This window comes from Gymnodraco acuticeps, unplaced genomic scaffold (assembly GCF_902827175.1).
Source record: "Gymnodraco acuticeps unplaced genomic scaffold, fGymAcu1.1, whole genome shotgun sequence".
In the NCBI taxonomy this organism is placed as follows: domain Eukaryota; kingdom Metazoa; phylum Chordata; class Actinopteri; order Perciformes; family Bathydraconidae; genus Gymnodraco; species Gymnodraco acuticeps.
Genome location: NW_022992250.1, coordinates 5,137,877 through 5,278,896, shown reverse-complemented (window position 1 = coordinate 5,278,896; position 141,020 = coordinate 5,137,877). Strand labels below are relative to the sequence as shown.

Here is a 141,020-nt window from a genome sequence, read left to right as displayed (position 1 = left end):
TATTTTTTAAAGTTAATATTTCTTTTTTCTCACAGCAGATATTATAAAAACCAGAAAACCACGGTGTAATTAACTGTGTGGTTAACGAATGCTCACTAACATTGCAGTTAAAGTGCCACCCTGGTTTAAACTGATTAAACACACTGTGGTCTTCCTAATGTCATTGGGATCATAACGTTGTACGCTGTCCTGTGCAACTTATCTAATATCAGAGTTAGGGAGATGCCAATCAAGCTCACCATGTACACCCCAACAGGAGGGATAAACAAGCCTGCATTCACTTTATGAATCTGCCTAAACTATGCAGTGAAGGAATCACACCAGTCAGGTTGAATCAAATCAAATGATCCTGTGCTTATATTTGGGAAAATAATCATATGCATTATAATACAAGCTTTCACAATGATTCAAAAATATCCAAAAAGTGCAAAATGAGCAAAAGCAGCAAACAGCAGTTCATGTACTGTGCAAAGACATTTTACAGCCTGACCATTAAGCATGTTGTCTGATGTTACAGTATAGCATCTGTTAGGTGGATTTCAATTCATTTAAACACGGTGAAATGTTACCCATATAGCCTATGAGTTTCATCAGTCTCACCTTAAAAGACAGTTGGGCACTTACTATCAAGTGACTTATGGGTGTTAACTACTGTGAAAAATAATCTTATTTGAGGGATTTTCTAAGTCCAGAGATGCAGGAAATACTGCATTAATCTGATGTAGCTTTTGTCACTTGATAGATGAGAACTGTCTAATAAAAGTTTCACCATTAAGACACCTTATGTCCAACACTGTGTTTAACATGTAAAATTTAGATTTGTACTATTTACATATTCACAACTAGGAGAAACGCTTACGTAACTAAATACTTTTATCCATCATTTAACCTCAGCACATATGGCGGTAAAGTGGCAGTGTTTTCATTACCACTTTGCATTGCAGAGGAAATCTGGCTGGACAGTTTTAAAGGTCTTATTAAATCAGCTTCCCAGATGAAACATCAGTCATATATCACAACACAATGTCCGTAAAACATCAGCTGGCAATTATATCTACTCTAGTTGCAACCGAACCCAGAGCACAGTTCCCTTGTTGTTATGAAATAGCAGCGTAGGCAGAAATAAAGCAGTAGGCATTTGCAGTGATTTGTTCATGCAGAGCAGCAAACAAACAGGAACATAAACTGTGTCTTCCCAGTGGAGCACGACAGCTGCACAGAAGAGAAGGACGATGCGCATTTCACCAAAGAGATGCAGAAATATCATCAGAAATCAATCCTACATAAGTACTGCAGTGCTTTCCTCAGACTCAGATTATTCCTCTTGAGGGCTGACAGAGTGCTGCAGAAGATACTTTGTTATGGCTTCAGTAGACCTTTTTTCAGGAGACATCTTCACTTGTATTGTCTTAGCAGGAGAAACACAAGTGGAATTAAAAACATGAATGAGGCCCCATGCACCAGACCAAGGCATACAATGCCAATGTTATTAATTAAATCTGCACTTTTACTGCTATGACATGTTGATGAATATCTATAAAGAGTATTCAATGACTTTTTCACATTTACATCCTTAACCAACACCACTTAGTGGCAAAACAAACCATGACGGCTGCTATGAATGATGAGACTTTGACTGAGTACTGTTGAATATTGTTTTCTTGCTTTGTTTTTTGTTTTCTGAGGCCTGATACTCGAGTCAAATGTAATTAAAGTCAGATCCACTCGTGTCTTATACGGGGCAGTGATATCATTAACCTGTTAATGTACGCATTCAAACACTTTTTCTTTTACCAGCTGTATTCACCTTGCAGGTGCAGCTCTGTGGCTTTTATCCTGGATAAAGTGTTTAAGTCATGGATGTTTAAAGTTCAACGTCTTCATATTTGTCTAATATTATAGCTGACTTTTCATTCAGGAAGTATGACACGCTGCGCTGTCAGTACGTCCATGTTTGTGATTGGTCGAATGCTCCAAATACCACCCCTTTCATGCGCACCTAACTAGATAGGACACGGCTGGCTTGAGTTAACGAGTTGATAACCGGCGTTGTAGGACCACTTAGCGAGAGCGCGTTTGTTTTGGATTAGGTCAACCGGGTAACTCAAACATATCCAGGTTAGGTTGAACCGGCTTCGTCGTACAGACCTCAGATGTGTGAACGCAACAACAAACAACCAGATGCTAAATGGCTGCGCTAAGAGGTTGAGTAACCATGATCTGCATACACTAATAGTGATGTAGCCGGCTACTGTTTGAAAGAAAGACAGAGTTAGATTTCTTTGAAAACTGACACCACAAGGTAAAGCTACTTTCCATAACTGACAGTGTTGTACAAAAAGAAGCCACAATCACTAGCTGGGCTATTTGGCACGTGAACATTACAATTTCTGTCATATTTTATAAGAAAATAGAAATGATAAAACCTGAAGTCTCCAACATAAGTCCATTCTGTATAGGGATGCACGATAATTATCGGCCCGATAATTATCGGTCCAATATTAGGAATTATGACGTCATCCCGATAAACCCGATACCAGTATTAATAGCCCCGATAATATACAATATATTTTTTGGGTTAAAAAAAAGAAAAAAATACTGCGGTGTGGGTGGATTGGGATGAGGGGCGCTTGTTTTTCACTCGGCTCCTCCTGTTTTGCCAGTACTGTGGTATTAGTGGTTTAGGAAGAGGGGAGTTGTTCACAAATCCAGCGCTCCCTAACTCATGCCTGGCTGTGACGTAAATGGTGTGCGGCCGTGAAGCAAGGACAGTAAACAAACATGTCGTCGGTGGTATGGGCGTTGGAGCTATGTGCAACTCAAGGTATATGCTCGAACCGGAGCTGCCTGGACGCTGCAATCATGTTGCGCACTATCCGTGCTGAGTGTGCTGACTTTTCGTACAATGTCCCACTGTCTGGCTTCCTGCATAAAGTCAAGTGCTCGGCGCAGTTGTGGCGAAATGTCGCTCCTCTGTTTTCATTTAAACAGCTCCGTATATCCGTTAGCGCAGCTAGCTAGCACCAGATGCTAACAACAACAATGCACGTAAGGTCTCTCTCTCGCTCGCTCGGGCCACACATACACACACCCTCCCGGTCCTCCAGATGGCCAGTCGGTGCCTGCCGGTGAGCGTGGAAGTGTGGTCTACCACAAGCGGGCGACAGGAGCGGGGCTGTCAGCATCAGCTTGTAGATAGTATTTTAAACTCGATGCGCTCTGAAACTACGGGGCGGCCGAGGAAAAAAAATACACATGCGTTAATCACGTTAAAATAATTAGTGGCGTAAGAATTTTTTTGGTATCGGTCTTGAGAAGCAGGAAGTTATCGGTATCGGTTTCAAAAAACCAATATCGTGCATCCCTAATTCTGTACATATGAATATTTCTAAGTTTTAATCCAAATGATCTACAGCTTGAACAGAAAAATAAATACATATATGTCCCACGTATGTGCTTTGCATTGTTTTGCACAATCTTTTGAGGTCACTTCTGTAGTTTACACCCTTCTGTAGTGAGAGTGTCACAGTAGTTTGAAGAGTGAAATGCAGATGATGTGCGTCGATCTGATGATCTCCGCAGAGTCGGACGCCCCCTTCTGGTCAGGAAGTTGTTATTCTGTGTTTGTGTCCTAAATCCTCTATTCTGATTGGCACTCAGCAGGTTTCTCCCAGAATCCTGTGCAGGTCCTCAGGTAAAACACGCCCTTCTTCCTTACGACTTATATTCCTCACCATCCTATGATTACACACACATTAACACAGACGCATGAAATGTTAACATAAGTTCAGTACTTTCAACTCCAGGCTGAATCAACATTATTGAAACAAACAGCTTATTTACCACATTCCCGACATTTCCTCATGCAGCAGCTGGATTACGTCACCGCAGTTGAAGATGATGTCATCAGTGCTGGCCATGCTGCTCTCTACCAGGACCCGGTACCTGCCCACCACCTGGGGCAAGAAAAGGAAAAGTAAAAGGCAATTTCAATACATTTCTACTTGCACAACAGCCCTAAATCTTCTTTAATAGATTGATGGAAAGACAGATATATTGACTGTGGATACACAGACAGAAGGCAGATGGCCAATCAACAGGCACTTTTTGTCCAATTGAGTATTAGATTGATGCTCGGTTCCAGACAAAGTTGTAATTTCAGGTTGTAAGTTCCAACTGACAGACCTCCAAGCATTTCAGGTGCAATCTTAACTGGTAAACATAAAACTGTGCAGCCTTCTTACATTTATATAAGAAACGGACAGGGAACAATTACGGCACTTTAACATGTAAACTTTTCCAAATATTCCATTCACCAGCCTAACAAAAAAACACATCGTACCCTCCCCTTGAATAGTAGAATTTATATAATTTACAATGTGTGCTTCCATAGGTGCTGCAGTTGTTGTGTGAAATCATAAAAAACGTGCTTCATGTAGGCGAAGATGGATTCATTTGCAAGTAGGAACTCTGGCTTTGTGTTGCTTTCCATTGTACTTGTTTGGAATTTTTTGAGGTACGAGCTTTAATGCCATCATCCCAGAATTATTTCTGTTGAGTTTTGGTCTATGTGATTGCCCACCAAGCTTATCATCTGTATAAGGTTGCCTATGCTAGAGGACTCCCATCATCCAGTTAAGAGAGCACTCACATGGAATACTTCCGTTTGCCTCCAATGACACCTATTGTCGTCTCTTTAATGGCACCTATTGTCGTCTCGGTGCTGATACAGCTTCAAGGCTTCATAAAGGCCCCTAAACATAACCTCTACAGTGCCATGAGAAGTAAACTCTCACCAGAGGGGAAGGCTGATCCTCCTCATCTGAGTCCGACAGGTTGGAGAGGTCTGTAGCGGCCCCCCAGTCCTCCAGGCCCTCACAGATCGCCACGGTGTGAGCAGGAACAGGCCAGGCTGCAGGCGGAGAGAAAAATGAGACTACTACAAAAGGTAATATTACACTTTTTAATCACTAATACGCCATGATCCACTGTGGAAATGATACTGAAACACAGGGGATTATGAAAACTACTCAAATATTTATAAACCATTAGGCTTGTTTGAAGTCATGTGTGCAGCCATTGAATCGAAGTGAGATCATTTTCATAGTGGTGTCATTGGACAGTTGCAGTGCTAAATATAGATACTCGATTGCCTGTAAAAATCCAATATAGTCTTTTCATTTTATTAATTGCCATCAAAGGATTAATTTGACATGATTCTGTGTTTAAGTTTTTTAATTATTTTATGTATCATATATTTAACTCCTAAGTGTGTTTTCTGTCAGAACAATGGAACAACTTCCAGAACAAAGTCAAGTTAAAAGTTAAGATACATTAGCTAAGATCTGGCTAAAGAATAACCGACATCAAATGGAGTCTTTACCACAAATGTTTTCTTGCATTTTTCAAAAGAAATTGTGTGAATTAATGACTGTAAAGACAAATATGATAAGAAGTGATTAGTTTGTGTTCTGCTTTGTCTCAGCGACTCACTGCGTCGAGGTGAATTGACCACTGGCTCAGAGTGGGCGGGGCTTGTGTAAATAGACTCCTCCCCTCGAGTCATGTGGGAGTGGCTTGTTGTTGAGGAGCTGTTAGGAACAGGGAGACACGCTGAGCAGCCTCCAACCGATGCTCCGCCCCACGACACACACATCACTGATGCACTAAACCCCATCACCATGGGAACAAGACACGACCACAACAAACAAAAACAAACAACAACAACAACATTCACGGTGTCACAAAACGAGCTCATCCACATTCTGTAAATTAAAACAGCATTCCTGTAAATCCACAGTCACATATATTTCAGCATCTGATTTCAAAAGATGTTTGAGTTTATAATCCAAATATCAATTATATCAGAGATCACTGCAATATATGGAAATATTAAAGTACACAATAATCTGAACACACACAAGGCCTTGATTTACCAGCATCTGTAAATAACCCACAATGTGGCTTTAAGTCTTGGATGGGTGGAGTTTTTTCCAATATATTCCAACATATGAAAGAAATATTAAGATATTTAAAAGTTACCTTGTATAAGTACGTTAAAGCTTCCCATCTGGTAAATAAAGTAGAAACACTTAAATTACTTGCAGATGCTACATGACCTACACCTTCACAAATCATTCAACCATTCTCATTATATGATCCTCCATCTCATAGTAAGAATCACAAACACCACAAAACATCTCAGAATATGATTATCCCATGCTCACATACTTTGACATTTAAACTGTGCATCCTTGTGAATACATCTACTTCAAGGATAATGCTAGCTAATATTTTATATAGTCAACAAGCCCCATTTAAAGACCCAAACCAACAATGGGTTAGTGTCCGAATGAAGAAAATTAGTAAGAGACTTACATCAAATTTCCTCTAAAAACTAACGCTGTAGTTGTGGTTGAAGGTTACCTTAACATCAGAAACAGTTCATTTGTTTGGGACTATTTTCAGCTGCAGAATAATACATATATGCTCTGCTAGTATTTACAGCAGCAGGACAGTGAATGTGAAATGTACTAAATAATAAATATAGTATTATTCATAGTGATGAAGTCAACCAGTGATGTGTTTTTAATTGTATTTGGACAATATTGGAGATCTTTGGCTCAAAGAAAATGGATACATACAGTAGGCATTTGAATATCTAAACAATACTTGATTGTTGGTTTTGGTTGTTTCATGGAATTTGTTGAATAGACTTTGGTCAAAGAGAATAATTACAGAATATTACCAACTTTATCCTTTGAGTTTAAAATTATACCATGGTCTTAAAAGATTTGACCCACAATAAACTTTGTGCAAAAGTTAATAATCCTCCTTAATGAGCAAACTAGTTGTTCATTGTGAAGCTCGGGACTCAACCATTCATTGAAAGTATAACATGCTCTCATGCTATCAGTCAACCCAATATTGGTACCTCCCCTCACCCCCTGTTAAGTTAAAGTGCTGACAGTATCCTAGAGAACCAGTGCTTTTAATGGCTAACAAACATTTGAATAACAACTGCAGAATCTACGAGAACCTCTAATGGTGTTCCAAACATTTTCATTGACCTAAACTTTGGCCACTGTCTCTATAGATACCCTTAACATCTAAAAGGTAACCCTATGATATTTCAGTACCTGCTGGAACATTTAAGGACTGTTTAAGATGCCCAATGAGGTATTTACTGCCCTCATGCAGGGTTGAGGTAAGCTCTTGGTTCTGCGTATGGCGCTCTCCATGGAGCTGGAATTCATCAGCATGGAGAGCGCCACAGACAGGGTTAGAGCCATCTGCAGGACTTGGCATCATAGTCATGATTACCAGTTCTCCAGGGTAATGACAAAAATGCTAACCCAACCACAAATACACACACTGCTCACATACAAACGTGTTCATTAACTCAACAACCTGCATATATAACCATGATGTTTTGTTGTAAAAACAAAGTTAGAGTGGCTTGCGGGTGAAATTAAAGTGGTTATTGAATCATAAACACTAGCTGAGAGAAACTTTTTCTTAGTGTATTACCTTTAAATTGGTATCTGAATGTAATTGGACCGCATCACAAGGTCATAAACAGACACAGAGGAAGATAGGGAGGTTATGCAAGAGAATCACCTGTCAGAGAGAGGGTTGTCTGAAAGTGTAAGAGCCTCATCTGAGAAAAGGGACAAGGGACACATTGAATAATCCAAAAAACAAGCATGATTATATTGCAAGACCTTAATAAGAACATAAATATCTGATATTTCTATGGGAAACTTGTGAGATGTTGAAAATAGATGTACTGTTCTATTTTACTTGTTAACATAAACGAATATGAGATTAATCCAAGTTAAATAATAATAAAATCAGGCTTTTTGATGAAAGACGTAGAGGCAGCAAATAAAATATAACAGTAATAGAAACCATGGCGATTTTTCTGCTGGTTGGTGAGAATTTTTCGAATCTCCGTCAGCCAGGCAACTTTGATCTCCAGTGTGGGAGCCTACACACACACACACACACACACACACACACACACACACACACACACACACACACACACACACACACACACACACACACACACACACACACACACACACACACACACACACACACACACACACACACAACACACACACACACACACACACACACACACACACACACACACACACACACACACACACACACACACACACAGCAAGGACCACAACATGAGAAGTTTGCTTGAACGGGCTAAAGGTACAGACACTAAAACACTGCAAATAAGTTAGAGATCAGATAGTAAGAGATTGAAATACCTGAACAATGTACACCACTTCTCTGCCGCTGTACCAGATTTCAAATTTCTTCACATCTCCTTTCACATTTTCTGTGATTCCCACTGCACTCATCTGAAGAAAGAGAGACAAGTATTTACATTTCAACCACGCCCAACAGCAATACAAAATACAATACAGCAGAAAAAATGTATATCGTACATTTTTTATTTATTCCAGGAAGGCTGAATTGGAATGCATTAGATGTCGCCACATGTATCTAAAAAAGTCACATATGAATATGATATGTTCTCACTCTGAGGCAGGACTTGAAGCTGTAGTAGGGCATCCTTTCGTGATTGTCCTCGTCTCGGCGCTTGCAGAAGAGCAGGGCGAGCTCGTACAGGAAGAGGTGTCTCTGCATGGGTTTGAACCGGGCCAGCTCCTTCATGCGCACCGCCGCCCTCTTATGGCTGATCCACACGCTGAAGCCCCCCTGCAGCACCACCCGGCCCAGCTGGCTGAGATCGGCCTGAGACACACAGACAGGGGACAGACAGACAGGCAGAGGACAACTGCAGTAAAATTAAAGGTCCCCTATTATACTGTTTTACATTATTTTATTATAGGTCTCAGATATATACAAAACATGTCTCGAAATACCAAACAGATTGTGCATTGTAGCATCCCATGATCCCCTCTGTTTCAGTCCTGTTTCAAAAGTGCTGATTCTCTGTCTGTTACTTTAGATGAAAATAAGGAGCCACTCCCCACGCCCCTCAGAGATATTTGGTTAAAAAGAACACAATGGTGCTCTAGGAGGAGATTTAGGTGATAAGGTGTGTGGGGGGGGGGTTACCTTGGTTGGTTATTGGCTAATGGTTACACAAGCCAAAAAATCGTAATCATAAAGTGGCCAAAATCTGACCAGCTCAATTTCAGACAGGTTTATATAAAAGGATCAGGAGAAAAAGTGAGCAAATATTTTCCCCTGAAACTTTCAGAATCTCTTTACACAGAGGGGACACATATTTATGTATAAAAGACATGAAAAAGTGGATTTTGCATAATAGTTCACCTTTAATGGATATGGACTCAGTGTTTCCCACAGAATTTGATTCTATTTTTTTTTCCCCCAGCAGGAAAAACCAAAGGCCCCTTAAACTATGCCCACGCATCCACCACCCCCTCAAATAACAAAATACATGCGAGTTCATGGCAGACAACGTTCTTGTTGCTCTGTGTTGCGTTGTGAGACCAGGGCTGCCCCTGGCCAACTTGTGGCCCCCTCACAAAGCGGCATAATAAGCGCATATATCCGCATAAGCGCATAAAGGTGCGCCGCATTTGCGCTTCAGATGAGGCCCCCTCCGCGAGGTGAGGCCCCCTATGCGAGGTGAGGCCCCCTATGCGAGGTGAGGCAGTCTGCGTGATCTGCGAGTAGGGAGGGGCGGCCCTGAATGAGACACACTGGAGTTGAGGATCTGTGGGGTTTATTCTGCCAAAAATATAATTTACAATTTAGGCATTTAGCAGACGCCTTATTCCAAAGCGACTTACAATTACAGGGACATTCTCCCTGGAGTAACTGAGGGCTAAGTGCCTTACTCAAGGGCACACTAGTGGTGGTGTTCCAGGCGGGATTTGAACTCGCAACCTTCCGATCATCAGCCCACCTCACTATCCATTAGAGTTTAGACCACCAAAAAAATGTAAAACGTTTTTTTTTTTTTTTAGATCTATTTGTGGCGGACGATTATTTAATTGTGGCGGCCCACCACAAATGAATCAATGTATGGGAAACACTGGGACTATAGGCTATTAATCAACATGATTCAATGCAATTCATGCCATACCTTTTTAGGTGCAGGTATGCAAAACTCTTGTACAAACTCATATCAATCATATAAAGCAACAATTGAGCTTAGATAATACCAATTAAAGCCATTTAATTAGATTTTTTCAAGAACGTTTTGAGAGTAATTTATGCCTGAGGTAGTAGAAAACAGAAGTCAATGAGAAATGTGGTTATAGATATAAAATGAGGATTGAACCGTTTTATATTGAAGCATAATGGTGTGTCATAAATCTTGCATCCGCTGACATAAACATCCACTCCATCTGATCTATTGAATTGAGTGGTTGGTACCTGATATCCAGTGATGGCGATCTGATGCATGGAGTCGTTGACAGACTTCAGCAGCTCCAACATGGAGTCCAGAGCCTCCTGCAGCTCACAGCGGTACAGATCCTCCGTGCAGTGCTTCAGCAGCTCCTGAAACACCACAGAGACACAGGATGACAAGTCAGTGTATATACTTGATCTAATCTGTCTATGTTGACATTTCCTCTGTGCCTGTTTAAGACCTCTACTTGTATCCTCACAAGTGTTTGTATCTGTCTTTAGGAGTTGTTGTTGTTATAACTGTCTTGACTGATTGCCTCTTGTGCCATCTTCCATTTGTCCTTAATCAATCTAAATGCAGTTTTGCGTTTTGTCTTGTGAAAACCTATAACAGTGCAGACAGACCTGACCACATGATTACATGAATTTATGGATGGTCAATCCACCTATTTGATCCAGAGTGAAAAATCTCCATGACCATTGGATGGACTGCCATGACATTCAGTTCACTCATTCATGTCCTCCTTAACATTCAATGTGATAACTTTGATTGATTCCTTTACTTTTCCTCTAGTGCCATTATCAGGTCAAATGTCAAACAAAGGTTGTAAACATGTTAGCTTTTAGCAAGCATGATAGTCAACGTATAGTAGATAGTCCTCATGTAGTGTCTCTACTGTAGGCTATTTTTATTATATGTACAGCACTTTGGCTCGACCAAAAATCGTTCATAAATGTGCTATATAAATAAAACTTGATTTGATTTGATTTGATGAAATAATTTGGACCACATGCCAAATGAAACATCTTTGTAAATCCCTGAATAAAGAAATAAACCATATTTATAACGAGCAAATAATTAACCCGAGCAGCAAAGATGTAGGGCAGTGCAAAACATCTTAGCTGCGTTTTAAGAGATACTATTTTTCAACAAGGCAGAAAAACCTTCATTGTTTGGGAAAACCAAATCTCTGAAACATGCATGGTGTGTCTTTCCATCACTGACTGACTCAGATGAACAGAACCTTGAGGAGCAGCTGGTACTTGGCGAGGCGCTGGACTGGTTTCAGGAGGTAAGAGTCCAGACCCAGCTTGTGGTCTAGCTTCTTCTGGCACTCCTGCAGAGAAAGAGGGAGAGAAGAAGAGGGATGGGGGAGGGAGATAGAGATTTGTACACGGCGTAATTGGAAAACATCATTGAATTCTAAAAATCGTAACAGGTTGACTTGCATCCAGTCAATATGAGAGAATGACCGGATAATTGATTATAAATAATATATATGGTGTGTAAGTACCTTGAAGAAGGTTGAATCAGAGCACTGTCTCCATAGCAACTCGGAGCGTGGCTTGTTTTGGCAGTAACGCTGGTATACCTGGAACTTCTTTTTCTGCTCACACACACATCATTTACGATTAAAAGTGGTATGGCGTATCACTTCACATGAAGTTCCTCTGTTGATCCTAATTTGTCCTCACCCGTTGTAGGAAGCAAGCCCCCACCCTCTCTGGTGTCTCCAGGCAACTCTGCAGATCTTGGAGGAAGATCCTAAACGGAGAGGAAAAGGGAAGGAAATTGGATTCTCATGAAAACACTGAAAGGACAAGTCTGTGACAGCTTGTGTGTGAGTTTGTGTACATGTGTGTGTTTGTGAGTTTGTGTGTGTCTGTGTCATGCCTGCTGTGGAACTGGTAAATCTCTGGCATGTTGCCGAACAGAACGTCCTTCTGGCTGCGCAGAGCTGAAGGAAGAAGATTAGACATGGATGGGTCCTCCATTTCTGCTCTGTAGCCCTGAGGAGAGGAGAGGAGAGGAGAGGAGAGGAGAGGAGAGGAGAGGAGAGGAGAGGAGAGGGGAGGAGAGGAGAGGAGAGGAGAGGAGAGGAGAGGAGAGGGAAAACTTGACAGGAAAAGGGGAAATTCAAAATGCCATAAGAGTAATCTGAAATAAACTCACCAGAAGGACAGAGAGCAGCTCGTCCACATAGATCCTCTCTGTAGCGATCAGCTCCTTCATTACATGGCTAGAAAGAGTTAAAAAGAGAGGAATTAGAAAAAAACATAAATGCAAAGCTAAAGAAAATACTAAATGCTGTGAAGTTGGCACGAAAAGGCTTTTACTTGCTTCTGTCTGCAGATGAATACAGTATAGACCACAGTTGGGACACTGCCCGCATAACTTTTGGAGTCTGGCGCTGCAGACAGATCTTTTTGACTGGTTCTCCTACGCCTCAGACAGGCTTTATTTTTTACAGTTTTTCTAACACAATACTAAACAACTGTTTTTACAGCTGTGGTTTTGCATCAATATGTATTTAGCGCTCTGATTTTGCTATGGGAGTGCACTGATTTAAAAAAATGTATTCTCTAATTTTGAAACAGTATCCCATGATGCGTGCCTTGAAATGATGCCCCCTTCAGCAAAAGCATTGTGCAGCCTATAGTATACAGACAGTGCCACATTAGAGTCTCGATTTTAAGAACAATAATGTGTCAGATTGCGTACCGTGTGACCTGCTCTGGATTGTCTTCTGCCTCTGAATCTGTTTCTGTTGTGGAGCCATACAAACAGCTGCGGTTGCCTTGAAAATCATGCATTACCTCGATCTGAAAACACAGACAAGACACTTAGTTGGAGTCTTCGACACATTTGTAAGAGCCCTGTCACTAAACCCAGGAGGAAGATTCATTAGGTATTTCATCATTAACCAGAGTACCATGTCATTGGACAAATTGAAATATTGACCCTATGATGGCACTACATAGAAAAGGGAAATTATAACAATTAATCTCAAGGAGGAATGTCTGCACAAATTTCACGCCAATCTTACATTAAGTTTAAAAACACACACCTTGCGTTGGTTGTTGTTCTTTCTCGCCGCTCGTTTGCCAGGTAGCAGATCAAAGGAGAACTTGGAGTTCAGGACGTTAAAGTCTACACCTGTGGAAACAGACAAATACAACTTGTAGTGAGAGTCAGCATCATGTACTGTTGCACTGTATCGTGGTTACAACATCTGTCCACAGGCAGACGGATAGACAGAAATATGACACCTTGCAAATGACATAATACATCCTCTGTGGTAGTTTCCCATAGTGTAGCAGTTCTGAGAGTAAATGTGGGTCATGATGACAAACACACGGACTCAAAGGTTTAAACAATAGCAGTGTTGCTGTATTGACACAGTGGACAGAATTTGAACCTTGAAAACAAATCCACACCACAGAAACAACAGCTATGGGAAGACATAAAGGACCTTTGGAGGGGATTATACCATGTTTTGGGGAGAAGAGGGGTGACTTGCAGCGCTGCGAGGTATGTTCGGGCCTCGGGGCCACCAGCTGAATGGGTCTGATTTGTACATCGGCCAGCTTCTTCAGACACTGCTCTCTGTTTCTGATCATGGACTGCATCGAGTTCAGTTTCTCTGCCACCATGGAAATTTGGGACTAGAAAGAAAGAGGTACAGTTTGAGGGGAGTTGTGGATAATGTTGTGTGTTTGTGATCAGTATGGTGAGGGTTACCTGCAGCTGTGGGGTGAGTATGGCTTCCAGCTCCAGGCTGACGATGTCCTGATTGTTCTTCAGTGCAGACGGCGCCCTCTCTTGGTGATAGGTGAGGTACTGCAGCGCCTCCTGAGCCCCCTCCCGGGTTTGGAACCTGTCCACCATCTGACTCGCCAGAAGATAGGCACCCTCGTCACACCACCGAAGGGCCTGGACACAAACACACAAACATAGGACACAACACAAGATACACATTTTGCAAACACATTATACATGTTATTTATGTAATAGCAACAAATAATAAAAAGGAGACTCACATGTGGAAATTGTCCTTTTTTAATGTTTGCCCTTCAACTTTTGTCAAGGTTATATATCAAAACAAACATATAGCTTACACAAATAGTGGTTAATGATTAAACTACAGATCATTACTAACTAGGACACAACACAAGATACACATTTTGCAAACACATTAAATGTTATTTATGTGATAGCAACAAATAACAAAAAGGAGACTCACATGTGGAAATTGTCCTTTTTAAATGTTTGCCCTTTTATTTATTTTTAATGTTATATATCAAAACAAACATATAGCTTACACAAATAGTGGTTAATGATGATTAAACTTGCATGGAAAAAAGAGGGAGTAGAGAACGCAAAGACCAGAAAAAGTTAATCAAACATATATAATTAGTACATACTGCTATGTTTATATGTGTAAGTCTTTGAGTGTGTGTGTGTCATGTCAGCCTTTTTACCCCTTCAAGGCGGAGCAGCAGGTCTTGTGCTCTGGTGAGCGAGGCCCTCTTGATGCGTACGGCAGCAGTGATGAGGTCACAGCGATGCCGCAGCTCGTTGCAGCGCTGGACAATGAGCGCCAGGGCGTAATGGTGGTTGGCCGCCAACTGGTGGCCATGCAGGATCAACACCTGGGCACGAGCCATCTCCTCCTGAGCCACAGACAAACACATCAAGGTTTAAACTCAATTCATTTCCACACTTTCCACACATCAAAAATATTTTGTTTCCTTATGTGAGAACACAAAGGTGGATAGCAAATATATCAAATATCAAATCGAGCCTCAACTACTGTGTGCCATTTGACCCAAGGGGCAAAAGTGAAGCCAATATTTAAAGGTCCCATGTCATGCTTTTCCGGTTATTACCCGTCCCCTTGTGTGTTATGTAGCTTGTTCTGCATGTAAACGGTCTGCAGAGTCACAAACCCTCAAAGTACACCCTGTAGCGAGTAAAACTCTAACACAGAAAATACCTGTCTATGCTGCCCCAGAACGCCTCGTTGGAGATTTTTCTTTTTCCATTTTTTTCTTCCTGAGTATAGTGATGTAACGATACCCAGGTCCAAATGGACCAATCCGCACTCACAGCCTGGCTGTGAGTGTGTGTGTTCTCAGGCTGAGTTCCGCGGTGTCTCGCAGACCCCACGCAGCAACCAGGAAACGACACCAGTAATCCAGCTCACACTGTCCGCTCCTCGAGCCTCAAAGGGCGGAGCAGCGAGCCCAGCAATGTCCCGCCAACACGGCACCCAGACCCCACGCAGCATTTTCACCTGTTTGTCATTAATGGTGTCATTTTCTGGTTGCTAACAAACGCCATTGTAACACATTGTTGTGAGTTTTCATAGCATGTTTAATACTTAAAAACGAAAGTTAGTTATAATCAAATATAATCAAATATATTCTTGTATAACCCACAATGAACATGCTTCATATTTTAGGTTTTTCTATAGTACAATATAAACAAAACAAAGTGGTTTGTGTAGGTTGAGTGTGTAGGGGAAAATGATATATGGGTGTCTGTGAAAAGAGTAGGCCGTTTTTCTCTCTCTCTCCTCTGGCAGCAGTACACAGGGGGGGGGGGTCTTAGGCCATAAAGCTATGGAACATGTCGAGTCATGTTTTTAGCCCTGTACAGTAGAAGCCATGCCCAGTTTTTCCTGATGTGGGTGTGGAAGAGGCGTTTTGGAAAATGCTATCGGGGTTTTTGTGCATAAAAGACAGGGGTGAGAGTAAAAAGCTCCAGAGCTGGGTTAATAGCTCTCGGTAAGGTCCTTCTAGACGGGGTAAATATCTCTCGAATTTATTGGTTGTTGGCTGAGTGGAATGATTTGATGAGAGATGTGTGTATGAACCTTTATAAATACCGCGACCTGTGGGGAAATCTTGTCCCCCGAATTTTGCGGACAGGTATGGGTTTTTGAGTGTTAATCCGCCGTCTGTGTCGGAAAAAACGGTATGAAACTGATGTGAATAAATTGGTGAATGGAAAGTTGAATGCGCTTTTTATTGTCACCGGTCTTTTTACGAGGAAACACCTCTAAATTCTATCGGGAGAATTTTAAAATGTCACAACTGAAATGGGCAGTTGAAATTAAAACATTTTGGTAATAAATGTAAGACTGTGAATTAAAGTTTCATTTGAACATGATCACAGCACGGTTTTTTTGTTAGTATGATTATAATGTTGTGAGAGAGAAGGTAAAAACCCTGTATTAGTTTAGACCTATTTTTCTTCAAATAAACTGAATCCCACCTGTTGGATTGGGATCCTTTAAAAGACACCTGTGCTCTCCTCTCCTGCGTCAAAGGTAAGATTGCACCCTGCCACACACACTTAGGTAGGAGCACACTCCATTTACTGATATCAAAATCCTTCGGGATCGCTTAAACAGATTAAAAAAGAGTTGTCTGAATTGAAACAGCAGTTAATTGAACCTGGTTCTTCGGGGGGGTTAGGAAGAGGTGAGATCTTGCTGACGTTGGTGGATCTGAGCCAAGCAGCAAACTTACATAGACTCAATAACTTCGGAAAGGTCAATTAGGAGGTCAGAGTAATTTACCGGAATAAATTATCAGGACCTCTCATACTCTAAACACACATAATCACTGATGTTCCGCTGTAACGGTGGTGGACTCATCAGAACAGAGTGGGCGAGTTGACCAATCAGAGCACAGTGGGCTCATAGGCAGGAGCTCCAACAAGCCGTTTAGGACAGAGTGAATACACATACCATACAGAGATGCTGTATGAGAAACCAATGTGATTTTGGAACATTGAACAATGAAAATCTATTCTAGTAGACCTCAACAATGGAACTATGATCAGTAGAAATGGCCATGTCATGGGACCTTTAAGTTCTTTAAACCTGCACTGTTTATATTGGCCAGCAGGGGGGTGACACCACTGCTTGCAAAATAAATCAGACAGTATAGAAGTCAATGAGAACATGACCTTACTTCTAATAGATTTTATAACCTTATCAAACATTTTGCCTTATGGATTATTGATTCCATCGCTAGTTTAATCTTCTTCAATACAGCATGATGTTCCTTTTTTACATTATAGTCTCATTTAGACAAAAAAATGCAATTAAAACAGTGCATGCTTTAGAGAAGGGATACCTAGAAATTGATATGTCACCACCTGGTATTGTCCAGTTTTTGGAGCTTTCTGTGTTTTTTTTACAGTGTATTTACAGTGCATAAAGGTTAGTTATATTATATTAGTAGATGTAGTTTCTTCAGGTGTCACTTGTCAAAAACAACAGCATGGCCAAAATGTAAGGCTGAGGCTTTAAAAAGTAAAATATCTGTAATAAGACAAACTCTGTAGGGAGAGCTTTTCTGCAGACAGACCAGCTTCATTTTCTTCTGCTTGTCACCAAAAACTCTAACTGTGAGCATGTTGTGTGACTTTGTTTGTGACCTGAGCGTTTGCGTCCAGTATCTCCAGGTCCATCAGCAGCTGCTCTGTCTGAACCACAGTTGTTCCCACAGAGTCAATGTCCGCCTCTTTGGCAGTGATCTTCTCCAGCACCTCCTCCATCTACACACAAACACACACACACAATTAATCATCACATCATGTAACATAGACTCAGAGCTAATGTGACCAATCACCACACCTTGTGGAACCTCATTTCATAGTGCAGCAGCTGGAGGTACTGCTGTAGCTTCAGGTGGTGTTTCTCAAAGAAGCCATCAAACGCCTCCTCCATGTCTCTGAGCTGAGCCAGGAGCCTTAAACACACACAACACACACATTCACACAAGCTGCCTCAAAGGTTTAATAAGATGTTGATGTCAAGCTGAGAATATGCCTCATAAAACCCTTTCATCTTTTCATCCTTCTCCCAGTACGTCTTGTATTTACCAACTTGTTTTTATGTCCAAGTAAGTTCTCTACAGCAGATGTCTGCATGCTGCACCTTTGAACAGTGTCCATGTCTGATTTTAAGTCCCTCTCCGCGTCTACATCTCTCTTTGAGGCTTTGACCGTCTCCAGGTTTGACAGCAGCAGCCGTCCTTCTTTCAGCACGCTCCGGATATCGTCCTGAATATGACAAACCAAAAGATAATAAATAAAAAAAACAGATGGAGAAATCAAATACAAAAACTGCTAGACACAAAGAGAGGAGCAAACCTTCATCTGCCGGTATCGGTGTGTGTGTGAGTGTAGCAGGAACTCGATGGCATTAGCTTCATCTGGAAGGTCAGTTTCAGAAAGCTCTGCGCCAAAACCCTGAAGATGCTGGGCGATCTTCTTCACTGTCACTGCAAAGGTCTCAATGGCCTGAAGACACACACATTTTCACACATAAAACATAACAAAAATATTATAAGAATGCTGATTTGTTGTGTTTTTCAAAGGGGCTCTATTATGCTAATTTCCAGGTTCATATTTGTATTTTGTGCCTCAACTATGACATGTTTACATGCCTTTCACCCTCTGTCTTTAACAAGTACCTAGTCTAATCTGATTGGTTAGCTGGTCGGCTCTGTTGGTCCTATTGGTTGTCCCGATCCTATCACGCACCATATGTTGGAGCGCTAGCCAATAGAAGCATGAGTGTTACATAGTGATGTCATGATGTTACTGGAGTAAACAAAGGAGTCCAATTGCAAACTATTTATATGCAACAAAAAAACTATTTAACACATTACTGGAAAGGGAATGCCCCCAAAAGCCTAATAGGGGCCCTTTAATTATTAAAAGTGTGCAAACATAGCTATGAAATCGCTTGATATTCTTAATATTCAAAAGCAGCATGCCAAGCTCTGGTGGATAGACGAGCATCAGAAGTGTGTACCTGACGGAGGAGGACCCAGTCACTTTGGCAGTACTCCACTTTTGCAGTGAAGTCTGATGTCAGGTGGTGTTCATCGATGTAGCGCAGCAGGTCACCAACAGAACGTAACATCACCACCTAAATACACAAAGCATCCAATTAAATAACAGCGTTTTGCATGTAGTAAGCAAATAGAAGAGAAAAGATATCCAAATGGACAGAAAGAGTGTGTGTAGTGTGGAGCAGATACCATCGTGCTGCACCAGATATGGAAAGTACATGTAAAAACGTAAAATAAAAATGTGTCCCCACCACTATTTTTCTCAGTTTCTAACTCCCCTCTCACCGGCATCTTTAACAGGAAGTCATCCTGGCTGAAGCGGAAGCCGAGGTCAGTGCTTGAAGACGGACTGGGGGCGGAGCTTAACAAACCGCTAGGGCCGAGCACCAAGACCAGATGCAGATTTCCTGGAAATGAGGTCTAAAAGAGGAAGATACGGTGATATTATTCTATTCTTATACACACTTACTAGACAAGGGAACAACATATAAGGAAAGGGAAATTATTTCTGTCATGCTAACAATGTGGTAAACTGGCTTTGGTGGATTTCAACTCCAGCCTATCCCTGGATTAGTGCACAGGAGTACAGGAAGAGAGGAGTCAGTCAGAAGCTTTGACAGCTGGATGGTGTTAGTCGTGCAGTCTAGCAAAGCTCAACACAGCATCAGCATCTCTCTGTGTCAGTCTGGGGAGTCTGTCGGCCTCTACAGCACTTCAGCATGTCTGACAGTCAGCTCTTCAGATTGATGGCTGTTTCCTCACTCTTTCTCATTATAAACTGCTTTGCATGCTCTCACCTTCCCTTCTCTGTACAAACATGGAGCTTTAATGTTAAAACTCAATTACCTAAACTTTCTTTCAGGATGTCATATGGTCTTTTCCTGCTTGAATGGGTCAAAATACATTTAGTTTAGTATTTTTTTATATCTGTTTTTGTTCACTTTTCTCTCTCTTCATGACTCTGTGCTTATTTTCTTGTAGCAGGTAACTTCCTAATTGGAAATGTAGCAAAAGTAGCTGAAATACACTTTTGCATTTGCTTTTCTCATCTGTATTAAGCACAGTAGCCGAGGGATTAAAAGTAATTCGAGATTTGTTTGGCTTCCAGTTGAATAACACAAGACTGCTAACCATTGAGCAGAGAACTAATCCTGCAATCTTCCCCTTGTGATAACTTTTTTCTCACATGCTTGCCATCTTTTACACATATCATCCTCTCCTCTTCTCCAAAAAAACCTGCTCACCTTACATTTGTCTCCACAGTTTTTGCACATATCTTATAGTCTGAGAAAGTATTAACCATGAGGAAGACTTATGCATTTCAAATACAAACAATGCTAGATCTTATTTTAAACACAGATGGCAGTAGCACAGGAAACAGCTTTCTGTATGCAGGTGTGTTGTAATCATCGTAAGGAGACCTTTAAACCAGAAACTGCTGACCTCAGACTAAATACAAACTGCTTTCCCTCCCACTCACATCCAGTAGTCCTTTCTACACACACTGCACTAGCAAGTGAACAGTCATCCAGGTGTCTGTATAAACCTGGATATGCACTCAAATAGCAGCCATGATGAATGTTATTGGATGATCGCAGACTTGTTAGGACATCTGCATTCCACAACTACATTTAGGAGTGTGGGCATCAAGCATTTCACACATAGGCCGGTCCCAAATCTGTTATAATATAAAGCTGCATATGTTGAAAGCACTACACAGTTAGACTGCAGTAAAGGTACTAAAGACTCTTGCTGTTCTACACAGTTTACACACACACACACACACACACACACACACACACACACACACACACACACACACACGATACACGTTTGTCATTGGCCTGTCCTGCTGCCCTGCACAGACTCTTAACATTGACCAGCCATCTGAATAAGAGCAGTCTCTTCACTTTAATGCATTTTTAAATATCTAATGCAGTTTGCACGAGCACATCCCAACCTCTGTGTCGCAGTACTAAACTGTCCTAAGAACAGCCCCCCCTCTCTCCCTGCTGCAGTATCCTCTCCGCCCCGGTTGAAGCCTCCCTCCTCCCGGCACAGCTTACCGCGGCCCGGCGCAGACGGGGGAAGCCCCACATCGGGTTGGACTCTGCCATGGCTCTCCGCTCTTCCCGGTTCTCTCCCGGTTCTCTCCCGGCCCGGGAAGTCTGCAGCGGGACGTGGTAGGTGTCGGGAGCGAGCAACTGCAGCGATGGCACGGTAACACACACTGCGGTGTCTGCAGCAGATGCACTTCAGCTCCGGATGATGGGTGTGTTTCACCTACCTGACGTCAAAGCCAAAATAAGTTTCCCGCTCCTCACACGTCCCTCTTATTTGTAGTGAAAGCTGAATACTGAAGGATGATTTAATTCGACTATTATACGCGTATTATTTAGTGGTATATTAGGTAACAAGCAGCTGCAAAAGGTGATTATTTATTGAACTTCATGTTTCTTAACCTGAAGATGTGGCTACTTGTGTGTCTTTTTCTATTTTATTTTTACTAAACAGAGAAACAGTCATGATGTACCCAGCATTGGAAGGAAATAATAAATAGTAGGATATCGGACATTTCCAAACGAACCGCTAGATGGCGGTCGAAACTCAGGAGAGAATTAACCACCTCTGGATTACATTTTTAACAAAAGCAGCACACATGGTTTTATTAAAGGGTCCATGTCATGCTTTTCCGGTTATTACCCGTCCCCTTGTGTATTATGAAGGTTTTTATGCATGTAAACGGTCTGCAGAGTCAAAAACCCTCAAAATACACCCTGTAGCAGATAAAACTCTAACACAGTCTATGCTGCCCCAAAACGCCTCGTTGGAGATTTCTCATTTTCCATTGTTTACTTCCTGGGTACTGTGACGTGTGAACACCCAGAGGCCACACCCTCTGCCAGCATTTCACGAAACAAAGCTTCACAAACCTTTCAGCGATTCATGCCGGATATGTACTGTACAGCGTAGGGCACTGAAGAACGATGCTGTTCCTACTTTGTTTGGACCATGGTTTGGACCAGCGGGAGATTCGGGTACACACATGGGCGTAATTTCCACTGGGGACAGGGGGGAAATGTCCCCCCCACTTTTCAAAATCCCATTTGTGTCCCCCCCACTTTTTAAATGTGTTTATTATAATGTGTCTACGCAAGCGGTCATCGTCACGGAGGAGCGTCTGTGTGTGAGCGCATCTTGTGAGAGAGAGAGAGAGAGAGAGAGAGAGAGAGAGAGAGAGAGAGAGAGAGAGAGAGAGAGAGAGAGAGAGAGAGAGGAGAGGAGAGAGAGAGAGAGAGAGGAGAGAGAGAGAGATATACAGGGGTTGTCGTTAGCATCTGGTGCTAGCTCGGAGCTAGCGGAGATTAGTAGCTGTTTCAACAATAAGGAGAGGGAGAGCTCTTTCCTGTCGGACTGAGAGAGATAACGTCAGCTCAGGGAGGTAAAGGACTCTAAGTAATTAGATTGTAAACTTTAGTCTAAGTTATCTCAGTGGGCTCAAACGGTTTGGTCATCTAGGTAAACAAATATTTCCATCTATGTAATATTAGTCGTGTATAAAATAAGTTAAGAAATCATTCCATAGGTCAGTACAAAATAAAAAACACAGTTTGAAAGGGGTGTGATTAGTCAAATATGCATAAATAAAAAGAAATAATGCAAACTATAGGTAAAATAAAGATAGGAGAGAGGAGTTTATCAATGATTTGTTATTGGTTGTGAGAATATTCTAATGGTTTTTTGATTATTGAAATATATACAGTTCTGTTTCATATGAGTGTTGAGAGTGTTACGAACTCAGAAACTCAAGGTATAGGACCCAATTGCACGACCCAGGAGACAGAGGTAAAGTATTTGTAAGATACTTTAATAGATGAACAAAAATAAACACTTTCTAATCTCTTGATGAGATGAAGATCGCTCACGTAGTGAGGAACAAAAACATCATGGTATCAAGGAGAGCATAGATCTGATCTAGGCATGGACAAGACGAACTGACGAAGAACACATGGGAGACTGGGAATTTAAACCCAAGATAACAAGACACAGGTGGGAACAATCAGGGGCGGGGCTGGTGCTGATGAGCACGGGAGAGAGGTAGATAATCAGGAAACCTGGAATGACAGGTAAATGGTGAGTGACAAAAACAACATATAAATTAAACTCTTAACATTTCTGTCGGTGCACAACAGAGAGCTGCATCCATAAATCTCTTAATGTTGCCTTCAAAGTGCACCAGATTGATGCATTTAACTTCAATTTAAAGAAAAAATCTTCCCGGGGGTGCATGCCCCCGGACCCCCCTAGAGGATGTGAGGTCATCACAAATAAAACAGGTTCACATGGATAGGATATTAGATAAGTGTGTGCACACTCATTATATACACTACACATTTTTCTTGGATTTGTTAACACTACAGTCCCTAATATATTTGTAGAAAGGGAGGACATGGAATTAAATTGAGAAAATATTTCATTGCGGAGGACCCCCTGTCTTGTGTCCCCCCCACTTCTCAAACCAAAGTTACACCCTTGGGTACACAACCTGTAAGTATTCATTTTTGTTTGTGTATTTATGATGTTTAAAACAAAGGTATCTACCACAACTATTTAAATGGGTAAATGTTATTCGGGCTGCTAAGCCTAACTAAGTGCTAACTGGGCTAACTAAGTTGCTAGCGTTTCCATATATCAACTCCAATGTCAGCAGATGGCCTTACATGTATCTCATAGCAGGAGAATGTCTGCATTCACACACGAAATACTCAGACAGTATACTCCGGGTGATTTACCGTATGGTCAGTCGCGAAACTTAATTACATTATAGTTGGCATTCCTAGCGTGTATGCTACAGAGTTAAAAAGAAGGCTAAGAGCTAGACATGAGTTTGCTAGGGAAAACATTGTTTTTATGCCAGCTACAATGAATGACCGAACGTAGCAGACTACCTGTATAAGATTGCAATTGTAAACATGTTCTTGCTAGTGTTACGGTTGAGTGAAGGAAGCAGGACCCAAATGCAGATAACTCTGATTAACCTTTATTTCAAGGATAATGAAAATAAGGAGCACAGCGGAGGGCCCGGGGGCAAGGCAGAAGCCGAGAAGGAGGACTCGGGCGGACGGCCCGGGGGCAAGGCAGAAGCCGAGGTGGGGGTCTCGGGCAGACGGCCCGGGGGCAAGGCAGAGTCCATGGTGGGGGTCTCGGGCGGACTGCCCGGAGGAAAGGCAGAGACCATGGAGGGGGTCTCGGGTGGAGGGCCCGGGGGCAAGGCAGAGTCCATGGAGGGGCGAAGACCACAGCGGGCGAACTCAGCGGGGCCGAGCATGAGGGTGAAGGCAGCGGCAGGAAGAGTCAGGGGGCCGGGCCCAAGGGCGAGGACCGCGGCCGGGAAAGTCAGGGGGGCCGGGCTCGAGGGCGAAAGACCGCGGCTCTCAGGGGGCCGGGCTCGAGGGCTGAAGAACCGCGGCTCTCAGGGGGGCCGGGCTCGAGGGCGAAGACCGCGGCTCTCAGGGGGCCGGGCTCGAGGGTGAAGACCGCGGCACTCACGGGGCCGGGCTCGAGGGCGAAGCAGGCGGCGACGGAACAACTCCGGAGGACGGGCAGGAAGCCGCTGACGGGACAGCTCCGGAGGCCAGGCAGGAACCGGAGCCGGTGGGACAGGCTTCGGCAGGATCCCCCACGGAAGAGGACCAGGAGTTGGCAGGACCCACGGCGAGGCAAGGTGGCGGCGGAAACCTCCAACGGAACAAGACATGGGATTGGCAGGACTCTCAGCGGGACCTCCAACGGAACAGGACATAGGGTTGGCAGGACCCCCGGCAGAAGAGTAGTCGGCGGGACTCCCAACGGGACAGGACATGGAGCTGGCAGGACCCCCAGCGGAACCTCCAACGGCACAGGACACAGGGTTGGCAGGACCCCCGGCAGAATAATTGTCGGCGGGGCCTCCAACGGCACGGGACATAGGGTTGGCAGGACCCCCGGCAGAAGAGTAGTCGGCGGGGCATCCAACGGCACAGGACACAGGGTTGGCAGGACCCCCGGCAGAAGAATCGTCGGCGGGGCCTCCAACGGCACGGGACATAGGGTTGGCAGGACCCCCGGCAGAAGAGTAGTCGGCAGGGCCTCCAACGGCACAGGACACAGGGTTGGCAGGACCCCCGGCAGAAGAATCGTCGGCGGGGCCTCCAACGGCACGGGACATAGGGTTGGCAGGACCCCCGGCAGAAGAGTAGTCGGCGAGACCCCCAACGGGACAGGACATGGAGTTGGCAGGACCCCCAGCGGAACCTCCAACAGCACTTCAGTAGGGACTTGAGTAGGGACTGGAGAGAGAACTCGAGAGGGGACTCAAGAGGGGACTCGAGAGGGGACTCGAGAGGAGACTCGAGAGGAGACTTGAGAGGAAACTGGAGAGGGGACTCGAGAGGGAACTTGAGAGGGGACTTGAGAGGGGACTTGAGAGGAAACTGGAGAGGAAACTCGGGAAGGGACTTGAGATGGGACTAGAGTAGGGACTTGAGAAGGCACTAGAGGAGGGACTAAAGAAGGGACTAGAGGAGGGACTATGGCTGCTGGGGCCGGAACCAGGGCCGGAACCATGGCTGCTGGGGCCAGAACCATGGCTGCTGGGACCGGATCCGTGGCTGCTGGGGCCGGAACCATGGCTGCTGGGGCCAGAACCATGACTTTTGGGGCTCGGGCTGTCTGGACTTGCTACTCCTTCTCTTAGGAGCCTTTTGGAGGCTCCGTGGACCTCCAAAAGCCAGACAAGTTCCAGATAACTGCTCCTGGACAGGAGCAGGAACTGGGGAAGAAGCAGAGGTTGACTCCAGATGGAACACGCCGAGACGTATGGTGTCCGTTTGAGAATTGGGAGGCAGGGGGCTAGCATGCCTGGGGCTAGCAGGCCGGGAAACACATGTCGGGAGGATATCCATCATCCAGCCAGGTAAGAACTTCACAAGACATGGTTTCTCTTTTGCTATCTGGTGCGCCTCTGCCTGAGCAGCCTCTTTCTGCTCAACACTGGACGCTCCCCTCCACCTACCATAGCAGAAAGCCAAAGAATAGGTACATTTATAGTTCCACCTTAAATGGATCATCTGTTGGGTCCATCTTGGTTGGTTCGTACTGTTACGGTTGAGTGAAGGAAGCAGGACCCAAATGCAGATAACTCTGATTAACCTTTATTTCAAGGATAATGAAAATAACTCGGACAAAACAGAACACTCACGGTGAACTCAGTCACCAACAAAAGACGAACCAACACTGAACACAGGAAGAGACTAAATACAGGGAGGAGTAATCACGAGACGAGAAACAGCCGGGCAGGGGAGGAGAAACACAAGGGCAACAGGTGAACACAATCAGACAATTAGACTAAACTAACGACAGGGAGGAAAAACACAGAGAGAGGGACCAGACAGGTGACAGGGAGAACCGGACAGCTAAATAAACCCAAACCTAGACATACAAAACTAAAAACGTGACATAACATGAGAATCGTGACAGCTAGCCTAATATGAACCACTAGCTGTTGTTCGTAGTAGGTTGGCATATTACACTGAACAACTAGCAAACGTAGGTTAGCATATTAATCTATCTGACAAGCTAACGAACCTAAAACAACTAAGTTTCTCTAATATTTTATGATTTGCATTTGATTTAGATCAGGAAACTCCTGGCGTATGCGGTGGACAACACATGACGGGATGACCACTCTGATGCCTCGTCCTAAAAAGCCCCAGCACCAGTTTACAAAGCTGCGATAGGCAAGATGCCGAAAATGCTTCTACGCCTCAAAGATCCATAATCTAATCTGTACATGTTATGGAGGTTCTGCAGGGTGTATGGGTTGAGACAGTTTGGCTCTAGTCCTGGGTGGTGTACCATGCACATAATAGGTGCTGGGACTTGGTTCATTCGTGTTACAACCTATAGGAAGGTAAGATATTTGTAACATAACACGTTTAGCAATTAAACCAACTATGGCAAGGTTTACAAAATAAACATTCATTCAATTACTAAGGAAGAAATAAAAGGGCATATAATAGTCTATTGACTTGACAAATATGTATGGTGTATGTAGCGGCCAAAATCATATAGAACTAAAACAGATAATTAACATAATATAAACATAATAATACAGCCGCTGAGGCAGGGACGTGCACAGATATTTGGAGGGGCTATTGCTCTAAACTAGAGAAAGGGCCTCCCCCCCCCCCCCCCCGAAAACGTAAGAAGTTTTTATAAAAAAAGAAAACCAGGGAAATTGTTTGTTTTGCGGTCCATATCTCATTAACATATCTAATGTTAGGAACTATTAAAGACAAAATGCGGACAATTCTGTTTTAATGTAGTTTGACCATTGTAACGGCTGTCTCTTAAATAAACTCACTAATTGATTAAACCAGTTCAATACGCATTATTCTTATTCTTATCATTCTTTATGAGCGCAGTAACGGTAAGGTATCAAATTACTTATTTATTTAGTATTCCATAACTTAATAACAGAGATGGTCAAACTAAAGTAGAGACATGGCAGAAATCCTACAATGAAGCGGGACAGTGAAGAGTTCTCCTGTGAGAGGGCGATCAAGAAAAGAGAGCGAGTGGTGAGGGAGTTTACGGAGCAGATGAAAAGATACAGAAAGACGGAAGCACAATAACAAGTATAGGTGTAAATAACCGACGGTGTCAAGAGGAAGTAAAGTCCCCTGGATTGTCCCCTATACTCTAACTGCCATGAGAAAACTCAAAATCAATTCAAGCATATTTCAAAACGGGGACATTTCCGGGGACAGATTGACCCGAGGATTGGCCACCAAAGCCAGGCAGGCACATGATCACCATAGCCACATGAGGCCGGACCGGACTCGGAGGGCTTTCCTTTGCTTTTCAGCTGTCAGATTGTAAACAAAGTCACGTGACTGGGGGCAGATGACAGCGCTGACAAGGTGTGTTTTATTGCAGCAAGACTCTACAATACTAATTGTGGGCTTATCATGTTTATTCGGCCACAACAGAAAAAAAAGACTTTCGCTCTCTCCAGAGGGGCAGGTCAGCCAAAAAGTTCAAAAGGGCCATTGCCCGGGCAACATTAGCCCGTACCTGTGCACGTCCCTGCGCTGAGGCACTAGTTAGCGGATCTTACGCAGGGCAATGATCATCCAAATCCAGACAAGAACCTCCATTTGTGCATTTATTCCAATAACAAAATACAATGAACAGGTTTCCTGGAAGTTTCTTTGGGGACTTTGCTGGATTCCCAGCCAGAGTCTCTGAAGGCACTTGTGGGCTCTTTCAAGTCTTTTGGAGGCTTGTCTTTGTGGTCCTTGGAGAGTTTGTGGAGTTTGGAGAAGCTGATGTTGTTGGTGCTGGTGGTTGTTGCCATGGTGAGAAGGGAGGTGCTGCTTCCTTTGGAGCCATCCTTTGACCCGTGAAAGCTTTTGCTCTTTTTTTGGTCCAAGAAGGTGGATGTCAGCGAGCTGGGGAGAGAACGCAGCTTCATGTGCTGTCCGAACAGAGAGGTGGAGCCCTCCTGCATCACCATCACATTTGAGTCTTCTGAACTTCGTTTGTTAGGATCCCGCTGCCCTCCAGCTTTCAGCAGCTTCATGCGAAACTCCTCTGTAGGGCTGTTGAAGGTGAGCTTCTCACAGCGGAGATGATTGACAGGTGGGTGGCCTTCCAGATGGAGGAAAAGGTCGTAATCAAAGCGAACTTTCTTCGGTTCTTCCTTATTTCTGAAGTAAACTTCAATAGGTAAGATGAAGCCTGCGTATCCAGACTCCTCCACTTTGAACGGGGGATCCTTGATAACTCTTTTTGGTTTGGGGAAGCTTTCGTGCAGGTAAAAAACCACTTTCTCCACAAAGTGCTGGATGTTGCTCTGCTCCGGGCCGAGGACAAACACCATCCAGTCGTGGGTGAAGCCTTGAACCTGAACAGCACCCTCGTCAGAAGATCCACTTCTGTCCTGTGATGTGGATCTTCTGACGAGGGTGCTGTTCAGGTGAAACTAGAACTCGGTCACCGTGCCCAGGTCAGGAGCTCCAACAAGCCGTTTAGGACAGAGAGTGAATACACATGCTATACAGAGCACCAGTAATCCAGCTCACACTGTCCACTCCTCGAGCCTCAAAGGGCGGAGCAGCGAGCCCCGCAACGTCCCGCAAACACGGCACCCAGACCCCACGCAGCATTTTCATCTGTTTGTCATTACTGGTGTCATTTTCTGGTTGCTAACAAACGCCATTGTAACACATAATCACTGATGTTCCGCTATAACGGTGGTGGACTCATCAGAACAGAGGGAGGGGGGGGGGGGCAGGAGCTCCAACAAGCCGTTTAGGACAGAGAGTGAATACACATGCTGTACAGAGATGCTGTATGAGAAACCAATGTGAGTTTGGAAAATTGCACAATATAAATCTATTTTAGTATACCTCAACAATTTATGATCAGTAGAAATGGCCATGACATGGGCCCTTTAACTTGTAAATTTGCCTAACAAAAAAATCCATATAATAGCACTGTACAGCTCCAAACCAATGCATATTTCAAATCCTACACTAGAGAGAGGACACACTTCTTTGTATAGGATTTAAGTGTTTTTTGCCTTTTTTTAAATATATATTTTTAAATAATTCTTTATCGAAAAGTATTTTTAATTTCAAAAGCGTCCATGTTACAGTATGTGGCCCAAAAAATGCAAATCAATGCAGCCTTGTATTACGTAACTGGAAAGAGGACACTTGCTTTTTGGGGATTTTAGTCCACCTTCTATATAAAATGAATATTTTTAATAAGAAAATCTGCACTTTTTTTATTGAATATTCTTGTAAATTACATGTCATGTGACCTGATGACTCCAAATCAATTAATAATTGTAGTACTAAACGTGCAGTAAGTCACACCTATTTTCTCTAAGATGATGTACACAGAGCTTCATCGGGTTAGCATTGTCATTGAGCATATACATATTTAGTTCAAGCACCACTGTGTCTACATATAATATTCCCAGAGAAGTTATCTTGTCTGTAGACCAGTTAATATTGCTTCTGCCCATCATGTTTGGGCTGATTAATTACTTGTACCATATCTTATAATATACTCAGCTAGCTTCATGTTATGTACCTCATCATCTAAATGGTGTGCACCATTTCATCTCCTTACCTATAAATAATAGAGTATGCTGATTGCGACCTTTGGCTCTCTGTCTCACTAGACACTCTTTATTGTTATGTGCTTGTGTGTCTGGTCTACAAAAGGCTCAGCCACTTCAATCAGCTGGCCCTAAACAAAACCTCTTAATCTACGCCTACGGGAACAGTGCCATATTGGGCTTTCCTGACTGGATGCTAACATGATATTTGTTTCACACAAAATATATTTCTGTCTTTTATCTATTCTCATCAAAAAGGGTTCATGATTAAAAAAGGAGAGAGCATTAGTTAAGTGTTATTCAGATGAAGAAACAAATATGAGACACATAAGATGGACATTAAATAAATATTACTCAACCTGGTTACCCTTGTTTTTTATTTAACCACAGTACTTATGTGTTGGTTATTTCAGTAGCCTAAGATATTAAAGGTCCCCTATTATACTGTTTTTCATCAATATAGTATAGGTCTCAGATATATACAAAACATGTCTCTGAAGTGTTTGGCGGAAATACCAAACAGATCACCCATTGTAGCATCCCATGATCCCTAGCTGTTTCAAAAGTGCTGATTCTCTTTCTTTTACTTTAGATGAAAATAAGGAGCCACTCCCCACGCCCCTCTGCAAGATATTTGGTTAAAAAGAACACAATAGTGCTCTAGGAGGAGATTCAGGTGATAAGGTGGGGGGGTGTTACCTTGGTTGGTTATTAGCTAATGGTTACACAAGCCAAAATAACATTATGACATCATAAAGTGGCCAAAATCTGAATCGCTAATTTTCAGACAGGTTTTAAATGGATCAGGACAAAAAGTGAGCAAATCTTTTTTCCTGAAACTTTCAGAATCTCTTAACACAGAGTTGTTGGTGGATTTTGCATATTAGGTGACCTTTAAGGAAAAAGTGCATTACATACAAGTAAGTAGACTGAGACTTTCTTTTTTTCAACCTGCAATTAGGGTATTTGGATAAATAAAAAATGTTCTCTCTGTTAGTATCTGTCTTGGACCCACCTCCGTATTCCTGTCACCTTATCTCCCCTAATATCAGCGGCAGTCAAATCAAACTAATACAGTGTTTTTTTCCACTATTTTTTCCACTCCCTCTCTCTGTTGTCTGTGATCGTGCATCATGACGTGGTGTTTCCACCAGGGAAATCCTCCTCAGAGGGAATCACACTGTCACCTTCTGTTAAATTGACGATCAGTGAACTCAGAGCCAAGCAAGCCAGTTTATTTCCAGGAACAAATTGCACTGCAGACTAAACAAAGATTAGTGAGGATCAGGGTTGGGAAGGTTACAAATGTATGCCGTTATAATTACTAGTTACCCGTACAAAACAAAATGTAATCAGTAACCTACTGACTGTAGGTCTGAGTATCAAAATATAAAAAAGTAAAGTGGATTACCCCAACATCAAAAGCAATGCAAATCATTAAAAGAGAACATAAATATCAATAAGATGTTTATTATTCATACAGTATGTATTATGTGAGACTTTTTTTTTTAAAAGTATATTTTGCTCAGATATTTTATTTATAGGAAAACCTGCCTTCCATTTAACATGTTCAGGCACTAGTCTGTTCACCAACAATTAAGAGAACAACACATGATGAGCACATACAACAGTTAAAAAAGCAGAAATAAAACCTGAGCTGACAGAAAATGCTCCGTCTTAGTTTAATACACAGAGTTGAGCTCACACACACTATTGTATGAAATAATAGGTTTACCCACTGAATGAAAAAAAGAATGAAAACCATAAAGCAAATTCAGGCAGTAGGCGTATAGATTCACACATAAAGTATTAGCCTATACAGTTTACAAAGAACAATTTTTATAAGCTTTCACAACAAACACAACATGCTGTTTTTTGTGTTTTTTGTAACATTGTAATCCTTTTAATAATCCCCAACTTTTAGAAATGTAACAGTAATGTAGTACTTTTTTTTCTGTAACTGTAAGGGAATACAGCTACCTTTTTTTCTGTATCCTGATTACATAATCCCATTTCATGAAATCCATTACTGGTAAGGATACCCAAACCAGAATAGGTGTGGTTACAAATTACTTTTCTTAGTAAACGTGGGAAAATGCCTCTTTAAATAACCTCTCCAGCTTGAAGCTTTATTCTCCCATCTGTTTAAGTAAGTAATTAATAAGATGATCAAGCTTTCACATAACACTTCACCTTCAATGCCTCTGTGTTGATGTGAACTTACTTCCCAGTGTAGCCAAGGCTATATTACAAAACGGTGACCCTTGCTTTGTGGGACGTCCACTTGACCTGGAGCTCACCATGCTGGCTGGATTCCATCTATGACCTTTTTTCTCATTGTCTTCCATTAACCATTTATTATCATTATATCAAATTATCTTCAACAAAATTGTGTCTAGTGGTCCAGATAGTTATGTTTTACCACACAGTCATCCATGTGGTATATTAAATGTAAAGAAAGAACGTTTTTTTGGTGCAGTGTTAAAAAGCAATTATTTTAAACTTCAACTCAAAGTATTCAATCAGGGAAGCTGAATCACCCCAAAATACCAGTGTCTCAGCATCAGTCACTGATATAAAAATAAACAACTATGTGAACCATTACAATCTTACAAATCCCCTTAAATATTCTAAATAAGCTTATTTCAGCACTTTACAAGACACAATTTAAACGACTGTGCAAATGTACCAATTCGAAAACAGCAAACTTTGATACAGTATTTTGACTGGGATTTCAAATTAACATTTGAACTTTCAGCATTATCTTGTTATAATGGACCTGTCCATGAAATGCCAATTGGTCAACAAGGTTATCTCGAGATACTTTGGCACGTTCCTTGGACACGTTGAATAAGACTGCTTTCTCTGACTTTGAAGTCCACGCTGCCATCATCCGCGGGACGTGTAACATTTAATCTGCTGAGATCAGACAGATTTCAGTGCTGAAGATCTCCCAAATACTCCGAACATAACTAAAAATATTTCACAACTTTTATTTGTAAAAATGTCCCCATTTGTTTCTCTAATTCAAAACAGTTCACTAATGGTGAATAGCAGGTCTTTGGTATTATCCAGAACAAGTGACCCTTTCTAGCAGAAACCCCTAATGTCATGACACATCCAGGCCTTTTGACAAAAACATCCCTTTCAGAGAAGTTAACCCTAATTAAAAAGGACTGCTTTGATTGCTTCATTTGTGTGTGTGCAGATGGGATTATCCGCCTACTACTACCACAGCCATGTGTGAATTAGCCACTGGGTGTTAATTACCCCTTTGTGATCCAAAAAAAGCCATCCGCTGATTGCCTAACTGGATTAAGAAACGGCCGCAATAATAGGAGAGTTAATCCCAAATGATGCTCAGAGGGAGGATGCACCTATAAAAAGCTGGATCAACTGTTGCTGATCGCACTCTCTACTGACCTCGACACCACGCTCCCAGACACCTGAGAAGAGGTAAGACTTGATTTTCATGTATGGCTCGATACAGTATTGCCTTTAGCCTATTTAGAGCATTATTTTACTTTTTTTAATTAAATACACTGATGAGGAAATACTGCATTGGAGCATACTTTAAATGTTATATTGTGCCAGAAACGTTTCCTACTTTAAGATGAAAGTCAATGAGGTATGTTACATCGAAGAGATAATCATCCGAAGAGCCATCATACATTTGTAATTATGTGCAGGTTGCATATACAGCATACAATTTCTCAAAATGGAAAATGTGGCTTAATGCATCTGTCAAGGCTGCCAGTGGTCAAGCATGACTGCTGTAGTATTAAAGCAACCTAAATGATAGGCAGCAGGTTTGCATTGCAGAAGCTTATCCTACAAAGGTCTTTTTGTAAGACAGTACAGGTGCGGGAGCAGGCAGATGTAAGTGATAAACAATGTTAATCATAAACATCACTTAACTGTGGGAAGTAAAGATACTCAGGCTCAGTTTAGCGGGAGTGTCAAATCAAGGAAAATGTATGCAAAGATTAAAATGTTAGATTAACTGCACCACTTGAAATGTTTGGAAAAAAGGAGGTGCAAAAACAGAAAAAGTAAGGAATAAGTGATGTTTAGTTCATTAGTATTTAGATAAGCTGCAGGTTGGGCAACATCACAGCCCACAATTACCTTATGTGCTTAGGAGGACTACCTCTCCATGTTCCTGATTTTCTCATGAAAACCTTTTTACTGAATCCACATTTTGGGTTTGGATTGGAAATCAGACACAAGTCAGCATTCTTCTAAGTCTCAATGAAATGAATACAGCAATGTCTGTGTTTGTCCTATACAATCAAAGGTTGAATATGTTTAGAGATAGGCTGTAATGTATTTTTTTTTATTCATTTAACTTTTACTTAAATTGTGATGAATCCTTAGGGAATGCCCTCAATTTCAATATTGAGGAGAGAACAATGTAAATAGAATACAAACCCATATAAAGAGTCATTTGTTATTGTGATTTTGAATTGAACTGTGGTAAGTTTGAATGTGTGTTGTAGAAGGTTTCTTGTGTGTGCAGCAACAAAAACTAAAACAGGACTTCGAGCATTAGACAATGTGTTCAAAAGAGTCAAATAATGACTAAAAGACCAATTTAATAACATCCTTGATTCAAGATAATTATTGTCACTACAAGTACAATCGTGTGAAATGCTTTTATTAGGAGGACCCAAAAAAACAAATAATACATTATAAATATAAAAATACTTGTAAAATGAAAAAAATAATATTCTTACAATTATTGACAAAAACATTTAAAAAAAGCTCTGTATCAGTCTGCTAGTGTGAGACATTGGCAAGATGCCATTAAGGGACTCATAACAAATATTCAAACCCATATGCATGTAGGTCTCCTGGAAAAGGGTCAGTTAAGTGTTTACTCAATGCACAGAGTTAAAAGGTTTATAAATAATAAAAGTCAAGATAAAACATAACTGAATTAAACCTTTTAATTCCTAAAATTCTCAGGAAAGTTACGATGTGTAAAGGGAAATTGGGAACCCCACTATATCGTTGATGAACCATTAATCAAATCCTTACGGCTCTCTTGACCTCTCTTTAGCAATCCGTATTACAGGGCACGGGCTAAAGTTAGGACTATTGAGTCCAGGAATACTTCAGAAAGATACTAAATAGGTTTCATCCATTTAACTGTCCTTGAATAGTCCAAACAAGCAACAGGTTTGGCACTGACGTTCAAACGCGACGTGACATAATAGTTTGTACCGTATGGTTTCGGGGTGAATCCGTGTCTGTTGGACAGAGGCTAGTCGGGATAACGGATAAGCTTGGTGCCCTCACACTGATGGTGTAATCTTATTGCATAGGATTACCCTTCGGTACCCTCAAAACAAAACATCACTCCGGCTGCCACAAAGCTGACAGCAAAGGACCACTCTCCTGATCCCAACCTCTGACTGATGCTGTGAACTCCTGAAAACTCTGCTAAACCTGCCTTTTTCTTTTCTTCCGATAGAACTCTTCGGAGGACATTACATAAGATGGCAAAGTAAGTATTATTTGTATTTTGATATATTGTTTTTGTCCCCTAAATGCAGTTGTTTTAATGTTAATCTTCTGCTTCAAACTAAAAACATCAAAGCTTCATATAAAGAGGTAGTTGTATTGCATTGTATTGTATAATTTTATTTTAGCCAAAACACAATACTTAGAAGTTACTAAAGTTTGAATTGGTCCCCTTTGCTTAAAGAAGAAAAGCAGCTGAAAAGGAGTTGAAACTCTGACCCTAAACCCTGTAATCACTTAAAACACGTTACCAATTTAGATTTGCAAAAGTTGACCTGCGCAAGCCAAGTCCTAAAATGGAAGAGTCATTTAAACATACTTATTTTAGGTTTGTACGGATTAGTTGGTTGATGGGTTGGTTCAAATGTGGACTCAGTACAACAGGTGACCAGCTATTTAGGAAACCTGGCTCACCATAAGTATCTCCCTCACCTCTGCCAGCCTTTCAATCCGGGAACGATAAGATAAAGCTGCTCCACACTAAGCTTTTCCTAAATGGATAAAAGGGAATAAGGGATTACTGGCCCTTCTGCTGCTTGCAAAGGAACCCACATTACCTTGAGAGTCGAAAACAAATCATAATTTATCTTGACACTCTACACTCTAAAAACAAATGCCTTGGCTCAACAAAGAAAATCAACGCAACAGTTTGCATCGATGTTTATTGAGTTAAGACAACTTCTAATGAAATTGTCTTAAAGCAACAAAGTTATTTGAGTTAGGGGAGAAGGCTTTTCCTCTACAATCAGAGGTGTTTTTAATTACCACTTACTTAATAATTGGTAGCATAAACACAAGTTTTGAAGTTGATTACTCGAAAAATTAAGTTGTTCCAACTTGTTTTACCGTATGATTTAAAAATAATTTTAAGTTGTATGTACTTAATTACCATCATTGTGAACACACATTTTTAAGTTGACAACCATTTATAAATTAAGTTGCACCAAATATATTGTATTCAATTGTTTATTTTTCTTAGCTTTTTCACGTTTTTGCCTTTAAAGAAAGAAATTAATTTATTCCACAACAAAAATATTAGGCAATTCACTTTTCAATTCAGCCTTCATTTAGTTTGAACATTTATTGACACATGCCATGATAAGGTGCATGAACACCTGAAATCACAGCTGACTGCAGGAGAGAGGAGAACCATTTTAAAGTTTGACTGCAGCACGTTGATTGGCTGCTGGAGAATGAGGTGAAATGTAATAGGTTAAAGAGAACGCCTGTGATGAGCTGATTATATGCAGCTGTGGAGTGAATGTATATACACCCAGTCTTCCTGAAAGAACTTGCGCTGAGCTTCATTTAAATCTTGAGAAAAAAAAGATAAATAACACACATTTAAATTGCCCCAAAAATAATAAATAAACACATTAGCCATATTACCATGGGACATGGGGACACAGCAAATACATGCTGCCATCACATCGAAGTTAGAGGCCTTTGCATATTTAAAACCAGTGCCAAATCTGTAAAATCTGTAAAGTTGTTGTAAAACTACAGAAACAAACTCTCAATGGCCACCAATCTGCAGATCACACACATCCATTTTACAAAAGATGTAACAAAGATGTTTACACTGCCGACAGTCATTATTTCAAACAGTATGAACACATTTAACGCAGAATGCTCATTCATTTGTTTCCCTCGACCACGATGGCTGCCATCGTATGGTCAGATCCTGGGGTGGACCGGTCATTGATGAAGGCGATATTCATGTCCTTTTGAAGCACATTAAATAATAGGTTAGCGCATAAGAGATAATGAATTAGGTAACTGCATACTTTTCAAACTGTCACTCTTAGCTAATTCAGAGCCATTATTACCAGCTGCTAAAGCAACACTGGTATTGTTTCCACCTATTGAGTCTGCATGTGTGTGTCGTCATGGCAATGTGGTCCTGAAGACACACAGAGGTGCTTTTGAGTACTTTGCCTAGTGTTTGAATGCATGTGGACAGATTTTGTCAATCACAACCGTGCAAGTTTTAGTGTACCTTCTCATCTTTTTAGCTGGTTCCATACAATATGTGAACTGGAGCAGAAGAGCAGAAGCCACTTTTCAAATGTTACACAATCCTTTTCCCATGCCATTGCTGTCAACACCTATCCATGCTGAACGTTGCTAAGATATTATTGATTGGGGTGTGGCTACAAGTGCAATATGCTTCAAAAGGTAACTGACAGAGAGCAGTGCTTTTGTCCTGTGTTTTTACACTCTGCCCATGGATTTGATGTTATTTCAAGATTTTAAATTACGTCGCTAAACTCCTTGAAAAGGTCCTCTTCCTTTTCTCCAAGGTACACGACAAGGCAGCGGATGGCTATAGTTCTCTGCGTACTTCAATTGTATTGTGCTATTTTTGAAAAAGGAAAAAAAGAGAAATGACCTAAATGAATATATTCTGAATGGATGACTGCCAACAACTTGCATTTCAATGACAACTCTAAATAACGATCCTACCTCAAGAAGCATGTCCTTGATCTGCTTCACCGAGATTCATTTTGAATAAAAAGCGATATCACAATAGTAACCAAAGTATTTTTACTCTCACAGTAGCCTCTACTACTTTGTATCCTCTCACAGAACTATTCACAGTTCAAAGGCTGCTAATTTTGGTCAAATAGCAATTTGCCTATACAGTGCAACTACAATGCTATCTACTGTATTTGAATGACAAAAGATGACACTCACCTTAAAGTGTCCTTTGTATAGTATTTATATTTGTCTTAACTGTCAGAACTTGTCCAGGCACGCTAAGTGGGAGTGGACTTGAAATCCTTAACTCAAGGTGTAGAACAATTAAGTTATCAAGCCAATTGCATTACTTACTACAACTTGAATTTTGTTTTAAGTCAATTAACGCAGAAATCAGAGTTCAAATTACACACAATATTAAGTTGATGTAATTACCAACATTATTACGTCAACACAACTTATAAATTAATGTTTGCAACTTAAAATGTTTATCTAAATCAATTAACTCACATTTCTATCTTGCAACCATGCATTTAATTAAGTGGAGGTGAAAGGTCGCCTGAATTCGTTTTTAGAGTGTATCAATGGATGTACTCATGGACAATCACAAACTTACTTTATTTACTATTACAAATCCATTGTCCTGCAACTACATGCAACTGTTGTTGGATGTACTGTAGGTCAGAGTCAAAGTCAAGGTTTCTTAATTAATACCAAAAAGAACAATTAAACAACAATCAAACAAGATATCACAGTGATACACATTCAAGAAAATCAAATCAAATACTTTACACAGACACACACATGCAGTGCATGGATGACGTGCATCAACTCATACTCTAGCTTCGTTAAGGAGGTCAATAGCTCCAGGTACAAAATAATGTCTGTTGTTGCGGCCAAAGTAAGAGCGGTTTTTTTTTGGGGAACAAAGCTGTACAAATATATTCTTCAAATGGGTGTTTCTCATCTGCTTTTTTCACAGGGTTTTCAAGAAGACCAGTGGAAACGGAGGGGTACGTTATATGTGTTGATTTTTATTTTTCCTCTGCCCTTGTTTGATTTGTTTAGTGTTTTTTTTTCAACAATGAAAAATACCTGGAAACAGACTTTTAACTCCAGTTTTCCATTCTCTTTATCTGACAGGTCACGCTCTACCTGGGGAAGAGAGACTATGTGGACCACGTGGACAAAGTGGACCAAGTCGGTACGTTCCTTCTTCATTGAGTGTGTGTGTGTGTCTACATCTGTGTGTCGAGGATGATTGATATAATGTCTTCTGCACTGTTACCTTTACAGATGGTGTTGTGAAGCTGGACACAAAGGATTTTGGAGACAGGAAAGGTAACATGATAAAAAGTTACAATTTCAAAGTCCAAAAAAACAAACCCCAAGTTGAGTCATGTGGAGAAGTAAAATACTCTAGTAAAATATGTTTCTACCATTGTGTGTTGACAGTGTTTGTGCAGCTGGCATGTGCTTTCCGGTACGGTAGTGAGGACCTGGATGTGATGGGCCTGTGCTTCAGGAAGGACATCTGGATCCAACACTTCCAGATCTACCCTGAGAGCCACAAGCCCACTCTGTCCGACATGCACAACACCCTGCTGAAGAAGGCGGGAGATGACGCAAAACCCTTCTCTTTTGAAGTATGCAAGATGTTAAGACACAAGTGTAAAGAGTTTCAGATCTCATCCACACATTATAGCTTTTGTTTTAGGTTTAATTGAATCTACGCACATTTCTTTGGGGTGATGTTATACCTTTTTAATACTGACTAAAAGCAAACAGCACTTTTTTTAAAGCTCAAAATTGTTGAGTTGCTTTGTGTGTGGCAAGGGTCATGGTAGAATAAACTACTTGTTTGATATACATAGGGAGTTTAATTGGTTTGAGATAAATTGATGTTTTATATATAATCCGTTAAGAGCATACTAAATAAAATAAAAAAGTATGCCATACTCAAAATCACATGACAACTCGTGAATGTTTTGACCACAGAACCAGAGTCTTTTGCCAACAATTGATTGAAACCAATATCCGAAAATATATATTTATTAAACAGATCTCAAAGTAAATAAAGTCGTCTGTTATTTATAAATGTTCATTTGTGTCTCCCTAGATTCCCAAAAACCTGCCATGCTCAGTGTGTCTGCAGCCTGGACCAGATGATCAGGGGAAGGTAAAGCTTGTGCTAATCTGACCACACCATTCGCCTTACCTGTAGTGAGGAAGCAGGTTTGTTTATTACAATGGCTGCTTACATCTTATGTTGTGTTTCGCAGGCTTGTGGTGTCGACTTTGAGATCAAAACTTACATTGCTAATAAGCAGTCCGATCCGGATGAGAAGATTGAAAAGAAGTGAGCACACTTTCACGTTGTCTTTTTCACTACCATACTTCAACTTTCTACCGTCTGTCTCACTATGTTGCCTGACTAACATTTTCTCTACTTTGGCTATCCCCTTTTCCCCCAGGGACACAGCTCGCCTTGTCATTCGTAAAATCCAGTTTGCCCCCTCCCATATTGGCGCCGGGCCCAAGGCTGATATCTGCAAAAGCTTCATGATGTCCGACAAGCCTGTTCACCTAGAAGCTTCACTGGAAAAAGATGTACAGTAGCAAAACCTTACCGTTTAAAGTGTATTTTTTTCCGTTAAAACAACATTAATGTTACCAGAGTGAGTGTAAAAGCAGACTAAGACCACAAATACCGCAATATCTCAGCATCAACTTGTTGTTTTATGTTGTTTCTTTTGAGAACAGCTCTACTTCCATGGCGAACCAATCCCCATCAAAATCAAAATCAACAACGAGAGCAACAAAACAGTCAAGAAATTCAAAATCAGTGGTGGGTACCTCTTTTCACAGAAACACTTTAACATCACTGTTACTGGGAGCAAAGCATAATCATCTGTTTCCTTCTTCTCACAGTGGAACAACTCACAGACATCGTCCTTTACTCAGCAGACAAATACACCAAGGCTGTTCTCTGCCAAGAGTTTGGGTAGGTGGACAGACAACTGAATAACCACAGTAAAAAGAAAATCAACGAAAACACAAGCTCCAGTTTGTTGTGTTAATGTATGTGTTTGTTTGTGTGTACAGAGAGACAGTGGAGTCCAACGCCACCTACGAAAATACTCTGACTATCACCCCCCTGCTGGCTGAAAACAAGGAGAAGAGGGGGCTGTCACTGGACGGGCGACTGAAGGATGAGGACACTAACCTGGCCTCCACCACTATGTAAGTGCACTGTCTAAAGTAGGATTCTCACACTGTGTCTTAACTGCTGTATATTAACTGCTGTATATTAACTTTAAAAGATACGTAACTATATTAAACCTTCTAATCCCTCAAATCCTTGTTATTCTTTTTTCTCCCCAGGCTGCAACAGAGTCTAGAAAAAGAGGTTTTGGGAATCCTGGTTTCCTACAAGATTAAAATTAACCTCATGGTGGCCGGAGGAGGGTAGGTGTCCTTTCCTAGTTAAGTACTTTTGGTGCATGGAAACGTAATTAAGAAGTTATGAATAAACTAAAACAACCTCTGTCTTGTCTTCATGCAGCCTGCTTGGTGGCCTCACTTCCAGGTGAGTAAAGTTTATCCGAAAATGCTATTTTCCAAATAACGTTTGTCAAGTTTATTTAAAATCATATCCTGACTCATGCAGCCAATTAGCAGTGATCACAAAATACCTGTTTTATTCTGATTGGCTGGTTTGTTTTCTCTGCAGTGATGTCACACTGGAGCTGCCATTGATGCTCATGCACCCCAAACCTCAAGGTATTTTTTCAATGACTCACACAAACAAATGCAAGATTTACGGTTACCAATGCACCCGATGGCTACTAATTATCTTCTCTTTTTCTATTTTCTTCCTGCAGAGTAAAGACTGCACATCAGTGTAAGTATGAATTCACTTTGCTGCAATTTATTGTACACACATAGCCAAGTAAAGAGAACAATTTAGGTGACATTTGTTCAAAGCATTTTATAAATGAAATTATCATTTTCTTGTTCTTCTCTTACAGTGTCTTGAAAGAGACCACTCCATAGTAAAGGTGAGGTTCATTCGCACAATTTATCCATATGGATAATTATCAGATGTGGGAATAAAATATGATTTGATATACGGTCACTTTTGTGGCAGGCCACAAAGAACACAGTTCAGTGATCATCAATACTCATTTTATGTGAATATTGAATGTTAGGGGATGTGTCATGCAGCAAATGTTGAAACAATTTAATATAGTATGTATTGTAATCTTCTCTTTGTGTGTTTGCTTCTTCCTAGAAAGGATGTTAACCATGAGGAGGAGATGAAACTCACAGAAAGACTGGAAGATAACGAGGGAATGTGGCACAAAACCAAGAAAAAATATGTGACGATGTCATGAACCCATTTAACATTAAAGAGGAACTGAACATAGTTACCTTGTCAACCCACTAAGGACACTCACATGTGTTTTTGTTTTAATCAATGTCCTTTAGCTGTAGAGGGAGTACTCTCCCTGCTTAATTGTATGTAACATTTAGAGATCAAAGACTGTAGAAACACACATATATGCACACAATCATTTCCCCCTCCATGCAGAGCGTGATTGGAAGATGGGAATTCAGATTGAAGCCTATAAAAGCCTATATTGTTTGATGTACACCGTTACACTTATTTTTGAAACGTTTCTCTTTCCTTTAAATTAGATTGAGTTTTTGATGTGAAGTCGAAAAATGTATAATTAATAAAAAATATTCTAAAAACAGAATAACTTTGGTGTGGGATGGTTTCTGTGTTTGCTGATTATTTTTCTGTGTCTCACTCTGTGGAAATTAAATTGCTTGCTTGTCATAACTATTTGAAACAATCGACATATTTCAACTTGCCCCGGACAACAATGAAATGGCTAGATTGTTTTTCCTCAGTTCAACAGTAGATCAGATAATAAAAGTGAGAACTGATACAAAACAACAAAATACAAAATGAACATTTTCAGAAGTCAGCAAAAATACAAATGTATTAACTCTAAACAGCTCATTAGGTTTATTATAATCTGAAAACAGTTTTCTCCTCCAAAATCAAGTAGGCTATCAGGTCAATGAATTTGTGCACCTATACCTTGATTGTTTTTGTATTGTTGGATATATTGTGATTGATTGATATCACCTAGGCATATAAGTGATATAACAATTGGAACCAGTATAAACCAAAAATAGTGTGTGTGTGTGGACACAGTGTGGAGGACAGAAAATGGCTACTTTATATTTTCACTATTTGTATTTGTTATGTTGTTCTTGCACTATTTTTGATTGTTTATGTCCTATATATATATTTGTGTAGCATTGTTGAAGCAGCCTAGGACTTAAGATTGTAGTTGCCATAACTACACTGTAGCTTCTGCGCATATGACAATAACATATTTAAATCTTTGGAGAGCTAACGTTAGGGACTTACCATTGGCTCAATACAGAATTAAAACATGTTTACATTGTTTATCCAGAGGGAGGCAGCAGAAGAAACTGATGCCTAAAACCTCAAAGAAGAAGAAGACGACACTTGAGGATTCTGACGTCATCACGCACAACGTGCAGCACTGAAGCAACATGGCTCTGAATGGAGGTTTGTTAACTTATGAGCTTTATAAGTAAGCTAACTTGACATTTCTCACAGTCACCTGGTTTGTTGTGGTGTATAGGTGTTTTGTCACACATGTATGTAGCATTCTAGTGTGTACTTTTATTTGTACCAACATTGTTTTCGTCACCACCGTTAGCTGACGTTAGCCCGGCTGGTTTGCTAGCTAGCTTGTTATTTCCTAGCAGAGCACTGCGGCAATGCTAATCACGTTTTGCAACAACGCACCAAGCACATAGTTGTGTATAAATGTTCTAATCAGTGTAAAAGTCCTGTAAAATCCAATGTATATAGTAGACTAAAGGCTAACGCAACGTATACACACACGTTGCAGCAGTGCCAATAACTGTGTATATGCAGTGGTGTAATGTAACTGAGTACATTTACTCAAGTACTGGAATTTAGTACAATTGTCAGGGACTTGACGACGCTGAAGTTGGCTTCCGATTCAGAGCATCCGATTCGGCAGTTAAGGGGAAAGTTAAGGGACATTTAATGTACAGCGCTGAGCGAACAATCCTCCGTGTTTGAACCTCTTAAATCGCTGCATAGCCGATTTATTTGGACTGGATTATCCCAGAGAGTCTAAAGATTATTTATAACCCAGTTTGAGATTTGTGAAACCTTTATTCTATTTGTGAAAATACAAAAAGGGAGATTTTGCTGCTTTTTTTTTTACATGTAGACCACATTAGACCAGGTCCTGATCTAAAACCACTAGACCTACACTCATCAAATCTGGACTGGATTATCCCACAGAGGCTAAAGATTCTTTATAACACAGTTTGAGATTTGTGAAACCTTTATTCTATTTGTGAAAATACAAACAGAGGTGGAAGGCTGAGGTTGCTGCAGCATGCCAGGATCAGAATCAGAGTGAACCTCCCAGCTGGGCCAGCCTTTATGCCTTCTTGTATTTTCACAAATAGAATTAAGGTTTCACAAATCTCATGCAAATTAACTCCACCTTTACCAGCTTTTATAACACTCTAATGCATCAATAATTATAATCAAAACATGTAAGTTATATTATTCTGAAATGGGCAAATCTGCACAATTAGTACTTGAAGTATATTTGATCCTAACACTTTTGTACTTTTACTCTTGTAACATGTTTGAATGCAGGACTTTTACTTGTCACAGAGTATTACTACACTCTGGTACTTCTACTTTTAGTCAAGTACAAGATCTAAGAACTTCTCCCAGCTCTGTTTATATGTGATATTATCACCACAAAGCACTGTGTTTTGCACTGATAATAGTGCTGTACAGTGTTTGTCCCTGGGGATTGCCCACAGTATTGAGTATGTAAGTCGCTTTGGCTAAAAGCGTCTAACAAGTAACATGTAATGTAATGAAACCATTTTATTAAATCAGCACTTTGTTTCTGACCCCAGATGACAAGGACTTTTTTGATTGGGAGCCACCAACAGAAGCAGAGATGAAGGTGATCCAGGCTCGCAAGGAGCGACAAGACAAAATCAGCAAGCTGATGGGAGGCTACCTGCTCAAAGGATACAGGATGCTGGGGGACTGCTGTGATGTGTGTGGGGTGAGTAAGGAGAGGCTTTTGATTGTTGGATTTTTATGCTACGATTTTGGTAGTTCCTTCATAATGTAGACAACCTGGAGTTGAGTAACATGAGTCATGAAATAAGTATGTTTTTTTTGGTTTTCAGACAATTCTTCTCCAGGACAAACAGCAGAAACTCTACTGTGTCTCGTGTCAGGAGCTGGACTCTGACGTGGATAAGGATAACCCTGGTATACACACACTAATATTTGATGCATTTAACCCTCCGGTATCATTCGATTGGACTACGCAAATTACGGTAGTCATTCGAGACAAAAATGTCCACTGCAAAAGACTTTGATAAAAACATTATATTAAAAGGTTTTTTTCACAACTTTTTTGGGTTCAATCTTTAAAGCAACTTCCGCCCTAATAGAAAATACCAAAAATGTAATCATTTTCAGGATTTTAACCCTTTAAATGCCATTTTGAATACATGAAACCGCTGTTTTTTTTCATGATGAAAACAGAGAAAATGAGTTATTTTCCAAAAAATACATATCTGGGGACTGGCTCTTTTTTTATAACAGTCTTGGATATGTCAAAGATTAGCAACAAAATGGATTTTTTTACATTATTAGTTTTTGCACAAAATCAGATTGAACAAAAAAAGTTACAAATTAGTCATTCGGGACAAAAATGTCCACTTCCAAAATCTGCTCTAAAATGACAACAGATTCATATTTTTTTCAAACTTTTTGGTGTTAAATCTTTCAATCAACTTCAGTCCTGATCAAAAATACCAAATGTTAAATTATGTTCAGGATTTTAACCCTTTAACTGCCAGTTTGAAAACACGAATTTGCGTTTTCTATGAAAAACATGCACAAAAAGGCAGTTATTTTCCATATAATAAATGTTGGGGGGGGTCGGCTTTTTTTTCATCACAGTCTTGGATATGTCAAAGATTAGCAACAACAGTGATTTTGGTGGATAATTAGTTTTTGCACAAAATCAGATTAAACCAAAAAGTCACACATTAGCCACTCGCGGACAAAAATGTCCACTTCCACTCCCATTATAACCACATCTTTTGATCTCTCCGCCATACCGGTATAAAATCATGCATTTTGTAATGTCAGGGTTTTATATTGGAGGAAAATAGTTCAATTTGTCCTTTTTACTGTAAAAACCAGATGTGACATTTTACCATTGAATTACATGCTTGTCATTTCTTGGTTTCTTTGCCTGTTGTGTGTGTGTGTGTGTGTGTGTGTGTGTGTGTGTGTGTGTGTGTGTGTGTGTGTGTGTGTGTGTGTGTGTGTGTGTGTGTGTGTGTGTGTGTGTGTGTGTGTGTGTGTGTGTGTGTGTGTGTGTGTGTGTGTGTGTGTGTGTGTGTGTGTGTGTGTGTGTGTGTGCGCGAGAATGAGACGGGAGTAAGTGTGCTCTCATGGCGTTTTGTTTTTCATTTGTGCCGTTTCATGTGTCTTTGAGGTAAACAGATGTATGATCTTGACCCTGCTTGACCTCGATGTTTTGAATTGTTTGAACTTCAAAGTCCTTTGATAATGTCTCTTTAGCAAACAGACATACACAGCGATACATACACTCCTTTAAGTAAATAAAAACACCTGGCTGCAAAGCCAAAGCTTCAAATATGTGTAGTTTGGCTGGATGGTCATTTCATTCCTGTGATACGCAACAAGCAGTAAGATGAAGAGGAGCTTCTCTGTGGGACAAGAGGTCTCATGCAGCCCCTAACTTCAGCTGCAGGACTCATCCTCTGAAACAGAAACACCCTGAGAAGGACAATCTGGTGTGGATCTGAACTGTGCTTGAAAGGAGTCGGCACAGAGATAAAACACTTTTTTGCCAAACAGTTAATTTATCAGATGGGGGCAGAGAAGAAGGAACAATTCTGCCCCGAATCCCACGTTGATACAGAGGAATCGATGAGGTCCTTTGCTCAGGAGGTTGAGGAGCTGCTGAGGAGCTGCTGAGGAACAACAAGATGGTGATGAGGTTGAGATGTATGAAGGACTACAAAACCATTTAGATGGAAAAAGCCTGATGTTCACAAAAGTGCTTCGTGATCTCCTCCTCAAAGGGGATGATGGCACCAGAGATTGCCCCAGGAGTAACAAGAATATTTGTTGCGCCGCCACGTGAAGCCATGCTTAGAGAAATGATCAGATGTTTGTGGTGGAGTCTGATCGTTCTTTGTCTGACCCTTCCCCTGAAAGTGGAGAGGACACAGAGGATCCCATCCCGTAGCTGCGCTACATTCCTCTGCACTATCCTATCCAATGTTTGCTCAAACATCTGTGGCATCAACAGCCCTCCACTTTGCCACCGAACGTCCCCCATGCAGGTGTGTCATGTCGACAATACTGCTGATGATCTCAGGGGTAAAGAATAAATCAAAGAAGGATTCCACGTCATGAATTCTTATTTATGCCACTCGTAATGGCATAACGCGTGGGCCCTGAAACCAAACCTCTGGCAGCAGGAATGTAGCGTGGCGTTTCCTCGTGAGAGGGAAACCAGATTTGAAAATGTTTTGATGTCCACCCACTGCCACGATGGACACGATCCTCCGGATAGGATAGTGCAGAGGAATGTAGCGCAGCTACGGGATGGGATCCTCTGTGTCCTCTCCACTTTCAGGGGAAGGGTCAGACGAAGAAGGATCAGACTCCACTACAGACTCCACATCAGATTCTCATTCTCATGTTTGGCAAAAAAGTGTTTTATCTTTGTGCTGACTCCTTTCAAGCACAGTTCAGATCCACACCAGATTGTCCTTCTCAGGGTGTTTCTGTTTCAGAGGAGGAGTCCTGCAGCTGAAGTTAGGGGCTGCATGAGACCTCTTGTCCCACAGAGAAGCTCCTCTTCATCTTACTGCTTGTTGCGTATCACAGGAATGAAATGACCATCCAGCCAAACTACACATATTTGAAGCTTTGGCTTTGCAGCCAGGTGTTTTTATTTACTTAAAGGAGTGTATGTATCGCTGTGTATGTCTGTTTGCTAAAGAGACATTATCAAAGGACTTTGAAGTTCAAACAATTCAAAACATCGAGGTCAAGCAGGGTCAAGATCATACATCTGTTTACCTCAAAGACACATGAAACAGCACAAATGAAAAACAAAACGCCATGAGAGCACACTTACTCCTGTCTCCTTCTCACACACAATCACTCGCACTGTCTCTGTGCACACACACTGTACACACTGTACACACACACTGTACACACACACACACACACACACACTTTATACAACAGGCAAAGAAACCAAGAAATGACAAGCATGTAATTCAATGGTAAAATGTCACATCTGGTTTTTACAGTAAAAAGGACAAATTGAACTATTTTCCTCCAATATAAAACCCTGACATTACAAAATGCATGATTGTATACCGGTATGGCGGAGAGATCAAAATATGTGGTTATAATGGGAGTGGAAGTGGACATTTTTGTCCGCGAGTGGCTAATGTGTGACTTTTTGGTTTAATCTGATTCTGTGAAAAAACTAATAATCAACCAAAATCAATGTTGTTGCTAATCTTTGACATATCCAAGACTGTGTTAAAAAATAAATAGCCGACCCCCCCCAACATTTATTATATGGAAAATAACTTTATTTTTGTGCATGTTTTTCATAGAAAACGCAAATTCATGTTTTCAAACTGGCAGTTAAAGGGTTAAAATCCTGAACATAATTTAACATTTGGTATTTTTGATCAGGACTGAAGTTGATTGAAAGATTTAACCCAAAAAAGTTTTTAAAAATATGAATCTGTTGTCATTTTAGAGCAGTTTTTGGAAGTGGCCATTTTTGTCCCGAATGACTAATTTGTAACTTTTTTTGTTCAATCTGATTTTGTGCAAAACCTAATAATGCAATAAAATCCATTTTGTTGCTAATCTTTGACATATCCAAGACTGTTATATAAAAAAAAGAGCCAGTCCCCAGATATGTATTTTTTGGAAAATAACTCATTTTCTCTGTTTTCATCATGAAAAAAAACAGCGGTTTCATGTATTCAAAATGGCATTTAAAGGGTTAAAATCCTGAAAATGATTACATTTTTGGTATTTTCTATTAGGGCGGAAGTTGCTTTAAAGATTGAACCCAAAAAAGTTGTGAAAAAAACCTTTTAATATAATGTTTTTATCAAAGTCTTTTGCAGTGGACATTTTTGTTTCGAATGACTAATTTGCGTAGTCGATTTGTTACACAGTGAATTAAAGACCGATTTGAAAAATTGAAATTGGAATTCCAAAATAGATCGAGAAAATAGCCTTGTTACAAAAAATCAGGCCATTTGCACCAACACAACCAAAGTTATTGCAAAATGAAAAGTGAAAAAATGACCCATATGGACAAAAACGTCCACAGTGATACCGGAGGGTTAAAGAAATAATCAAATCTTATTTATTTTTGTTATTATGCTGCATCCACATATATATTTGTTCTTAACTCAATTTCTGTTCTTCTTGCCTTGAGCTTTTTGTAACTGTTATCTGTGCTTGTTCCCACTTCTTCTTTTCTCCCTCTTGCTCTCCCCTCAGTTCTGAATGCTCAGGCAGCGTTGTCCCAGGTGAGAGAGCGACAGCTGGCAGCCCAGGCCGCTGCCCCCCCGGCCGCTGCCCCCCCGGCCCCGGCCCCTGAACTCAACGAAGGCCCCAGCACCAGTCAGGCAAGTGTCCTAGTGCCTCAGCCCAGACCAGAGCACTGCGAGGGGGCTGCCGCGGGAGGGAGAGCCCTCCTCCCTCTGCCTGCTGTCCCTTCTCCTACAACTCCTGCCCCCGCCCCGGCCCTGGTACCCCCTCGAGCCCCCGTCAGTCCACAGAGCCCTGTGATCCCTCCGTTGTTGCAGGAGGCAGAGGAAGCGGTTCTAATCAAACTACGCTGGGCCACCAGCCAGCTACAGAGTTCGGCCTCCCTGGAAACAAGCATCCAGCTGTGCAGCCTCATCGCCAGCTGTGCCAACTCGCTGCGCAGCCTCAAGGAGCTCAGCCAGTAAGCGTCATGGAGGTGGTTGTAACCCTGGATCCACAGGATCACTCTTTCTACTTGCCTCTATCCAGGAATACTGACTCTGGTTCGCTGCTTTGCGGCATCTCTCTTGACTGAATCCTTGCATAGAGCTGAATTCAAAATTGGTCAGGAAATGCACTTGAAATAGGATTAAATGTCAACAGTTCACATGTTGCTCTTGAGTTTACATACCTTTATGGCTGGCAGAAATCTCATGTTACATTGTTTCAATATATGTTTGATTACAAATGTTTTTAACATCTGACCGTTTTTGACAATTTGTAAGTAATGATATAATGATACAGACTGAGCAGTTCTTAATGCTCATTCATCATTGGTGTACATTGAAAACCATCTGGCCATTTTTTTTTTTTTTTAAAGGACTTCATCTGTAAAACACTGCAAACGGACTTCCATAGTTGATTGTAATGGAAATGGCCAACAATTTGACATCTGGGAAAATTACATGAGTTCTCTATTTGATTATTTTAAGTACCCAAAAAGTAATTTTTGTTTTGCAAATCATAAAATTCAAAAAACAGTGCATGGAGGTCTGTATAATTATGTAACATTAGTGTGATGTGCTGATAAACAACATAGTCCCAGACTAAGTCATGAATTGAAATGAATAGGAAGTCGGTCCTCTGATCGAAGGTGAATTTTTCTATTTACTGTCCAGACATTCAGAGTGATTTCTGTTATGTCTGACCCTCTGGTGTTGCAATGATTTTCATTGTGTGCGGGCAGTGTGGAGGTTTTTATTGTAAATATATTTGATATATGATGGTGATGATGGTCATGTGATTCAGTGATGCTCAGATGAGACGTTTAGGTGTCAGACTCACAATTCTTTTTTCATTGCAACCATCTCGAGCAAACAAACTAGACAGCACTTCATATTAGATAAAAGCCAGCTTCAGTGTTGTTCAAGGCGGTTAAAGGTTTCGAATTATTTACCTGAATAAAGCTTTGCCTGAAAAGGAGTGATGCATTTTGTTTCTTTCCACAAGAGGGCGCCAAATGCAAAACTACAAAGTGTGTTAGGAAAACTCTTTGTTTAAACATGTGCAAATAAACCTGTAAACTGCATTTCTGTTTAAATGTGACTCATGAATTGCATACCCATCTGCTGGCGTGCAATAATTATTAATTGATTATTTTAAATGGCTTATTATTTATTTGATGTAGTTACATTTATGAATTTAGCAGTCTATCAAATCATGACTGCTTAGAATGTCATTTATAGTGTATGTATTTGCTTGTGTGTAAACGTGACTCGGCAGTATTCCAGGTAAACAACCCTCTGACAGGCTTTCTTCCCCCCAGACCGTGGGGCGTGGCGCGGGGACTGCCGGGAGGAGCCGGGGGCTGTCTGTGGGTGAACTCTCCCACACAAAGGAGAAGAAACAAAACAAACAAAGCCAGGAAGCTGTGACATTAACTCGGAATTCACTCCTTCTGTAGACACTCACATCCACGAGACAGCCATTGATTTGTTCTAATATTGTTTTCAAGACTTGGGGAAACCGCCGCTGCTGGAATAGCACCTTTGGGTGATGGTGAGAGTGAGACAGCATTTATGCGCATTTGAAAGTGATCGATCCATGCAGAAAGCGTGCCGTGGCGTCTCGTGTTGAGTCAGCTGTCGGCGGGGTGATGAACGGGAGTCGGCGCGGCGCGGCGGACGGTCCGGGCGGGGGCGGTGCCTCCGGGGTCTCCTCCGTGGAGGGGCTGCCGCCGCTGCCCAAAGGCCTGAGCGGCATCCTGAACTCCAGCGGCGGGTCGTGGCGGGACATCGAGAAGGTCCACAGCAAGAGGGCGCGCATCCAGGCGGACATCAACCGGGGCGGCGGGGACGGGCAGCGCGGACACGGCAAGCCGGGAGGACTGGACGCTGCTCTGGCTCTGCTGCGGAAAGAGATGGTGAAGTTACACCATTACATTTAATTATCTGGCCAGTTATCCAAAGCTGCTTACAATGCAGGGGCGGATCTAGACAAATATTCATGGAGTGGATGGAGATTTTGAGGGGTGGCGTCCCCTGGCAGAAGTATGCTGATTTAATCGCAGTCATATCAATCAATGTTAACTTGGAAAGCCACAATATTTATATTTTAACTCAATAACATAGGTGACATTATTGTGGCACATCAGTAAAGTGTTACATATAAATATATAAGGTGGCAGACATAATTTAATGAATTTTAACTGAACAATAACTGAATCAGTTGGTTTCACTCTTAGACCAGCAGGGGTACCAAATCTATGAAGACTGCTGCAATAAGTACATTAATTAACTGTCTCATCGATGTTTGTCTGAATGAATATGATACTATTAATAATCATATTATTCCTATCAGCTGCCAATCACTGTTATGATTCACATATTAATTTATTATTGAATAAACTATATTTTTTGGAGGACTTAATGATGAATGTTCCTCAAGATCCTTGCTCACCCTCCTTCAAATTTGAAAGACAAGTAATTACTATCATGTATCAAAATTCAAAAGATTCAAAGGAACAGTTCAGCGCCCCACGACTTTACTGCAAACAGTTACAACCTTGACTTTACATCAGAAAGAACAAACTGCATAAATTAGGGTTAAAAAACGTGTATTCAGCTAAAACATATACATCGCTGCAGAGTTATTATCCAGTGGAAAGTCCTTACCTACTGGCCTAGTTAAATTTAAGTGGTTACTTTTTTTTGGCTGGGCAGACACACCGTCTTATTTGACTCTCTCAGGACTTAAAACAGTTTTTTGGGGGAAGACCCCCACAAAGAAAAATTACCATCTTTACAAGATTTTCTCTCATAAATGTCCGATGAACCACAACTTTTCTTTCAAAACAAAGATGCCAACTGGGGTGGCAGCTGGGGTGGCAAGGCTATTTTTTAGGGTGGCAGTTGGTGGCCACCCCATGCCACCCCGGTAGATCCGCCCCTGTTACAATGTAAGTGTAGTCAACGATACAAACTCAAAACGGCAATAATCCTGCAAGAACATTGATTTAAATTAAGCCAAACTATTTTAAGTATAGGCCTACTATTATTTTTTTGTTTAATAGCCAAGGTGCAGTAAAAACATGTGTTCTGCAAATATCCTGCCTTTGTCTACCTGTGTGACATACATTTTCTACTTGAAACTAGTCACTCTTTAAAAATGGGGTAGGTAAGTTTGAGAAACCGGCTCGAGATACACTTGTTATATTCTATGGAATGCTCTTAACATCCCGATAGCAATGAATATCTTCAGTGCTTTGACAAAAAATCCATTAAAAAAATTCATCTGTGGAAGCCGTAGCTCTGTAAAAAGCACGACCAATCATTTTCGCCGGCCCGGCTAAAATAACTGGATGGCCTTCCTGCCTGTCAGCTTTCCATCTGTGCACAAACTTATCTCGTGCCCTCATTGGTCATGTGAGCGTTCGTGTGTGTTGGAGGAGGGACTCTGTAAGGAAGTGGCAGATTTTTTCCGGTTGTGTATTTTCAAATTCTAGCGCACTCGAGCTGGTTTCTCCAAAATTACCTACCCCACCTTTAAGCAATTATGATGAGAAATCATTAAAAAAATTAATTAAAAAAAGTCATTGTCCACTTCCTAGTTTTTTGTTTGCTCAGTTGGCATAGTGTTGTGCATTACACAAAGATATTTGTTTTTGTCAAACTTCTTATAAGGGAAAGTTCAGAGTTTCCTCATGCGTTAGTCTTTGTTGGCCACAACAGATTGTGTTTTTGTGCAACAGGTCGGTCTGCGTCAGCTGGACATGTCTCTGCTGTGCCAGCTGTGGTCCCTCCATGAATCCATCCAGGACTTTAAGGGCTCCTCGCTGCTGTCCGATGTCTCGCTTTCTGCTGATAACGGATCCTCCTCCGAGGACGAGGAAGATGAGGAGGAGGCAGGAGTTATCTCACAACCTCCATCCTCTTCATCCTTGTCTTTGCCTCCACCAAGCAGCAACTCCAGGGACCAGTGGATCAAGGACTCCTTTCACATTCTCTGATGAAGTTAAACACACACTCACACACGCTCCATGCACTGTGGAGACATCTTACTCTCCTTTACGTGCCATGTTTTTATGCCACACACATCTATTTCCAGATTGGTTTTCTGGCTGTGGGTCGATTAAAATGAGAGCAACTCAATAGCTCTGCAGTACAGAGTATTAATTAGTTTTGTATTAACTTATAATCTTTGCATTACCTAAGTGTTAGTTTTCCTGTCAGTGGTTTATCTCTGAAGAAAGATCCAGACTGACAAGTGTGACCAGGTCTCATCAGCTTTTTGTACTGCGTAATCTTCATGCTACTACATGCTGCTTGCTTGTCATTGAATTTAAGCTGCCTTATAAGAATTATTTCCGGGCCTTATTCCACTTTTGATACATCTGATGCCTGATTATGGTTTCCTGACAGCCTTGCTGTTCTGTAAACTCTGCAGGACAATCTTCCACAGTGTCCTCAGCCAGTTGGTGTCTTAACAAAAAAAGGGCTTTCTTTAAATAGCAAAACTGTCTTGATTTCTGTGAGCATTTGACACAGTACACACATTTTCTAAACCCAAATTTGAGAAGCAATCAACATTTATAAATCAGCCCAACCCAACAAGTCCTGTTGAATAACAAGCTGCAGAAAATTGGTTGCAAAGTGGCGTTTATAAGTACTATCTTCGCTGCCTTTAAAAAGTTGTTGAATCCATTTTGAAGCTGTGCTGCTCTCAAAAACACCTGAAAAGGGGATTTTGATCTCAGTGAGGATAATGCGTTCGTTTAATACAGTTGTATACGGCGTAGGTATATTGAATTACATTGTGCTTCTTTTAAATACTTCACCAATCCAGACTTTTCGCAAACCTGAAAAAGTATTATTCAAATGAAGCAACTCCTTAATGCAATTTTTTTAAATATTTGTTCTCAGTGGATTTTTCTACTTTTAAACAGTGTTTTTTTTGTGTTGCCTCAACTCTTAGCTGTGTTTATGTGCATGTGACTATCAAATGGAGGCACAGTCTGCCCAGTAGAAACAATGAAATAGCCTTTGATTAAATCAAACAAAATGTGTTAAAGTTTTCTTGTTTGGCAAATGCTTTGTAAAGACAGTAAATTACTTGTTTTGTATCTGCAACTTAAAATAAAAACCATCTTGTACACCACAGACATGTTCAGTATTTCTGCATCTTATTTAAATGTTATCAGAGGATGATATTGCCGGTATGACCAACAGGGGACACACTGTCTCCAGTTGAGAGCTCCTTCCCTCCGCCAGGCTCTTCCTCTTGGATCATGTTAAAGCAGCAGCAGAGTGGGGAAAACCATTTGCTGTGGGGGGCAGGAATGAAGGGGGTGACGTTCTGAGTCGACAGTCTCATGCTGTTCTCTATTTATAATCAACATATGTTGCGGGTTATTGTTAGAATCTGCCTGTCTCTCTCTCTGACAGTTTTAGTGAAGCGTTTAACTGTGTGTGTCCATCTCTTTACCACAATGGATGTCTTCTCCCTTGTTTGTCCCTCTTCAATTTATACCCTTTTTTTCTCTATCTTTGTTTTTGTTGTTCATCTATTGGCTATATTGCTGTTATTACACCACCTAGTTTCTGCAAATGCTTTAAGACTTACAGTGAGTGATTGTTAAAGTAGATATTCAGATAAGAGGTCAGTGTAGTGGATGTCAATTATTAGGCGCGTTCACACCGGAGTACTTTTTAAGATGTAACACTTAAAGGAATACCAAGAAAACAACATTCTTGGAAAATTGAAGATGATTGGTCCCCGTTTAACAACAGAAAACTGTCAACAAACACTAACACAACTTGTGCAGTACAATCCCAATCTCATATTTTTAGTTCTATAATCAGTATTTAACAGCTTGTGTTTTTGTCAAAATATTATCATTTTAAACTCCATAAACACAGAAAACCCATGTACTTACAAATTAGAATAAATAATATGTTGTGTTTCAACAAGCTATCATCACAGGATTACTTTTTGATATACAAATGATTATTTGGGCGGTAGAACTATTCCTTTAAGGTGTGTGTTCGATTAAAACCTGTAATACGTAGTGGTTACAGTAAATGAATTGTTTTGTCAGGTCTGTTTATTAAACAGAGCAAGCTATACAAGCTGTTGGTACCGAGAGCAATAATGCACGTCTGAATTTCGGACCTACAGTGTATTATTAGACCAACTATGAGTCATGAGGGAGTTGTTCCCCCTCTGCTGTCCCACTCCTCCACCCCAGCTGCCTCTGTCCATCCATCCATCCCTGTTCCCCCACCTAAAAATAAACTCCATGCTCTCACTGAAGAAACTCCCTGTGCCTTGACCTAGCCGGAAAACACACACACACACTTACTGGCCCTCTTCATGGAAACTATTCCTCTGTAGTTAACTGGATGTTTCTGGCAAGTGCTGGATGACGCAAGTGAAACACAGGAAGTGACTTAAGTTATAACTATGAGCTGAAATAAGAAAACACACAAGGTGTTTTATGTATTTCTTGCTAAAGCACTTGCATATGCCTGCTGCAGGAGATCTAAGTGTGCCAGGCTGATTAAGTGAAACAGTCAGATAGATAAGCCTGCTCCAGTGACACACACAGTCAGGATCAAAGTCTACAGGTATGACTTCAGACTGTCAGTGCCTTCATAAGCAGCACAGATAGAGACCTTTGCATACTGCTGCATCACCAGTATAGGCTATCTTTGCATATCCTCCCTCTCTCTGTGTTGTCACAGGAGGAAGGAAGGAGTGTGAACTCAAGGCAGCAGATCTACATTACAACAAGCGCTGCTGCTGTCTCCATGTGGATTACTGCCAGAAAGAGAGTTGTCAATGAGCTGCAGTCGTTTCATAGAAAAACTTGAAATTCATATCATGAGGGTATAGGCCTACATGCTGTTTGAATTACAGCCAGCAGGGCGGAATCGGTTCCTCTTTGCTTTTGGTATTATTGCTGTTTCTGTTCGGTACATGGCGACACTTCTGATTCAACTGATTGCCAATGAGCGCAAGTTTCAGCTTGTGTGAAGTTATCATCACCAGAAGCAGCAGCAGAAGAAGAAGAAAAGTGCCTTTTAAGGAACTGACACACCAGAGATCGCTGGATTATTGTTGCGTGGAGGAGAGCGTGTTTTTATTTATTTTTCCTGTTTGATACTTTATATTTTTCACCAGAGGAAGTCATGACTTCGGTGTGGAAGAGACTGCAGCGAGTCGGTAAAAAGGCTTCAAAGTTTCAGTTTGTCGCCTCTTACCAGGAACTCGTACTGGAGTGTACGAAGAAATGGTGGGTTTGATGACAAATTACTTTATTTCTCTCAAATGAACGTTTTCTGTTTCTGTTTCTTAATATGTAAATAGCCCCACCTACTAACCTGTTTTGTATGTTATACGTTATAATAAGTTAATGTATGGGTCTTTCCGCTACACTGTGAAGGATGAGGGCGTCCCACATGTCGCCTCTGTATAGCGATAAATTGTTCCGCAGTGATAGTTGGTTCGATAGACGACCCCGCCTATTGACAGGGTCTGTGTATGTCTGAGACATCAGACATGTTACCACCAAACAGTCCATAGGTTCATTGATCTTTACATTCATGCAGTGGTGGAAGAAGTAGGCTACTCAGATTTGTCACTTGAGCTAAAGTAGCAATACTCAATTGTAAAAATACTCTGATACAAGTACAAGTCCTGCATTCAAAAAATGTCCTTAAGTAAAACAACAGAAATAGGCTATTAGTATTCATGTATACTTAAAGTACCAAAAGTAAAACTACTCATTAAGAGTTATGGCCCATTTTAGAAGAATATGTATACAGTTTTTATATATACAAATATAATAAATGGATTATTGATTTATGATTGTGTTCATCATGGCTGATAAAGGTGGAACTCATTTGAATTACTTTATATAGGCTACTGCTGCTGTATGTCTTTACCTATGATCATAAGTCCGAGTTTATTTAATTATTTATTGTATTAGCTAATCATCTGAATCTGAAGAGTAGAAGTATAAAGTAGTATAAATTGGAAGTAGGTTACTATTACTACACAATTGAACATGATTACAGTAATTGAGTACATGTATAGTTACCTACACTGAACTCATATGATATCACACAACCCTATTCAAATAATTTGAAATTTAAATATAAAAAAGTATATGTGTTCTCTAAAAAAACAATAGTGGCACACCCATGCGACACATAATAGTTTTTATGTGTGTCATTTCCTATTTATTTGGAATTGTACACAAATGCTGGCAATAAGACCAGATGTATGGTTAACATTTGAGCAATTTAACATTTTCTAATTTGGCACAGTTATTTAATCATTTATTATTACAGACTAATTTGTTTTGCTTTTTATTCAATTCAGAGAGTACATTAGATCACTGTATAGCCCTGAGGCTCTGTATGGCTTCCCCTTCTTGTGCAATTTCCTGTTGTACAAAACATTTGGGAGGAGGCCAGGTGATGCAGCACGGAGCAATATTCAGCTCTCTGACACAGACACAACATTTATAAGGAAAGAATAACTATCAAAACGGTCAGGTTAAGGGTTTAAGGGCCATGCTTTAAAGTAGAATCTGAAATATTAAAAGCATCGCTAACTTTTCCTGAACCTTTATTAATTTTTGTTGGTACTTGCTTTAAAATAGTGAAATAATAACTACATTGTCTGATATTTTTCTAAGAAGTTTCTCTAGTATCTTTAAACTTTTGCCCACAGGCCACTTGGGCCCAAATTGCACCTTCTTATCTGTCCAGATTACATTGAGAAAGGAATAATTGTGAAAGTGGCTCGTCAGGAGCACGATAAGAAACAAATATCAGGTTTTTTCACTTCAATGACTGAATAATCTCGTCATAAGTGTTAGAGTTTGATCAGCTGCAGAGAGCTTCTGTTATCTGGAAACAGAGAAGGTAAGGGGAAGAGTGATTTAGAAAAAAAGGAAACTCCCAAATATGAAGAAATCACATTTGACAAGCCTTTACAAGTGTGCTGGTAAAACAGGGAAGCACAGAGACAAGGAGGAGAGAACAGGAGGAAGTGGGGAAACACAAAAGATTATTCCAAAGTCATATTACTTTAGGCATGTGATGTTTTTAAGAAGAAAATCTGCAAACAGTTTGATTTTACTCTGTATCTGGGGTCAGAGGTTACTAACGCTTAAAGATCACATCAAACACCAGAGTGGGAAGATGAACCCTTTGCCTCGAGGGGGCTTGAATTATGTTTCACAAGTCACATGGTTGTGTACAAGTTGTGTTTGTGTGTTAATGTTTTAATTTAGTGCTATGATTTGAGGCTATTGGCAGAATATTGTTACCCATAATGTCTTCTTACTGAGATGCATCTTAAGACTTTGAATGAGATGTTTTGCCACTGTACCTTCTCTTTATAGTGCGTTTCTGCTCATTGCTTAGATCAGCTCTCATAGTGCTTTTTTCGGCCATAGCAGGCGGCTGTTTTCAGAGAAAATGCTTTTAAAACACTTTACCTGCTCAGCACCAAACAGAAAACAGACACAGTGAAAGACAGCTGGTTATAGTTGAGCATTTAGCAGCTAAAGAGACAGATATATCCCTCTTTAGCTGGTTGAGACCAAAACCATATAAACACAACTTCAAATGAATTTTAATTATAATGTTGCCCTATTACTGTTGACTTTCCAAACTGGCCCTAAGAGGCAAACACTGTTTTACATCATATCAGGACTCGAGGAACAAGATATTCTCCATCACAAGCTCCAGGAAACAGAAATACAGAGTGGCCTAAGATAAGAAAGTCCATGCCAGTTTTTACATGACAACAGTCAGAAAATGATCGACAGAGACAGTTCAGACATAATTAAAGACTTAGCAACATGCTATTTTTACAGTAACACTAAGAGTGTGTTATGTGACAAAAACATGAGATGGGAGGTTGTTCTGCTCGTACATGTTTGAGTGTGATGAGATTATCTCTTTTGACAGTAACCTCAAACACTAAATGGTGTTAAAAATAATTAACATCTTGTCAGCAGTGGAATATAACCATTGTCTGCTGATGACAAAACACCAACCACAATTACGGTAATTACATGTGACTAAACTGTGTTACACCCCTAATGTTTGCCCGTGTAAACACCATTGTTACTGAGCTCAATGGTACGCTAAATGTTTTTGTGTCTTTGTGTTTCGGGTTATACTTCGTTCCTTTTTCCTTCTCTTCCCTCCGTTACCCTCACCCTGTGCCTGTAACATTATTTCGGATGCTCTTCCTGACCCGGTAACACACATAAACACACAGAACTGATATACGGAAACTTGAGGCAATTTTTAGCATATATAAAGAACTAATAAAGAAATTAGTAGGTGTTGAAATAGTAGTAAAGATAATTTAGACTTAGCAATATATATAGGTTATTAATATGTACTCGTATATTACTTGGAGGTGGTGTCTGTGGGTGTGTGTGTTCTTTAAAGGTGATCCTCTTCCTATGTGTGCACCACGGACTCAATCACGTGACTCTAGTTTCACTTCCTGTGCCGCAGGGGCCTGAGCAAATACAATGGAAACACTTATAAACATGTTGCCAACACACATATACAAAGAGACAGGTGCACACAGTACGTACACTAACACATGTTATACAGTGTGTTGCCTAAGTGCAGATAATACACACATTCACAGATGCGATCACAGACGTCTGCATACAACTTTACTAACAAAAACACACACTCATTGAGATCAGTGCCTCGTGTCGATTGAAGTCTGATCATAATAACATTTATTATATAAAAATATGGATGTGTGGCAAGACGTAATTTCCGTGTTTTTCTTTATGTTTTGTTTGTTTCTATAGGCAACCAGACAAGCTAAGGGTGGTGTGGACCAGGAGGAACAGACGCATGTGCTCCAAGGTAAAACCACTGAACCATACACACACACACACACACACAGACACACACACACACACACACACACAGTCTGCAGTGTTGAAAAGCCATTTAGGAAATTCACTCAAATAGTGTTATTAAGTAGAATTTTGAGGTACTTGTTCTTTACTTAAATATTTTCATTTCCACTACTTAATACTTCTACCATAGGGGAGAGTGGGGTAAGTTGAGCCATTTGTTTTAGTTATGCTGTCCTCTAGGCAAGGAGAAATGACACATAGTAAAAATGAAAACACACACCTATAATTCAGGATGTCTCCTACCAATGGCAATGATAATAATTGATCAAGGGCAGTGAAAATATTACTTCTTAAAAAATCCAGGTCAGGGGGTAAATTGAACCACGGTTCAAACCTGGGCATACCTACAACAAATCTTAAAGGTAACTATAAATAATAAATAACAAACCTGACCATAACATTTTTTAAAATGCGTCCCACCTTTACCGGCTACAATGTACACATTAATGCATGCATTAGTCAGAAGTTGTTCTGTAAAATCATTAGTTTTACTTAAGGACTTTTTGTATAGTTTATTATATTTTGATGTCAATTGATTTACTTCTTCTCAAGTAACAAATTCCATGAAGGACTTTAACTACTGAGTATTTCTTGACTGTGTTATTATGACATTGACTTCAGTAAAGAGTACTTCTTCGACTGGCAGTCCCACTGATGTTTTGTTTGTATCACAGCTCCACAGTTGGCAGCCTGGAATCAAGAACCCCTACAGAGGCATGGTGGTGTGGCCCGTCCCAGAGAACGTCGACATCTCTGTTACTCTCTTCAAGGTACCAAGACCAGAATACATATAACGAAACCGGGGTATTTATTACAGGAAAGATAACTCGAGCGGATCCTTACCTACACAGGGAGTTACTAGAAATGAAAAGAACATACTTTAGATAGAAAGATAAAAAGATAGACAGACAGACATGTGCAATGAAGAGCCTGTGTTATAACACCAGATTATTAAAAACATGCATTTAGTAGATGTCAACATTTGCAAGAATATAAATATGTATTTATATATAGTCAGGTGGATGCACAGTATACGCATAATGGCAGGAGAGGATATTTGACTCCAAATTGTTGTTTATTTTCGTCTCTACAGGAGGTCAATGCTGATGAGTTCGAGGACAAAGAGTGGACCTTTGTCATTGAGGGTGTAAGTATCTTTGACCACTCAGCTTTTGCTTGTAAGTCTTCAAAGTACTCGGATATAGTCAGATGTAATTTAAACTACTATGGTTGTTTTTATTGGTCATGTAAAGGAGAGCAAGGGGCATCGTAAGGTTCTGGCCTCAGCAGACATCAACCTGAAGCGGTTTGCCAGTCCGACGCCGACCCAGACCGACCTGACGCTGAAGCTGAAGCCGCTGTCGGTCAAAGTGGTGGACGCCACGCTCAAGCTGTCGCTGTCATGTGTCTTTGTTCGAGAGGGGAAAGCTACGTAAGTAGTAGTTATATCTTATCCCACCACTTACTTTAGCAGTAGTATTTAAAGGCACAACAACATGTGTTTATGATGATTATGACATTACTTAGACAGTAGTGCTTCAACATTACATACTTGAAAGTAAAGAGAGAATACTTAAATACAAGAGTTTCTTCTGTATTTGTGTATAGGTGTTGTGGGCAATTAAAGTCCACAGGTGATTCATACATATAGTCACATTTTATATACCTACCATATTATTTGTAATGACTTTTTCCTGTTTGTGGAGATATATATAAAGTCATAAACGTATCAATAAGTAATGATGGTGTAGTTATGTTCTAGAGCTGCAAATATGTATCAATATGTTTCCTCTATTAAAATAATTGACAGCTTTTATGATAATTGCTTAATTGGTTTTGTTATATCATTTTCTTTAAAGAAAAAGAGTTCAAATTGTCAGAAACTATTATTCTCGCTTCTTATATTTCGTTTTCTTCAATCCTTGTCAGGAAACGGAATATCTTTTGTAAAAATAAAAAATAAACACAAGAACAGAAATATAAAAAGACATTGTCTTTGGCTTGTAGAAAAGTTGATCAACCTTTTTCATCGTTTTCTGACATTTTGTAGACAAACAACAAATACATTAATCCTCTATCATATATAATCATTAGTTGCAGTCCTGTAATATTTCCTCTCCTGTTCTTGTGTCTCAGTGATGAAGACATGCAGAGTCTGGCCAGCCTGATGAGTGTGAAACCTGCAGATATCGGCAACATGGACGACTTCAACGAGAGCGATGAAGACGAGGACAAGAAGTCTATCACTGCTACAGGTAGGCTGACTTAAACAAGCACTGCTTCCAACTAGATAATTAGTATCTGCTCATTTGTATATGTTTTTGTTAATATTTGGCCTTTTTTAATTAAAATGCAGTATGTCTTATGCTGCAGTTTTTGGCTGTTTAACCAAGCCTAAAGGCCTATTCATCTGCTAGGATTGCCTCAGTTCTGACTAATTACATCCAACTTTCTTTCAAAAAGAAAACCAGTGAACTCACAACTTCTCTCTGGGATCTTCACTGTGAAGTATTTCTCCTGACTTTTTTCCTTCTCTACCCTCTTTTTCCTGCAAACACTTCTTCTGTGCTACTCTTTTCTGGCCGGGCAGTCGTCCCACACACTCTCATTCGCCCAAATCGTCCTGCTCCTCCTCCACCTGGCAAACGAGACTCTGTTGGACTCTCTCTTCCAGCCTCAGGTAGCTTCCTCTTCCTCTTGCCCTTTCTTTCACCGACGCCTGCTGTTTGTTTCTCTTTCCTGAGAGGCGGAGGTGGGAACAGGAACTCTGTCTCCCTGTCTGTTATTGGGAGGCTCAGTTTATATAACCATATTTCACACATGCATGCTATTTGTTCTGCATACCACATATTTCTCATCCAGACATTTTTGAGAATCATGTGATGGTACACTAATGCCACCAAAGTTTGTTTGGAGGCATGAAAAGCTGTAGCTGCATGACAGAGGTTATTGTATCCAGAGAGACATTTCACAAGTGTAACCGAACCACAAATAACCGTAACTCTGACAACTGATCACTTGTCCTGGACGTTTCTTTTTTTAGAATGCAGCCTTTTTCAGATGTTATTGATACATGTACTGTACGTTTAATAAATAAGGAGAATATGTAAATTCGCAAGGAAAGTACCTCCAAACTCTACTAAACCACAGTACTAAAGTACATGTACTGAGTGTACTTTGCACCACTGATGTGCACACATTAACAACTGCAATGTATTACAGAATCCAAGTCTAATCAACTCACTACGGAAGAGTTTTAGGGCCACACCAAAAGTGATTTTTTTCTTGTTGAGAAAAAACTAAAACTATGAAAATTCTGAGATTTAGGATTTTTTCTCAAAATTATGACATTTTTCAAAAATCTGAACCCACATTTTTATTTTTACTTTTGGTCACATACCACATTTATTTCCCATGTGGCCCTCATTCTCTTTCATATCTCCCAATATCTCATTCTTTATTCATGACCATTTCCTTCTGTCTTTTTCATCTCTTTCATCAAAAATCTTCCCTCACTGATCCTCCTCCATCCTCCATCTACCCTTCCAGCCTGTGGACGTGATGGCGGCCCTTCCTCTGCGGTCCTCTGCCGCCCTCCTCTCCCTATCGCTCCTCGCCCTTCGCCCCGCCGCAGCCGTCACTCCCTGACCTCAGAGATCCAACCATCCCCTGGTCCCTCCCCTCAGCCCTCACCCAGATCCAAGCATAAAACATCCTCCACCCCTCTCCTCTCTGAGGCTTCTTCCTCTATCCCACTCCCTATTCCTCCAAGCTCCCAGCCCACAGTGACTCCGCCCTCCACCCAGAGTGCCTCCCCTTTCCTGCCTCTACAGGATGTTGCTCCTGCCAAACCTCCGTCTCCCAAAGCCTCCAAAGCACCTATAATTACGTTGTGTTCTCAAAACATTTCCTCTTCTATTCATCCTGCACTTAAAAGCTCTGAATCTCTTCCTACTTCACCCGCTGCCACAGTGGAGCCTTCTTTGCCCTCTGTTCCCGTTAATTCCTCCTCAAATACCCCCTCCAATGTGCCTTTTAGGCCACCAGGTGCCTCCGAAACACATATCACCTCATTAACTCCCAAACTTCACTCCCCTGTTTTATCATCACCCAAAATGACCATAGCATCAACCTCCACAGCTCCTCATAGGTCTTCCCTCACTGTATCCACTACTCTCACCCATAATACCACCTCTACTGCATCCCAGCTACTCCCCCATAGTTCCTCCTCTCCATCAAATCCCACCCTGACATCTGAACCTCCATCCTCTCGCCCTACTCTCACCCGGAGCCTCTCTCAGCCTCCCTCTCTGCCCAGAATCTTCCAGTCAGGCTCAGGAAAAGGTATCAACACTTTGGCTTTTCCACAAAACTGATTCCTTTTTTGACCTTGTGTTCCACATGATTAAGAGTCATGCCCATGTTATTTGAGAAAGATCAACACAGTGTGTAGTATAATGTGTATGTACAGTATAGTGAGGAAGATCAGTTTACAGAATTTAGATTTAAACATCTGTATGTCTTGTTAGTGCTGCAGTATCTCACACATCTGACCTATTCAATTGTATTTTCTGGGCAAAATACCACCAGTGAACACAACACAGCAGGAAACATATTTACTGGAGGTTTATTTGAATATTGAAATCCAACCACCAAGGAAGTGAGTGGTATCTAAATCTAAAAGTTTGACAGTTCTGTTTCAGTCCACACTTTCAGACATCTCATACTATCAACACACAACATTATTCCTAAACTTCTTTCAAAATAATACTGGCCTGGCTATTCTTAAATGTTGTACATTTTAAGAATATATCTCTTACACTCTCTAATAAATATATAGAAAATATCTATTAAAAATATAGAAAAATGACATCATATAGTAAATTGTATAACATAACAAAATGTATCCGATATATATTGAGTTCAACCGGCCCTTACACAGTTGCCTAAATTTAAGATTAAAGTGAATAAAAAAGCACTTTGCAAGTATGGAACATTAAGAAAATTAGCTTTTTAATTCAGCCTTCTTAATTGTACATTAATAGCATTTTGATGACTTTGAAACTGCTAATCACTGATGAGACTGCAGCAAACAGAGATATTTAGATCAGTTCTCTAGTGGAGAACAATGAGTACAATGCATGATAAATAATTAGCCAAGCTGTTTCCCTTTCACTCTTTGCTTCTTCCTTCTTTTTTTCATTCCTCTTTTGCTCATCACTTCTCTTTCTACCCTCTTGTCCTCTCCATAGTTCCTGTTTCACACCAACGGCGCCCCCAAGAGGTTCAAACCAAAGAGGATCTTACTTCACTTTCTGGTCTGTCTCTGCTGTGAAAAGAGATGCTAGTCCATTACTAATTATCTTTTACAAATAATTTTCTTAATTTCTCTGTTTTGCTTCTAAAATCATCGTCTGTCCTCTCTAGGCCATGCTCACATTTTCAGACCTCAGCTCGTCAAGTCAATCGATCGCCCCTCCTCTCCCTCTCCTTTTTCTGCTGATGCCCCCCCCCCTGAATCAACTCCTCATCTCCCTAAATCTCACCCCTCTATCTCAGAGTCCCCGAGAGGTAACCAATGTCAGAAATATACTCTTCTTCTCCTCTGTCTTCATCCACCATCATTTATCTTGTTCCTATATGAACCTACCTTACCTTACCTCTCCTATCTCCCTCTCCACCTCCTCTTCCCTGTCCTTCCTCTCTGATCTCCTCAGGTGCTCAGGGGTCGTGGTTGACATCAGGAAGTGACATCAGCACTGTCCCTCTGCTGTGTAGTCCCGACCTCGATGCCCTGTGTGACCCCGAGGCTCCAGCCCTCACTGCCTCCCTCCCTCGCTCCTCACCCTCTCGCTCCTCTTCTCTTTCCACCTCTGTTTTATTCTCCTCTCCTCACACTCAGCTCGCTGTTTCTCCCTCTGCTCCTCCCGCTCCCATCAGCTCCTGTCAGTCAGGTACAAGCAGTGGCGCTCTGTACATTTAATGCATGACAAAAAGACACAAAGACCAAGATTTCAGAAATGTGAACTCACAACCTTCCGATCTTCAGCCCGCCTCACTATCCATTATTAGACCACCACCACCACCACTGTTAATTCAGTATAAAGTCATAGCACCATAAAAAAACAGACCTAATAAAATACCGTTATTGGTATTTTTTTAGGAGCATACAATGACTACAGTTTTTTTTCATTATATTATAAAAAAACAAGTGACAATACAGTCTTTTTCTGCAACACTATCAGAAATTGTATTATCATACTTTTTGTCTTTTGGAGGCGGGGGACACAGGGGGGTCCAAACTCAGTGTTACAAGGGTACTGGCCCACTCAAATGAAAACAATCCTAACTCAGTTTATTTGAGCCAATTGAGTTGTGCTAATTGATATAATGAAGATGTCTAATTTGTAAGCATTTTTAAGCTAAATAACTAAACTCTTCTTTTTTGCAGCGATCCCTCAAAGAGAGGAATATGTTTCATCAGTTCTTGCTTTCGCTTTGTTCCCCTTTATTTCCTTTGTTTATAACTTCTTTCATTATCTGTCCTTTTTCTAGGCTCACTGTTTCCCCTCACTCAAGTAGACGAGGAAACAACTTCGAGCCAAGACGAGTGTTCCCCTCAAAAGAACCGGACAGAGGCCAACTTCAGAGTATCCAACCAGCTAATCAGACCAGCCCAGGATTCAAAGGCAGCCATCCCAGAAAACAAAGCTGAACCAACAAGGATCAGGTGAGGTCATGGGATGTCATGTATCACATGAGTGTTTACATTTAGGTTGCTTGGTTTGGAGCCTTTAGAGGTTTGTTTGGCCCCGAAATGCTGTGTGAAGTCAAAATGTGTCAGCAGACCACAGAGCTAAAGAAGAGGCATCTTGAAAACTGGTGGCAGATAGCAGAGTTTGGGAGAAACATGGACACAGAGACTCATAAAAGCAAGCATAGAGAGTTCATCTATACACTTGCTTCAAAAATAGACCAGCAATTGGGGAAATACGCTAATTAGCTTTTTGGCAAAGGGTTAAATCATTGGTGCCGGTCTCAGGTCTGTCTGTTCAATATAAAGCTTCAACCAGGAGACAGTTAGCTTAGCATAGCATAAACAATGGAAACAGGGAAAATAGCTAACCCTGCTCTGTCCCAAAAAACAGCACCTAATCTGCTTTGCTCCATGTGTACAATACACTTCAGAAAGTCCATGAAGTAAATAAGACCGGCCCAGATATAGTCTTGCACATAAACAAGCAACGTTATATGTTCTTTGCTTAGCGAACTGACTGCTGGTGGTAGCTTTCTAATAAACCGACAGCCCTGAGCATATTGATCTCCTTAACTCTCAGTTTCAATGCTATTGAAACTCATTATAATCCAAATGACACCACACCACGCTATTTAGTGCTGACTGAGACAAACCTGCTTCAGCTTGCCGACAATCTTGTGGTTAACAAAACATTTACTGTGTTTGTTGATCAAGATTTTACTGACACTATTGCTCAAGGTTTTGTGGTTGCTATGTGCTTGGTGTTTGTGCTTTTTTGATGCTAACAGTGGGCTAACAGCTGCAAAGTGTGTTGTACCCTCCTGTTGCATTGACCTTGGAATAACTTTAGGGTCTGCTCTGTGGCCTGCGGGCTAACTTCCCCCCCAATCACTTCCTGCACGCTCGGCATCGTGAAATCTCACCCGCTCATCTCTCGCGGCTGACCTCCAACATTTCTGCCCCCAGTCCTGCCCACTCAGAGCTGATAGTAGCCCCGCCCCCTCCGTGGCCCTTCTCCTGCTGTGAGAGCTCCACCCCTCTGCAGACCTCCACCAATGTTGTGGCGGCGTTTATCACTCCTAAACACTCGAGCGCTCAGGGGGAAATTGATTTGAAAAGGTCAACCAATGAAACAAGTGTGATTGTAAGTGCCTTTAAGGCCGAAAAGCCGCCACTGGCAAAGCCTGAGCCTGAGCCTGACTTTGATGACATCACCTTTGAGTCATTCAACCAGACGCATGAATCAGGGGGGTTGTTTCTGGAAGAGGATGACTCGAAGCGGGATACTATTAAAAGGTGTCCTCCAGGGTGAGTATTTATATCTGCAGATACAAATCAAATAAGAAGTTTGCAAAATGTGAACTGGTGATGCAGATAACACACACACACACACACACACACATACAAGAACACACACACACAAACACACACACGAACACGCGCACACAAACACACACACACATACAGTTAGGTTTAAGGAATATTGTTTATCTGTTCTGCAGTCTTGAACAGAAAACCAGTGAAAAGGCCGGTGGAGAAAATGAGAAGTTAGAGGGAGCAGCGACCGACAAGGAGGTGAAGATGGAGGCAGAGCAGAAGAAGAAGAGGGAGAGAGAACAAGAGGAGGAACAGAGGAGGAAAGATGGAGAACACAAAGTGATGCTCCAGAAGCAGGAAAAGGGGAGAAAGCATGAAGAAGAGAAAAAGAGACTGTTAGAGGAGGAGAAGAAGAGGCTCTTACAGGAGGAAGAGGAGCTCAAGAAGGAGAAGGAAAGAAAGAGATGCGAGGAGGAGAGACTCCTTGTTGAGAGGAGAGATAAACAAGAGAAGCAGAGGGAGGACAAGAGGACGCGGGATGAAGAGGAGAGGAAGAAACGAGAGGAGCAGAGGAGACTTCTGGAGGTAGAGGGGGAAAAGGAGAAAGTAAGGAGGGAGGAAGAGAGGAGGCTGGAGAAGGAGAGATTCTTAAGAAAAATGAAAGAGGAGGAGGAGAAACTTATGGCGGAGAGGAGAGTGTTCGAGGAGAAAAGAAAGGGGAGGGAGGAAGAGAGACATAGGCTCCTGGGAGAGGAAGAGAAGAGGAAGATGGAGGAGAGACAAGAGAGGGAGCAGCAGAAAATCAAAGAGGAAGAGGAGAGGATAAAGAAGGAGGAAGAACAGAAACAACAAGTACAGGAGGAGGAGAGGAAAGAGGAAGAGAGAAGGAAAAGGGAGGCAGAAGGGGTGAGGAAGAAGAGGGAGGAGGAGGAGGAGGAGAGGAAAGAGGAAGAGAGAAAGAAAAGGGAGGCAGAAGGGGTGAGGAAGAAGAGGGAGGAGGAGGAGAGGAAAGAGGAAGAGAGAAAGAAAAGGGAGGCAGAAGGGGTGAGGAAGAAGAGGGAGGAGGAGGAGAGGAAAGAGGAAGAGAGAAAGAAAATGGAGGCAGAAGGGGTGAGGAAGAAGAGGGAGGAGGAGGAGAGGAAAGGAGAAGAGAGAAAGAAAATGGAGGCAGAAGGGGTGAGGAAGAAGAGGGAGGAGGAAGAGAGGAACGAGGAGAAGGAGGGGGAGGAGGAAAGTGTGAGAGAGATGAAAGAGAATGAGAGACTCATCAAGAAAGAGAAGGAAAGGAGGGAGAGGAGGAAAAAAGCAGAGGAGAAAATACGTGAAGAAGAGGAGGAGAGGAGGAAAGAGAGACTCTTGAAGGAGCCGAAGGAAAAGGAGGCTGAGATGAAAAAAAAGAGGGAAGAGGAGGAGAAGAGACTTAGAGAGGAGAAAGAGAAAAGGAGAATAAAGGAGGAAGAAGACATGACAAATAAAGAAGTAGAACAGAAGAAGGAAGAGATGGAAAGGAGGAGGAAGAAAGAGGAGGAAGACAAAAGGAAGAAGGAGACCAACAAGTCAGATGAGGACAAGCAGAAGATGAAGACTCCTTCTCAGCTAAACACTGACCTCCTTCCTCCCAGTCTCACACACCTGCCCACAGCTCCTAAAGATGGACCACAGACTCCACTTCCTGCTCCTCTCCTCCCTCCTCTGGACACAACCAGCTGTACATCCAAGCAACGGTCATATCAAACTCTCCACCAATCACAAGACGGAGGCATGACCCTTCAATCTGTCAATAAACCAAGCTCCGCCTCCAATGAGCGGTGAGTTGCACCACTGAAAAAGTTACATTTTGTCACACTGTCGGTGTTGATTTTGTTATACTTTAAACGGCTGTCATTTTCTTTCTAAATCATCAAATAAAATCTGTGTTTTCCTTGAAAAATTACTTTAAATTAACTTTGTTTTAATACTGGTTAACTAAAACATCTAACATTTGTGTTTTGGATTATTGCTCTGCTGTTTTGTTGTGATTATTTTCTTTGCTCTTGTAAGACCTTATTGATTATCTATGTGGTACGGGTGGGTAGATTGATCCCCAGAGAATGACATAGATACCATCGATACTGAGTCTTGTTTTGAGTTGCAACACTTGCTAGATCTGTTATTTTCTGCTGTTGTGTGTGCATCATACATTCAAATTACCTTATTTACCATTAACATATTGCATTTTACCATGCATGTATATAATAGACAATAGACAAAAGAAAATACTAATCTCCAAGACACCATGCAATTAAAATGTAATAATGATGCATTTCCCCAATGAATCAGTGTTTTTGTTTGCTCTTCTAATAACAAAAAACATTGAAATCAGTAATCCTGGCCGTGGGAATACTTGGTATTAAATTGTGTGGTATCACTCACCCCTACTTTAATTTGTTTCTGTTGTTAAATGGCTTTCCTCCTATGTCTTTCTTATTCCTGCTGAACTCTTTTTTCATACCATCATGCCCCCCACCCTTCATCTCATCCTATATATTTATTTGTCTCCCCTTATTCTAGTTTGGGGCAACCCTCTCTGTTAAAGGAAGGTTCATTGCCAAAAACTGTTGGCCCAGAAAAGAAAATATCTGCCACATGTCCTCCACGAGGCCCCACTTTTCAGGATAAACCTTTCACATTAGAGGTGTTGACCCTGGTGCCAGCTCCACAGAGGCGGTCTGATGCAGAGACTCCTGTGTGGAAATCGCTAGAAGGGAGAAATGGGAAAAGATATACCTGAAAAATGCTCTGCTAACAAGGGTACAAAACCTTTGTGCAGAGGGTAAGAATGGATGAGGGGACGTCTGTCTGTCTGCTTTGTCTGTCTTTACGACTATCAGTGTGTGTGTCTGCTTCGCTGGTGGTCTGGCTTCTTAATGATAGAATAGGCCCCAAAACGGTAACGGCTGTGTTTTCATGTGATTTTTTACTTTTCTCCTAGCTCACAAAAACAAGATGCTGTTCAGGTGGACACGGCTGTGAAGCAGGAGCCCCAGCCAATCACAACAAAAGACTCAGAAACACCTCACATTGTCCCAACTCCAACTGAACCCGGCGCACCACCAAACAAAGAGCAGCCCAAAGAGCCAGAAGGACCCAGCGTGGAACCAGAAACCTCAACCGAAGTTTCCCCCAAACCAGCCTTTGAGCATACGGCTTTGGCGCTGGAGTCGCTGCTTCCCTCAAAACCAGAACCAGAACTGCGGCAGGAACAAGTCCTCCAGCCGGGGAAACCACAACGGGAGGGAGCAGATGAGGGGAAACCATCCGAGGCCGTGACTGGTGGTCAGGAGAGTCTCATCAACAATAAGGAGCCAGTGTGTGAGGCGGAGAAGCAGCTGTGGGCGGCAGTGGAGGAGACCACAGCGGAAAGAGGGACGGAGAGTAGTGAGAACACTGAAGAGAAGGATGAGAAGAAGGAGGAAGAGGGTGGTGTAATAGGGGGGTGAGTCAGTGACGGTTTCTTGCAGCATGGCATGACATATTTGCTTTTGCTTGCAAACCACCACATACATACAAACACACACACACACACACACACACACACACACACACACACACACACACACACACACACACACACACCTGTCCTGCACATGTACTGACTCACGTGGTGCTGCAGCCTAACCATTGCTTAGTTAACTTCATCTTCATCTCAACTTCTGTCTGCTGTTTGTTTAAACTGACTTATTTGATGAGAGGTTTCACAAGAGTACATTTTGTGCGTGTCTGTGTGTGTGGTAGTGCCCAGAAATGTGCACACACAGAGGCAGATGTGTGTGTTGCGGAGCAGCAGATGGAGGCTCCGGCTGGCTTCATGTCAGCGGTAGTTGGGGTGTTTTATAGAGGGTGAGTCAGTCCTTCTGCCCTGCTATGAGTTTTGTGTGTGTGGGGGGTTATGAAAACATTTCAGTAGTCCAAGCTTAGATAAAGTCAGAACACGCCATTGAAAAGAACTACTGCTACGACCTTTGAGATAAATGTTGCACAAAACAAGTAAAAACAACAAAAAGCAATATTACTTCATCAAGTAAAACTCAAAAAGAGGGATTACATTTAACTTAAGTGACTGAAGTACCAACACATTCTCACTCCCAACTCGGCCTATGTTGACGTTATGTCAGGGTCCCTGTCATCGAGTTTCAACTATCAGGGAGTCCCATTGACTTGTATAGAGTTCCCTGAACGTTGGTAATAGACGAGTTGGGATCGTGGCAAAATGCTCTCCGCAGATTCATTCTCACAGCGTTTCTCAACCTTTTTCTAACTCAATATCAAGCCACACTTATTGTTTTTACTTCTTTATTTTAATTGAATAATGTCGGACTTTTGTTGCCGTCAGTTACGGGGAGAGTAGGGGCTCAGAAAACTGAAATCTGTATTGTTTCATCGTTTTTTCCTTCTAATTTTGTATTATTTTCTAAACCACACACTGTTATTTACTCAACAATAACACACAATTATCCTTGTGTTTATTTATTTGTTTGATTGTATAATGTCAGACTTTTGGAGTCCATCAGGACCGAGGGTCGGAGCAGCTCATAGTAGTTGCTTTAGAGAATTTTACACCCGGAAGTAAGTATTCTCTCCGCTTTGCTCAAACCCCGTGATTAGTCCTCAAGCTCTGTGATTGGATGTTTGAGTGGCAGTGCGCCGAGGGTTACGCTGAGCATCAAACAGCACTTTGAAATGGGATGGAACCACGGCAGACTATCCAAAACTGGATTCGGATGGGTCCACCACCCCCCTCCCCCACCCTGTCCCCAGAACTACACATGCTGACTATTGTGTGTTTCACAACATGTTCTATGGCACGTCTCTACTGGGAATTGTAGTTTTAAAAGACGTTTTCGTATTTCCCATAATAAGAAGTTGCCAGTATTAAATTGTGTACATCCCTGGAGGTTTAGGAGATAGGAAACACTCAAATTTAAAACATATAATTAATAAATGGGTGAAAATGGCTTGTGTCCATAATGGGCAGCATTAATATATACCCACATGACAGCTAAGGTCAGAACAGCTGGTCTTATGTCTGTGACCCCTCCTGTTGTTAATTGATAAGCCTGAAACATGCACTTGTCAATGTTCAGAGGCACATTTTGCAAATATGGCAGTAGCCATCTATCAGCTTAAGATAAGATATACGTTATTGATCCCAAGTTGGAAATGTTTTCGTTACAGCAGCATGTGTAAATATGCAGTGGTGTTTATTTGTAAATCATTTAGTATAATCACACAAATTCTGTGTTTTATATTTAATAATTCTGTGTTCTTTATTTATTGAATGTTCAATACCTGACAAGGTCGGAGATGAAAAACTTGGGTCGCAGGTTCCTCAACAGTGCATTACAAGACATCTATCAATATGTGTGTATACCTCCACCTGTCGTATTCTGCACATTTCTTATACTATCTACATACATCTTATAAGAGTATAATACATATGTATAATATCAGTTAAAATAAGTGCTTAAACATACAGTAGTTAACATTGCAGAAAAGCAATATATTAGTACTTTGTCAGGCTTAATATGTATCTGTAGATACCCCCAAAGCTTTTTTCTTATTCAAAAGAAGACCTTAACCAAGTATTCTTTAATGTTTAAATAAAGCCTTATTAGTTTGTCTGTCTGTGTCTCCTATTAATATCTGTGCACCTTTATGGTGTAAATATAGCCTATCTACCAATTGGATCAAATATAAAAGTCAGCCGAATTAGTGTTGATACTACAAGGAGACGTATATTTTGAAGAGAAATTGAAGATGTTGTTTAATTGCTGATATATTTATGATCCACGTTACATATTCAGTTTCGGCGGCAGTTCTTCCTGTTTGTCCAGAAGTCTTCTGATCAGGGCTCTATAAATAAAGAACTACGGCAGATGTGTAATATTTAATGCAGCCGAACTGTGTATTACAATGCCGTTATGTGATGACTTCCAAAGAGAAAAGCAAGCACAGTCGGAATAAAGTATTATTTTATTTTTTTAAATGTTTTCGGATTTCACATTGCATAAACACCATATCCCAACGTGCATTGCGGCTAAAACATCCAATCACAGAGCTTAAGGACTAATCACGGGGTTTGAGCAAAGCGGAGAGAATACTTACTTCCGGGTGTAAAATTCTCTTAAGCAACTACTATGAGCTGCTCCGACCCTCGGTCCTGACGGACTCCAACTTGTGTTTATTAATCAAACAAATAAATAAACACAAGGATAATTGTGTGTTATTGTTGAGTAAATAACAGTGTGTGGTTTAGAAAATAATACAAAATTAGAAGGAAAAAAGGATGAAACAATACAGATTTCAATTTTCTGAGCCCCTACTCTCCCCATAACTGACGGCAACAAAAGTCCGACATTATTCAATTAAAATAAAGAAGTAAACACAATAAGTGTGGCTTGATATTGAGTTAGAAAAAGGTTGAGAAACGCTGTGAGAATGAATCTGCGGAGAGCATTTCGCCGCGATCCCAACTCGTCTATTACCAACGTTCAGGGAGCTCTATACAAGTCAATGGGACTCCCTGATAGTTGAAACTTGACGCTAAAGGTCCCCCCCTTGCGTTGGAAAGTGACGACAGGGACCCTGACATAACGTCAACATAGGCCGAGTTGGGAGTGAGAATGTGTTGGAAGTACCATATAAATTAATTGCATTTTACTTGTACCATTGGATCTGTTTCCAATTTTACGCTGAGTTATCTTTCTCTGAATGCATAAAGCGTTTCTTCTGTCATCATGCTAGAGGGGATGGAAATGCCAGTGGGCTTAAGTTGTGCACTATTGAAAGTGTAGGGTGGTTCTCAGTGCAACCAACAATACATGTTTCCTCTGTGTGCTTTGGACAAGCACCAAAACAAAGTCTGAGAAAATGGAAACTTCTTAATCAAGCATGCTGTCACACTGTTCAGAGACTGCTGAGGTCATTTGAGGGTGAGCCGTGTCTCAGAGTTTTTTCCTGTCCCTTTAGCTATGAGACAGTGGCTTCCATCCTGCATACATCTGGACCTGTGGACACAGGTCATCCCCATCACTCTGCAGAACAACCATGCCTCCTTATAAGTAACGAAGATCAGGAAACTTTACATGGAGAAGATGTGAAGATGCCAGATGACGAGCCACTGATTCCCATTGTTGTCGACATTTCTCCACCTACGGCTTTCTCTGACACAACAGAAAACCAGAGGATTAGTGAACAGGCTGGATTAGCTCAGAAAACCTCACATGGACTCAGTCTGGTGGAAAATCTGAGACTGGCAGCTAGTGAGCAGGAGAAAGAGAGGGAGCAGGAGAGGGAGAGAACGGAGAAGGAATGGATAGAAAACATTAAAAAGGAGGAAAGAGAGAAGAAGGAGAGAGAAGAGGCAGAGAGGAAAGAGAAAGAGAGGTTGGACAAGGAGAGAAAAGAGATGGAGAAAGAAAGGATTGAGAGGGGAAAGGAGGAGGAGAGAAAGAAGCTGGAAAAGGAAGAGTTGGAGAAAAAGCTAAAGGAGGAGAAAGAAAAGGTAGAGAGAGAAAGGAAGCAGCACATTGAGGAAGAAAATAAAAGAAATGAGGAAAAACAGAGGTTGGAAAAGGAGAGAAAAGAAAGGATTGAGAGGGAAAAGGAGGAGGAGAGACTGAAGCTGAAAAGGGAAAAGGAAGAGAGAGAAAGGAAGCAACATGAGGAGAGACAGAGGTTGGAGAAGGAGAGAAAAGAAAGGATTGAGAGGGAAAAGGAGGAGGAGAGACTGAAGCTGGAAAAGGAAGAGAGAGAAAGGAAGCAACATGCGGAGAGACAGAGGTTGGAGAAGGAGAGAAAAGCTGGCAAAGAAGAAGGAGAATGAAAAGGAGGAGAGAGAAAGGACAACATGAGGAAACAGAGGTTGGAGAAGGAGAAGGAAAAGCTGGCAAAAAAGGAAAGAGAGGAGAAGGAAAAGGAGGAGAGAGAAAGGAAGCAACATGAGGAGAAACAGAGGTTGGAGAAGGAGAGAAAAGAAAGGATTGAGAGGGAAAAGGAGGAGGAGAGACTGAAGCTGGAAAAGGAAGAGAGAGAAAGGAAGCAACATGAGGAGAGACAGAGGTTGGAGAAGGAGAAGGAAGAGCTGGCAAAAAAGCAAAGAGAGGAGAAGGAAAAGGAGGAGAGAGAAAGGAAGCAACATGAGGAGAAACAGAGGTTGGAGAAGGAGAGAAAAGAAAGAATTGAGAGGGAAAAGGAGGAGGAGAGACTGAAGCTGAAAAGGAAAAGGAAAGAGAGAGAAAGGAAGCAACATGAGGAGAAACAGAGGTTGGAGAAGGAGAGAAAAGAAAGGATTGATAGGGAAAAGGAGGAGGAGAGACTGAAGCTGGAAAAGGAGGAGAGAGAAAGGAAGCAACATGAGGAGAGACAGAGGTTGGAGAAGGAGAAGGAAGAGCTGGCAAAAAAGCAAAGAGAGGAGAAGGAAAAGGAGGAGAGAAAGGAGATGGAGAAAGAAAGAATTAGGAGGGAAAAGGAGGAGAGAGAAAGGAAGCAACAGATTGAGGAAGAAACGAAACAACATGAGGAGAGACAGAGGTTGGAAAGGGAGAGAAAAGAAAGAATTGAGAGGGAAAAGGAGGAGGAGAGACAGAGGTTGGAGAAGGAGAAGGAAGAGCTAGCAACAAAGCAAAGAGAGGAGAAGGAAAAGGCAGAGAGAGAAAGGAAGCAACATGAGGAGAGACAGAGGTTGGAGAAGGAGAAGGAAGAGCTGGAGAAAGAAAGGATTAGGAGGGGAAAGGAGGAGGAGAGACTGAGGTTGGAGAAGGAGAAGGAAGAGCTAGCAAAAAAGCAAAGGGAGGAGAAGGAAAAGGAGGAGAGAGAAAGGAAGCAACATGAGGAGAAACAGAGGTTGGAGAAGGAGAGAAAAGAAAGGATTGAGAGGGAAAAGGAGGAGGAGAGAAAGAAGCTAAAAGGGAGAAGGAAGAGCTGGAGAAAAAGCAAAGGGAGGAGAAGGAAAAGGAGGAGAGAGAAGGAAGCAACAGATTGAGGAAGAAAGGAAACAAAATGAGGAGAAACAGAGGTTGGAAAAGGAGAGAAAAGAAAGGATTGAGAGGGAAAAGGAGGAGGAGATAAAGAAGCTAAAAAGGGAGAAGGAAGAGCTGGAGAAAAAGCAAAGGGATGAGAAGGAAAAGGAGGAGAGAGAAAGGAAGCAACATGAGGAGAGACAGAGGTTGGAGAAGGAGAAGGAAGAGCTGGCAAAAAAGCAAAGGGAGGAGAAGGAAAAGGAGGAGAGAGAAAGGAAACAACATGAGGAGAAACAGAGGTTGGAAAAGGAGAGAAAAGAAAGGATTGAGAGGGAAAAGGAGGAGAAGATAAAGAAGCTAAAAAGGGAGAAGGAAGAGCTGGAGAAAAAGCAAAGGGAGGAGAAGGAAAAGGAGGAGAGAGAAAGGAAGCAACAGATTGAGGAAGAAAGGAAACAACATGAGGAGAAACAGAGGTTGGAAAGGGAGAGAAAAGAAAGGATTTGGAGGGAAAAGGAGGAGGAGAAACAGCGGCTGGAGAAGGAGAGAAAGGAGATGGAGAGAGAAAGGATTGAGAGGGAAAAGGAGGAGGAGAAACAGAAGCTGAAAAAGGAGGAGCTGGAGAAAAAGCAAAGGGATGAGAAGGAAATGGAGGAGAGACATAGGTTGGAGAAAGAAATGAAAAGGAGGGAAAAGGAGGAGGAGAGACTGAGGCTGGAGAAGGAGAAGGAAGAGCTAGCAACAAAGCAAAGAGAGGAGAAGGAAAAGTCAGAGAGAGAAAGGAAGCAGCACATTGAGGAAGAAAGGAAAGAAAATGAGGAAAGTAAGAGAAAGGATGAGGAGGATCGGGTCAGGCAGAGAGAAAGGGATAGCAGAGGAGAGAAACCACAACACAAACAAGAGATTATCTCTGGTTCTACGTCACTGCAGGAAGTCATCGACAGCCAATCAGATCACTGGCCTCCTCTGAGAGAAGCAGAGTTGGATGATATTGCAATTGATGAGAAACATCAATGTGACGAAGAGCAATCAGAAAGCAAGTCGGATCCCAAAGAAGTGAAAACAAATACTGAAGTCAAACTGGTTCCGAAGACACCTGCTGATTCTGTCCCTGCAGACAAAACAACAAGCACACTGGAGTCTAGATCAGTCAAACCTAAGGACTCTGTAATTGCTGTTAAGAAAACCCTGGATAATCCTGGTCTGAGATCAGTGAAAAAAGGCAACCTAAAGTCTGGTGCCATCCCAGTGTGGTTGAGAGAGGAGGAGGATGGGGTGGAGTATGAGAGAGGACAGGAAGATCTTGGCTCTGTCTGGATGGCTGAGATGTACATGGAAGGGAGAGCAGGGTGAGTAAGGGGGAGACCAGACAGGGAGGGAGGTGAGTAACCGGGAAATAGCTAACGGCTATTTAGGGGAAGCAGCCTGTTGCCTCCTGTGGATCAGAGGACTGTGCCTGTGTGTGTGTGATGAAGCTTCCTCCAATAACAGAGGCCTTGACTCACCATATCTCCAGGGTAATAATAATTACTAAGCATCATTATCCTAACTTTACTGAGGGTTTGGTGTTTTCCTGCCTTCTCAAGAAACAGTTGCGTGTTGGCATGTGAGTCATGTACTATTTGTTTCCCCCACACAACATAATTACCAACTTGTTTGTGACTAGGATATCTTCTTCACATGTTGCCTCGATTATGACTTGAAACGACAAAGCTTTTCAGGGCAAATATGATGTCAGATGAAAGAGACAGAGACACTGCTGGTGTTCTAGAAACAACAGGAAGTTATTGTGGTTTTGCCACAAATGTCTGCTTAACCCTCTTTAGTCCGTGTTATGAATTGTTCTTTGGAATTGATTGAGTCACATATTTTTTTAAGCATCCAACCTTAGCCAACCCTAATCCCACTCTGCCAAATCAAATCTGAGAAATAATATTGTCAAATAAATGGGATACCCTCCTGTTATATTCGTTTTTTGTAACAGCAATAATATTCGTGGGTCAATTTGACCCAGTGCATGTTTAATTATCCAAAAATGGTCAGAAGCCCCAAAATCCAGATTTTTTTTTTTACATAGTTTGTACCTTTTATTACTAGTATAAATTAAATCAATATTTAGTGCAATTGTGTTATTCACCCCTCACAGATCATGATTCCATTAGAATAAGTCACTCGTTTTTCTCAAAACATATACATTCAAACACATTTTTCTATTTTCTTTTTTACATTGGAAAAACCTTGATATAATATACATTAGTTTTGCATAACATGTTTTAAATTAATTTTAAAATGTTCCAACTTGTTTTATAATTGGTTGATGTTGATAAATAGAGACGAGACACCTCTTCTGTTCAGGGTCAAATTGACCCGTTCACTTAGAATCAAGCCAAATGAGTCATAAGGATTTGTATTGAAAGTATTTTATTGTAACAGCAATTAAGAGTGTGTGTGTGTGTGTGTGTGTGTGTGTGTGTGTGTGCGTGTGTTTGTGTGTGTGTGTGTGTGTGTGTGTGTGTGTGTGTGTGTGTGTGTGTGTGTGTGTGTGTGTGTGTGTGTGTGTGTGTGTGTGTGTGTGTGTGTGTGTGTGTGTGTGTGTGTGTGTGTGTGTGTGTGTGTGTGTGTGTGTGTGTGTGTGTGTGTGTAGGGTTGTGGTGTCTGTGAACACAAACTTGGAGGATTGAGGGACCCTGTTCTTGATCACCAGCATTTCGGCAAGGAGTTCCGTTCTGTTCTTTCGTACAGTTCCAACCATTGTTAGCTTTCTCTTCAGGAGCTCCTGACCCAGGTTGTAGGATGTGAAGAACTTGTCACAAGTTATGTTGTGACCCCTGAGACCCTGTGCCATGTCGAGCACAACCCTCATTACATTACATTACATTGCATTTAGCTGACGCTTTTATCCAAAGCGACTTACAATAAGTACATTCCACCAGGAAGACACAACCTTCAAGAAAACAGAATCATATAAGTACATCAGGTTTCATAGAGCCAAACATTTCAAGTGCTACTCAACTGGCTTTAGATAAGCCAGTCCTTTATTAGTATATAAGTGCTTTGTTAATAAATCTATCGCTCGAAGTGGAGTCGAAAGAGATGAGTTTTCAGTTTGCGCCGGAAGATGTGCAAGCTATCTGCCGTCCTGATGTCAATGGGGAGCTCATTCCACCATCTTGGAGCCAGGATAGCAAACCCACGTGTTTTTGCTGATGGGAACTTGGGTCCCCTTCGCAGCGAGGGTGCAGCGAGTCGTTTGGCTGATGCAGAGCATAGTGCACGCGCTGGGGTGTACGGTTTAACCATGTCCTGGATGTACGAAGGGCCAGATCCATTCGCAGCATGGTAAGCAAGTACCAGTGTCTTGAAGTGGATTCTAGCAGTTACCGGAAGCCAGTGAAGGGAGCGGAGGAGCGGAGTGGTGTGGGAAAATGTAGGAAGGTTGAAGACCAGACGAGCCGCTGCATTCTGGGTGAGCTGCAGAGGTCGGATGGCACATGCAGGTAGACCAGCCAGGAGGGAGTTGCAGTAGTCTAGGCGTGAGATGACGAGAGCCTGAACCAGAACCTGAGTCGCTTTCTGTGTCAGCTGGGGACGTATCTTCCTGATGTTGCAAAGCATGTATCTTCAGCAACTGGTTGTAACAGCGATGTTTGCAGTGAAGGACAGGTTGTTATCTAGGGTCACACCCAGATTCCTTGCAGTCTGAGTCGGGGAAACAACTGAGGTGCCGATGTTGATTGTTAGGTCAAGAGTGGGACAATCTTTTCCCGGAAGGAAGAGCAGCTCAGTCTTGTCAAGGTTGAGCTTGAGGTGATGAGCAGACATCCACTGAGAGATGTCAGCTAGACAAGCAGAGATGCGTGCGACGACCTGGGTCTCTGAGCGGGGAAAGGACAGAATTAATTGGGTGTCGTCAGCGTAGCAGTGGTATGAAAAACCATGCGGGCTAATGACTGATCCGAGCGAGTTTGTGTACAGGGAGAAGAGGAGGGGACCAAGAACAGAGCCCTCATGCCCTGATTCCTCTCTGGGGCTCCTCCAACTGGCTTTCCAGTGTAGGTTTAGTGCATAGCTGGAGTTTGCATCACATGCTGCCCATATTTTCAAGCCATATTTTGCCGGTTTCGAAAGCATGTATTGCTTGAACGGGCAACGACCTCTGAATGCCACCAGCCTTTCATCCACTGTGACATTAGGTCCTGGGTTGTAGAGAAGTGGAAGCCGCTCTACCCTCTTGTCCCATACTGTCCTTGTAGCTGCCAGCTTGTCTCTCTCACTTCTGTCAGCTCTTGTGTCACGATTATCAAATCGGATCACTCTTGAGAAAATGTGGAAAGTCCCCAGAGACATTGTGGCTCGAAATATATTCCTGCCTGTATCTGCGTCCCACAGGCTGGCTGTCGATTCATCCTTGGATTTGTAGACCCCAGCCAGGATGCGGAGACCCAAATACGCATTTGTAAATGCATTTCGTCCAGCTCCTTCCACTCCTCCCCATATACACGTCTCCCTTCCAGATTGGTCATATCCAGAACGATCTTCAGCACTGTGTTCGAAATTACCAGCTCAAAAGCAGACTTGATGTCTGTGACACCCAGTGTTGGGTGTAACGCGTACAAAGTAACGTAACTACTTTTGCCGGGTACAAAGTAGTGTAACGCGCTACTACGGAAAATGTGGTAACGTAGCGTAGTTTCTTCTTCAATTCGCCGCAACGTTACTTTTCCCAAGGACGAGTGACAGTGACACTGCCTACTCAGCTGTGTGCTTACTGTAAACCGTGATCGTTTTTCTCGTGTCCAGGAGAGAAGCTTAAAAAGGAGACTAAATGGAGTCTCTGAGAAGGTTCAAATTGTACTTTAATTAAAAATATGGCGCGGTAATGTTACAAACAGGATATTGTTCAGTCAAGAGAGAAAGGCTGCAGCTTCCTCTCCTCTCCCAGGTGCTGGCCGTGCCGAAGAGAGACCACAAGCCTTCGTCTTTCTCGCTTGCTGGCTGTTCGCTCCTCCTCTCTGTGAGCTGTAGTGCCGTAGGAGACTTCCCCCCTCGTTCGTGTCCGATATCGCGTTAAACAGAGGATTTCGACATTTTACATTCATTGCTTACTTCCACATGCCTTTTCTCCTCCTTATCTCTTTCATAACTTTATATGTAATACATGTTAACGGCGTCAATAGCCACTTTAATGATACTAATGGACGGTAGTCCCGGATGTCGTCATGAAGGATTTTCAGAATAAAAGCTTGGTATTGAGAACTTCCGTTTTTTTCCAGAATAAAATAGCATTTAAACCATAGACTGTATATATAAATGGACGTAGGGTCCGTGACGTCACCCATAGGATTCTGCAGAGTTGCCGTGAAGCCCTTGGTAGGCGGAGTCGGCCACTAACGGCTCGACGGTGTTGTCAGAGTCAAACTCCCGCCTTCTCCCGCCTTCTCCAAATAAGGGCAAAGAGGCGGAGCTGAGGCGGAGCTGAGGCGGAGCTGAGGCGGAGCTGAGGCGGGAGCTGAGGCGGAGCTGAGGCGGAGCCGAGGCGGAGCCGAGGCGGGACAGGGCGGGACCTGCTGCCAACGAGCGTGACGTTCGAGTCCTAGCTCAGGCTAAGAAGCTAAGCTAACATGCTCTCAGTATCAATCGAATGTAAAACATGATTGATGAAAGTAGTAAATCGGTCAGATTCGACCCGAAGACAACAGGAGGGTTAATGCCATATTCACTTAGTAACGCATGAACAACTTTTACAAATATTTCTATATAGTCTGTGTTGGTAAATGTCATCTAGGTTGCACATTTCCTGCTGAAATACATGCATACCAAGTCACTGCGTGGCACTTTGGTTTTGATAAAACAGTGTAGTTCCACTATATAAACGTTACATTCATAATCAAACGAGACAATCTGATAATTAGCTATTTGGTATTATTCTTAATGCTTGTCATTCACACGTTAATAAAATAAAAATAAGTACCGATACATAGCAGAATAATTGTGGCGGTGTTCAGCTTAATAAGCCTTGCTCAACATCATTTATTTAGCTAATACTACAGCGGGCTGCAGGCGAACCAAGTCCGCGTTACGATGCATTCCTTGATCTCCAGTTATAACGCCGGACTCCGCCGCTGGCCGAAGCTAACGGAGCCCCAGGGTGCTAGCTACGGCCGCCGGGACGCGCTAGCGAGCTAGCACCCTGCAGCCCCGTTAGCTTCGGCGGCGTGGACTCCGGCGGCCCACCCCTTTTAACATTTGCTCCCGTTTAGCATTATGGGCGTCATAGCCATATAGTATAAAAGTCTTACCCAAGGCTGAATCATAAACTAAACTGTATATATGTATAAAGGGTTACGTCCATAGCTGGCTAATAAGCTACATAACAGGCTAAGCTAACAAGCACACAAACACCTGCTAACGGGGTTAACATGTATAATATTATCATTTTACTCACCGAAAAAAGCTGAAAGTAGACTTCTTGGAAGATCTGTTAGTACATTCAAGCGCACAGCACGACATTTTAATTATCTGGTATTTGTAACAATATTCCCTAACAGGCACGATCACCACGAACACAGCTAAGGATCAAGTACAGTAACTACAACTAACTAACGTTGTAGCCTCTATGGTTGTAGCCTAGCAGATTGGACAAGTTGCTGTTAGCTGACAGTGAGGCAAGTATCTGTCAATCAAAGTGACCACGCCCTAATGTATGCACAAACTTTAAGACCTAATATAAATATAAAGGGTCGCGTTAGAAAACAATTCACTCACAGATCCATAATCATGAACGTGGAATCTAACTATATCGATAATAACATGTATGGAGCCAGGGGTAGAAACATGTTTTTTTCTGCTGTAAAATCGGGCATTTTAACATGGGGGTCTATGGAAATTGCTCCTTTCTGCAGCCATCGCCTATCGGCCAATATATGAACTGCAGTGTGTGGCACTTCCGTATTGGCTTCCCGGCTCTACCCCACAGTTTGCCGCTTGATTTAAACTGACGGTATGTTTAAAGGGATAGTGGAAATCCGCGAATTTTGGGTTTAACTTATGTATTTTTATTAAAAATAAGCATAATAAAAAAATTTTTTATTTCATGCGCCTAGTTTCATTTTATTTTCAATTTTACTGTGCCCTCTCAATGAAACGAAATACTTCGGGAATCGTCGGGAATCTTCGGGTGATGACGAGAGCATAGGAAGACGGGCACAAACAATGGCGGACATTCAATAGCATTTGCATGTGAATAGCCGACCTTTATTATGGTACCAAGTATATTGCCATAAATATGATGATTGATTATCAGTAAAAAATTCTACGTGACACAACGACATTGGATTAACCTTGAGATGCGTTTTTATTCCGTTGAACACAACTTTTGATCACAAATCAAAAAAGGTAAGACGTAATTATTGTAATATTTTTGGAACCGGATGTTGTTTACTTTCTCTTTTCTGGCTGATAGCTCCAGGAATTCGAGGTCTTACAGTGATGACATTACATGTGTGGAATCTGTGGAGTCTTAGCTTTAAATCGTATATCTTGTTTGTGCAGTTAAGATAGTAATAAGGGCATTTCTACCGTGTGTTGTGTGTAAAAAAGCGTTAGCATTAGTTAGCATTGTTTCGCTCAATGCTAATTCAAAGGCTTGGTATTACTCTTGTGTTTTTTGTAGCTAACAATTGTTCTTATTGTCAGTTAGCGGAGTTTCTTACCTTTAAAAGGGTATGAAACATTAATAGTTTCATAAATGTTAAGAAGCCCTGAGACATGTGAGAGAAAAAAAAACTGTGGGAGGGGTCCACTGGGGGGACCTTCGGGCTTAACTGGTTAACAATGATTAATATTTGTAAAGGCTACAGGTGATCTTAAGATGCGTGAGCTATGCTTAGGGACCTACCAGTCAAGATTATTTGTGCGTAGGGGTGCATCATCTGGCGCCTGGTCCTGGTCATCCTCGCCATTGCCCATGCCGTGAACCATCACCTCGGGCTCGGGCTCGAACAAATAAGGACGTAATGGTCCATCGTCTGGCTCAATATTGTCACCATCGTCGCTTACTGAACCGGATTCAGATTCAGTTCCTAAAACGACATTTTCGTAGGAAAGCCGAGAGGATGTTTCTGACTCGCTATCATCACTGGATACCTCGTACAATCCTTCTTCTTTGTCTGGTATATTTGCCCTTCCACGTTCATTCTGCATAGACGCCATGGTTTGTTATCGTATCATCTTCCTAAGTTTTCGTCACTTCCGGTTTGGCTGAGTCGAACATTTCGTTTCTAAAAAACTTCGGGGAAGCTGCAAAAAGTGCTTCTAACATGCGTAAGGCAATTATTATATATTTTTAATCAGGTGTGATTGTTTTGGTACGTAATTATGCTTGTATATAAGTTAAAACGAAATTATTTGAGGTTCCATTTCCACTATCCCTTTAAGGTACATTATGCCATAAAACATTGATTTTAATTTCTAACATTACGCATTAGGCACGAGCTCTCATTCCACACTGTACGTGATAGAGGCTGGCCGCTGGTGGTGGCATGAAGACTGAAGAGCAGTGATGGCAAGCGAGAAGCAGGCGCAGCCAACGCTAACATTCGAGGGATGGAGGTATTACTTCGAACTTGTTGAAACTAAGGGGGAAAATGTGAGTGTAAGGTGTACGTTGTGCCCTGGCCAGAAACTTGTGTCCACTGCCGTTAACTCCACTGCCAACCTCACCAAGCATTTGAAAGGAAAACATGCTAGTATGAAGCTAGTAGCTCAAGATCCCCGGGGAAATGATGATATTTCGAGTCCAAGCCTATTTAGTAGCCTATTGATATGATTTGCACTAGCTTTGCACCTATTTTGGGGCTAGCCTGTAACCCTTAATGATTATGATTTTATATTGATATTGTTTGATATTATTGTTTAGTGGTGGTGTTGATGCCTATAGCCCAATGTTTTGTTAACTGCTCTGTGGCATTTTTTATTATAATAAAGAGCACAAAAGACATATCTGTTATGTCCTCCATAGTAGAACGTTATGTAAGCCTACACATTTAGGAACAGAGATGGGGTTCTGCCCAAAGTCGAGCAACATAAAAGTAACGAGTAACGTAAAAAGTTACTTTCCTTGGAGGGTAACTAAGTAAAGTAAGGGATTACTTTTTTAAAGAAGTAACTAGTAACGAGCAAACACTACTTTTTAAAAGTAACTTCCCCAACACTGGTGACACCTCTCGTGCCATCCTGGTGGGCCCTGGCACTGACTTCATTATGTTTGCTGCCGATAGTGTTGCCTAGCGTCCATTAGGGGATGAGGACCACTGAATTTCACAATTTTTGGACATGAATGTCTCATCTGGGCGAATATCAGTTTCCTCATCTGATTGATCATAATCATAATCTTCATCGTTTACCTCAAGGTAGTCTTCATCCTCGGAAACGTTCTCCTCTATCTCGCTGTCGTGATCCTCCTCAGGGCTGTCCTCTCTTCACTTGCGTTGCTCATTTTGTCTGATAGTATTGTGAGTATACTGTACGTTAAGTGCAGAGTATAATGTATCCCAGTGTGGGAGGAGCTTACCCATTACACATTTGAGACTTGAACCCTCTGACCCCCACTTTCACTAACAGGTGCGGTGTGTATTTGTGTGTGTATTTGTGTATGTCTGTCTGTCTATCTTTTTGTGTGTGGAAAATTACGATATATATACTGTATTTCACATTTCAACCCTCTGACCCCTTCTAGCCTCCACTTTCTCGTGTGTGTGTGTTTCTGACCCCTTTTAGCCTCCACTTTCACTGCCGGGTCAGATTGACCCAAATACCATCTCTGTGATAATAGACATGTAGGGGGGGGGGGGGGGTTCCAAATGTTCCATTTTCATTTAACTTGTTTATTACACTAAATAAGGTAAGTAGAAGAAGTGTCATACAAAAAAAATACTTGAAAGTATTTTTCGTCGATTTTCAAACTTTCAAACGGGTCAATTTGACCCTGAATGTAACAGGAGGGTTAAAAACGTCAGACATCCGAGATATTAGCCAAGTAAAAAACAAATGTCCTCCTTTAAAGAATACAATGTTCTACCTACAACTCACTGTGTCTTTTCTAAACGACTTTAATGCTTGAATTTCCTCTGACCCTGTGTGAGATTAACAAAATGGAGCTCTGGCTGTGTGACATGAATGGTGGTTTGTTGCCAGAGGGGAATGGAGCATGACAAGGATCTGTTGCTGGTCCGCTTTTTTATTTCAAAATCTTCAGCCTTTAGGTTCAGCTCTGAAATCTCCTTCTCTGTCTTCAGCCCAGGCACCCTGTCCCAGACGCCGTCCTCACTCCCATCCAGTGGACAGATCCTTAACCAAAACTGTCTCGTCAGTCAACCAAAGAAACCTGAACTCTCCAAAATCAGTCTGGCAGACCATCCTCAACCTCAACCTCCAGCTGGGTTTAAGCAGGAGAAAGAAATCAGTCAGAAAACTGAAGCCAAACCAGCTCCACAATGTATTGGAAAACAAACGCTGCAGCCAATGAAAGAACAGAAACTTGATGTAATCACAAAAACTGGCCAAGCTGCCAGTAAGGAGGAAGCACTTGATCAATTGTCTTCAGTGCCTTTGCCAAATCCTCCTAGCATAAACCGTGCCAGCATACACTCAAACACAGAAATAAACATCAACAAAATAAATGATGACACAAAAATGCCCAAAAATGTGAAGGATGATAAAGACATAAGCCACCCCAGTTTAAACACCGACAAAGACACCTCAACAAGTGCACAATTTGAATGGTCTCCCACACATACACACACTTCTGACCCTGACCATATCACCAAAAACCAACAGCTTCAAGAGGAGGAGAGGCTGTTATTGGCTAAGATCCATCTGATGACAGGTGACACACCCCCTGTCCCTGGCCCTCGCAGTATGAAGCTCCTCATCCCAGACCCCCGGGAGATTGACTTTGAAATATCAGAGCTTGTTGCTCACAGTAGTGACTTGAGGCATGGCGGTGATACCATGCAGGAAATATCTCTAACTGAGAAAGAAGAGCCGCCACAATCCCTTGAGTTGGGGAAAAATAAAGAAGGCGTGGAGGATGTGTAAGTCAGCTTCTGCTGCTCGAGAAAAGAAAACCAGTGAAGCTCTGTGTTTAAATGTGCGCATGCATGCAGATTAGAAGACTTGAGATGGATTTAAGACTGTGGACTCACAAAAATGATCTTGACTTGATAACTGACTCCCTAAATATTTGACACAATTTAAGATAAATTCCCAGGATTAAGAAAGTAAGATAACAATAAGCCTATAGCTAGCCTTGGAGCTAAGCTAGCAGGTCTATAAGGCTGTACACAGAAGTCCTTCAGAATCAGAATCCCTTTATTAGTCCCACATTCAAGCTGAATGCTAACTTTAACATATTAACATGCTAAATGACAATGCTTGAATAAAGTTGTGTCACATGTTTGCCATGCTACTTTAGCCTGTTAGCATGCTAATTAAAACTAAACAAAAGGAACAGCTGAGTCTGTTGAAGATATTAAGACATTAACCAAAGTAATGATTCATTAAGGCTGCTGAATATTACAAGGATATGTATTGAGTGTTTGAGCCATTTCACACACAACCACAAATGTTCCTCATGTTACCTCAAAGTTGCACTAAAGGGAAATGCAGGGGATTGCCAAAGTAAAAAGGAGTCGTGCTTTTGGCTATGGATTTTTCTTTAACATTTTCATTTTATCAATCTTGAGTATGGAGGTGTTTTTTTTAATCTGGTAATATGTGTTTGTTGGCACCTGAGTGCATGTTTAGTTTCAAGAACTGCTGCTCTGTCTGATGTGTTCAACTGAATATTTAAAGCCTAGGCACCACATAGATCTAAATACAGTCAATGACATACACAAGTGTGTTATGCTTTGTTATAAAGGTGATAAAGACATTTCCTAACAGCATAGACCTGTGTTGAGGGAAGCATGTTTATCTTCCTATTATCTTAAATGATATGTCCCCTGTCATGCTGTCTAACATCAAGTCACTGCTACCATCCGTCCTGCCAGCAACCTTGCATGTCTCTCACTCACCTCTACAAATCGCTGCTTGGACGATCGCCATTGTTCCACCAACCAAAGTCTGTCTCCCTGCTCATTTAAATTATTTATTTCTATTTCATCTTAGGCGAAAAGGACAACAGGCTGACCTCCCTGATGGTGGAAAGAAGAAAACATCATCACATCTTGACACACACATTGCTCCTGCTCATGAGATGACATCATCCCGACTGCCTACGTTAGCAGAAGAAGAAACCTCTGACATTAAGCCCCCTCAGCCTTCTCCACTGGTCAGAGAGGAGGCTGACGGGAAGGACGATGTAGCTGAGGTAAAGATACGCAAAATGGATTGTTTTTACATCACAGACAAAAACTAAATGTTTTTCAGTCAGACTGTATAACCACCACAACCAATGGTAAACCACCAGACACACATATTTCAATACCCCTGATGTGCAATACATATCAAACTTTGTGCAATATACCCTCATGCAATTCACACTTTATTTTTCTTTCAATTTTTTTACAATCTGTAAGCAGTACCAGCTACCTCTTTAATTTGATATGGTCACTTTCCAAAAAAGATATAGTGAAACTTTTTATTTTTTTTACCATGGAGTATTTCTTTTTATACTTGTGTTTTTTATTATCAATAACGTGTGCACACTTAGTTCTTTTTGAATTTTTGAAAATGTAAGTCTATTTTCTTTACTTTATCTGCACTATACTTCTGCTGTTGTAATAATGCAAATGTCCCCGTTGCGGGACAAATAAAGGATTTCTGATTCTGATGAACTCTCCTCCTCCAGCAGGGCCTGGTGACCTCCACCCAATCTCTGCTGCAGTGGTGTCAGGACATCACCAAAGGTCACCGCGGGATAAAGGTCACCAACTTCAGCACGTCCTGGAGAAATGGAATGGCCTTCTGTGCTATCCTCCACCACTTCCATCCTGACAAAATGTACGAAATACAAGAAACATAATATGTTTCTCAGCTTTAGAGCTAAGATGGCTATGTAAACACAAACAGCTCCGTACCTACCTCAACATTTTCAACTGTCAATATCTCCTTCCTTTTCCAAATTATATAATTGTGAATTTAAGAATAAGATAAGATATACTGAGGTTAAAATAATATAATATGCATAAACAATATATACGTATATATACTGTATCAACAGTAGAAAGGTACATAACTATAGAAGTATTGAATAAGTTAGAAAACACTGTAATAGAACAACCTACTTCTAAAACAAATATAAACATAGACTACTTTATACATTGTAAGTTATATTCAAGTAACCTTTTTATTTTGTGGAGTGTTGTTTCAACCAAGAAAGAAATGTAGACATGTTTTGATGAAAATACGTTTACTTTTAGGCCCTAATCAATTGAAATGTGTGTACATTTGCATTATATTTGTACCTACTTTTTTCCTCCTCAGACAATTTGACCAGTTGTACCCTCATGACATCAAGATCAACAACAAAAAGGTAAAGATGTTGTTAATCAATTTTCTTTTCTTAGGTTCCATCATTCACAAGTTGTTACAATCTACCAAAGAGATATTTCTCTTTGTTTCTTTGCTGATGATGTCTTTCTCTTCTGACAACATCAGGCCTTTGATGCTTTCGAGGCTCTGGGCATCTCTCGCCTGCTGGAGCCGTCCGACATGGTTCTGCTGTCCGTCCCCGACCGGCTCATCGTCATGACCTACCTCAGCCAGATCCGATCACACTTCACCAACCAGGAGCTGAGCGTGCTGCAGATCGAGCACAACAGCAGCCAGTCCAGCTACGGCCTCGCCCTCTCCGGCCCCGGGCCGACGGATGTGGACGCGGCCGCTTTCTGCATGGCCCGACTCAACGAAGGAGTGAGCCTCGAGGAGGGAGGAAGCAGCACCTTGGTGGTCCCACCACCGAGGACGAAAAGACTGGGTAAAGGTACAACATCTTCCCCCCTTTAAACAACTTTGTTATACTTGAACCATTCATTTTATAATAATAATAATAATAATAAAGCTCAAAGTGCTTTGACATCATGGCACACATCGCAAATTAAACCAGAGAAAAATATATTTCCTTCAGGTCTAACCTTTTTGCACACATGCACCATAACAAAATAATATAACAGTTCAAGGGACAAAGGAGGTAAAATGGGTATGGTAATAAAAAGAAAATACAATAAAACAATCAATGATCCCTCTCGGTAAGATAAAGGAAGACATAACACTAGATGAATAGAGAATAATACAAACTAATACAATTATAAAATATATACTATAATTAAAAACCAATAAAACCTATACAATAAGTGAATGAATAAAACAATCTAAAAATAATAAAGATTAAAGGAGCCAATTAAAAAGGAAATTTGCTAATAAAAAGCCAATTTAAAAAGATGTGTCTTCAGCCTCCATCCTAAATGCCACTATCTCATGCTCCTCTCACTTGATGTTTCTGTACATCAGGGCTTTATAGATCTAAATGGCAAGTTCAGAAATCAGTAGGCCTACATGTGAAGCTAATTTAACCATCAACATCCTTTCATTTGATTTAATTTAGGTGAAATTATCTAATCATTCACGCAGAGATGCAATAAATGACAGGAGTTGTCACTACAGTAGCTAGTAGGTGGGTTCGAAACCCGAGCCCGCCGAAGTTTTCAGGCAATGTCTTCCCCTCTATCTCTCAATGTAACACCCTCGGTGGAATAAAGGCACTCTGGCCCAAAAACAATAGATTACTTTTTAACATTATACTCCAAGGGCCAGTAAATATCACCCTGGAGCCGGATTTGGCCCGTGGGCCGCCAATTGAATAGCCCTGCTGTACATACTCAGAGTTATTTCCTTGTACATACAGTAGGTCATGCTGGAATCCATGGAGATGTGAACAAAAAGAGATAAAAGAAAAACGGAGAAGGGGAAGGGGAAACTCTGGCTTGTCTCCAGGGATCTTAGGAATGTGAAGTAGCACAGTTTGAACTAAGAGGACCAGGAGGAGGAAACACAAATCATTAAATCAAGTTTACAGCACCTCAATTAAGATTCTTACCAGGTTCCCAAAGATACAGAATATATGATGTAAAATGTGATTGAACACGTCCTATATAAACACAACATATGCCACAATTATAACAGTTAAGAGGCCACTGCATAATTATCAGTTTCTCTGGTTTTATTATTTATAGGTATGTGTTTGAGTAAAAAGAAAATGTGTTATCATATTCTATAAACTACGACAACGACAACATTTCTCTGTGTTGGAAACAACAGACGCTGGAATGAAATGGCTGCCATACATGTAGAGATTGAGATTTAAGAAACATTTGGATTTTTGTGTTCAGAATGAAAAAGGCACTGCCACATACTCATCATCACTCATCACTCATCATGGTTGATCAAATCCATTGAATCAAAATGTGTCTCATCGTAATATATGAAGTTTTCAGGAATTCCGTTGAATAATCTGCTTTAAGAACCAAACTTCTGATAGTAGTTCTCATCTGGTTTTAGGGGACGATTCGATCTCACCAGTCCCACCCCCACGTTCCAAAGTAGTCCGATTTGGACAGACTCAGGTAACTCTCTCAGTTTTTTTCCATATTTTTATTGTTTCCAACTTTTATGTTAAATGTTAAAGCTCTATTATCATATTCTAAAAACCGGATTTAAAAAATGTGTTTTTCCAGGATGAAGAAACCAAGACTGGAATCACTTATAACAAAGGTGGGTACCTGGAACATCAGCCTTTCAGTGACAATAATCTAACATTTTAAATATTGTTTAAACGTCCTATTTTCTGCTGCAGGGATGCAGAGTACAGCTGAGACCCAGCCTCCCAAACAAGAAGAGGAAACAATGGTCAGTTATGTTTTCCTCATTCACCTCCTCTGTTCTACTTCCTTTTTTCTTTGTCTTTGACTGCATCTCATATCAAATCATTAGCATGACTGATGGTTGCAAGAAACAGAGAAGCATATGTGTTTTCACTTGTATAAAAGTTGTTTATTTAAATTTCATCTTTTGTGTCGCTCTCTAATCTTTGGACCTTTTTCTTCTACCTTTTTTTCTTGTTTCCACGATTCCCTCTTTCTTTCCCCTTTTTCCACTCTTCCTGGATGTCTTTGTCATGTGTATGTTCATGTGTGATTGTGTGTATGTGTGTGTGTGAAATTGGGCTTGTGGTCAGTGTCTGCAGGACACCAGTCAGTATGTGGTGAGCGAGCTGGCAGCGTTGGAGACGGAGCAGAAACACATCGACAGCAGAGCCGCTGTGGTGGAGAGACGACTGCGAAGTCTCATGGAAACAGGTAAGGCACACAGACACACAAGTGTAGGGAGTACTTGATCTAGGTTTTATGCAATAACACATTAAGTTGTATACAAACTGCCCCTTGGTTCTCTGCTTACACAGGAAGCGACCGTGATGAAGAAGAGAGACTGATCCAGGAGTGGTTCACTCTGGTGAACAAGAAGAACGCTCTGATACGCAGACAGGACAACCTGGAGCTTCTGTAAGAGCTTTTTCATACACAAACAGTACACACACATGCATTACACACACTTCTTTTAATTTGTCTGATTATATACTGTGTCCCCAGACAAGAGGAGCAGGATCTGGAGAGGAAGTTTGAGCTGCTGAACAGGGAACTCCGGGTCATGATGGCTATAGAAGGTCAGTCAGGGATGGCAGAAAGAGTACAAGTAGAGATACCACAGTTCAAATTAGACATTATAAGTGTGTGAAGGTATTGAAGGTGGAGCTTATTAGTGGTATTTAGTAAGATGTGTTTTGTATGAAATAGGTTTATTATACCGATATTTCCTCTTAAATGTAGTGGAGTAGAAAAATAAAGTAGCAAAATACAGAAGTCATCACATTTTATGAGTGCATTCAAAGTGATGTACAGGTGATTGAAAGCTAGTTATAAACAGTACAAATGTGTGACTAATAGACAAGTTGAGTTAATAACTGCCTTTAGTTAAATTCCAACACTGTTCACCAGCTATCCAATCTGCTGCATTTCCTTATTGTACATGTGTCCCACAGACTGGCAGAAGTCGTCCTCCCAGCAGCAGAGGGAGCAGCTGCTCCTCCAGGAGCTCGTGTCTTTGGTCAACCAGCGGGACGAGATCATCAGAGACATCGACGCCAAGGAGAGAGGGTGAGTGTGTGTGGACCTATACAGTCTATGGTGTGGACGGATAGTTGTATAGAAATGTCAAAAAGGAAATCGCAAGCAGATAACAAATTCTTTAAAGAAAAGATACCTTTTTATACTGTGTATTTCAAATAAAGCCTTCAGGTTAATGCTTGTAATGCTGACGTGTAAAACATAGATCATTGTGGTTCAGGTATTTGTACTTTTTCCATTCCTTATTTACAATCACTTCATTGACACAGGTCAGGGTGCAGACATTAAGAGTTAATGTCATATTCATTATATTGTTATATGTGTTTGTATCTGTGTTTGCAGGGCATTAGAGGAAGATGAGCGTCTGGAGCGCGGTCTGGAGGCAAGGAGGCAAAAATACAACAGCAAAGACAAATGTGTCCTCCAGTGAGAATAGTTTTCACTACTGAGACTCTGCAGTTCTGAAAGCTCCACATCTCGTTTGTTTTGTAGTGCCTTTATTTTCCCGGAGAACTGTTTAAACTCATTATAAGGACAGACAAGATATGGGGCGCATAATGTGCCTTCTTTGAAAGTATTTTCTTGAAATGTAATATATGTTCATGTTGAAGTTTCAGTCTGTCTTAAGTATTATTTTAATTCTGTTCACATATTTGTATTTATTTAAACGATGCCTCAGATTATTGTATATCTATTGCACATGTGTTTGTGTGTATTTTCATTGGTGTGTGTGTTTGTTCTTTGAACACTGGCTATTCAATTTGTTGTCATATTACCCTCATCACAACAAGAGCTTGTCAAAATGTGCCTGGTCATTTCTGTTGTTTCTGCGGATATCCGTCGTACATTTCTATTTCTATAAGTAAAAAATATTTGGATATAACATGTCAACACATATTAGATGTATAAATACCATGTGACAAGTCATGAGCTGGACTCAATCTCACAGTATTGAGAGTACAGGGTGCCTGTTAAGGACGACCGCCAACAATCCATTCTTAGAAAACCCGAAAAACATTTCCACTTATTGCAATATTGAGTGTTTTGTTTTTCTGATGTTATATGTTGAAAGTGTTCTCAAACCTTGTGTGCTCACAGACCCTGAATGCCTTAAATCAACCATAATGTGTATGGTTGGGATGTTCGTGCCTGCTTAATCCACAGAAATCAACCTGTTTCCTTGCCTCTTTGAACTTTGACTACTATATGCATGTTGTTTGAAGTGTGCTGATAAAGTGGGACTCTGCTTTTTATCCCAAATATATGACTTTCACACACTGTACCCCTGATGTTGCTGTTTATATTTATGTGGTGGAGACTTGATGAATGATATTGATTATTGTGTTGAAGAGACATAAATATTGGTTGGTTATGTCTTTGGATTTTGAGTTATTTTTATTTTGGAAACACCAGAAACCTGTTTATAAGGAACTCAATTTTGTTTGTGTTTTTTTATGAAGCTTATGATAATAATAGTTACCAGAAAACAACTTCTAGCTGTTTTGGGGTTGCAGTTTTTGCAGTAGATTGCTGAAAAACTTACCACCAGTAGATAATAAAACTTTTTTTTATTATTTAACCCTCCTGTTGTCTTCGGGTCAAATCTGACCGATTTACTACTTTCATCAATCATAACTTTTTTGTTTTACATTCAATTGCATTAAGGCTTTATGATATCCTTCACAGTAGACATTTGAACATATAAAATTGCTGATCACCACTTTCATTGATTTTTCGATGATTTAGTCAACTGTGTAACACCCATGGTGTTCCCGGGCAAAGATTACCGCCATAAAGAAAAGGAATTAGTAACCATCCGGATCAGATAAAACACACACACACACACACACACACATTCTCTAATGTGTTTCACCCCCCCTTATGTGCCCAACCCCTACATGTGAATCACACCTGACACAAACACACACACAGAACAATTTGCACATTTCCCGCTCTTATGTGCCCATCCCCCAACAAGGATCACACCTGGAAAACGCAATACATGTTCAGTGTCTATTCTTTGTATATTTACTGCAGTTTTTCATGTATAACTGTAGTCTGATACAATATTTACAGTTTGAAAGGGTGTTAAATGAAATGTGGTGATGATTAATGGTTTTTGTGTTAATGTAATAACAACAGGACCGGTCAAATTTGACCGCGAACACCAAAGTAAGGGGGGGGGGAAACGAAGACAATAGAAGGGTTAATGCAAAATGTAAGGTTAATTACCAGCTTCTGATAAACTTACCTAGTGGACACAAATATTTTTGAAGCAAGCTGTACACTATCAAAACAAGCCATGAATAGGCCGATGTATATTTAAGATAGTATGTTGTTTACAGCAGGTCTTCTTTCATCCACTCCTTATACCTTACACGTGTTTGGAGAACATTTACAATTACAGCCTGTGACATTGTGTTTACACCTGAGTCTCATGTCTCTTCCCCAGAGAGTATTAGAGCTAATCAGCTTTACTCCGCAGGACTTCATAGGGATCTGCTAATCTAAAATGACAGACAAAACCAAACCGATGTTAGCTGTCGTTTGCCTGAGGAACCTATCATAGGAAACCCTCTATTCGGTCATGCTGGAACCAGAACATGGCCCTGTAATCCAGGAGGAGGTGGAGCACAGCCATGTGAGGTGTTGGGTGTGTGTGCTGAGCTGCCTCCTGCTCGCCTGTCTGTACGTTGGCAGTTTGTACATCTGGAGAAGCAGCTTACCCAGGTATACAACTCACCATCAGAGCTGTGGCTAGGCTGTTACCCTTGACTTTTAAACTGTTGCTATGTGTGTGCAGGGATCATCCCAGTGTGATAAAGCGTCGCTCTGCAAGTGTGTTGCTGGTCTCTGCGCTGTCACCTGCAGTGGTGAAAGCATGGATGCACTGGGCTGATATCAGGGTGAGTACACATAAACAAAACATGCTGTTCCCATCATCTGATTCTTTAATTCTTCAGTCGGCCATAGCTCAATGCAATAACCAATATCCTAACAAACATCTGAGAATCCAACCACCAATGATATGATCTGGTTAGTGCCACTAATGTAAAGCAATTGGAATTTGAGTTGAGTACTTTATTTCCATTTCATTCTTCAATAGGCAATACTAATGCCCATTAAACCTACAACAAAACACACATCCCATAACTTTAAGCTTACTGATTATTCTCAATACATTCAACATGAAATGTATTATCGAATGAAAATTACTGAGCACTGCAGGCAATAAACACCTCTAAGGAGTTATACTGAACAACTTTGTCGACCCCATTTATATCAATAAAGATGGCCTGAGACAAATCAGTACTGTTCAAGAGCATGACAAAGTTACGGAAGAGGATTAGGGCCACATTTTTATTTATTTTTTGTTCTGAGAAAAAAGTCAGAATTCTAACTTTAATCTCAGAATTCTGACTTTAATCTCAGAACAAACAAAAAAATATTTTTTTTGGGAGAAAAGAAATTCTGACTTTAATCTCAGAATTCTGAGAAAAAAGTCAGAATTCTGAGATTAAAGTCAGAATTCTGACTTTTTTCTCCCAAAAAAATTATGTTTTTTTGTTCTGAGGAAAAAGTCCGAATTCTGAGATTAAAGTCAGAACAAAAAAAAAACGGTTTTATTTCAAATCCTCCCAAAAAAAAAATCAAGTGGCCCTAATCCTTTTCCGTACAAAGTACATCCTCCAAAATGTAACCCTCTCTAAAACAGTTTGCATACAAACCAAACATAGCCTCCATTAATGTAGGATTTATTTCTGGAATGATGTATTAGACTGCATTCGTTTTAGCTAGGTGCATAAACAGGCAAATTAGTGTTTGTACACGTATTAACTATGTCCAATCTATACTAAAACAGTACAGCACTAGCACAGTAGAGCCACATTCAGGTAGGAGGTCAGAGGTCGTTGACAGTCAAAATTAAGAGGATTCTGTGTCTTTCTCAAGGACACTTCCCAAAGTGAACCCTGAACGTGCAGGTGAAGGAAAGTGTCCTCACTCCGGGGGTCGTATTCCCTATACATAAATTGCTTTGTGAGGTTAAACCTGGGTTCACACTGGCTTAACTTTATAATCACTTGAGGGTCAAAACTGTGTTTATAAAACTACTTTACGCTCCTCCAGGTCAATGCATTCGTGTTGGAGTTGATGGGCGTCCGATTGGAGGGTCTTGTTCCCGCAGCCATTCTTCCGCTAATACTAACAATGGTACATCAGAGAGTCCCAACCTTGAATAAAGCTTCAAGTACACGATGTTACTTCTTCTTTGCTAGATGTTTAAGACTTAGACTATATCTATATACAACCAATAGAGACAATTCAAAAATAATAATAATTAGACTATGGAAAACTTTGTCACAGTTGATATCATAATAGGTGTCAAAGACTTGGACAACGCACCAATTGCATTGAGACATTTAAAAAAACAAATACTATAATAAAAGCAAAAAACGACGTATTCTACCATATTTTTCATAACCTGTTAAAGCTGTAAAGTCTGAAAATGTATTCGGTTTAGTTAGTCTGTGGATCTATTTTCCTTTTAAAGCATTTTATTTATGCTGCACTAAGTAGGTTTTGACATTTCAGAGATTACATTTCCAAATCTTAACAGCATGGCTTTACAACCTCTATTATATTCCCATGTGCATGTCTTTTTTATATACTTCCACTGGCTGTAATAAACAAGTGATTTTATCTTTAACATAAGGCATTTTATCTGGGGCCTCTGGTACACTCTGCGATGGACAACCCCAAAGGCTTCTCTGGGGAGTTGCAGTCTCTCCTAGGTGAGTTATGCTTTGCGTCTACTAAATGTTTTGTTGTGTTTGGAGAGTTTTACATGTGTGCTTGCATTGCATTTGCTGTGTCAGTCATCATGAGGCTTTATTCCCCCAGATGTGCAGTCCTGGAGGTGGTGTGTGAGAGATGCAGTGTGGCTCAGGAACCAGCTGGTGGCTCCAGTGACGGAGGAGCTGGTGTTCAGAGGGGCCATGCTGCCCATGCTGGTGCCCTGCACTGGACCCACCGCTGCCATCTTCATCGCTCCGCTCTTCTTCGGAGTTGGTGAGACAACCATGTTTTCTGATTGTAAACAACTCATATTTACAAATGACCTTAATGTAGTGTAAACTCGATCTGTGATGATATTATTATAACAGGTATGACCAAATTATTTTGTACTTTGGAAAGATTTAAACCTTTTTGTCTATTTTTGCCCTAAACATTTTAGCCCATTTCCATCACATCATAGAGCAACGGCGCCTCCACAAGGACAGTATGAGTATCATCCTATTGGTATCAGGTCAGTTTATGTAAAACACTGCTCATATATGTTGTAATAATGTAGGAACATGAATTCCAATGAAGGTTCTGTCAATACATATTGAAATGTGTTAGTCTGTCAACATTTTGAACGCACTTTTTTGTAAATATCTCCACTGCAGGAGTGGGAAAATTCTACTAATGCAAAGAAGTCATCTCCGTAACTTTGTTTGCACACACACGCTTAGTGGTAAACAATTATATACACTGTGTTGCAAGTAAAGGTCAATTTTTCCAAATGTTACTGATATAAAAGGTATAAAGGTATTACCATCTTAAAGTTAAACAGTTAAAGTATTTATTCTTCAGAATGGCGCATTTCAGTATCATAAATATTAAAAATAGACTCAATTATCTATGTGTTAATGTGTAAATAAGAAGCTTTTTTCTACTAGGCCCACAAGGGAGCTACATTTTACCAAGGGATACATCAACTTTTACCTCAACCAAATGTATGATAGATTATTTGTTGAATATATTTGGTATTATCTATCTGAATCAAAATCACTTCCAAAACTGAGTAAAAGTCAAATATTTGCCTCTGGGATTTAGAAGTATTAGTATTTAGTATCACACATAGAAATACTCAAGTAAAGAAGTACATAATAACTTGAAGACCTGTTTAAAACTATAATATGGTACTTTTCTCAAATACAATTAGATCCAATCCTTTTGATTTCACATTCAAGGTCATCAATTTGACTTATTTGTTCTATTCTTTTGCAGGGACGCAGTTCTTGTACACAACTTTGTTTGGTGCCTTCACTGCCTTTATATTTATGAGAACTGGTGAGAGATGAATGCACATTAACTTGTTAAGATATTACCAATACAGTACACAGTTTATGCAATCTGTAATGTTTTTTGATAGGTCACATTGTGGGTCCAGTTGTGTGCCATGCGTTCTGTAACAGTCAGGGCCTGCCTGACCTAACCTCAGCCCTGCAACACCCCCAAAAATCAGCCATACTCCTCTCCTATCTGGTGGGGCTGCTGCTGTTTCTGGTGCTTTTATTCCCTTTGACAGACCCCTTTTTATATGGTCCAATTCCCGTCTGCAGCCTGTCTGCCCCTGCAGCGTCTGCATGCTAGATTTAATTAAATTAAATATACTCCAGCTCTTAAAAAGAAAAAAATGGGGACTGGAAATTCATTTCGTGTTCAGTTTTCAAATAAAAAGTATTTTTATATTACAGTAAGTGTGTTCATTTTTGTGTGTGTGTGTGTGTGTGTGTGTGTGTGTGTGTGTGTGTGTGTGTGTGTGTGTGGTGTGCGTGCGTGCGTGCGTGCGTGCGTGCGTGCGTGCGTGCGTGCGTGCGTGCGTGCGTGCGTGCTAGTGTGTGTGTGTGTGTGTGTGTGTGTGTGTGTGTGTGTGTGTGTGTGTGTGTGTGTGTGTGTGTGTGTGTGTGTGTGTGTGTGTGTGTGTGTGTGTGTGTGTGTGTGTGTGTGTGTGTGTGTGTGTGTGTGTGTGTGTGTGTGTGTGGGTGTGTGCGGGTGTGTGCGGGTGTGAGCATGAGAAGAGAACGATTCTTGCACGTCAGACATTTCCTGCATGGTTGAAAATATTTCCTCCTGTATTGAAACACAACACCGGTACAACTCTGCCTGGCTGAGAGAGAGAAAGTGTGTGCAGCAGAGACAGAAAATCAGATGAACTGTGAAAGTGAATGAGTTAGAGTGGAGAGACGGTAAAGGAGACATCAGGAGAGACAGACACATCTGCAGACAGAGAGAGGCAGACAGACAGACAGAAACACCGACTCAGAGGCCAACTAACACTCAAAGGGAACCAAAGTGGAGAGAGACGGATGTGTAAAGTCACATTGTTAGGACAAATAAAGCTATGAAAGACAGGCTTGTGAGAAAAATATGTTAAAGCCAGAAGCAACACAGGCAATGCCAACAGACTTTAACAGAAGAGAAAAATAGAGAACAGAGAGGGAAAGTTGAAGGGGAGGAGGGGGAAACGTTAGTGTCCCCAAGGATAGTCAGTATGTGGAGTAGCAGGAGAGAGGGTTCAGAGTGAGAGGTAAGAGGTTGTGTTGGACAATTAAGATCTATGAGACAGACTGATGGGCCAATTATTACAACGTTGTTTACAACCCAAAGCAGGGAAGACAATGATGACTATAGATGCATACAGATCTAGACTTTGTTATTCATATTGTTTTTTCCATAGATCCATAGATTCATTTCACTTATTTATATTCATTTGATGCAAACAAACAAATGTTATGGTTTTTATTTCATGACATTTTTGGGAGTTTAGATTCTGGTCCTGATAAAAACACATATCAACCTCTTCTTTTTGTCATTTTAGTAAATAGCAGCTTTCTTGACAAAAGTTTGATTAGAAAACCAATGCCAATATCTGCCAACAGCCGGTTAGCTTAGCTTAGCTTAGCTTAGCATAAAGACTAAGAACAGGGTGAGACCTGGATCTTTCCTGAAGTTTAAATCAAGAAGTGTGTTTAACAGCGCCTTTTCAATACTATAATAACATGTATCTCATCCATATCAAAACTAAAGCGTAAAAACGACATTGTGGTTGTTTTATGGGGGGTTATTATGCCGTACTATGTCTTGGCCAGGAGCAAATGCTTGGCAACCAGCGGAAACTCCAGGAGTCTAATAATTAGTGAGATTTAGAGGTGCCAGCATGAAGATTTTGTTACCTTAAGACCTGCTTTGGACAGAGCCAGGCTAGCTCTTTATGATAAGCTAGATGGATTGTGTTTGAGCAGTGGGTGTGTCACAGCACCAAATAAGATCACAGACTTATCCTCTCTCTATTTCTGTTATTTGTTCAACGAAAGACTGCTGACTTTTCTATCACTGCTTTACTTTCATACATCTTAACTCAGTCATAACTTGGGATCTTTCCCGTACAACAAAGTCTTCAGCTGCTGGCCAAAGAGAATGTAGGGATTTAGGGAACTTTGCAGCTCTTGATCGAGCTTGACAGCAGTTTTTGCAATAAGCAATATTACCTTTTTACCTTCCCCTGTTTTTCCCTGAGAATTACACTGAGATTAAATTGAACCACCTCCGATTCGGCAGCCATGTGGATTGAAGACATCAGAAATAATAGTGAGCAAATAAAAACAGGCTGTTATTCTCCTTCTCTGCACACAACTGGTCTGCAGATTCTTAAGCATTGTGGTCAGGGAATGATTAACCTTCTTTTGCTGATGCTGAGTCAGGCAGTTTACTCTTTCTGTGCAATTTCACTCTGAATATACAGTTTTTTATGAGGCACGCGGTGAAAATTGGGGTCAGGTCACCCGAGGAATGTGGATGTGGGGTCCAAACTGGGAGTTTTAAGCAGAGAAAACCTAAGAGAATAGGAGGAAATGGAGCAGAGAGAAGTCAGACGTGTGGTGGGTTATCTCAAAGGCCCTACACATCCAACGTCTGTCGGTCTCTGTTGGTCTGGGCCTTTGTGTGCTGTCCCTTTCTTGTGAAGTCATCTATTCTCCCCACTGTTAATGCATTTACCACACATACACACACACACACACACACACACACACACACACACACACACACACACTCTGTAGACCATCGTGAAGTAACCTACAAAGAAGTGTCAGATGTCTGTGTGTGTGTATGTGTGAATGTGTGTGTGGTGTGTGTGTGTGGTGTGTGTGTGTGTGTGTGTGTGTGTGTTGTGTGTTGGTGTGTGTGTGTGTGTGTGTGTGTGTGTGGGTGTGTGTGTGTGTGTGTGTGTGTGTGTGTGTGTGTGTGTGTGTGTGTGGTGTGTGTGTGTGTGTGTGTGTGTGTGTGTGTGTGTGTGTGTGTGTGTGTGTGTGTGTGTGTGTGTGTGTTGTGTGTGTGTGTGTGTGTGTGTGTGTGTGTGTGTGTGTGTACGTGCATGGCCATTTATATGGAAAAGCTGAGTCCATCATCTGGTAAAGGAATAATCTGTCAGGAATTATACTCTCTCCATCTCTCTGTCTGCCTCTCAGCACTTTTTAAAAACCTATAACAGTTTTCTGGAGATTTTCTGTGTGTTTGTCTTAGGGTTGTTTATACATGTGTGATTCTTTATGTGCAGCAAACTCAAGTTGCAGTCCAGATGATAGATGTTTTTGTGTCACCAAACCCTTTGCTGTCTTTCCTCAGCAAATACGATGCTTTTAGACACCACAGTTTCCATTAAAACCATGTCTGTTTTAAACTAGCCATATGACTTCTAAGTGGACATTTTTGTAGCAGCTGTTCATACATATTCATTTCTTCCATTCTCCATGCCACTTTAAAGAATGCAATGCAGGAATGTTTGTAAATTAGGACAACTTACATCTTCTGGACACACGTTTTCCAAATCCTTTTGGTGCCCAGTTGGTTGGCAGTTGACAATCTGAAATTTGAATTTGTTCCACTGGAGATGCCCGCTGGTTGACGACGATGTTTGTGCCGGGTAGATCCCAGGTGTGAACATGAGTGAAACTAAGCATGAAGGAATGAGGACATGGATGAAAAGCATGGTCAGTAAGCTACTTCAAGGTTAAATAAAGGTTAATGAAGGCAAACAAAGGTTGCAGCTACCTTCAAAAGCTGCAAGCGTCTCGAATCTCTTTCAGCTGATTGTTCAAGTAACTGGAGATTTGAACTGGCAGGGAATTAAGCCTTCTGGATTCATCCATTTGACAGGGACCCCAGTCTGCTCAGATATTTGTGGTGAGGATTTGTTGACAGTCTGGGTGTGGATGGAGGGCATTCATGTCTGCACTGAAAGATGAAACATATGGACCTTGTAGGAGAAGTGGATGAAAGTATCGTCTTTTTCCTCCACTCCACAGAAATCACCAGGCATGCCTAAACTCTATTATTTAACCACAAGGCCGCAGCTAATTGCTTCAGTGTGTGTGTGTTGTGTGTGTGTGTGTGTGTGTGTGTGTGTGTGTGTGTGTGTGTGTGTATGTGTGTGTGTGTGTGTGTGTGTGTGTGTGTGTGTGTGTGTGTGTGTGTGTGTGTGTGTGTGTGTGTGTGTGTGTGTGTGTGTGTGTGTGTGTGTGTGTGTGTGTGTCCATGACATAAGACTCCAGCGGTTGGGAAAAATGAACCACTGACGTGTCCTGCTGTATTTCATATACTGTAGCACAAACCGTTCAATAGGCCTGAATGGTGCAAGTCTCACTGATCCAAGACAGCAAGGAAATGCAGTTTCTTTGACATCAGTGAGGAAGCTTGTAGCCTGCACTAATCCTTTTTATTTAGTGCCAAAGTCAAGAAAATAAAGTTTTCTTTTAAGAATCAAAACAGAGAAATGTTTTACTTGTAAAAGTGTGTATTTCCTTAATGGTCCGACAATGGCATACTGTATGGGTTAAGCTGTGTTATATCCACAATCTCTGAAGAAACTCTGGAGAAAAACTATGGAAATTCAACATGAGACCAACAAAAATAGAAAGGTTAGACTTGGCTTTCTGATTAATAAGTGATAACCAGGGGACACGGTTTTTTCACACGGCCTTTAATAAGTTGTACCTGTTTTATCTTCTGTTTAATTTGTGGTTCCTTAATAATGTCAATCCTTTTTTTTCAAATGATATGTCTTTGGATCCAAAGAGCGTCAGTTTTTTTATACTTGCCTTCGAGAACTAATCAATCTACATTAGACTCTAACAAATGTATTTTCCATTTCTGCAATAGTGAGTTAGTGAAATACAATAGATGTAGTAATGTATCTGGAATGGTTTGTGTCTGTCTAAATGTGGACGTTCAGAACAGCAGCCTATTGTTTTCAATGTGGTCAAATGACAAGTTTTACAAAATCGTTTTTTTCCCTTTGTATCCCATCCCAGCCTTTTGCTTCAAATACATGTACTTTCAGTGAAGAAAAGGGCCTCAAGTGTTTATTCAAGTCTTATCAAGGTCCCAGTGCTTTAGTAGCCACCATAAAACATCAATTCAAGAACAGCTATTCAGCTTTTAGAAAAATAGTTGAAGTGAAATGGAGAGGCTTTAGAGCTGGAAGCTACAGTTCAGTTCCTTGGAAGCTAGAAGGTGAGAATATATCAGAGCCAGAAACAATATGTGGCGAGTGTCTAGGAGTCAAGGAGGTAGAGTATGACCCAGGAGTTAGGGAATATAAAATCAAGGGATCTGTAGGTTCCATTAGAGGTCTTTGAAGGTAGAGCAGCTTGGAGGTGCTGTGAGTAGATTAATGTGAACAAGGGGATCTGGGGGTGCAGGACGATGGAAAGGAGAAGTTTTGTCTGTTTCATCAATTACATTTGCGGAATGTGTCTCTGGGGGCGTGGCAGTATGAGCCAGAGGAGGGGCTGAATGATAGAATAAACAGACCAAGTGTGGGAGGTTTGGGGGTAAAAGCAGGGGATCCTGGGGAGAGATTGCTGACTTGGGAGCCCAAATAATAAGAGCTAAAGAGAAGGGGGGAGCAGGGAGAAGATAAGGAATGGGAGAGCAAGGGGGAAAAGAGAAGGAACGTGGGGGGTGAAAGAAAAATAAGGAAAGGGAGAGAGGAGGACGGGGGTTGACCAAGAAAATCAGAGGATAGCATGCGGAGGAGGAGGAGGAGGAGGAGGAGGAGGAGGAGGAGGAGGAGTTGGGGAACAAGGCCAAAAGGCTCTTTAGGTTCTCCAGGATCCTGAGGTTTTGTGCTTGTTCCCTCTCTTAGTTCTGATGGTCGTTACATAACTGGAAATAACTAGATTGAATGTATATACTCCCGCTGCCAAAACCAACATACCACAGCCAGCAGACGCATCTGCTGTACACTGCGATCACTTACAATGTCTGTGGCTCATATCTGATTGAGCTACACATGCAGCAGGACTTTTCCATCTCATCATCCTCTGTTAAGAAGAAGCAGCGGCATATAATAATGACATCAAGCTGAACTCAATCAGGCTGTGGCAGGTCACACTTTCCACAGAGAACGTGATGAGCATTTATGTGAAGGACTTTTGTTTGCAAGCACTTTTCCACTTATGGTGCTTGCATTGTTCCACAGTTGTTTGTGTGGTAGACCTTCATTTACACTCTTAAGCCCAGTTGTTTGTCAGCTTAAATCCACATTACTAGGGCTAAAATCCTCACACTCACAACAGTTGGCGTAATTTACTACTACTTTGGCCTTTCCTGCAGCATACAAAGAAGAAAGAAAAAGATGATATTTTTCTTAGGAAAATCCAAACCCAACCTTTGACCTTTCACCAGGCGTACCATTCATGGTGGACGGATCATATGACATCAGTGGAGGTACCCCAAGTCTTTGCTCCCCAACCACTAAGAGGTCAGGCTGATGCACATCTGGCATTTCCTGTTTCCTCTCCTCCATATGCCCCTGAGTGGCAGCCCCACACACACACACACACACACACACACACACACACACACACACACACACACACACACACACACACACTGAGGCACATTTATGCTTAAGACACATGTACAGCCGAATGAACTCACTCTCTCGTATGCACAGTCCAAAAGTTATTCCTGTTCCATAATCTTTCCATTGGACTGTAAAAGCGTCCAGCTGGTACGGAAGAAAGAAAGGAAAAGGAGAAAATAAGGGGACAAAGAAAGAATGAGATTAACAGAAACAAATTAAGCGACCCAAAAAAAATTAGATGAGGGCAGGGAAAGGAGAATCAGACATGAGGTGGACGAGAAAAAGAAGAGGAGGAGAAGAAGAAGGGGGGAGACAAATCTATGCATCTCATAGAGCTGACAAACACTTTCCACTCCTGCGGATGCTGTGCAGCGTGCACTGCTTGAAGTGTTGTGTGGTGTGTGTGTGTGTGTGTGTGTGTGTGTGTGTGTGTGTGTGTGTGTGTGTGTGTGTGTGTGTGTGTGTGTGTGTGTGTGTGTGTGTGTGTGTGTGTGTGTGTGTGTGTGTATATGAGAGTGCATGTGTGTGTTTAAAGCCATAGTCTAGATGGGGGGACAGAATAGAGCCGTATGGTTTTCATAACTCTCTGAGGCTTTTCAATTCTGCTACCCCCCCCCCCACCAACCCGTCAAACCCCCTCTAGCCTTTCCTTACACTCGCATTTTACCAGCCCCCTCTTCCAAAAAACAACACACAATTCTTCTTTTTCCTCTACGTAGCACTCCCCCCCCCCCCCTCTTCTTTACACCCTCCCCCATCCTTCTCTCTTTCTGAGGGTTCAGTCAGAAAGCCAACTTTGCAGAGGCAAGAAAGCCCCAGCAGGATCAGATACAGGAGAGGGTTTCTGAAATTCATCACATTCATATTTGGACTTTATTTAACTCTCTTTTGGATTCAGCTGAAGGCCATTCAACAATTTCAATCCTGGGACTCTGCTGCTGCTTCACTGGACTTTGTTTTGGACTGGACTGGACTTTCTAGGGTACTCCACTGGACTGCACTGGTTTCTATTAGACTCATAATTGATCTGATGAAAGTCTGCTAAACTGTGGCTGCAATGCTAAAAGTCTGCTAATGAACAGATTGACCGATTCTTTACTGCAGGGATAATTGGGCAATCCAATGTAAATTAAAGTAATCCGATGTCAGTTTTGGGGTTTACCTGCATCAGATTACTTTGAGGAAAAGATCAATTGGACCAGATTTTTTATTCAAATACACTAACAGAATAGAAAAAGTTTTGTTTGGGAAGTTCCGGTTTGTTCAATTAATTGTACTTTTGTCAGGTTTAGTTTAAATTGGAGATCGGAAAAAAGTGATATTACTTTATTAGCTTATTTATTTTTACTGTATTTATTTGAATGTTGGCTTAGTTCAAACCTCATGTCTTGGTGGAGGATGCAAAAGAGAAGCAGGAGCAGCAGCAGTTGCAGCACCATGGGTCTCCTGAGTGTCCTGTGGCTGCTGATGGTCTGTCTGGCTCCTGTGTGCCGGGGCCAGAGGTTGAAGGAGGCGGAGGGGGAGCAGCCAGCGGCTCAGCTGGAAGAGAGAGACGCTGTCTGCCACCAGGAAGGATGCTACGCTGTCTTCCTCCAGAAGAGGACCTTCAGGGAGGCTGGGCGGAGCTGCCGGGAGCGAGGTGGGACCCTGGCAACCATGCACACCCAGGAGGCAGCGAGCGTGGTCCACGAGCTGCTGTCGGCCATCGAGAGCTCCAGGGCCCGGCTGCGTCTCTGGGTCGGGCTGCACCGACAGCCCCGGCAGTGTTCATCCACTAGACCGCTCAGAGGATTCGTCTGGGTCACAGGCAAAGTCCCACCTTTTTAACCTTTGACCTTTTAGTTTTTCTTATTTTGAGCTTTATCACTGTATCAGCCATATAACTGAGATGCGACAAAATTACCCCAAACAGGGAAATTATTTTAAAGTTTTTGACTATGCTCTAATGGAAAAGATGTGGGTCAGTGAACTGAGTCTTAATTTGTTATTAATTCAATAGATAATTGCCTACTTCATTAGTTTGTAGCCCAACATAAACAACACTGTATTAAACAATGCTAGACGTAGACGTCTTTAGAAATGTACAATCTAGTTAAACACGTAGACCAACAAACTTTAATTAAACCTTTATTCAATTATTTTGAGTCAGTATTTACAACCATTAGGCATATTTTAGTTTTAAAACTTCCATACATCAGTTGTATTAAACGCTTTTGAATCACTTTAAGGTGTTAAAGTATTGTGCGGGCCAGACTACAGAGCCTGCACTGACTGGATGGTTATTACATTAGCTACTTTTGTTTCACAGAGACGGAGCTGGCACGACATTGGAAGTTCAATCCCCTTTTGACCTCACTGCTACCCGCAAGCTGATTTAGTCATTACACAAAGCTGGCCCAGTAAAAGCCAGATTGTTTTTTTATCACTCAAAGTGTCTGCCTTGGTCTTGAGTTAGCACAGACAAGAGTTATGTGGCCAGCGTAGTCAGATTCCTCCCCAATCTGCTTTGATTTATAGGGTTGGTTTACCCAAGTGACAAAAAAACATGTGTCCTAACTCATGTCTGGTGGTATCAAACAATGTAAATAGTTTTTATAGGTTTAAATAGGTTTTATTTAACTAGGGTTTGATCTAGAGCCTTTACCCGAATTTTTATAAATGTGAATGTGTTTTTGTGATGCTCACAGTATTATATAAATATGTCAATAAAAGGGCAACTCATCTTTAAAATTACAAACCAGATATTCTAATGTGGTAAACCCCTCCTATTATAGAGTCTGACACAGCTGTAGACTATTATAGTATGATAATATATTTGCAAAAAATGGCATGCAACGGAAAATATTAGCAAGTTAAATAAGTCTTTTCAAATTCAATTTGTGTGGAATTTAGAGTCATATCCGACTTTGGCGCCTCCTAGTGGTGGTATCAATAAAGTCACTGAGGCAGACATTAATGCAGGCTGAAACCCCCACTCCTCACACAGAGCCAACCAAGGAACATTATATAATACATAGGGTGACAGCAACACATAGACTGCAATGTTTTTTTTCACCATAAATTACCAACAGAAAATTCTACAGCAGCTTTAATCATGATTTAAAGGAACACTTTAAATGTGTCATAAAGATCTAAACAGTAGAAGAGAAATTGCATGTAGTTAGAAATACATCTAGAAGTTATAAAGAAGGGAATTTCTACTTTTTCTGACCTGGTCCTTTTCTTAATTTTTTCCAACAGGAGACCAGGACGGCCAGTTCACCAACTGGCTCCGAGAAGACGCCCCTGGGACTTGTGCGGCCCCCCGCTGTGTGGCCATGACCGTGCACACTGCAGAGAGGGGGCGTGAGAGCAGTGACAATTTCCGGTGGCTGGACGGCTCCTGCGCCCTACCGTTGGATGGATACGTCTGCCAGTACAACTACAAAGGAATGTGTCCACCGCTGGAGGAAGAGGGCAGTGGTCCAGCTGTTTACACCACCCCATTTCACCTGGTCAGCTCACTGCTCACCCATGTGCCCTATGGGTCTGTGGCTTCTCTACCCTGCCCTGAAGACGTCTCAGACCCAGATACTCGTGCTGAGCAGACGGTGCTGTGCATGGAGAGAGACGACGAGACAGTGGGCTGGTCCAGGGATACCCCACTTTGTGGGCCCGATTCAACTCAACAGAACCAGGACTGGTGCAGCGGGGATCATGGCTGTGATCAGCACTGCCAGAACACAGACACAGACTACTACTGTTACTGCGATGAGGGCTTCATGCTGGACGAGGATGGTTACGGCTGCAAGCCCGATCCCCTGAGCTCAACTGACCTCCCCGAATTATCCGCTGACTCCGCCGGTCCCACTGACCAGCCCCATATCAAAGACATTTGTTTTGAGATGGGGTGTGAGTACAACTGTGTGGAGACGCAGCGGGGCCCTCGATGCACATGCCCCCCCGGCTACCAAATGGCTTCAGATGGCCGCAAGTGTTCTGATGTAGACGAATGTCTGCAACAACCGTGCCCGCAACTCTGTGTCAACATCCCGGGCACCTTCCACTGCACCTGCCACTCCGGGTACCAGCAGGACAATGAAGGCGAGTGTGTGGACACAGACGAGTGCCTAGATGAGGGAAGCTGTGACGGCATTTGTGAAAACACAGTGGGCTCGTTCAAGTGCCTGTGTGACCCCGGGTACGAGGTGGGAAGTGACGGAGAGTGTTTGGACATAGATGAGTGTGAGGGAGAGGCGCCCTGCCAGCAGCAGTGTGTCAACTACAAGGGAGGGTACCAGTGTTACTGTTATATCGGCTTTACACAGAATTCTGATGGGCTTACCTGCCGGCCGTCGCCTGAAGATGAAGAATATTCCACTCTGACCCCTGACCCCATCGACTTCGCTCACATGCCTGCCTTGGACCCTGACCATGATACTCTCTGGTCCACCTCGTTCACTCCAGACCCAAACTTTGAAGCTGACACCAACTTTGATGTTGAATGGCTGACAGAAGCCCCTGAAGTGCTCACCCCTGACATGGCACATGTGTCAGACAATCACCTTAACCAATGGGATGCCCAATCACCTAAGCGGTATCAGACAGCCCCCTCCCCAACGCAAAAAGCAAACTCAGGCAATGAAATCGATAATGAGGCTGAAACCAAGATACAAGGTAGAGAAGATAGTCATGGAGCTGCAAACGGGTCAGCCACTGGGGAGGGGTCAAAGGTTAACAGTGCAGAGGACGTCAGCGGCACAGCAGAGGCAGGGGAGGGGTCTGGGAAACGGAAGCATGACAAGAGCTGGCTCCTGGTGGCCCTGCTGGTGCCTCTGTGTGTGTTCCTTGTAGTAATGCTGGCTCTGGGGATCGTCTACTGCACCAGCTGTGCTGTGGACAAGAGCCTGAGCTTCTCAGACTGCTATCGCTGGGTACTCCCTGCAACGCCTCCTGACAGAAGGGAAGGCAAAACCCAAGCATGAACCCTAAATTAAACAACACACACACACACACACACACACACACACACACACACACACACACACACTCATATGTGTTAAAGGCCCAGATGTCTGTTAACATTTCTCTTATGGTGCTTCCATTTGGATAAAGTGCAGCTAACTGGTTCTGCATTCATCATGTAATAATTTCTGTTGCTGACCCATTGTAAATATTTCACTTTCTCATCATGTTTCTTTTTAGAATTCAATAAAACCAATAAAATGATGAAATAATGTGTGTTTTTCTAAGCCAGTCTAGGTTATAACAAAAATGTGTTCAATCAAGGGACGAATGAAAGACTCTGGAAAGAGTGGTTATGGTTTTATGGTTCCATATGTACGGTGGCTGACAGGGGCAAACGCAATACAACGGCCAAAAACACTTCCGTTGGGAGAAACGCATGCAGTGCACTTTCAAAAACAATGCAATTATAAAAACACAAACGTGCCAATACACATGCTAATGAAGAAACATCTTCACCAACTTGAAATCACATGCACAGCACTTACAAACATCGCTGCATAAACGAAACGCTGCAAATAAAGAAATGCTGCAAATTAACAAAACGCAGCAAGAAGCTCAAAACGCACCTATGCGCTTATTCGGCGCAATTATTGTGGTGCACCACGGTTTCGCTGCTGCGAGGCTCCACGCCCCCCCGTCGACGCTCGTGAAACAGAGGGCCTCATCATATCACTTTGCGTGGGGCCTCATGTTGGCCAGGGACGGACCTGCACAGAGGGGACCTAGACCTGGGGGGATTATAAAGTTGGCCAACTGTCACTGTCACTGGAAACTTATTTTAAATAATAAATGTTACTGGCTTATTGTAACAATGTGATCCCAGGATTCCTTCTGATATTTTTGCAGATATGTTGTACGATAGCTAACCTAGCCTACCCAATCATTTCAAATATACTGACAAAACACTTCACATTTTGAAACAGACTACCCCTGCCAACAGTGACTGTTGACCAACTTTATAATCGCAGCAGTAACCATTTTTAGTGTCCGCTGGTGTTTGTTCTACTTGCAGCGTTCTTTTACTTTGCAGCGTTGTGTTTATGCAGTGCTTTTTGTAAATGCTGTGCATGTGTTGTCAAGTTGGTGAAGATTCTTCTTTTGCATGTGTTTTGGCACATTTAAGATTTTATATTTGCATCATTTTTGAAAATGTTGAGTGTTTTTCTCCTAATGAAAATTAAATGCCTTTGCCCCTGCTAGTTCATATGTGTAATAACCATGGTAATAACAAATCAAAGTATTCGGTGATTTTTCTACTCGACTCTAACTATTGTTAATGAGAAGAGGGAATGGGAGGGGTGTAGGGGGAGGAGACAGTCCAGCATAAATTGCGTTCTGTTGGCCAACACAACGTTTCACGGAGTTTCACCTTGTCACGGGTTCCGGTTGATAGGACCACTCTCCACATGCTAATTATTACCGTTGAGCACCATGTATCGGACCCCGAAGATACTAAGATGTCTTCGATTATGGAAAATAACTCCGACGAGGATGGGATTTGAACCCACGCGTGCAGAGCACAATGGATTAGCAGTCCATCGCCTTAACCACTCGGCCACCTCGTCCTGTAGCGCTCTATCTATGCCATTACGGTAATTATTCACACCAGTATGCAATCTATGTGTATTTTCTCAGCTTCTTGCGCTTGTTTCAAGACGTTGCCCTATTGTGTTATTTACGGTTATTCTTGGTTAGAAAATGCATGAAGCGCAATAAAAATCCGTCTAAGTTACTTTGTGATTGGTTAGTTATTCCATGAATCACATTGTACAACTTGTGATTGGACGAGGGGCGGGTCTTATGTTGAATGAACACAGGAAGTGTGATACAGCGTGAGACTGCAATTTGACGTTTGCTGGAGCTATTGAAGGTAACAAGATGTTCAATTTGTATCCATCTTTAAACCCATTGAAATGTACTAAATAGCAGCTTATAGTACTTAGAAATTAGTCTGATAATCTTTGCGATTTACTGGTTTTCTTGCAGAAGTTTTGGCAGCGTGTTTAAATGCTCAAAGTACTCAGCAGCCGGTTTAGCATCGAGCTATGAGCTAAAGGTAACGTTGATGTGGATAATTTGCAGTAGCCTGAAGACCAAACGTATATGAAAAAGGTACTAACATGTGGTTGTGTTGCCCAGGGGGCTCATTTTGAATGGGCGGTAAAAGATGTGTGGCTTTTAGTTTTAACGCTTCACTTCATGAATACGTTAATTGAAAGTGAAAGAGAAAACTAGCTTCAATAAGTATGACTCCTCTTGAATCACTGAGCCGGTTCAATATAAAAGGTCAAGGTTCAAATCCTCTGCTGCCGAAACTTTTCTGTAATTTAAATAAACTTTATCTTCGTCCACATGGCTTGAATTTTGGATTAACTTTGTTATACTTTTATATACCACTTTATTCACTGCACGTTATACCCTTTGTCTCTTCTGAAATGTCTGATAAAACAGAATTAGATCATCATTATAACATTGAGGAGGAACTAAATGGTGAACCATTTTGATAATACAATGACTTTGACTGTGATGGTCATTCATGACATTTGGTAGGCAAAACAATTGTCCATACCATATTAATTGATACGGAAAATAACCATAAGTGGTATTGCACGCCTTTTTTTACATATCACCTTATACAGTATCGCATAGATTGACTTTAATAAAGTATACCATCACTGATCATCTTTTCACAAAAATCCTACTTTGCAAAAGAAAGCTGCAGATGTAATACTGTAAAAAGCTGGTTTCCAGTGATATCTTAACCTGCTGTAAGCTTAGACAGGTGGGCAAATACTTCCCGAAGCTCTTAGTTATTTAGAATGGAAAAAGCCAATGTGGTCGGTTCTAACTAGTAATTCTGCTTCATCCCATGCTCCACTCAATAATATCCTCTTTCTTTTCATCTTTCTCTCATCTCATTTCTTTTTTCTACCTTTCCTTCTCATCCCATTTAAACTTCCTGACTTCCTCTTCACCATTCTTTTCTTTTTCTCCCCTTCCCCTCATTCAGTTTTTCGTCATCAGTGTCAAACCTCAGATTAAAGATGGTGGACTCCCAGTACTACCTCCCAAATGACATTGGCGTCTCTGCTCTTGACTGCACCGAGGCCTTTCGTCTGCTTTCAAATAAGGAAAAGATGTACTCCCACTACCTGTCACGCGCCGCCTGGTATGTTACCTATCCCAGGATGTAGCAAGTTGAAGTCAATCACCAATAAATTAAGAAATTTCTCACCAAAAACATTTGCTGTCTTAGGTATGGAGGTCTGGCAGTGCTTCTGCAGACATCCCCAGAGTCGGCAAAAATCTTTGTCTTGCTGCAGAAGATCTTCAGGAAGCAGACGCCTGCACAGCTGGAACAGGTCGCCACGGCAGCTGGACTCAGCCCTGAGGAGTACCAGGTACACAGTCCTGTTTGGCGGTTTCAGATTCTGTCTTCTTGACACACCCACGTACAAATGGAAACATGTGTTAAGATCATTATGTTGTACACAGGATGACAAATATGTTTTTGTATTTTTTTTATGTTTGCTATTAAGGCGTTCTTGGTATATGCAGCTGGTCTGTATGCCAACATGGGAAACTACAAGTCTTTTGGAGACACCAAGTTCATCCCGAATCTACCCAAGGTAAACATCCACTTCAGCTGCTTTGAACACTAACAGGGTTTGGACACAAAAAAGAGGAATTCCCGTACAATCAAATGCAGTCAGATACAATGCCTCTTATTAATATGACCTCAAGAATTTTAACTGAGTTTTATCAACACCTGTCAAACTGCTGTATGTGCTGTGTTCACGCAGGACAAACTGAAAACTCTAGTGAAGGCCAGCCAGGCGTTCCAGGATCAGCCCGCTGAGATGGAGGCTCTGTGGGACAGCTGCTCGTGTCTCCTCTTCTCCCTGGAAGACAGACAGAAGCAGCTGGGGCTGGGCGACAAGGTGGGATCTTGCATAATTTAATGCCTGCGTTGGTCAATCATGTTGTTCGGACTGGAACATTTGGCAATGATTTTTAGTTTGGCCTCTTTCAGTTGTCTGCTAAAATTGCGTATTGACCTTAAGAAAGCCATTGAGCCAAAAACTTCCGGTGTGGTTCTTCAGGCGACCCACTGCGACCCGTATGTGAAAACGCATAAAGCTCACAAAGTATTTTTCTTTTCTTCAGGGAATTACCACCTACTTCTCAGGAAACTGCTCTCTGGAGGATGCTGAGCTGGCTCAGAAGTTTCTTGACTTGAAAGTAAGCAATATTATTATCTCCATCATTTTATGTTGTAATAATCTAACCCTTCTTTTATTATATAACCCATTCTGTTTTTGAGACCTGTCTGTTGTGTTTTTCTTAATATTCATTAACCACTGACCTCTGTTTTGATTGTGTATCCTGTATAAATAGTTTTTAGGCTCCTCCCGAGTCTGATTCTTAGCTGTGTTTTTGTGTTTTATCTCTAGAAACTGTCGGCTTACAACACCCGCCTGTTTAAGAGGGAAAAGGAAGGGAAAGCCTGCTATGAGGTGCGCCTGGCCTCGGCTGTGCAGAAAGGTCAGTCTGACATGGGAACCAGGATAAGATTGAATTATTTTTAGAACATTTCTCAATAATATTGCACTAGTGACAGATTTGTCATGCAGAATGTAATACGTATCACATGTGAGCTACAGACACATCACACTTGTGAACTCAAACCCGTCATAATACCCAAGAAATTGACGTGGAGAGATTTGTCATGTTACTAATGTTGTTAAAGATGCTACGCAGTCAGTATTAAACAAAGAAATGTCATTTTCTGCTTTACAGACTGCGCAGTGGAGGGAGAATGTGAGACAAGCTGCGGCAGCTTCAACTTTGAAGACAAAGAATTCACTGTGAAGAGAGGAGACTATGCTCCTCTCATGGAGAAGGTCTCCTTTTACCTCCAAAAAGCACAGGTGAGAGGCAGGGATACGCTTTGATGTTGATGGGCAGGCTCTATTTTTTCAACAGGAACAAAGTTGCCAATATATGAAGTTGATAGAGCGATATACATTTTGATTTGGTGTTCGACATAAAACATATTTTTGTTGAGATTCATTTAATGTCGGTAAGACCCCTGAAAATAAAAAAGATGGAGCATAATGACAAATATGGCAAAATTAAATCTTAAGTTACATTTCAAAAAGCATAACAATAATAGGAAAAAGTGGTACGAATGCACAAATAAATATCTTAATAACTGAATGTGTCGATAACAAAACCACTTATAAAATTCTTCTTCTGTTTACAAATAATTACCATAGGCCTATGCTGCCAATGAGAACCAGAGGAAGATGCTCGAAGAGTACGCTCGCAGCTTCACTTTAGGCTCAGTGGACGCCCATAAAGAAGGCTCCCGCTACTGGATCAAAGACAAGGGACCAATTGTCGAGAGGTGAGGAAGCCCACCGTACCACAGTTACATCAAATGAACAAAAAAATAACCTTTTTGCTTGTGTTGACAAACCATGCTTACCTTAATAGATATCTACGTTTTTTAAAGATCTGTTGTTTTCTCTAGTCATGCTGCACTTGTTTTATTGTAGCTAAACCTCGCTTTCTCTGCTCCTTATTCTTCATTTCCCTCCTCTCTCAGTTATATAGGTTTCATAGAGAGCTACAGAGACCCATTCGGCTCCAGAGGAGAGTTTGAAGGTAAATACAATGGTGATCAGGAACAATGATTAACAAGTGTATTGTCATCCAAACCTTGATCATGTGTTAGAGCTTCTTTAAAGCAACTACTAGTATTAGCTGGATCTTTTACTGTAACTCCAGTACATAAGCTAATATAGTTTCATCCTAGCAGTGATTGCATTCATTTTTAAATGAACAAACTGTAAAGAACGATGTTCAACACTTGGAATGACACAATATTGCAGTATTTGTTAGGCTTAGTGTTCTGATTATATACCTGTCTTTTCTCCAAGATGTTATTTTTTGTAATCACTTCCTAACTTCATGATTGTGTGGCCCCCTTAGGATTCATTGCTGTTGTGAACAAGGCGATGAGCGAGCGCTTTGCCAAACTGGTGAGCTCCGCAGAAGTCCTGCTCCCTGAGCTGCCTTGGCCGAAGGAGTTTGAGAAAGACACTTTCCTCAAACCCGACTTCACCTCTCTGGATGTCCTCACCTTCGCTGGCAGCGGAATACCCGCTGGTATCAACATCCCCAACTGTAAGTACACTGAGACATAGTTTGCACTACACATAATGTCAAATAACACAGTTCAGTTAGTTTAAAATGTTGTGTTCTGTCATGCTGCATTATACTTAAAACAATGTTTTTGTTTACAGACGATGACATCAGACAGTCAGAGGGATTTAAAAACGTGTCTCTTGGCAACGTGCTTTCTGTAGCCTATGCTACTCAAAAAGAAAAACTCACCTTCCTGCAGGAGGAGGACAAGGTAACACACACACACACACACCTGATTCTCTCACACACTATCTCCTGTGTCTCTCACACACTCCCTAATAAGGCATACTCGTGTGTGTTTTTGCATTAGGATTTGTTCATCAAGTGGAAAGGCCCATCCTTCGAGGTGCAGGTTGGACTTCATGAGCTGCTGGGCCATGGCAGTGGCAAGCTGTTAGTCCAGGTCAGTCAACATATTGAAGCTTTCTCATTTCTCTAAATCCCCTCCCCAACTCCTATCCTCGTGTCTTAGTCCCGCCCACAGGAGATGCGAGCTGAGGAGTCGAGGAGGGGAACCGAGGAGAGAGGAAGGGAAGCAGCAGGCGGTTAGAGAAATGAGAATCAATCAATCAATCAATGTTTATTTATATAGCCCAATATCACAAATGTTACATTTGTCTCAGTGGACTTTACAGTTTGTACAAAATATCAGTATGACAATACGACACCCTCTGTCCTTAGACCCTCACATCGTACAAGGAAAAACTTCCGAAGAAAACCCACAGTTTAAAGGGAAAAATGGGAGAAACCTCAGGGAGAGCAACAGAGGAGGGATCCCTCTCCCAGGACGGACAGACGTGCAATAGATGCCGTGTGTAAATTGAAAAGATAATACATTTGCAACATAGGTAGTCCAAATGTTTGGAAATGCATGTGTGTATAATAGGAAGATGAATCCACAAGGATATCCATCCAGGACCTATGATCCAGGACCACAGCCACGACTCAAGATCCAGGGCTCGCGATCCAGGACACAGGACCGCAGGATCATCCATGACTCCGGATCCCGGCGTATACAGACACCAAAAAGAAAGACATTTGGGGAAGCTGGGTTAATCGGAACATGAGAGTACACAGGTATAGACAGAGAGAAGTAAGATGTCCCCCGACAAACTAAGCCTATATCAGCAAAACTAGGGGCTGAATCTAATCAGCCCTAACTATAAGCTTTATCAAAAAGGAAGGTCTTAAGCGCACTCTTAAAACGGATAGGGTGTCTGCCGGCCCGAACACAAACTGGAAGCTGATTCCACAAATGTGGAGCTTGATAAGAAAAGGCTCTGGCTCCCATTGTACTTTTAGAGACTCTAGGAACAACCAACAACCCTGCATTCTTGGAACGCAATGCCCTAGTAGGACAGTAGGGTATAATGAGTTCTTTAAGGTAAGATGGCGCCTGCCCATTAAGGGCTTTGTAGGCGAGAAGAAGAATTTTAAATTCTATCCTGTGTTCTATAGGGAGCCAGTGTAAGGCAGCCAGAACAGGAGTAATGTGGTCCCTTTTCCTAACTCTGGTTAGTACACAAGCTGCAGCATTTTGAATCAGCTGAAGCGACTTGACTGACTTCTTGGTACACCCTGATAATAAAGAGCTACAATAATCCAGCCTTGAAGTAACAAATGCATGGACTAGTTTCTCTGCATCGTTTTGAGGCAAGATATGCCTGATTTTTGCAATGTTACGTAGATGGAAGTAGGCGGTCCTTGAAATTGATTTTATGTGGGCGTTAAAGGATAAATCCTGATCAAATATAACACCAAGATTCCTTACAGTCTCACTGGAGGCCAAATTAATGCCATCCATAGTTAGTATATCTTTAGATAATTTGTTTCGTAGATTCTTCGGGCCAAGTACAATAACTTCAGTTTTGGTCGTGTTTAACATCAAAAAGTTTAAGGTCATCCACGTTTTTAAGTCCTTAAGGCAGTCTTGAATTTTATTTAGATGATTAATTTCATCAGGCTTGATTGATAAATATAGTTGAGTATCATCCGCATAACAATGAAAGTTTACAGAATGATTCCCTACAATATTGCCCAACGGAAGCATATATAATGTGAACAAAATAGGTCCGAGCACTGAGCCCTGTGGCACTCCATGGCTAACTTTGGTTTGCGTGGAAGATTCATCATTGACACGTACAAACTGAGAGCGTTCAGATAGATAGGACCTAAACCAGTCTAAAGCAGTTCGCTGTATGCCAACTAAGTGCTCTAGTCTTTGCAATAAGATATCATGGTCGATAGTATCAAATGCAGCACTGAGATCGAGCAAAACAAGAATAGAGACACGTCCCTTGTCAGAGGCTATTAGAATGTCATTTGTGACTTTAACCAGAGCTGTCTCTGTGCTATGATGTGTTCTAAAGCCAGACTGAAAAGCTTCAAGAACTCCTCTCCTCTGAGCGGTCATTTTAAAGAGACGTCCATTAATGGTGACAGGAGGCACAGCAGCCCTCTGTCTGATGGACAGATGTGTTCATGACGACTTATATATTTACTTGAATTAATTGACAGTGCGGTATAATGAGACAATAACAGGCTACAGATGAGGACATATACACCCACATATATATATTTATATAAATATATACAATTTCAGAATCAAACCAGTGTGAAAGCACTCTCATAATAACGTAACACTATCAGAGACTGGATATATCCCCCCCTCTCTCTGGTCGCTGAAATGGGGAATAGAAATTACGGGCCATAAGTTTTATTTACAAGTATTAAAAGTAAGCATAGGACACCAAACCAACTGAGACCCGTCTGTCTGCCGCATCTACGTGCACACACACACAGTACAACACACACCTACACACTGTACCACACGCACCTACACACTTCTGCTTTCTGCACGGACCTCACAGCTGTTCTCACTGTAAACATCGCGTCACGATGAAAGCAGTTAATTAAATAATATCCAGGCGATGCACGCAGAGCTGTCATTGGTTGAGATAAGTCCGGCCGTGCGTCACGACTCTTTTATACTCCACTGTTGCCAGAAATACATCTCCGGAGGATCCGCGGAGGAACCATCCGTGTATCCTCGATTATAGCTCCTCCAGAGAGCCTCCTCGATGCTCGATCCTCGATGTGCATTTAGAGAAATGAGATGTCCTTCAACATGACGCACTGAAATCCATTTCCGGGTCACTACCGGAGGACCAGGGAGTCGAGGAGGGGAAATTAGAGAAATGAGAAAGCTTCATTGACTTCTCCTGATAAAATGGTTACTTTACTGGCATCGCTTTGGAGAATCATCAGTGGGGAAATAAACTCCATCTCTTCCCACAGGATGACGAGGGCAAATTCAACTTTGACAAGAGTAAGGTGACCAACCCAGAGACTGGAGAGCCGGTGAGTGTGCTTGTTAATTTATTTTTTTAACTGTTCATTTTGCAAAAAGAGACAAAGTAACTGAAGGTGTGGGTGTATCTTTTCAGGTTACCAGTTGGTATCGTGGCAGTGAGACGTGGGACAGTAAATTCTCCACCATTGCTTCCTCTTATGAAGAATGCCGTGCCGAGTGTGTGGGACTCTACCTGTGTCTCATCAAGAAAGTGCTCAGGTATATATCATGTTCTGCTTGTAATCTAAACTCATTGTGTTTTACTTTCATGGTTTGATTTCAGTTTAAAAGCAGGCAAATGAAATATAGTAACTGGACGCTAGGGGTGTAACGGTTCACAAACATTTCGGTTCGGTACGTACCTCGGTTTTTTGGTCACGGTTCGGTTCGGTACGTTTTCGGTACAGCAGAATTTTTTTTCACAAAATAAAACATATATATATATATTTTTTATTATTATTAAACTGTGAATAATGTATTCACTCAAATAAATACAAAATATAATAAAATAAACATTAAGGTGCAGCATTTCGATTAACTGAAATAATCTGTATTTGAACTTTACTGTAGGCTACTAGTACTCACAAAACATAAACTATTAGTTTTGGGTTTTTTATTTTTTATTAAACTGCGAATCTTCACTAAAAAAAAATATAAAATAAAATAAACATTAAGGTGCAGCTTTTCGATGAACTGAAATAATCTGTATTTGAACTGTACTGTACTAGTTCCTAAGCAGCCAGCTTGACATTAGGACTTGCTTGTCATTGTATTTTCATGTTTTTTTAAAGAAAGATGAACTTGTCCACATTGCTTGCTGAAAGGGCAGATCTGCTGGCACTAACAATGTCTCCTGCTGTGGAGAACACCCTCTCGCTAGGGACAGAGGTAGCAGATACAGCCAGGTAGCGCTTTGCTAACATGGCAACATAAGGATATTTGGCGTTTGTAATAGCTTTGGCTCGGTCTGAACTCTCTGCGAGTGGTGGAGGATTACATGCTAGTGGGAGTTGGGTTTGCACTTCAGTCTGTTTTCTTTTGGTACCGGTGATATTCACGTTCGGGTGATGCCTTTTCAAATGAGTGTGCTAGCTTGATGTATTGCCAGCCGCGTAACCAATTTTAGTTGAACAATGCCGACAAACAGCTTTGGTTCGGTCCACCTGTCTTTGTCCGTCATCCTTGTACGTAACTGCGAAACCAAAATGTTCTCAAACCGGAGACTTCAATGATGCTGGAGGATTTTCGAGCTCAACTTTATCTGCGTTCGCCATTAATTTTCGACAGTTCGTCAAATTACTGACTACATTTGAACGCATCCCTCTGACCAGCTCTCATAGTATGCCTCTCATCCAATTAAATGACTTGCTCGCTCTATGACGCGTTGAACCCAATGTGAGCAAATTACTCTGAATGCTGCGACGCAGCACCTGAGATTACTTCCAAAAAGTTGTTCACGTTCTCAATTTTTTACGTTTAACGTTATATTCGTTCGGTACACTTCGGTACACACCTGTACCGAACCGAAGGGCCCGTACCGAATAATTTCGGTACGGGTACGTGTACCGTTACACCCCTACTGGACGCTGATATAAGCCACTAAAGGAACTCTTTCTATCTACATTCGATAGTTAGAAATTCACCATTTAAGATTGTATACTCAGAAATGGTTGTTGCCACTAAATTCTCTAAATCCCCAAGTGTCGTGAGCTGGAAAACATTTTGTAATTTTAAGAACAGTTATTTAATAACATTTAACAGAGTTTTCAAGTTTGTCGTATCTTTGACTTGGTCTGTACAGGGGCTGCAATGCTATTTCTACCACACACAAAATCACACACTTCATTGATTACACATTCGTTAAAATAAAAAACTGAGTTGTTTTATTTAGACTGGTTTGAATGAATATTGGAATGTTAACGTTATTATTATTATATTGTCTTTTTTGTACTTTTGTACTTGAGAGCCTTGTAAGGCGCCTTTTTATATATACAATGTAGTATTATTATAATATAAAGCTGAGGGAGGTCAGTATGCTTACCATTGCCTCTCTTTGTGTGTTCCAGTATCTTTGGCAATGAGGGCCAGGATGCGGAGGACGTGGTGTACATCAACTGGCTGAGCATGGTCCGAGCTGGACTGTTGGGCCTGGAGTTCTACACACCTGAGAGCAAGAGCTGGAGACAGGTAATCCGTCTACACACACACACACACTCACTCTCACTCTCTACTTGGACTTATTTGCAGCCCGGTATATTCAATCATGGCTTTGTACATACTTTACTTTGATTTATATACAACTTCAGGGACACATAGATTTGGGGGAACAGTGTTTATAAGAGAAGTCATCATACAGACTATTAGGCATGTGTTACAGCCTGACTGGCTCCGCTGTCTGTGTTGTTTTATAATACAGCTTACACTAAGGCTGTCTCTGTTTATATGAGTGTCGGGACATGTATACAGTTTTGGTCACACGTGTGTGTCTGAAGGCTCACATGCAGGCCCGTTTCGTGATCCTGCGCGTCCTGCTGGAGGCGGGGGAGGGGCTGGTGGGCCTGGAGGAGCTGACAGGGCCAGACGGCAAGCCCGACGCTCAGATCACACTGGACAGGAGCAAGATCCACACTGTGGGCAAGGACGCCATCCACAGGTTCCTCTGCAAACTGCAGGTAAACATACTGTATCCACACTTCTGGCATGCTAATAATGCCCAGACAGCAGATCCTATGTAACAAGTCCAACAAATAAAATAAAAATGCTATGAACAATATGCTGTAGATACATTGTGGTGATACAATATTGATGTATTAAAAATGTGCATTTGCAAAAGACAAATATAATTGCAATGCATTACAGTACACTCCTCTATGGGCCTATTGGAGGTCAAAACTTCACATGGTAGAATAGGAAAATAAATCAGAAATAAGTTGAAAAACATAAAGTAATTTAATATTTATCAAAAGTTATAAAATAAGTTCAATATGTTTTAGACTGTTGATCGGACAGAACAATCAATAATTAGATTTGGTTTTCGGGAAATTGTTATTAATTTGTTTATTTTATTTATTTGTTCTATAGACCAATCAATAACTGGTCATATCAGAAAGAAATCTGCAAATGAATGAATAATGGGGAAAAAAAGAAAAAATGTGACTCCTTTAGTAAAATATAAATTCTATTTCTCAATAACAACTTGCACTTATCAAATAAGCAACGTATCACATTTGATGACTGAGTTGATTTCCCCCTCCTCTAAATCCAACCGTTTTGTAGGTGCTAAAGGCAACAGCCGATGTGGAAGGGGGCCGTGCTCTCTATGACGGATACTCCACGGTAAGCGAAGGCGGTCCTCACAACTTCATGCGCCTCCGGGAGACGGTCCTGCTGAGGAAGGAAGCTCGTAAGATGTTTGTCCAGGCCAACACCAACATCAATGGTAAGCACCTGCATCCCTGCCTGTAAGGGGGCTCTCTTGTGTTCGTTAACTGAGATGCACACATACAAACACTTCAGTCTTTAGACTGTCATTTCATTTGACTGAAACCTGGTTGACAAAACAGGAAGTGATCGCCAAAAAGATGTAATATTTAACCCTGTCAGTAAGTGTGCTCTTTAACATGCATGGATTGTACTCTTACTTAAAAACAAATCTAAAAAACAAATTTGTGAAAATTACACAAGTGAGTTTTAAGACATTTCTGTGGAATAGTTTGTGAAAGAGGTACGATAGTGGTGGTCCAATGGATAGTGAGGTGGGCTGAAGATCGGAAGGTTGTGAGTTCAAATCCCGCCAGGAACACCACCACTAGTGTGCCCTTGAGTAAGGCACTTAGTCCTTAGTTACTCCAGGGAGAATGTCCCTGTGATTGGTAATTGTAAGTCGCTTTGGATAAAAGCGTCAGCTAAATTAAATGTAATGTAATGTACGAAGTGGCCTGAATTCCCTTGTTTGTTTTGAATTAAGTTTAGATTTGCACTACTTCATTCATGTTTTGTTTTTTTATTGGTGAAATCCAGTGACAAAAAAAGTGACATGTAAACAGACGACATAAATAAGGAAGCCATGATGGACAGACATACAATCAATAACATGACAGAGCAGTTACAGTGATGTGTGATCAATAAGTAGAGATTATATCGATTCATTAATACTAGATGATAAGCCGTGGTAACCAATTAACACGATCGACAACGTTAGAAAAACATTGAAAATTGCATTTAAAAAGACATATTCTGTTCAAAATGTTGTGGAATTGTAAATGCAGCAAAGCAATTTTAGACCCTTGAAAGAGTTGTGTGTATTTAGATGGTGTTTGACTGTGTGGTTTCCAGGGGACAGCGTAGAGCTGAAGGAGTACGAAGGCAGCGCGGCAGGTTTGATCTGCTCCTTCACTGAGCGTTTCCAAGACGACGCCGAGAAGCTGGAGGCCGACCTTCTGGCCCTGTGCAAAAAAGACTTCCCCTGCTGGTGTTGATGGATGGTCTGCTTCTTGAGCTTCAATAATACCAACTGTAATCCATTTTTTTATGTATTGTATGTAAGCGCAATTTGAATCCTAATGGATGTCAAGCTAATTGGAAGACGCTTCTGAAGTGAACAAAGTAAAGCTTCATAATATACACTAAAGCCATAGGACAAGAACATATCTGCCAAAGACAACATCCACAGTTTCTAGCCACGACTCAGTCTCAGACCCAATGTCAGGTGCTTCCTTTGAATATATATATATATATACGATCAAATACACATAAGAGCTGATACAACACATCACTCTTTTTGATGCATTTAGGACACATTTTTCTTATCAGAAGTATTGTGAGCTGTCTATTAAACCAATGCTGCCTGACAATAAACATGTTCCTGGGAATAGACGTTTATGCAAGTGGCTGGAGGTAGGTTGCACTTTCTAAATGGCAAGGTTAAAATTGGGTTGAATTGTTTTTTTTTGTCCAGCCTTGCTGTTGACAATTTCAAAGGTATTCACTGTTAAATTACAGATTAATGTTGACTTGACTGAAAAATCATTTTTTTTAAATGGTACCCGGTTGGTCATTGTGGATTACTTGAGTGTATAAAATATTGCTGTGTTTGGAAGGCCTAAAAAATGTGGAAATGTTGTGTTGAATCTGCACAAATAAAATGTGTTAGATATGATGGTTCGTTGTATTTGTTTCATTAGAACCATCAGAGCTGATTTCATTTTTATGAAAGTCTAACCACGTCCTTTTAAAGAAAAAAGAAAAAACGTTGATGCAAACAGATCAAATTAATTTAATGTTTATGGATTACCTAACACAAGGTCTGGAATAAAGCGTCATGTCTGAAATCTCTTCAGAAAATAGTGATATCAGGAAATAAATGGCTTCCTTGGGAGTAGGAAATCAGTCAAACAAATTGGTATGCTTTAGAAAATGTTAGCACAATTATGTATACATAACTTCCAGTTAAAACATGTATAACTACAGGGGTCATCAAGTCTTATTTACTCCAAAACATTTAATTTTACGTGGTGCTTATGTTATATAATCGTTAAAAGTCTAAAATATTTGTTTGCTAGAGGCTTGTTCCATTTTCCTGTTTGGGGGGTAAGTGAGGTGGAGTCTCTGCTGCCCCCTCGAGACTGGTGGAGGAACTGCAACTGTCTGTGTCATTTAGAGAAGCTGCTTTCATCTGTAAAACCAGACCCTTTCCCTCGTCCTCCATCTTTTTGTGCCGTTCCTGATTTGTCTCATCTTCATCCACATTTTCACCTGCCTCCCCCTCCTCTGCTTTTCTCTCTAGTTTTTGCTGATGAAGTCTTAAAATAGTAGCAGGTATATGATAGGCCTCCGCCAGCTGAGGGAAGGAGTTTGAGGGAGAGACTTTAGGGGAAAGAGATGGGGACTGGTAAGGTGAAAGAGAGGGTGAAGCGCTGGGTGAGTCATAGGGAGAGATTGAGAAGGGAGCCTTGGGAGAAAGAGATGGGGATTGATAAGGTGAGAGGGAGGGAGAAGCCCCGGGATATTCATGAAGCGAGAAGGACGAAGATGCTTTTCGGGGAAGTGGAGGCACCATTGGATTGGATGGGGAGAGGTAGGGTGATAGTGATGGAGAATGAGAGAAATTGATCATTGGAGACGGCTGCATGTAGTCTGAGTCTTCTGGAAGATTCTCTATCACCGTTGGTAGCTGAGCTGTGACTCCATCTTCACTTTGGTCTGGTTCCACCTGTGTTTGGCCCTGCTGAGGAGCATCCTGACTCGGTTTCTCTTGTAAAAGTGATCCATTGGGATCTGCCATACCTTGTGTGTGTTTCTGGGCTTTACATTTTTGTTTGGTTTTGGGCATTAGAGGTGGTGGAGGTGGACGGGCGAGCGGGGGCGACAGCAGGGTCGACGACTCTGTGGAAATCCGAATATTGAGGCTGCGTTTGAACATGCGCCGTCTACACAAAGCATTCTGGGACTGCAGGAAAAGGGGGTTGACGAAACAGAGAGCGCCCTGGCCAGAGCCGTAGTCCAGCTCTACGGGGCTGCGAGTCGTGATTGGACAGAACTCATGGAACAGCGTGGGATTGGATACTGATTGTTTGCTGGCGCTGTCTGGTTTAGTGCTGGTCTTGTCTGAGTCGGGCTGGAGAGCTGTATCAGGCTGAGCTGCAGAGGCTGTCTGAGGGGCCGCAGTAGGAGGGACAGGGGTCCCAGGGTCCTCTTTCACCTTCTGGGGCTTAGGGGCCTCTCGTGGCCCTCTGACATTTAGGTGGGAGTTCCAGAATTCTATAAAATAATATATATTTATTGTCATTATAGTTTTTTGGTTGAATTGCTTTGTGCATATACTTAAATATATATATATATATATATATATAAATATATATATATATATATATATATATATATATTTATATATATACTTCTCAGTGTGCTCATTTGTCCGGACAAAAGGACAAATGGTATGTTAATTAATGCTTTAGTTCATGTTTGTTACCCAGCTGCTTTGAGGAAATTATAATATTGTGTGCAGTATGTGTATTTGATTCTGATATTGCAAGAAATGCTGAAAGGAAACAAGTAGTTGTGTTCACCAACCTATTCCCATATGGGAGATGGACTCCAGCTCTTTGTGGGATGATGCTTTTGCAATTGCTTCTGGAAGCTCCAGAGGAAAGCGTAATACATCTCTGATACACAGATAGTACATCATATTTATTAAACATTGTTGCAGGACAATAAATATTGACAGAGACCAACGCACAGATGAAATGAGGAATACAAGGAAAAAGAGAACGAGGAAGACAAAATGTTACCTGCTGACACAGTAGAAGGAAACGAGTCTCGGGAGATCTGGAAAGCTGATGCCTGAAGTCTCCAGAGACAGAGCTGAGAGGAACATTTAAGGGGATTTTTAGAGGGGCAAAACATTATTTGAATGTAGCCATGTGTAAATACTGCGTAACAATGAAGAAAAACTGTGTTAAAGGATCCAACTAGAAGCCTTTCAATTTGATTTATCATATTTTCAATGTATTATTGAGTTCCTGAATTCCTGGGACTTGCAGGAGGCTAGGCCTAGTTAAATACAACAATTCAAATTCTCCATTTTCACTTTTGTAACTGTGAACATGTGTAAACACATAAGTCCTTCTTTAACCAGAGCAAAGTAGTATCTTATTTCATGCAATAATAAAACGATACATGACAACTAGCTTATTCAACCCGAAACATTCTTGACATTTTAGCATACAGGTGAACTACTAAATTGTGTTCCAAAGAAGGGCCCCAGTCTTGACGGCTTTGTGGTTGGGGTGACCTACTATTACTGGAGTCTTGCTGCCTGATGCCAAACTGCTGGACGAAGGATGGCACACTATCATCCGTCAGGCGGACGCACAGCACGTTTCTTTGGGAAGTTCGAGACTTGCGCACCAGGAAGGTCTGCAGGAAAACACAAGTGCATGCAAATGGTGAGTGTGTATGTGGGCACATGGTGTATTTCTGTGGTTTTAAGTGTGTGTAGCACTGACCCCAGGGGGCTCCCTCTGCAGTATGTGCAGAGCGGTAGCAGGGTTGATGGACAGCTGAAACCACACAGGAACTGTGAGAAGGAGCCGGTCCAGAACACTGATGCTTTTCAGAGAGGCCCTTCCTCTTTGAAGGGCCAATAACTTGCGCTCCGAATGTTGAGCAGGCTCCGGGAAATCATACAGCGGTTCTTCTTGTGCCATCTAAATGCACCAAAAAAAAGAACACCCATGGGTATTAATTGTCCTGCTACTGAATCTGGGAATATGCACCCACACGTGTATTGTATGGTGGTTATTATCTCTCCCTGTGGCTCACATTCACAATGGGAAGATGGGTGGGACACACACACACACACACACACACACACACACACACACACACACCACACACACACACACCACACACACACACACACACACACACACACACACACACACACAACACACACACACACCACACACACACACACACACACACACACACACACACACACACACACACACACACACACATAGTAAATCTGCCTGGATTTGGACAGCAAGTCTAGACTTGGTAAAGTTCAGCAGCTTAGACCGAGCTTAAATAAAACAGGGAGCTACATGAAACACATTTTTAAAATATAGACACACAAATGCCAATGACGACGTAACATACAACATCTTTAAACATTTGTTTTTAGAGTAGCAGGGAAATTGTTGGTTGAAGAGAATACCTCAGGAGGTAGTCTATCATTTGCGTTTTGTTTCACTATTCAAGTCTCACCCCATGCAGCCTACATGTTAACAACTGTCTAGATCCGCAGCACACATTCCTGTAAAACTGCACATTTCCTCTCAAAACTGTGATTTACAAACAGTCTTCCGGCTTCACCTATAATTGCACAACTTGTGTGTAGGCTACTAGAGTGTAATTTTAATATCGCCAGGCTCGTTTTTTTTTACCTCGTTTCCCCGATCGTTATTCTCATTCGCTCCGGATCCACTTTATGTTGGCATGCTGGTTTTATTCTTCCATTCCATTACTTCACTACGGTGAAAACTTCTCTTCCACTTTGGCCTGTCATGACGTGTGTTCTTCTCAGATGCGGAGATGTCTCTCTCCGGCTCCTCCTCCCCTCCCACCTGATCACACCTGGAAACAAACATGTGACCACGCATGAATGGGCCACAGCTACACTCACGTGCACGAGGCTGTATTATAGACTTAGGCACAAGGAAGTATTTATAGACTAGCAGGAGTTTCATTAAGGTGAAAACCTACTAATAATCATATTTGTAAAAATAACTTGTTAAGCTTAGTACAAGTAGCAAATATCATATTGTAGAAAAACAAGTCATGCATTCTCAATGTTAATTAAGTAAAATAACACACTATATTACCATTAAATTATATTTAAAGTAAAGATAATCATTATGCAAAATGTTAAGCTTCATTACAATATTGGATAGAGTTTGACTGTGGTTGAATAACTTTGCATAGGGTATAATTATGTATTAAACACAATTGAATTACATTTGTTTGCCTATTTGTTTAGGTATAGCCTATTGTGTGTTAGGGTTAGGATGACCTATATGACCCTATATGACAAATCAAGCCTTTGAATCAAGGTTGCAGTTACTTAAAGATTTGGCTTTATGTTTCTAGTTGACTTGTGAATTCCTCTTTTGGGATCCCTTTATCAATTTCAATTCAATTCAATAGCTTTATTAGCATGACCATATACAGTATTGCCAAAGCTCTGTGCAACATCTATACAAAAATACACACAAATAAACAGTTATAAACAAACTGCTAAGAACATTTATTTTGTTTTTACAAGGAATACAGATTAATTTAATTCATAATACAAAATAGAATATGATAAGATACGATGTAAGACCTGGTGTATCTGCTCATTCCGATTCCCTCAAACTGTGGCAGGCAGAGACAAACTGTCCTGCAACAATGCAGCTCTCTTTATATTCCCCGAGAAGTATTTTTATTTTTTCATTTTTAAATATTTGAGGATGCTTATGATTGAGTTTTGAGAAGAATTGTTTCCGTATAGGTTCAAAAGTGATGAAGTGCTGCTCTCTCCACATCAGTTCCTCCACATTTATCATTACGATTGTACCCAATGAACTGTAACCTATTTAATATTTTTACTTAAGTACAGTACTTGAGTTAATGGTATTATAGTCTTAAATAAGTAGTTTTACTTCTAGGCTAAGGCTTCATCCCCATCTTGCGCAAACCTGATGAAACTGCGCCCTAATGGCTGCAAGCGCACCTAAAGAAACCGGAGCCGGAAGTGACGTATGAAATATCGGTTAGAGCTCCAGCGCCGCGTTGGGTAAGAATTCTGTTTTTAATGCTATGCTAGCATAATTATGAAAATGTAAAATGTAAGACGCACAATGATTAATGGTATTTAAAACACTTTACGATGGATCACACCGATGATTGAGCTCTAGCTTAGACAATCGTTTTCAATCACTATGATGGAATCACTACGTTAGCATTAGCTAGCTTAGCGTAACTACATCGCCAATGTTTGCTTTTCACAAAATGGCCAGCCGTGTCCGTAGTTTTTAGCAAACTGTTGGTCTTGTACAGAAGCTTACATCTTACAATAAAACCAATTATGGGTATTTATTGTAACATAAGCTGTGTTATCGAACAGAACAACTATACAGCAATATTTTTAACCTAATTGGAGGAGATTTCACCGCAGCTTTATTAGCCTAACGTTTGTTAATATTAACCGGTAAGCTAACGTCAATTAGCTATTTACCAGATTGCACCACAGTAAATCAGAGCTAACCGAATTTGGCAGTATCACTGCCATAATTAACTTAACTATGATCAAAATGCAATACTGCTGTTGAGATTCACTAAGCCTTAGTTGTGTAAAGTAAATGCATTTACACAGTACACTACTTGTATTCAATTATAGTACTTTACTTGAGTATTTACATGATTTGCCACTTTGAACTTCTACCCCACTACAATTTAGAGGTTAATCATATACTTTTACTCCACTACATTTATGTTGTATCTTAAGTTACTTTGCAAATGTTGATTAATAATTATTGCATCAGTAATTTTAATCAAAACGTACTATATAATTGTCTTCAATGGGCCAATCTGCATAATGATTACTTTCACTCTTGATACTTTGTGTATGTTTTGATGCTAATACTTTTGTACTTTGACTTTTGAGTAACCTTTCTAATGCAGAACTTTTACTAGAGACAGAGTATTCCCATACTGTGGTATTACTACTTTTACTTAGGTACAAGATATGAGTACTTCTTTCACCTCTGCTAAGCCTGAACAATTACTGCTACCCTAAGTATCACATTTAACCAAAGCCTGCTGCTGTGTTATTATTTTCTTTCTTTCAGATGCCTGGTTGATACAGAGATGAGCGGTGACAATGTGAAGTTGTTTGTGGGGAACCTTCCTTTAGATGCAACTCACGACGAGCTGACCAAGCTTTTTTCTCCGTTTGGAGAGATCAACACCTGCTCTTTGCTCAGACAGTATGCCTTTGTTACCCTGAAGGGAGAGGGGGCAGCAGACAGGTATTTAACTTTTCATTACCACTACTAGATATTAGTCAATAAATGCTACTTTAGAAATGCTCTTGCGTGGTCCGGGGTATAAAAAAAAAAGTGAATAATTATTACGGTAAGTATAGACATTGGTTTAAGTAACCATTTGATACATCATTTTTCAAGTAAAGTATAAAATCCTTAGTAATATAATATCAACAACAATTAAAATGTCTGCAGTAGTACTGTTACTGTCATCGGCTGATCACCTGATGACACAAACATATGGCTTTCTCTTATTCTCACAGGGCCATACGAAATCTTGATGGCAAAGAGTACAGGGGGCGGCCCTTGGTGGTCGAGGAGTCACGTGCACGTCCACCCAACTCCACCAAAGTGTTTGTGGGGAACCTCGCTGCAACATGTTCAGCAGATGACCTGCACGGGTTGTTCTCAACCTACGGAAGAGTACTAGACTGTGACAAAGTTAAAGGTGAGTTACAGTGCATATCACTAATACTGCAGGCGTATTCATGAAAAGCTTGAGCAATGATGTTGTAGAAGAAGAATTTGTTATGTTTTCTAATGCTACCTGACCGCCCTGCTCTGTGTATTCTCTACAGCCAGATTATGCTCAAATGTTGGCTATGCATTTGTGCACATGGAGAGGAAGGAGGAGGCGCTGGTAGCTATTGAAGGACTCAACGGGACCAATTACAAGGGCCGTCAGTTGGCTGTAGAACTGTCCAAAGCCCAACCTTTGATCAACCAGCTTGCAATGGCTGGAAATAACCACGGTGGATCAGGTAGAGATGAAAGATCCATTTGTTTTCAAGTGTTTTGCATACATTGAAATGCTGAAAACATCCCATATCCTCTTGTCCTCTCATCTTTTGTGCTCCCTTTTCCTTGCAGGAAGGGACGGTCTTCTTCCACGACCGCCTCCATCACTAGAGCACCACCAGAGTCAAGCAGCTGTTCTAGCAGCAGCTGCAGCAGCCGCAGCTGGACTCCCAATACAAGTACGTTTATTCTCTAGCAGAGAAACCTCTCTCACAAACATAAAACGTATGACCTCTGAAAACTGCCCTCGAGGTCTTTCTTAGATTACTTGTTTCAACTTGATCAACAACATCGACATTTTTCATTATTGTTGTGTTTTTTGTTTAGATAAATTTAGGTTTAAGTACATTTTTAATGCTTTATTTTTAATTGTTGACCGTTTTCATATTTTTTGCAGGTTCAACAAAGTGTCCATAACTCATTCTACAACACCACAACCTTTGACCCCACCTACGCTGCCTTGAAGGGCATTACCAGCGCTAACGGTGCAGATGGGGTGATCTATGATGCTCTTGCCAGCCAGGTATATGGAACTGTTGCGGACCAGGTGTACAAAGATATGTCCAATCACAATTCTGCTGCCGTAGCCCCTGTTACAGAAGCAGACTCACAGAACGGGCCAGACCCCACAACGCTTTTCGAGGCAGCAAGAGCAAAGTTCTTTCAGGAGGGACAGAAGGTATATTTACATTTATTTGAGAACAAAGTAAAATCTTCTTCTCTGTATATATCTTTGTGTTGTACCTTTACAGTTTCATGAATATTCTGTTTTTAATATAGGTTCTGGCAGAGCAGCAGATAGGGAGAAAGGGAGCAGAGAATGAGCGGGACCGCAGCCCAATCAGAGGGAATCGAGCCCCCCTTCTCCCAGACCCCGTCCCTGGTTCCTTCGGTCAGATACGGCAGAAGCGCCGCGCCCTGCTGCCGACTCCCCCCGGAGCCCCTGAAGAGTCCCCGGCTGCCACCAACACCCCTGAAGGGTCAGATCCTGTAGCTAGGTACCCATAACACATTTTGATAAAGGAATGAGGCAGAAGAAACATTTGCATAAATAATCCTGCTTCTACGTGCATGTACAATAACTACAATAGTTAAGCAATAAAAAATAAAAGTGTCAACATTATTGGATAGTGCACATCCTCCCTATCAATACAGTATAGATGGAGCTGGTGGATTTGTGCTGGTGAAGAAACTAAAGCTGATAAATTATTTAATTTGGACTATATAGCCTTGTTTTAAATGCAAAACATTTAGCAAATTTATCACAATTCAAACTATGTTACCTCTCTTTCTAAAGAAGAGTTTGAAAATATAAATGATGGCTCTCAGTGCAGTAAAACAATAATGGTGGGCAGGAAAAAAAGCTAAAAACAAACCGGGTTTGTAGAATCGTACCAAGTGCAAAGGCCTTTACAAAAACATAAAAACATGCATTCTGTCTTTTATTAATTTGATGATGGGAGTTTTGTCTAACTTTTTTATTTTCTCCTTTCTTCTTATTCCTTCCCACCTTTTTAACTACAAACTACAGGTCGTACGAAGAGTACTACCAGCAACTGCATCAGTACCAACAGTATCAGCAGTACCAGCAGCAGCAACAGTACCAGTACCTCCAGTATGCCTACACCAACCCTCCTCCTCCTCCACCACCTCCACCGGCCACCACACAGGCCTCCACCACAGCCCCTGCACCCCCAGGGACGTACTCTGCGCCCCCAACGTACGCGGCACCGGGGGCCTACCCACCGCCGGGAACATATGACGCGTCGGGAGGTTACGCTGCCCCCCCAGGGAGCTATGACGCGTCTGGAGGCTACGGCCCACCGGGAGCTTACGCTGCAGCGGGAAGCTACTCCACATCCACACCGTATGAGCAGACAGCCGCACACGGGCAACCCATGCCCCAGCGCCATGATTACCCTTACCACACGCCAGAACCCCCTTATCGATAGTCCCACTCCCATACACTTCTTCCACACTGCAGATGTGTGTGTGTGTGTGTGTGTGTGTGCGCGTGTGTGTGTGTGTGTGTGTGTGCATGTGTATCTACATAAGGGACAGTTTAAAAAGGAAAATCAGAGAGGGAGCAAGGTTGTAATTCGAATGTAATTCAGATCTAAAGCATTTTCTCCATCGTTTCTCTAGTCGGTCCGTCAGTTGATTGGTTGTGTGGTTAACTTACAGAGGGACAGCTTATATTTGAACACTGCCAAGCGATCGGGTTGTGTGAGATGCTATAGAGGCACAGTTGGTTTCTTGTTGGATGTTTAAGAAGCTTAAGCGTTTCATGGGACAAAGTGGAGTGGAGTCCAGGGTAGATCTCGTTGGAGAAGCTTTTTTGTTTTTACAGAATCGAGGCCTTTTAATATAATTTACACAAACATGTACACCAAAAAGGGGCAGTCCATAAGCCATGCAAAGTCATAGTTTCAAGTAGGGAAAACACTGATAAATTGTGATGGAGAATGTTTGTCTTTAGTTTCAGGCTGGTTTCACAGTAAGGACAGGTTTAGTGCTCGTCAAGCAATCCCAAGTAAAGATGTTGAATTTTTTATTTTAGCTCATGGAAATCTTCATAAATATCCACAACTCTTAAATTGACAAATGAAATTGATTGTTCAAAAGTCACTAAGAGTCTTGTGCAACCCTTGATGATTTTGTGATTGCATTTAGCCCGCTGGCATTGAAAGTCTTCTTGAGGCTTCGAGTGTGTGCTGAGAGGTTACAGATTACATTTGCAGTCAACACAGGCCTTCCTTTTTAATTGGCACAGTTTGCCTGACTTAAGATCAATATAACCACTCTAGTTATTCTTGTGAAGCTTTGTAGGTACAAGAGATGGCAAAGTTTGACCCTGACTTTGACAACTACAAGATAAAAAAACTTTGGATGTAACAATTTCAGCGATTGACATCACCTGGGTGTTCTCTTGGATAGGTTTTCCACAGTTTAGGCCTAGCCCAGGCTTTTTAGAAGTCTACACCCTCAGGAGTTAAATGCATGTATCCTGTCAGGGTTTGACACCAAAACATTAGAAAATAATATCTAAATATGTTTCTAGTCCTTAACATTATTCAGGTAATACTCAGTTAAACCCTCACACGAGGCGTTGTGTTCAGTACATATTTAAATTTGTAAAGGCCAGAATTACAGCAAGCTTTGATTGGCTGACGATGGATATGAGCATTATCAATTCTATAATTCCTGATTGGTTTCTAACTTTTAATGTTATAAACTTTTTTTCCCAATATCATCAGCTTGGTAGTTTTCATACATAGAAATTCACAATTTGGTACTTTTGTAAATACATACAACTTTGTTTTAAGTGGAAGGGGTAAAGCCAACTAGCATTTGGTTGATTGGTAAGAATATTGACTATTTATATTTGAGATAAAATGATTGTATTTCTAAACCAGTTGGAATAGTGAATAGACGTGGTGAAGGAAGACCGCTGAGTTGTGTTAGTCAGTTCAAAAGGACTGAAACCTAAAGCATTACGGTTATCCGATTACAGTCCTGATTGGTATTCGGCCGTTGTGGCTTGTGAGTGTATAACTAATTGCGCTCCAAGATCAGACATTGCATACAATTAGAAATGATTTGATACGCCTATAATGCGTTGTCATGTTGCTGAAGTGACTCGTGTGGGTTATTGACAGTGGACAGTGTTGGTGCTGCAGGTAAACGCAAGGGTTGTTTTGGATTTAGTAAAGGCCACTGATTTGACTGAGCAGCAGTGAGAAGGGGCCGCGTCCCTTTCCCTTTCCCCCTTCTGATCTCACCAGAAACACACACCTCATTTTGAAACTAGGAGTACTGGCTTTCTCTGCATTCTTACCACACTACACAACTTCACACTTGTATTTAGATGCATTTAAAATGGGTTCATAGCATTTTACTCATGTAAAGCAGGCCACACGTGCAAATGATACTAATGCACACCTGTTTGCAGCTGTATGTCATGTGACTTGGAGTAGAACGGTTTGTGATTGTACCACACACTCATTTCTTTATCGCCACCTGACTTGGTAGTGCTGTGTTAGGTTTAAGTGACACATAGCCTCTCTAAATGTCCACATAATTCCACCAATCTCCATGTGAACTGTTAGTTGCATGCCTTGTTGTTGCTGCTGCTCCAGCCACCTTCTTCCTCTTGCTGATTATTGCAGCTAGAGTGGGAGGGAGCCAAACTGAGCCCTTGCCCCGGACGTACGCCACACGCAGCTGTAGCGTGGGATGGGAAAAACAGCAGCGTTAGGCCTGAAACTGCTGTGGACGATGGGGTGTCCCCCCACTAAGGTAAACACTCAGACCACACACTCCTGTCCCTCCCCGAAAACACACAAACACACACACGCACACATACAGAAACATCTTTGTCCATACTTTTACCTTGCCTGTCTTCAGGGAGTTTTGTTTGTCAGGATTTCAGATTTTTGGAAATGGATCTCCCCCATCCTTTTTTAATAGGAGATTACCTTTTTTCCTGCTTTTGATATCCCTGATCATATCACTGCTTTAGGATACTATGCTCATACATTCCTGCTCCCGACATACTGACCGCTCACACACAGCAGATTTGGAGGACACGTTAACCATCTTTTAGTCTAAATCTGAAGCAGGCATGTCGTCAGTACATCCTGAATATAACAGCCTGTCATTGAACTACCAGGCAATCACAGCCAGAGCTGGACGCGGGACATTTAGGTAGGATGGGTTGTTTTTGTAAATGTGCCCCTGCGGCCACTTTGGGGTTAAGTGCCTTGCGTAAGAGCACATAGGTAAGCCCTTCATTTCAGAGTTGAATAACCTGGCTCAGGATCGGTTGCTGGTTCAACGCTCAACTCCCCCCTCTCCCCTAAAACAACGATTTTTGATGCCACATTCAACTTGTATGAATGACAATGAACACAGATATTATCATTTTGTTTTAAATTACATTTTGTCCTTATGTTCTTGGAAATGTTTAATTATCAATAAATACATTTGAACTGAATTGTAACCTCTCCGTGTGAATATTTAATGGGTTAGTGCGTGATTACCAGCTTGTTCAAGTATTTTAACTTTAAGTGTTTGTTGAATAGTCACCAAATAACTATAAGAGCTCAGCATCAGATGACGTTTTATTCCATTTTCTTCCAAAAACATCAACCTATGCTTTTAAAATAAAAAACAATAATTTGATAACAATCCAAACTTGTTGGTAATTCAATCACTTAGATATACAAAAAGAAAAAGAGAAGAAATTCAAGAAATGGAACCTCCCTCCCTGCTAACGACATTTTCATGGACACTGCTGAGTTTCATGCCCTCAACAATCAACAGTTCACAGATGGACACTAGAGTACAGGATGTGCGTAGTGAACGCAGTATACACAATACTGAGGTTATGTGGTGAGTGTGAAACTGCATAGACATCATGTGCCTTTCCCTGGCCAAACAACACGGAAATGCAGTTTCTGCTCTGATGACAAGCAATTCTGGTTTCCAGACGCCGGATTTTCATTGAAGTAGCTTCAGTGTCTATATTTTGGCGTTCCCTGTTGAGTATCTGCAAATACTTGAGCCAGTCGATAAGGTAATGAGAGTCTATGATGGAAAACACTAAGCAACCCAATGAAGTCTAGCTACTAGGTCCATAATGTAAAACTAGAGTGTAGTGTAAGTATTGTGTGCGCTGTAGATTGTGGAGTGGAAAACTCCTTTTGATCACAGATCATTTATGGGAGAACATGTACTTTCTC

At 41.4% G+C, this 141,020-nt stretch overlaps 11 protein-coding genes and 1 non-coding gene across 42 annotated transcripts; 8 read left to right on the top strand and 4 right to left on the bottom strand.

Annotated features, from left to right (window-relative positions):
* Positions 1–3,616: 3,616 nt before the first annotated feature.
* On the bottom strand, positions 3,617–21,263 carry LOC117540100 (proto-oncogene DBL). 4 transcript variants are annotated; one of them, XM_034206589.1, is made up of 26 exons: positions 21,099–21,263; positions 19,318–19,452; positions 18,993–19,109; positions 18,326–18,475; positions 18,111–18,235; positions 17,808–17,922; positions 17,609–17,728; positions 14,638–14,829; positions 13,898–14,089; positions 13,647–13,821; positions 13,224–13,312; positions 12,878–12,978; positions 12,329–12,395; positions 12,050–12,165; positions 11,851–11,920; positions 11,670–11,762; positions 11,400–11,492; positions 10,399–10,524; positions 8,566–8,781; positions 8,292–8,384; positions 7,912–7,990; positions 7,621–7,660; positions 5,494–5,666; positions 4,797–4,912; positions 3,844–3,956; positions 3,617–3,738 (listed from the first exon to the last, which is right to left on the bottom strand). In XM_034206589.1, exons 1-26 carry the CDS (start codon positions 21,147–21,149, stop codon positions 3,657–3,659), a joined length of 3,039 nt encoding a protein of 1,012 aa, XP_034062480.1. In that variant the 5' UTR covers positions 21,150–21,263; the 3' UTR covers positions 3,617–3,656. The 4 variants fall into 4 exon arrangements, 3 of the variants coding, with proteins under 3 accessions (XP_034062480.1, XP_034062481.1, XP_034062482.1); XM_034206590.1 differs by having other exon boundaries at positions 5,494–5,591; XR_004568116.1 differs by lacking the exon at positions 3,617–3,738 and adding an exon at positions 6,043–6,070 and having other exon boundaries at positions 3,884–3,956.
* A 6,977-nt stretch (positions 21,264–28,240) lies between these two features.
* LOC117540159 (protein AF-9-like) lies at positions 28,241–28,975 on the bottom strand. The gene has a single exon (XM_034206688.1). It carries the CDS (start codon positions 28,955–28,957, stop codon positions 28,241–28,243), a length of 717 nt encoding a protein of 238 aa, XP_034062579.1. The 5' UTR covers positions 28,958–28,975.
* Positions 28,976–33,550: 4,575 nt separating this feature from the next.
* On the top strand, positions 33,551–42,970 carry arr3a (arrestin 3a, retinal (X-arrestin)). 3 transcript variants are annotated; one of them, XM_034206598.1, is made up of 18 exons: positions 33,552–33,661; positions 35,682–35,714; positions 39,195–39,225; positions 39,356–39,416; positions 39,509–39,553; positions 39,668–39,858; positions 40,332–40,391; positions 40,495–40,571; positions 40,687–40,822; positions 40,976–41,060; positions 41,144–41,216; positions 41,318–41,455; positions 41,597–41,680; positions 41,778–41,801; positions 41,946–41,995; positions 42,097–42,116; positions 42,244–42,273; positions 42,511–42,970. In XM_034206598.1, exons 2-16 carry the CDS (start codon positions 35,707–35,709, stop codon positions 42,099–42,101), a joined length of 1,068 nt encoding a protein of 355 aa, XP_034062489.1. In that variant the 5' UTR covers positions 33,552–33,661; positions 35,682–35,706; the 3' UTR covers positions 42,102–42,116; positions 42,244–42,273; positions 42,511–42,970. The 3 variants fall into 3 exon arrangements, with proteins under 3 accessions (XP_034062487.1, XP_034062489.1, XP_034062488.1); XM_034206597.1 differs by having other exon boundaries at positions 33,553–33,661; positions 42,507–42,970; XM_034206596.1 differs by having other exon boundaries at positions 33,551–33,661; positions 41,946–42,116; positions 42,507–42,970.
* Positions 42,971–43,703: 733 nt separating this feature from the next.
* On the top strand, positions 43,704–51,383 carry znrd2 (zinc ribbon domain containing 2). Its single transcript, XM_034206602.1, has 4 exons — positions 43,704–43,826; positions 45,239–45,393; positions 45,521–45,605; positions 49,932–51,383. The coding sequence occupies exons 1-4, from the start codon at positions 43,811–43,813 to the stop codon at positions 50,384–50,386; spliced, it is 711 nt and encodes a 236-aa protein (XP_034062493.1). The 5' UTR covers positions 43,704–43,810; the 3' UTR covers positions 50,387–51,383.
* Positions 51,384–51,688: 305 nt separating this feature from the next.
* Positions 51,689–55,558, top strand: fam89b (family with sequence similarity 89 member B). Its single transcript, XM_034206603.1, has 2 exons — positions 51,689–52,323; positions 54,151–55,558. The coding sequence occupies exons 1-2, from the start codon at positions 52,057–52,059 to the stop codon at positions 54,406–54,408; spliced, it is 525 nt and encodes a 174-aa protein (XP_034062494.1). The 5' UTR covers positions 51,689–52,056; the 3' UTR covers positions 54,409–55,558.
* A 1,498-nt stretch (positions 55,559–57,056) lies between these two features.
* On the top strand, positions 57,057–96,997 carry LOC117540026 (EH domain-binding protein 1-like protein 1). Of its 22 annotated transcripts, none has more exons than XM_034206420.1 (29): positions 57,057–57,693; positions 61,258–61,315; positions 62,046–62,141; positions 62,465–62,518; positions 62,625–62,803; positions 63,508–63,626; positions 63,962–64,051; positions 64,921–65,715; positions 66,624–66,689; positions 66,799–66,942; positions 67,089–67,325; positions 67,927–68,101; positions 69,095–69,436; positions 71,068–71,253; positions 72,417–72,920; positions 73,220–73,324; positions 88,737–89,534; positions 90,610–90,811; positions 91,295–91,443; positions 91,927–91,975; positions 92,101–92,425; positions 94,000–94,064; positions 94,176–94,212; positions 94,295–94,347; positions 94,676–94,796; positions 94,901–95,000; positions 95,088–95,161; positions 95,537–95,651; positions 95,964–96,997. In XM_034206420.1, the coding sequence occupies exons 1-29, from the start codon at positions 57,590–57,592 to the stop codon at positions 96,049–96,051; spliced, it is 5,430 nt and encodes a 1,809-aa protein (XP_034062311.1). In that variant the 5' UTR covers positions 57,057–57,589; the 3' UTR covers positions 96,052–96,997. The 22 variants fall into 22 exon arrangements, with proteins under 22 accessions (XP_034062311.1, XP_034062314.1, XP_034062312.1 ...); XM_034206423.1 differs by having other exon boundaries at positions 91,292–91,443; positions 92,101–92,419; positions 94,685–94,796; XM_034206421.1 differs by having other exon boundaries at positions 91,292–91,443; positions 92,101–92,419.
* A 1,211-nt stretch (positions 96,998–98,208) lies between these two features.
* LOC117540230 (CAAX prenyl protease 2-like) lies at positions 98,209–102,060 on the top strand. Its single transcript, XM_034206814.1, has 8 exons — positions 98,209–98,351; positions 98,425–98,527; positions 99,750–99,833; positions 100,336–100,414; positions 100,524–100,691; positions 100,858–100,929; positions 101,676–101,738; positions 101,821–102,060. Exons 1-8 carry the CDS (start codon positions 98,209–98,211, stop codon positions 102,039–102,041), a joined length of 933 nt encoding a protein of 310 aa, XP_034062705.1. The 3' UTR covers positions 102,042–102,060.
* Positions 102,061–109,105: 7,045 nt separating this feature from the next.
* cd248b (CD248 molecule, endosialin b) lies at positions 109,106–113,526 on the top strand. Of its 2 annotated transcripts, XM_034206535.1 has the most exons (3): positions 109,106–109,300; positions 109,692–110,125; positions 111,559–113,526. In XM_034206535.1, exons 2-3 carry the CDS (start codon positions 109,702–109,704, stop codon positions 113,280–113,282), a joined length of 2,148 nt encoding a protein of 715 aa, XP_034062426.1. In that variant the 5' UTR covers positions 109,106–109,300; positions 109,692–109,701; the 3' UTR covers positions 113,283–113,526. The 2 variants fall into 2 exon arrangements, with proteins under 2 accessions (XP_034062426.1, XP_034062425.1); XM_034206534.1 differs by having other exon boundaries at positions 109,106–110,125.
* A 1,132-nt stretch (positions 113,527–114,658) lies between these two features.
* On the top strand, positions 114,659–128,048 carry dpp3 (dipeptidyl-peptidase 3). 4 transcript variants are annotated; one of them, XM_034206709.1, is made up of 20 exons: positions 115,082–115,195; positions 115,312–115,381; positions 116,336–116,494; positions 116,582–116,726; positions 116,865–116,954; positions 117,129–117,266; positions 117,493–117,567; positions 117,780–117,870; positions 118,126–118,256; positions 118,605–118,735; positions 118,937–118,995; positions 119,323–119,517; positions 119,637–119,749; positions 119,849–119,941; positions 122,836–122,898; positions 122,985–123,109; positions 124,957–125,077; positions 125,383–125,562; positions 126,167–126,329; positions 127,226–128,048. In XM_034206709.1, exons 3-20 carry the CDS (start codon positions 116,370–116,372, stop codon positions 127,366–127,368), a joined length of 2,181 nt encoding a protein of 726 aa, XP_034062600.1. In that variant the 5' UTR covers positions 115,082–115,195; positions 115,312–115,381; positions 116,336–116,369; the 3' UTR covers positions 127,369–128,048. The 4 variants fall into 4 exon arrangements, with proteins under 4 accessions (XP_034062599.1, XP_034062601.1, XP_034062600.1 ...); XM_034206708.1 differs by lacking the exons at positions 115,082–115,195; positions 115,312–115,381 and adding an exon at positions 114,659–114,917; XM_034206710.1 differs by lacking the exon at positions 115,312–115,381 and having other exon boundaries at positions 115,038–115,195.
* On the bottom strand, positions 114,809–114,890 carry trnas-gcu. The gene has a single exon. It is a non-coding gene; the product is annotated as a tRNA-Ser (tRNA).
* Positions 128,049–128,145: 97 nt separating the features above from the next.
* LOC117540172 (ras and Rab interactor 1-like) lies at positions 128,146–132,013 on the bottom strand. Its single transcript, XM_034206712.1, has 6 exons — positions 131,839–132,013; positions 130,897–131,097; positions 130,687–130,807; positions 130,180–130,252; positions 129,962–130,053; positions 128,146–129,649 (listed from the first exon to the last, which is right to left on the bottom strand). The coding sequence occupies exons 2-6, from the start codon at positions 131,095–131,097 to the stop codon at positions 128,448–128,450; spliced, it is 1,689 nt and encodes a 562-aa protein (XP_034062603.1). The 5' UTR covers positions 131,839–132,013; the 3' UTR covers positions 128,146–128,447.
* Positions 132,014–133,106: 1,093 nt separating this feature from the next.
* LOC117540237 (RNA-binding protein 4-like) lies at positions 133,107–140,272 on the top strand. Its single transcript, XM_034206822.1, has 8 exons — positions 133,107–133,229; positions 134,284–134,463; positions 134,742–134,926; positions 135,057–135,239; positions 135,349–135,455; positions 135,674–135,955; positions 136,057–136,274; positions 136,808–140,272. Exons 1-8 carry the CDS (start codon positions 133,195–133,197, stop codon positions 137,226–137,228), a joined length of 1,611 nt encoding a protein of 536 aa, XP_034062713.1. The 5' UTR covers positions 133,107–133,194; the 3' UTR covers positions 137,229–140,272.
* The last annotated feature ends 748 nt before the right edge of the window (positions 140,273–141,020 follow it).

Coding starts and splice junctions, on each gene's coding strand:
- LOC117540100 (XM_034206589.1), bottom strand. CDS start 21,149: ATGGCAGAGTCCAACCCGATGTGGGGCTTCCCCCGTCTGCGCCGGGCC. Junction 8,385..8,565: donor GCTTCAAGTCCTGCCTCAGA/GTGAGAACATAT, acceptor CTCTTTCTTCAG/ATGAGTGCAGTGGGAATCAC. Junction 7,661..7,911: donor CCAGCAGAAAAATCGCCATG/GTTTCTATTACT, acceptor CCCTTTTCTCAG/ATGAGGCTCTTACACTTTCA.
- znrd2 (XM_034206602.1), top strand. Junction 45,394..45,520: donor ACTGCTGTGATGTGTGTGGG/GTGAGTAAGGAG, acceptor TTTGGTTTTCAG/ACAATTCTTCTCCAGGACAA. Junction 45,606..49,931: donor CGTGGATAAGGATAACCCTG/GTATACACACAC, acceptor CTCTCCCCTCAG/TTCTGAATGCTCAGGCAGCG.
- LOC117540026 (XM_034206419.1), top strand. CDS start 57,590: ATGACTTCGGTGTGGAAGAGACTGCAGCGAGTCGGTAAAAAGGCTTCA. Junction 62,142..62,464: donor TCTCTGTTACTCTCTTCAAG/GTACCAAGACCA, acceptor TCGTCTCTACAG/GAGGTCAATGCTGATGAGTT. Junction 63,627..63,961: donor GAAGTCTATCACTGCTACAG/GTAGGCTGACTT, acceptor CTGGCCGGGCAG/TCGTCCCACACACTCTCATT.
- LOC117540159 (XM_034206688.1), bottom strand. CDS start 28,957: ATGGTGTTTGTCCTCGGCCCGGAGCAGAGCAACATCCAGCACTTTGTG.
- LOC117540237 (XM_034206822.1), top strand. CDS start 133,195: ATGAAATATCGGTTAGAGCTCCAGCGCCGCGTTGG. Junction 134,927..135,056: donor AGACTGTGACAAAGTTAAAG/GTGAGTTACAGT, acceptor TATTCTCTACAG/CCAGATTATGCTCAAATGTT. Junction 135,456..135,673: donor CAGCTGGACTCCCAATACAA/GTACGTTTATTC, acceptor TATTTTTTGCAG/GTTCAACAAAGTGTCCATAA.
- cd248b (XM_034206535.1), top strand. CDS start 109,702: ATGTCTTGGTGGAGGATGCAAAAGAGAAGCAGGAGCAGCAGCAGTTGC. Junction 110,126..111,558: donor AGGATTCGTCTGGGTCACAG/GCAAAGTCCCAC, acceptor TTTTTCCAACAG/GAGACCAGGACGGCCAGTTC.
- LOC117540172 (XM_034206712.1), bottom strand. CDS start 131,097: ATGGCACAAGAAGAACCGCTGTATGATTTCCCGGAGCCTGCTCAACAT. Junction 130,808..130,896: donor TGCAGAGGGAGCCCCCTGGG/GTCAGTGCTACA, acceptor GTTTTCCTGCAG/ACCTTCCTGGTGCGCAAGTC. Junction 130,054..130,179: donor TCCTTCTACTGTGTCAGCAG/GTAACATTTTGT, acceptor TCTGTGTATCAG/AGATGTATTACGCTTTCCTC.
- fam89b (XM_034206603.1), top strand. CDS start 52,057: ATGAACGGGAGTCGGCGCGGCGCGGCGGACGGTCCGGGCGGGGGCGGT. Junction 52,324..54,150: donor CTCTGCTGCGGAAAGAGATG/GTGAAGTTACAC, acceptor TTTGTGCAACAG/GTCGGTCTGCGTCAGCTGGA.
- dpp3 (XM_034206708.1), top strand. CDS start 114,757: ATGTATCGGACCCCGAAGATACTAAGATGTCTTCGATTATGGAAAATA. Junction 117,871..118,125: donor GGCCTCGGCTGTGCAGAAAG/GTCAGTCTGACA, acceptor TCTGCTTTACAG/ACTGCGCAGTGGAGGGAGAA. Junction 119,942..122,835: donor GTGGCAAGCTGTTAGTCCAG/GTCAGTCAACAT, acceptor CTCTTCCCACAG/GATGACGAGGGCAAATTCAA.
- LOC117540230 (XM_034206814.1), top strand. CDS start 98,209: ATGCTGGAACCAGAACATGGCCCTGTAATCCAGGAGGAGGTGGAGCAC. Junction 99,834..100,335: donor TTCCGCTAATACTAACAATG/GTACATCAGAGA, acceptor CTTTAACATAAG/GCATTTTATCTGGGGCCTCT. Junction 100,692..100,857: donor TCCGCTCTTCTTCGGAGTTG/GTGAGACAACCA, acceptor TAAACATTTTAG/CCCATTTCCATCACATCATA.
- arr3a (XM_034206596.1), top strand. Junction 41,061..41,143: donor CAAGAAATTCAAAATCAGTG/GTGGGTACCTCT, acceptor TTCTTCTCACAG/TGGAACAACTCACAGACATC. Junction 42,117..42,243: donor AGTAAAGACTGCACATCAGT/GTAAGTATGAAT, acceptor CTTCTCTTACAG/TGTCTTGAAAGAGACCACTC.